The sequence below is a fragment of the Ictidomys tridecemlineatus genome, chromosome 11 (genome assembly GCF_052094955.1).
Source record: "Ictidomys tridecemlineatus isolate mIctTri1 chromosome 11, mIctTri1.hap1, whole genome shotgun sequence".
NCBI classification, from domain to species: domain Eukaryota; kingdom Metazoa; phylum Chordata; class Mammalia; order Rodentia; family Sciuridae; genus Ictidomys; species Ictidomys tridecemlineatus.
The window spans coordinates 12,686,021-12,825,175 of record NC_135487.1 but is presented as its reverse complement, the minus strand read 5'-3'; the positions used below and the strand labels follow the sequence as shown (position 1 = coordinate 12,825,175).

The 139,155-nt window shown below is 54.5% G+C and overlaps 4 protein-coding genes, 2 long non-coding RNA genes and 1 other non-coding gene across 18 annotated transcripts; 4 read left to right on the top strand and 3 right to left on the bottom strand.

Annotated features, from left to right (window-relative positions):
* Positions 1-2,358: 2,358 nt before the first annotated feature.
* On the bottom strand, positions 2,359-10,059 carry LOC144367917 (uncharacterized). 7 transcript variants are annotated; one of them, XR_013427538.1, is made up of 6 exons: positions 9,970-10,042; positions 7,046-7,622; positions 6,690-6,798; positions 5,808-5,844; positions 5,605-5,698; positions 2,359-5,440 (listed from the first exon to the last, which is right to left on the bottom strand). It is a non-coding gene; the product is annotated as an uncharacterized LOC144367917 (long non-coding RNA). The 7 variants fall into 7 exon arrangements; XR_013427542.1 differs by having other exon boundaries at positions 2,359-5,698; positions 7,046-7,147; positions 9,970-10,059; XR_013427539.1 differs by having other exon boundaries at positions 2,359-5,698; positions 7,046-7,147; positions 9,130-10,051.
* A 75-nt stretch (positions 10,060-10,134) lies between these two features.
* On the top strand, positions 10,135-11,368 carry Rnf186 (ring finger protein 186). The gene has a single exon (XM_005317535.5). The coding sequence runs from the start codon at positions 10,329-10,331 to the stop codon at positions 11,016-11,018; it is 690 nt and encodes a 229-aa protein (XP_005317592.2). The 5' UTR covers positions 10,135-10,328; the 3' UTR covers positions 11,019-11,368.
* A 10,201-nt stretch (positions 11,369-21,569) lies between these two features.
* Tmco4 (transmembrane and coiled-coil domains 4) lies at positions 21,570-97,036 on the top strand. 5 transcript variants are annotated; one of them, XM_078025456.1, is made up of 16 exons: positions 21,572-21,821; positions 33,082-33,269; positions 33,431-33,591; positions 37,105-37,279; positions 42,260-42,434; positions 43,317-43,344; positions 55,356-55,488; positions 63,065-63,162; positions 63,284-63,427; positions 63,923-64,042; positions 67,494-67,658; positions 68,587-68,723; positions 71,673-71,757; positions 88,764-88,881; positions 92,779-92,896; positions 96,004-97,036. In XM_078025456.1, the coding sequence occupies exons 4-16, from the start codon at positions 37,113-37,115 to the stop codon at positions 96,391-96,393; spliced, it is 1,878 nt and encodes a 625-aa protein (XP_077881582.1). In that variant the 5' UTR covers positions 21,572-21,821; positions 33,082-33,269; positions 33,431-33,591; positions 37,105-37,112; the 3' UTR covers positions 96,394-97,036. The 5 variants fall into 5 exon arrangements, with proteins under 5 accessions (XP_077881584.1, XP_077881582.1, XP_077881583.1 ...); XM_078025457.1 differs by lacking the exon at positions 33,082-33,269 and adding an exon at positions 23,549-23,931; XM_040288012.2 differs by lacking the exon at positions 33,082-33,269 and having other exon boundaries at positions 33,494-33,591.
* On the top strand, positions 37,287-39,990 carry LOC144367916 (uncharacterized). The gene is made up of 2 exons (XR_013427535.1): positions 37,287-38,287; positions 38,375-39,990. It is a non-coding gene; the product is annotated as an uncharacterized LOC144367916 (long non-coding RNA).
* A 520-nt stretch (positions 97,037-97,556) lies between the features above and the next one.
* On the bottom strand, positions 97,557-109,091 carry Htr6 (5-hydroxytryptamine receptor 6). The gene is made up of 3 exons (XM_005317533.4): positions 107,811-109,091; positions 99,666-99,824; positions 97,557-99,539 (listed from the first exon to the last, which is right to left on the bottom strand). The coding sequence occupies exons 1-3, from the start codon at positions 108,522-108,524 to the stop codon at positions 99,096-99,098; spliced, it is 1,317 nt and encodes a 438-aa protein (XP_005317590.2). The 5' UTR covers positions 108,525-109,091; the 3' UTR covers positions 97,557-99,095.
* Positions 109,092-113,836: 4,745 nt separating this feature from the next.
* On the bottom strand, positions 113,837-136,351 carry Nbl1 (NBL1, DAN family BMP antagonist). Of its 2 annotated transcripts, none has more exons than XM_005317532.5 (4): positions 136,210-136,351; positions 116,700-116,888; positions 116,497-116,608; positions 113,837-115,307 (listed from the first exon to the last, which is right to left on the bottom strand). In XM_005317532.5, the coding sequence occupies exons 2-4, from the start codon at positions 116,864-116,866 to the stop codon at positions 115,044-115,046; spliced, it is 543 nt and encodes a 180-aa protein (XP_005317589.1). In that variant the 5' UTR covers positions 116,867-116,888; positions 136,210-136,351; the 3' UTR covers positions 113,837-115,043. The 2 variants fall into 2 exon arrangements, with proteins under 2 accessions (XP_005317589.1, XP_077881585.1); XM_078025459.1 differs by lacking the exon at positions 136,210-136,351 and adding an exon at positions 124,905-125,132.
* On the top strand, positions 118,115-118,188 carry Trnaa-ugc (transfer RNA alanine (anticodon UGC)). Its single transcript has one exon. It is a non-coding gene; the product is annotated as a tRNA-Ala (tRNA).
* Positions 136,352-139,155: the final 2,804 nt, after the last annotated feature.

The window sequence follows — 139,155 nt, the reverse complement described above, 5'->3', positions numbered from 1 at the left end:
CTGTTCACCACTGAGTCCTCAATACCCATCTGAATGGCTGTTTCACAGATTGTCCTCAAAATCTATTCCTTGGGTAAGTGAATGAGCCACGTGCCAGGGACAGACGAGTTTCTCCTCTCTAGTTACCATAACAGTCTCAGTTTAAGTAATTTCTCAGTTTACTGCTAGCAACGGCTGTGTGTAAGTGATAGTAATGATACCCCAGATTTCAACGGGGCTCTGGGCATCCTAGATGAAGACCACGTTTCCCTCCCTCCTTTGCAGCTAAGCGTAGTCCTGCGATTCAGCCTGGGCCAGGGCTTGCATGTGACTGATGAGTGCGGTTCTGAGAGTGTCCTTGAAAGTGGGCTTGGTGTTTGTCCATTTCCCCTTCCTTTCTGCAGGCTGGAACACGGGCCTCAACAGCCATCTTGGAGTGTGAGGAGAACTTGGGGACGGTGGCCACTCACGGTAAACAAGCTAGAGGCCTAGATCCCTGACACACAGTGGAGTGCCAGACAGCCCTGATCAAACCAGCTGCATCTTTTGTGTGTGACAGGGTCACGAGGTACTAAGGATTGTACTCAGGGGTGCTCTGCCGCTGAGCGACGTCCCCGGCTCTTGTATTTTTATTTTGAAGGCAGGGCTTCTCTAAATTCCCCAGGCTGGCCTTGAATTTGTCATCCTCCTGCCCCAGCCTCCTGAGTTGCTGGGAGTAGAAGCTGAGCCACCACACCCAACCCAGCCAAGAAAGTGAAAAATAAACATCTCCTATGAGGGAATTGTGGCCCACCTGCAAATCCACAGGTATTTAATCCCCAGAGCCCTGATAAGACTATCTGGACACACAGCCTTCAAGGAAGTAATTAAGGTTAAATAAAATCAGATGGGTGGACCCATAATCCTGTAAGACGGGTGGCCTCCTAAGAAGAGAAAAAGAAACCAGAGCCCTCTCTGTCTCCAGGCACACAGAGGAAAGGCCAAGGAGGTCCCAGAGAGAAGGTGGCTCTGGGCACCCATCAATCATGTGGAGTCCCATTGGCCGTCTGCAAGCTAGGAAGACAGGCCTCACTAGCAACCAACCCGAGAAGCACCTGAACTTAAGCTTCCCGTGAGAAAACCCATGACCGCAGCTTAAGAAACCCAGTTTGTGGTACTTTGCGGCAGCCGCCAGCAGACTAACAGCTTCTATCTTCTCTACTTCCTTGTACTTTAGCATTTTTCCTTGTCTAAAAGAACAAGGAGGCTGATGGTCATTCCATAACCCAAGGAAAACATGGGCTACCATGGAGACACACACAGCCTCCTACAGACACTTTGTCCATCATCCAATGTTTACTAAGTGCCTAGGAGGCTCCCAGCTCTGGCTAGGCATTGAAGATCTATGAGTGAATCCAAGATGCCTCTGCTCTGGGTGGGCTGCAGGTAGGTCGAGTTTTCATGAGGACGGAAGGAGAACAAGAGTCTGGTTTGGAATGTGCTGAGTTTGGGATGTCAACCAGACCTCCAAGTGGTGGGAAGACTAGAGAATCAGCAACAAGCATCTTAAATACACAAAGCATACAGTATGCTGAAGGCCAGAACTGTGTGGGAGGGGGGACGGGGAGGGGGTGGAAATGGGGTAGGGAGGACAGGTGGCGGAGAAAGGTAGTTGTATTGAACAGGGTGCCAGGGTAGGCATCACTGAGTAGGTGACACTGAAACAAAATAGATGTGAGGAAGTTGGTTGAGTGGGAAGGTGTGTTCCAGGCAGAGGAGGAGCTAGAAGAAAGGCCTTGCATTGGAACCGGGGAGCCAGCCCGGGAAGGTTCGGGAAGGAGGGAGAGGACAGCAGGACATGAGTGCAGAGAAAACAGGCCAGGCTCAGCAGGGTCTCACAGGACATCCCGAGGACCTGGGCTCGGAGTCACTGCAGGGTTTTGAGTCAAGATGTGACATTCGATGACTTCCATCTGTAAAGGATGGCTGCCTTTGATTACTGTGTGGAGGACAAGGGTGAGGGCCGAGGACCTCCAGGGTGCTATAGCCCATCATTCGGGTGCCAAGGGCGGCAACAGGGTGAGAGCAGAAGTGGCTAGAGTCAAGATAGACTTGCAAGATGGAGCCAGGAAGATTCTGACCACAGGAGTGAAGGAGTGTGAAACACAGAGTCAAGGACAACGCCCAAGGTGGGTCGCCTGAGAAACCTGAAGGATGGAGAGGCCATCGAGTGAAAAGAAGAAGGCTGTTGGGAATGGAGACACTGACCTTACACCCTTCCCAAAAACGAACTCAAAGTGGATCACAGACCCAAATGGGCACACAAACTATCAAACCCCTAGAAGTGTAAGGGTCCCGGGTCCGGCGAATCGTTGGAGCAAGAGACCACAAGAGACCAGCTTCATGCAAGGAGCAGGAGGGAGTTTATTGAAGAGGATCCTAATTCAGCGCGCTGAGGCTCCAGGCTCACTCAGGAAGGGAGAGCAGCCCAGAGCCCAGAGCAGAGGTCAAGCAGAGCTTAAGTACACTTTCTGGAGAGGGCGATGGGCTTTGCATACATCAGAACAAATCATCATGAGGCGCGGGAAAATTGAACAGCAACTCTGAGACGTGATTGGCACATTCATTGGCGGGAACAGGTCGGGCGGGGGTGATTGGTCATTCCTAAGCGGGTTACACATTCAAACTGATTGGTTCGGGCCCTGTGACAAACTGCACAGGGCCCTAGGCTAAATGGCCAGTAGGGCGTTGTTTTAACTATCTCAGGAATTCCAGGTTCTGGGTGTAACAGAGGACCTTAATAATACCTGATCTTTTACATTCAAGCTTTCCAGCTTAGAAACTTTACCCTTTCAGAAGGTAACACAGTAGAACACCTCAGTGACCTCGGGGTGACCAGGGCTTTTCAGATAAAACACCCAAGGCACAATCCATAAAAGAAATAACTGATAAACTGGACTTCGTTAAAATTTTGAATCTCTGCTCTGGGAAAGACACTTGTCAAGAGAATGAGAAGTAAGTCATAGGCTGGGAGAAAAAAAAAAAACTTACAAAGGACACATCTGGTAAAGGACTGTTCTTCCAACTGTACAAAGAACCCTTACAACTTAACCAAATAAAACCACTTGACCTAAAACTGGGCCAAAGACACGCGAACTCACCAAAGAAGATGTATATGTGGGAAATAAGCACATAAAAAGATACTCACATCCCACGTTATCAAGTGAATGCAAATGAAAGCAACAATGAGGTGCTGCTGCAAACCTTTCCTGTCTGGAGCATTGACAATAGCAAGTGTTGGTGAGGCTGTGGAGCAACGGGAACTCCCACCCATAGCCGGCAGGAATGCAAGATGGCGCAGCCTCTGGGGAAGACATCTTGGTGGCTTCTTACAAAATGAAGCACGATTCAGCAGTCATGCTCCTTGGTATTTACCCAAAGGAGTTGAAAACTGTGTCCACATAAAACCCTGCACACAGGTCTTTTTGCAGCTTTATTCGTAGTGATCTAAACTTAGAAGCAACCAAAATGTGCCTCTGTAAGTCAATGGATAAATGAGCTGATAAATCCACACAGGGGAATATTATTTGGTGCAAAAGAGAAATGAAAAAAAAAAACTAATAGATGTTTCGAGGTACTGGAAATGATCCAGAAGAGAATGAACTACAAAGATCAGATCAGTAGGTAGAGAGCTGAATGCATGCAACTGATATTATGGCCTATGGTTACAAACAACATAGGATGATGGGAGCTAAGGACTGGGGTTGAGTGAAGGTCAGGGTCATTGGAGGAGGAAGGGTAGCCAAGGAGCGGAGAGGTGGAGCTTGGAGAGATCACCCGTGCGTGACATCATGACGAATGAAGGCTGGAGACAGGGAGGGAGCCTACCGTGAGCTGGGAGCCCAGACCACCAAGACTGAGAATGAGCCAGAAGACAGTGATGGTGGGGGTGATGGAATGAGGTGAAATTGGAGAATTTGGGTGACGATCCACTGTGACGGCCAGAGGGCACAGTGTAAGCTGAAGGTCGTCAGGGAGGGAAGAGAGAGAGGGACAGACTAGGACATAATAGAGCCACTTGGAGATCTGCCAGCCAAACGTGAGGAGGGACCTGGAAGTCTGGGATCTTTGAGGTTATTGCCAATGACCAGGAAAAAGGGTCCAAGGAGGGGAGTCCTGAGCCCTAGGGCAGATGGTGACACTGAGATGGGAGTGTTGGGAACATCCGGTAAAGGACCAGGGCTGGGGGTCTGGGAGGACCCAGGGTCACTCTTGTACCTAGTGGCCAAAGGAGGATCTCTATCTGAGAGGTGGGTTCAGGCTGACCCCTGGTGGGGAACTGCTTCTGGGAGGCAGGGTCACACGCACCAATGGCCCCCTCTTCACCCTAGGGAGCCAGGGCGGAGACCTGCCTGAGGCCCAGCCCCCATTCAAGGCTTCCTTGAAAATGACCCCTGGCTTCCCACACATGACCTCCAGCCACATGCATGCAGTCCTACCGTAAGAACTGTGAACAATACCTAAAGAAGGAAATGTTGCCCCTTCTGACAGATGAAGAAACTGGGGTCAGGAGGGAACACAGACGAGGCACTGTGCGTGGTGGTTCGAGAGCCACCGAGCAGCCGGGTTTCCTGGATTGGCTCCCAGCTGACGTTTGCTAGCCATATAATTCAACATAATTCCTCGGTGACCCAGTTTTCTCACCCACAATGATATTTACTTCTTAGGTGTGTTGGAAGGAGCAAATGACTAATCCCTGAAAACACACACTTAACATAAGCCCTTGGCAGAACCACACGGTCAAAACACTAAAAGCAGAACATCTCTGGACTTCTCAGTCACATGAGCCAAGAACTGCCCTTTCTTTGTGGGTTAGGCCAGCTTGAGTTGAATTTTTCAACTTTTAGGACCCCCAAATTCCTGACACAAATGCTATTTTGACCTCCATTGGATAAATATGGAAATTGAAAACCAGAGGGGTTAAAATGATTGCCCAAAGATGCACAGCTAAGACTTGAACCCTGGTCTAATGTTCTGGGAAACCATCCATGGCCCCCCTCTTCAACCCAGGTGGCAGGGGTAGAAGACCTGGACCTGGACAGGCAGGCGAGGCCCTGGTCCAAGGAACCGTAACTGACCCCAAATTATATAGAAAATGCATCACGACTGAGGAGTTCCAAGTCCTGTTGGGTAGTTTCCATGTTATCCATTCAATCAACCTAGTGGTCAACTCAAAGACAGCCTCCCACCCTCCAATCAAAGCCCAGGTGCTCAAGAACGTCAATTATTTCTAGTCCAATGTTTTCCTTCCAAGGGGCTCCGTAAAGGCCAGGGCTGGACATCTGGGGAGCAAAGAGAAGCCGGTTTGGCAGCCTCCTGGCCTCAAGCTGATCACCCTGGAGAAGAGCGGCATGGGTCACAGGCGATGATGGGAAGGATCATATTCACATGGTCCAGCGGTCCAGGTCCAGACCCATGCTCCCTGGAAGGTGGTGACAGAGAGGAGGGGGAGAAATGTCCCCAGATGGGCACATGTCATCTGCAAGTTTCCGTATCCAGGACAGCGTGAGTGGAGGGAGGCGGAAGCCCAGGATTTAATCTTGAAAAAGCCACAGGACACGCCCACACTCTCCCCATCACCTCTACCTTCTGCCCTGTGTGGGCCAACTCCCCCGCTACTTTTCTTTCTTCTCCCTTTCCTCTTTCCACAATTGTAATTATTTAAAACGAGTTTATACAACTGAAATATAAATAAAATGTCAAATATTGGACGTCAGTTCCAGGTAAACCACAAACTAGAATTGGAGGCATGGACTAAGGGGAGGGGGGTGGAATGCAGTGGCACATACCAAATGTGGTGTTTCACAGTTGCTATGGTTGAGCTTCCTGTTGGCCAAAGCGAAGATGGAAAATAGTCAATTATATAATCCAGAATATCTGAGGAATGCGGACAGACATAATCTGCCATCCAAGGAAGCAAAAAGCTTTTTCCTACTCTCAGACCCTACAGAAAACTATCGCTACACAGATGATGCTGAGTACTGTCATGTATAGTGTTCCTGGCCACATCTCTGAATTGACACGTAATAACAGGTTTTAAAACCCTATTTTTTTTTTTAGTATCCTTTGAAGAATACCAGAACAACTCCAGAATACCACTCAATGAGAGCCATTAGAAAGAAGAATCAAATGCAACTTCTTAATGGCTTAGCTCTCTCAACAGCATTTCCCCAACCATGTCTCTCAGAACCCCAGCGATACACACAGTGTCCCTGAGTGTTGTAAAGGAAAAGGTTCAAGGGCTGGGGGTGTAGCTCAGTCACAGAGCACATGCTTAGCCTGTGCAAGGCCCTGGGTTCAACCTCCAGCACCACCATGAAAAGCAGGGAGGGGCTCCACAGGCAAATAAATTTAAGACAAAATTGGGATTCGACAAAGTTAAGGAGGATTTTCAACTGTGGTTGACTTTGGAGGAGCACAGAGGCTTTTCAGTTAGCAACATGAGCTCCCGGTACAGAGGAGCGGGGAGCTGGCAGGCAATGGGAGTTTGGCAGAGCACCAGCTCTCTGCAGCCAACCGAGCATAGGGCAAGGGCAGACCCAGAGGCAGGGAATGGGTCAGCCACTTTAATCTCATGACACTGCTGCCGTCTGACTCTTCGCCAATGAATTTAACGCAGGACTGAAGCCCAGATCAGAAATGTCTTGGGCAGGGAGAGGGTCTGCGGTTACCTGCGCCTGTGACTTCTGAGGAGATCCACCCCTCTCAACTTCTACACTTGCAGCTAGGTGTGAAATTCCACCCCACTTCAGGCTGTGAGAAGACTCAGGATGGAAGAAACTGCATTTCAAAGGGGGAAAAAAATAGTTTTACTGAAAACAAAATGAGTTCATATTTGTACAGCAATTAAAACAAACAAATATGTTCTTTTTGGAGATGTGGAAGGATGCATATGTTTCAGGTCTCACATATCATAGCAAGCACAAATGTAACAGAGTAGAATGTGAAATCTGGGTGCATGTGACAGTTTCAGTCTCCAAGAGTGGATCTGCTTTAGGTATGCCCAGAGCCCGCCCACATCACTTACCTTTAAGAAGCCCTGGCTAAGCCATCACCAAAGCTTCTTATCACATTCCTGGGAAAGATCCATTACACTCCGGTCAGTTTCAACCTACGGGGGCATAAATTACTGAACAGGTATTAGTGGGGTTAAGGGAGGTTAGATAATCTTCCATGATTTCCTTGAAGTGTTATTTATCTGCCTTTTATCGAATTAAAAAACTGAGCTTCCTTGCAGTTGAAGTTCTGGCCCAAGATCATGTGGTTAGTAAAGTGACGGGAGCCGGATTTCCAACAATAAAGTTGGTATGGATAATAATTAGGCAAGGCGCCTTTAAAAACAAAGTTGTTCCCAAGCCAGGATGGTAGGAGGAGAACATGAAGGAACATGCTGTTAACAGATCATTTCACAGCAGTAGTGGTAAAAAGGACTTTCAGGTTCTACCTTGTATATTTCTGTGATATTTGGGGCGTAGCAACCAACATGTTTACTTGATGGAGGTTAACATCGGAAGGTGCTCTTCAGATGCTGACCCCAGATGACTTCCCTTGGTTTGATCTCCACCTCCTCCATCTACCTTTTGATGATGTGGCTTCCTGTTGAGCTAGAATGGGGCGGGGGGGGGGGGGGGGGGATACTAGCCAAGCTGACATCTAGCTATTGTTTACCTGCTTTCCAATTTTTCATTATCGATCAATGTGGCCCCCATCCCCAACCCTTCTTCTGAGGGTCTAGAAAACTAAAAGAAGATTATATAATGCAAGTTAAAGCAGGGGAATAATATGGTCTCTTGTGGCAGAGTAGGTCTCAGGTCACTCTTGGCTGTGCACCAAGTCTGATTGTCCTGTCAATACTTGACCCTGTCTGAGGGCAAGTAAAGTTTTCTTTTCTTCAGGTACCGTTGTGTTGCTCAAAGTCTCTCATTCCTAAAGAACAGAAATCCAATTTGAACTGACTTAAACATAAAAATTGGGGCTAAGAGTCTAGCTCTAAGGGCAGGACGCTTGTCTGTTAGGTGCAAGGCCCCGGGTTCAGTCCCCAGCACACATCACACACACACACACACACACACACACACACACACACACATGAATTAACATTGGAGTCGATTTTGAGTTAACACAATTGAAAAATCCAAAGGTAGCTAGCTGGCTCTGGACATGGCTGGTTCCAACTGTTCAAATAATGTCATTGGCCTTTGTCTGTCTGACTCTTTCTCTCATCTTTCTTTGGCCCTGACCTTAATCTTGGATTGAGTCTGTGCACACAGCGCTCCCGGCAGCTCTCGGGTTCCACCCTCAAGCTTGGAAACCCCGCAGAAAAGCAAACTTCCCCCAAAGTTCCAACAGAAGTCCCAGAATTGAATCTCATTGGCTGGGCTTAGCTCACTTGTCTGTGCCTGAACCAATGGCTGCAGCCAGCAGGAGGGACTCCGCTGATTGGCTGGCCTGAATCCCATCACATCAGCCCCTGCAGAGGTGGAGGAGGGCACTGGCCCTAGTGGAGCCACGACTGGAGGGTGGTGGGGAGCGGTGATTGCCTGAGATGAAAAGGGCCACTGTTGCCACCAAAGTGGAAAATGAATTTTTGCTGGGCACAGATGCCCAGGGCTACATCCAAGACCCCCTTCAGGTGGGGGAAAATGTTAGAGAGGAGTAACTGACTGTGGAGCTGAAGGCTGAGGAGAAGCGGGATGGGTTGATGGAGGGTGGGATTTCAGAGACAGAGGGCCCAGACGGGGAGGAGGAGCAAGAGGAGCCCTCGCCCGCCTGGGCTCTGGCACACAGCGCTGCAGTGCGGGCCCCTTGGGGTGAAGGGAAGGGCTGAATCAGAAGCGGTGGACACCCTGTGACCAGTGCTAGGTGACATGAGCAGCAAGGGACCACTCAGCACATCTTTCTGGATTCAGTGCGGCCTGCATGCTGAGGGAGAGGGTGTGACACCCCACCCTTCTGGTGTCCAGGGCAAGGAAAAAGAGTCACATTTTCCTGATCGCATGCTGCTTCTATCTGCCAGCCCACGTGAGGCCTGCCAGCTTGAGTCAGCTGCCCGGAGGCCAATTGCACCTGCACGAATCAATGGGGTTGGTTCCATGAGACTGGGGACCATACCTTGGACGCTGGTAGGTCCGGCCCCTGTGGAAGGCCCCTTGGCAGACGTCCAGCAGGCCTACCCTGACCACACCCTGCCCCTGCTTCCAAGCCTTCCTTATGGGGTCAGGATCCGAGCGCACAGAGGACCCAGGGCACAGGGTTGGCCAGGAGCAGGCTCAAATAAAGGGCAGGTGCGCTTGTGACAGTTGGGTGCAGGCCTGAAGGCCAGGCACAAGACTAATGACACCTATTATAAGGTGCTTGTGCCTGGAAGGCACCAATGAGATGCTCAGGAATCAATAACCGTTGATAACAGTTGTTGTGACTCTAAGGGCCCAAAGGGAACTGAGTGTGAGCACCTGGGGGCGGGGCCTGGTTTGTTTTTCTTTTCCTACCACTTCTTTCTTTCTTTCTTTCTTTCTTTCTTTCTTTCTTTCTTTCTTTCTTTCTTTCTTCCTTCCTTCCTTCCTTTCTTTCTTTCTTTCTTCTAACAAGGCCAACGGATCGCAAATGTGCTCAGAGCACAAACTTCTTCCCACTGACCCTGACACCCAAAAGGTCCATGGCAGTCCAGTCCCTGGAGGTCTCATCTGCAGCCTGCATGACCAGGAGACGGTGGTAGGGCGGGTTGGCCCAGCCGTGCCTGGAAGTGCGGCTCTGTCCCCAGCGATTCTCGGCAGCGTTTCTCAAAGTGGGGTTCCCCAGCTACCCACATCCGACATTGGCTCACGGTGTGGACTTTCAGGTGCCCATCCCGACCTGTCAAATCTTCATCTCTGCATCGGAGGCTTAGGCATCTGTATTTTAAAGGGTTGAGAGAGGGTTTGAAAGGGGTTGCTGATGCACCCCAAAGCTTACCAGCCACCCGGTCATGTAAGCACTCACCAGCCACCTGGCCCCAACAGGAAAGTCCTGATTCATTAGGCCCTGCCCCTTTTGGCCTTCCTATCAGGCAATTCAAAGTCTCCAGGCCCACGAGTTACTGATTAACCCTCGGTTTCGAGTAAAGAAATAATAATAACAGAGGAGACACTGAACAGCCGGAAACAAGCCGGGCAGTCCTGGGAGAAAAGGGACACAGCTGCTGTCACAGGCCGGGGAGGCTGGAGGGATCCGGCACGGGGTCAGGATCCACCCAAGTCGGGGAGGCGCTGGCTGACACTTCCCGTCCATGCCCAGGTGCCCAGCAGGCATTTGCCACCGGCTCTGTGCCCACGATGTCCTGCACGGAGGCCCAGCAACAGCTGCCACCCATCTCCGCAGGAGCTACTGCCACCGCCACCGTGACTTCGGGGTCCACCGGATGTCACCGTGGCTCCACAGAAGGCGACCTGGAGTGCCTGGTGTGTCGGGAGCCCTACAGCTGCGCCCGGTGCCCCAAGGTGCTGAGCTGCCAGCACACCTTCTGTGCCGTCTGCCTGAAGCTCCTGCTGTGCGTGCAGGACGACAGCTGGGTGGTCACCTGCCCGCTGTGTCGAAAGCCCACCATTGTCCCTGGAGGTCTCATCTGCAGCCTGCGTGACCAGGAGACGGTGGTGGGCCAGTTGGCCCAGCCGTGCCTGGAAGTGCGGCTCTGTCCCCAGGGGCTGGCAGGTGCCACAACTTCAGAGGCAGGGCATCACCCCAGCTTGGCAGGAGAAGAGGAGCAAGACGCGGCAAGTGCCAACCGCGTGGCGGCCCGACGCCTGGCAGTGCACCTGCTCCTGCTGGTCCTGCTCATCATCCTCATCCTGCCCTTCATCTACCCAGGCGTCATCCGGTGGGTGCTGGCCATCATTATGGCCCTGGCCTTGCTGATGTCCACCCTGTTCTGCTGTTACCCCCACAGCCAGGGCAGCCACTGGCCCTGCCCCAGGACTCTCCTCTGCAGAGAGCAGAAACATAGCCAGATTGCCTCCATCGCCTGAGAGGCCTGGGCCCTGGCAGCCCTGGCAGCCCCTCTGCCTCTTGGGCCCCCTGACGTTCACTGCCAGCAGGGTAAGAGGCTACGAACCCTGGGAGATGACTGCCAGCCGGACTTGCATGTCAAAGCTAGGATGGCCGACTCAGGTTAAGAACTCTGTGCTGGAACAGTGGGCTCACACCTGCCCTTGGTGTAGCGTGGCTAAACTGTTGGCGGGTGGGGAGGAGGCACCAACTGCTTGGATGCCACAAAGCGGAGCTTCCCGTTGCTCTTACTCCATGGTGCCTGGTTTCCTGTGTCACTTGATGCAAGTACTGCAGTATTGACCTCAGTGCAGAACAAACAGAACCACGACTCTTTTTTTTTTTTTTTTGCAGTTAATGTGGCTGGTTTTATTTTCTTGGTTTGTTTGGTGCTTTGTTTGGGGGGCAGTCTGCACACATTCCTGACTCTTCCACATTCCCCTTCTGGGAAGCAGGAACCCCCCGCAAGACCCTCTGTCTTCCTCCAATGTCATTGCGCCCATCCTCACTCACCTAAGGCTCTTGTTGTTGGGATCTCCCACTGAGTCGGCCCCAGGGAGGGACACTGCAGGGAGGGATGCTCCTTCTGAGGCTGCAGGGGTCCATGTTTAGCAAGCAAGATCTGGGGAGGCGGGAGAGGCAGGGGACTGGGCACTGCTCTCAGCATTGCCACAGGGACTCTCTGCTCTGACTCATCAGCCCCTGACTTAAGGGAGAACCTTGGGGCTACAGGATTGTCCCTGTGCATCTGCACAGCAGGTGCGCAATCCCTCACAGCAGAACCCAGTCTTTATGGACAGTGTTGTATTTGTTAATGCATCTCATGTCCCTGTTTGAGCTCTGTCATAAAGATAAGAGGCCTCATAAACACAACGGTCCCCACCAATAACCCAGCCTCGCCCCGAGAGTCACAGTGTCTTCTTTGTGACCACTTTTGCTGCTCCACAGAGAGAAGGCATCTGCTGGAGGGAAGGACCTCCCGTGGGGGGGCTCAGCTGGGGCTGGACATGGGAGCTCAGGGGAACAGACAGCGGAAGCAACACATTATTTTCTTCCAAAGGCCACATAATTGGGAACAGACTTGGAAACTCACAGAGGCTCTCCAGGCACCGTGCACTAGCTTTCCCTGTCTCTTTCCTCCTGGAAGGATGAGAGTCCCCAGCTGAGCACAGTTCATGGTGTCAGGGGAGGGGGGCCTGAGCCTGGCTCCATGCTCATGTGCTGCTGAGCAAGGGCTTTTATTCTCGGAGCTTCCTTTTCCCCCAACTGAGCTAGTTAGTCTGAATTATTACTAAAAGTCCTGGAAATCTCAAGAGCAGAGAACCCCACTGGGCTCCAGAACAACCGACATGGGTCATATTCCCGAGGACACATGCCAAGAGAAGTCTACACGTGTGTATGCAACCCATTATTCTTTAGTTCTTCAAAATGTTAAATGTTTTCTTATAAGGTACTTGCTAAGCAACTTCAGGTACTAAGGAAGAGAGTGTGGGCCCAGGTGGACCCACGCTTGTAAGCTGGGCCACGTGGGCTGAGAACACCCTGTCTCCAAAGGATAAGTAGATGTCCATACCACCTCCCGAGCTGGCCTCGGGCATGTGCAGTTTGGGATGGCAGCCAGTTAGACAGGGAAAGAATATCTCTCCCCACTCCTCCCCCACTCCTGTCCTCTCCAGTTCTTGAGTCCTTCACCAAGACAAAATGTCGGAGTCCAGCTCCAACAGGGGGTCTCAGGAGACGAACGGATGGTGAGATTTGGCGAAAGGGGGGTGGAGAAACAACACAGACACCAAAGTGAAGGTGCTGAATCCCCATCTTTAATTGTGAAGATAATCATATACACTCTTCATTTTGGCAGGCTCACAGGTACTTTGTGGTTACAAAACAGGAATCATTATTCAAAGAAACAAAGTATGACACAGCTACAATTAGATCAGAAGAATGTCTCTTGGCTTAGGCATAAGCAAGTGTTTTTCCTTTCAGTTCACGTTTTGCTTTGAGCTGTTTCTGCTTAGTTAACTTTTAATAATAGTTAGAAATGTCCCAGACTATTGGCCTGTACCTTGACTATTCTTTCTTGACTTACTGACTAGAACTGGTGCCATGGTTACAGCAAGTGGTTAACTTGAAAAAAAGAGGCTATTAATTTTAATCAAACAAGAGTAAGAGCACAAACCATTGTGCACAGGAACAAGAACAAGTTGCCCAGTACTAAGCACTAATTTGTCTTCTTAACATTAATTCTTCTTCTCTAGATTTTAATTTAATTTCTCAAAGACTTCCTCGACAGGAATGCAGGGAGTTTTTCATTAAACATTAACAGTTTACGTTCCACAGCTGAATCATTGCATTTAGAGCAAACAGATTTATTTTTTAGAAGTAATTGCATTAATTGGGAAAGTCATGATTTTTCCTGCATACTTAATGGTCATATGAGAAGCCGCAACTCTACTTATTAAAGGAATAAAAAAAAAAAAAAACAGCCCATTCCCAGAAACATACTGCGCTCCTCCAGAGGATGGACGCCTTGAGCCATCCACCTCAGTAGGGCCTTGCCATTGCCTGAGTCAGGGGAGGGGCACAGCAACAAAACCTCCACCAAAGCTTATGAAATAGGGGTCATTATTATCCCATGCTGAGAACCGGAGAGGGCAATTCCCCTCTCTAAGGTTACACAGTCGGTACCAGAGCTCGTTCAGAAACCCAGGACTCTTTCTGCCTCGTTGCCTGGTCTCCTTTGCAGGAAGCTCCAGAACAACTGAGATCCTGGACCCCATTTGAGAGCTTGGGAGAGACTGATTCCATGGAGAACTCAGGAACCCCCAACTTCCTGGTGTCAGATGCTCAGAGAGGCTAGAGAATTCCAGAATCTGTTGTCTGTGCTAACGAAAAGGAAGGAGACTGATAAAAGGAGGACAGCCCTCCTGTACACATTTACAGCAGGCCCCCACCTCCCTGGCAGGGAGCCAGCTGGCAGGAACATTGAAGTCCCAGGCCTGACACCCCACCTGCCCCATCTTTGCCCTAAGCAAGCTACTTTACTGCCCTGGACCTCACTTTGCAAGGATCAGAAGGGCCCTAGAATAGCCAATCTCCTGCCAGACTTCCTGCACATGGTAAGTCCCCAACCAGGGTACCCCCTTCAAAGCCCAGCTGGTTCCAACCATCTTCTGGCCCCTGGAGGACAGAGGGCACTGGAGGCCAGTATCCACCTAGGAAGTGGGCAGTGCTCCAAGAGGATATGAGAGGAAGAAACCAAAGAAGTGGCCCAGGGAGAGGAGGAAGTTGAGGAACTTCCTCAGAGCCTTTGTCCCTGGTCTTTAAAGTGGAGAGGGCAGCAGTCACCTCCTGGGGCCTCCGTGAGGATTCAAGATACTGACGAATGAACTGCCTTCATCATCGATCCTTGGCCCTGGGGGGCATGGTTTCTTGGGGCTGTTCATCGTGACAACCAGCAGGATCCCAGCCTTGATGGTGGGGGAGAGCTGACTTTCATGGCAGGTCCACAGATGGAGGCGGCTCTGCTCAGCTCCTCGGGCAAGGTCTAAGGATGGGGAGGAGGCCAGGGCACGGGAGACAACTCCAGCTCCATCACATGTGTCTCCCTCCTCCCAGCTTGGCTTGAAGTTCAGCCTCACCACTCACCAGTTAGCCCATCAGGGCCTCACGTTCTTCACCGTGAAGCAGGTTCCAGTGAGCATGTCACAGGGCTGCTGGGGGAGGTCAGGAGAGCACCCATGTTGGAGCTCTGAGATCACAGGACGTGAAGACAGGAGGGGGAAGACAGAGACAGAGAGGTGGGGCTGAGTCCTAGAAAGCTCTTGCAGAAAGGAGGAGAACAGAGTCGCTATGGAAACCTAGGGCCCCAGAAGAATGAAGAGATAGGAAAAGGGGCTGTCCAGTTGGGCTGTCACTTCCTGGCTGACCGGGTGTCTGGGACAGAGGCTGTGGGAGCCTACTTGTCCCATCCCCCATGGCCACTTTCTCAACTCACCTTGTGGCCCTGATTCATTGTGGGAACCTCTTCTCAAATGGCCGGAGGAAGTGTTTCAGCCTTTGCTTAAAACAATTCATTCGTTATGGCAAAGGAGAGCTCTGGGTACCTGGTACCCCCAAATTCCTGTGCAGTCATCCCCAAGCCCACCTGCGGCCTAACTCACTCTCCTCCAGGGGTCCTGGAGTGGCCAAGAGGCAAGCGTTTGGAGGCTGGAGCATCCGCCTGTCAGTGTTAGTCTCCACGTGGAGCTGAGGATGGGGAGAGAAAGAAGAGGGCCGCACCCTGCCACCGTACTGCCAATCATCGAAGGAGTCTTAATTTAAGCCTGGTCTCCCAAGTGGTTCTGAGGTCTGTTTTTCAGGGAGGGGGGCTAGGATATATCTAATTGGTCAATTTGTACTCTCCTGGAGTTTCACAGAGCTTAAAACTGGCCTGTACCCACCCACCAGGGTCTAACCAATCCCCGTGCCCAGGTCTTTGCTTTCCCAGACTCCTTTGCAGCCAAGGGTGGCCATGGGACCCAGTCATGGGATCCCAGCAAGGGGGTTTCTGGGAAATATTTTTTTCCCTGACCATGGGAGAGAAACCCATGGGCAAATGCTCAAGGGAAAGCCTCCTTTTCTTTCTTCCTTCCTGTTTTTACACACAACTGCTGAAGGATCTGAGGCTTAGAGCTGAGGGCGCCATCTTGGAGCCCCAGCATGATCCAGTGAAGGACAATAGGTGGCGTGCTGAGGATGCCGAAAGGTGAGAGGAGCTCAGGTCCCCCCGACGTCCTCGAGGTGTTGACTGACTCCAGAACCCGTCACCTCTGGGTTTTATGTTTGGTAAAACGTCAGTGACGCAAATGTAGTCAGCATTTCATAGGCAGCCACTGACCATTCCACTGGAAATGTCCGTTCTAATGGCTGGGGAGAGAATTCTGACTGGTGACCATCTTCTCCCTCGTGGGAGGATTTTTCCTACAAGCAAAGCCAACCCGGAGGAAATTGGGAATGTTTGACCACATTTGTATACCACTTTTACTTTTGATTTTCGTCTCCTTATTTTGATTTGTTTTTCTTTTCTTATTTTTTTAAAGCATTTCATTTTATTTGGCTTAATGTTTTCAAAGGAGATGCATCGTTGACATCATTGCCATAAATAAAAAACCGGGATCATTTGCTACTATAGAAAGTAATCAAAATATATAAAATGAAACCAACGCTGGTAATAAATAACACTGAGTGCAAGGCGGATCCTACATTGGATTCCGGACCATGAACACAGGAGTGGAGAAACTGGTAAGTTAGTATGTGCTTTAACCAACAGTCCTGTACCAAGTGCCACCTGTATCATAGTTAAGGTTATATAAGATGCTAAATTGTGTGAAATAGGGTGAAGGACAAACAATTCTCAGACAAGAACTGTCTGGATTGTCTTTGCAACTTTCCTGTCAACCTAAAATCCTTCCCCACGACAAAATTTGCTAAGTCAACAAATACCATTAACAAGTCCCTATTCTAGATGGCTGAAGATTCAGGGTTAAGATCAGTTTCCATTTCAGTAAAAAGATTAACAAATGTTGAAAAAGCATTAAAGATTTGGTTATTCTCAACAGCATAAGCATTCAAGGATATATAACTTTCTCTTAACTTTCTTCAAGGTGATTTGACGCACGTGCACACACCAGCCAAAAGTATCTCTATGCCCCAGTGATATGGGTCCTACACATTACAAAATATCAGATCGGGGACAAGCGCAAAGTGCTCTTAAGTAAGGAGCAGGTAGAGGTCATCTTCCATACCTCTATCTAAAGAGATAAGGCAGCAAACTACAAATGCCTGCCTCACGCATGAGAATTATGGGGGGAATATGAACCAAATGACTTTGACTCCCGACCTCTGCCACTACCTCTGCCCACTCCAGTTGATGGTTCAGTTAACAAAGAGCTGCTCAGTTCTTTGGCTCACAGATGCCTTAGAGACACAAACTAGAGGTTGCTCAGCAACGCAACATCCATGGTAACCCTACGCGCCTGCGACACCCTCTACCTGGCCTTCCTCCACAGGAATGTCCAGTCCCCCCACCAAGGGAGCCCTGTTTTTTTCTGCATGTGATGGGAAAAGAAGTGACCATAAACATCCTTCTGGACCATTCAACCTGAAGTTTAGCACAACAGCATCCTGGGGACACTCTTTGGGAAGGGATATAGGGCTACCTTCGGTGACATCACCACAAATTCAGTTCCATTCAACAAATATTCAGGTCAGCCCAAGCCCCAACAGGACACAGCAGACATCAACAGGACACAGCAGCGAAGGAAGCGTCTTCCACCGGGGATCCATTATCTGCCACTAAACTGTCTTTAAACTTGTGTTGGTATTTAGGTCTGCAGGAAGGCGGGATTGCAGAATGAGCCAGGCCTGGGTTCAAATCCCAGCTCTGCCACCCTGAAGCTCAGTGATCCCAACCACATTATTTAACTCCTCCATGCCTCAGTTCCTTCCTAAGAACTGAGGCTAATGATAGCAGGTACTGCATCGAATTAAGTGATGTAAACAAAGTATGTCCGGAAAGCACATATAGCCAGTCCCAAGGGCAGTGCTCCTAAACAGCATTCATGGTTATTCCTATAATTTAATTCTAGGAGAATTAAATCCAATCACTTAGTCGTTCCAAACTCGATGGATCATCAGACTCACTAGTAGTTAAAAAGTAAAAATTCCTAGGCCTCCACACTTTTAAGAAATTCTAAATTGGTGGGTCTGGTGGGGAGAGGGCCCAGTAGCCTAGGACTCGGTTATAGACATTTTTTGGGCCTAGCCCATACAGAGTAGGTCCCCAACAAATAAAGGCCCTTCCCTAGCCTGGACTATCGCAACACCTTTCCAACCAGCTGCCATTGTCCACTTTTGTCCCTCTGACTCCCCTATGGGCAGCCAAATAATCCCAGCAGCTCAGGAGGCTAAAACAGGAGGATCTCAAATTCAAAGCTAGCCTCAGCGATTTAGTGAGGCCCTAAGCAACTTAGTGAGAATCTATCTCAAAATAAAAAATAAAAATAAAAAGGACTGGGGATGTGGCTCAGTGGTAAAGCACCCCTGGGTTCAATTCCCAGTACAAAAAAAAAAAAAAAAAGGTGATATCATGTCATTTCACTGCCCAAGCCCTCTACAATTCTGCAACCATAGCCTCTCAGATTAGATAAGATGCTACATCCATAGTTCCTAACCCAAGGTCAAAATTTAGAAATATCCCAGTGGGCCATATAACCAGGACCTATGCCTGGCCTGATCCCAGACCAATGGAATCAGAATTTCTTGGGATAGGGCCCATGAAGGGCCACCAGACGAAATATATTTGAATTTCAGAAACACAATGAGTAAATTTTTTTAGTGTAATTGTATCAGATACAATTTTGAAATATACGCATATTAAAAAGCATTCTCGTATAACTGAAATTCAAGAATAACATATTTTTATTTGCTATATCTGGGACCCCTAAACCCAAACATCAGCATTTTTCAAAAGCTCACGCTACCAGCTTGCATCTTGAATGTCCCCAAGAGGCCCATGAGTTGATGAAGGCTTGGTCCCCAGTCTTTGGAACTATTAGCAGATGGGGCCTAACGGAAACAAGTGAGGTCACTCGTGTGGCTGGGCACTCCAAAGAGGATGTTGCTCTGTTTCTCCTTCTCTTCTTCCCCCCTCCCTCTTTCTCTTCCTCTCTTCCCGCCTCCTCAGGCCCAAAGCAGCAGGGCCAAGTTGCCATGGACTAAAACCTCAACACCTGTGAGCCAAAATAAACCTTTCCTTCTTATAACCTGAATTTCTCAGGAATGTTGTCACAGTGACGGGGAGCTGAATAACATACAGGGATTTGGCCCCGGCTGCCTCTCCAGTCTGCTCTCATCCTATACTCCACCATACTCTCAGCTGCAGTTGCCGGGTCCCCCTGGGAAGTTCTGCCCCCATAACCCATGTGTTACCCCTCTACTCTGGGTCACCCTTCCCTGGCCACTCCTCGCTGCTTTGCTTTATAACCCTGATCACTACCTGCTAAATTAATTTCTGTCCCATCACCCATCTCTCCTCTCCCCATCTCCTAAACCAGAATGTAAGCTCCATGATTTTACTGGAAAAAAAAAAAAAAGAGCTTTGGAGCCAGCCACACAGTGGTGTGTGCCAGGAATCCCAGCAGCTTGGGAGGCTGACAGGAGGAGCTCAAGTTCAAAGCCAGCCTCCGGCCGGGCATACTGGTACACACCCCTAATCCCAGTGGCTAAGGAAGCTGAGGTAGGAGGATCACGAGTTCAAAGCCAGCCTCAGCAATGTTGAAGTGCTAAACAACTCTGTAAGACCCCGTCTCTAAATAAAATACAAATAGGGTTGGAAATGTGGCTCAGTGGTTGAATGCCCCTGAGTTCAATCCCCAGTGCCCCCCCCCCCCGCAAAAGAAAAAAAACACAAGAGCTTTGATTCCTTCCTGTACTGTATGCTCCGTGCCTAGAATCCTGCCAACAACTCAATAAATCCTGGTAGAATTAGTCAATGGTTGATTCAAAGGTTTCCCTTGCTGTGCTTGGTGGCACATGCCTGTAATCCCAGAGACCCAGAAATGGAGGCAGGAGGATTGCAAGTTCAAGGCCAGCCTTGGCAATTTAGCAAGACCCTGTTTTAAGAGTAACACAGAAAGGACTGGGCTGTAGCTCACCGGTAAAGCACCCCTGGAATCAATTCCCAGTACCATAAATAAATAAATAGTTCTTTAAAAAAATGAAAAGGCGTCCCGTTCCAACACAACCCCCTTCCTATTCCTTTGGGTGGAGTTGATAAGAAAACATCTTATTAGAAATATCTTTTACAGAGAGAAATTGCAGCTAATGTTTATTGTGCTTCCAACACACCACACACTCTTCAAGCACACTCATGAGTCCTCACGACCACACTTAAAGGTTGAGGAGGAAACTAAATCCTGCAATGTGCAATAACAACAACAACAACAAAAAATCCCTCAAAGGCATAACCAAAAAGGCTAATCATGCCTTTTTTTTCATCCTTTCTACCTGTAGCCTTGATTATGGAATTATGTCCAATGGGGGTGACGGGGATGAGGGGCAGGTGCCGGAAATGGATCTAACTAGATCCAATGTCCAAAGGCAAGTTTGTTTGACACGAGGTCTCTAACCAATTAGGAGCAGGGCAAAGTACCTGGTCCCACAAAGCCAATTTGCTGTGAGGGGCCACCAGACTGAGCCAAGAATTCACTGGCTAGAATTCGCTCTGCTGTAACCCACATCAATATGGTTATTATTTCATCTTTTGTGTGTGTGGCACTGGGGTGGAACCCAGGGTACTCCACCACTGAGCTACATCCCCAGCTCTAGTGTTATTTTATCTGTTTGTTTGTTTGGAGACAGGGCCTCACTATGTTGCTCAGCAGGTTGAAACTTGTGATCCTATTGCCTCAGCCTCCCATGTAGCTGGGATTACAGGCGTGCACCATGACACCAGCTGATTATTCAATTTTAACAAGGCCCAAAGCATCATGCCCTTGAAGCCTACAGATCACTGGTCATTTGGCCCTCACAATAACTGTCTAGCTGTCCCTCTTGGTTCTGAATGGCCAGTGTGGATAAGGAGATGGAAGCCTGCTGGTCTCAGACCCCATCCACTCGAATCCTTCCCACTTACAATCCCAGTCTGTCTTCACCAGGAGAGAGATCAACAGGCTTGAGGCCACAATGACTCATGTTCCTTCTCTGGTCCTCATTAGCTCTGTGGCGTCTGCTCTGTCTGGACCTGAGCCTCAGTTTCCCCTCTTGTAGAACTGGTTGATGAAAATTCACAAGACCGCTAGGGCCACCAGTCCCTCTCCTAAGTGCCCAGCATAATCCCTGGGGCTGGGCACAGAACAAGGGAGGGGGCAGTGGAGACCTCCAGCCTGGGGCCTTTAAATTCTAGAATTTATGGCAGACCATGAACTAGCCAACAGGAAAATGAACAAAATAATTTCATAGAGGATAAATGGTATGATTAAAAGACATCAGGACTACCTGGTGTGTGATTTCACTGTCTTTACAACAGTGCCTGGCACATAGTAGGTGCTTAGTAAATGTTTGTTCAGTTACTGACTGTGCTGCAGTAGTCAAGGAAATGCTTGAAGGACTGGAAAGTCAGAAACAAACCGGGAGAAGAGGTCTGGGGGCAGAGTCCCAGGCACAGGAGCTCCGGGTGCAAAGGCCTTGAGACTGGACCAAACTAGCGTTGGAGAAACCGAAAGTAGAGTCAGGGCGATCGCGGGTGTCTCACTACTTTGCACACTCACAGTGCGGTTTACACGGGTGGGACGGCTGAGTCTGGCATTTCACCCAATGCACTGCTCAGGTTTTCCATCCGAGTCGCTCCGGGGCCCTCCCGTCTCCCTGCGCCCCGAGCCCCTGTGCAGCAGTTTCCGCGGGGCGCACCCCTGAAGCCCTTCTCCGGAGCCCGCCGTCCCGCTTCCTGCAGGGCGAACGCCCAGCGCACAGACGGCGCGCGGCGGGTTGGCCCGTCACTTCCTGGGGCTGCACCCCTGTCGCGGCGGGTGGCGGGTGGGGACCGTCTTGGGCAAACCGAGCCCGGAGGCCGCGCTCCCGACGCGCGTCCCCGCTGCCGGCCCGGGTGGCTGCGCAGGCGACAGGACGGGATCGGACGGGACCGGCCGGCGCTGGGCGGCTGGGACGGGCGAGGGCGGGCCGGGGAGGAGCCAGGAGGAGCCGGTGGCCTTTGCCGTCGCCGCCGCCGCCGCCGCCGCCGCCCCCAGGTAAGCGCACCCGAGCCGCCGCCCCCCGCCCGGCCCGGCCTTTGCCCCGCGCCCTTCCCGGCACCGGACCCGCAGCCCGCGGCCGCGCTCCAGCGCCCTGACCGCCCCGCGGGGACGCTGCTGCCGGGGCCGCTTGGCTTTCGGAGCCGGAAGTGCCCTTAGAAATCTGGCGGGTGGCAGGTGGGGAAACTGAGCCCGGCCGAACACCCAGGCGTCCCCTGGCGACCCAGCGCCCTGCCGATCCTTTAGGGGTCACCCAACCGCCCCCTGGATGAATGTACGTGGCGGGGCGGGGCGCGGGAGGAAGGGGCCCACCCAAGGTCACGCGGTTGCTGGGCTTCTCTGACCTCGCCGGCCCCTCGGCGCCCTGGGGAGCGAGGCCGCAGGTGCAGCCCCTGGGCCCACAGCGGACCCCAAACCGAGAATTCCAAGAGGGTCCGGGGAGCCTGGAGAACTGCCCAGGTCCCCAGTATCAGGGGGCGTGGCTTCTCGCCCCGTGGCCTGCAGTTATATGAGGGAAATGACTGTTACTGACTTTGCATTTTATAGCTGGGTAAACTGAGTCAGGGAAAGAGAAGGGATTTCCCCAGGACCATACGACTAAGATGGAGACGAGGATAAGAACCTGGCTTTCCTGCTCCAGAGCTTGAGTCACGGTTGGGCACAGAACTGGTCTGTCCAGTGTCCAGTCAGCGCCCTTCCCTGAAGGCACACTAGTTGGTAGAGCCTGGCTAGCCCGGTCTCCGTCTAGAGACTACTGTCTCTAGGGAATGTTTTGCTTCTCTTTGCCTGAAGTGTTCATTACACTGCAGAAAACAGGAAAACGCTTTAAACTTCCAGGACATCCATTCCTTCATTCATTCACCAGATATTTATTGAGTACCTACTGTGTATCAGTTTGTGCACTGCTTAGGCACTTAGGATATGGGAGTGATCAAAACCAGTCCTGTGCTCAGGAGCACACTCCAGAGGGTGAGATAAAACACCTCCCTTCATTCTGGGGAGGGACAGCTGGGCAGAGAGGAGAGACCATGGGAACCTTCCCAACTAAAGAGGGTTATACAAAGAGGGCAGGAGATGCAGCCTCCCTCAGGGCTGGTAGAACAGCATTAAGCCCTCTGAGCCTTAGGCCTTCAAAGGCCTCTTTCCAGCTGCTTCTACCAGCCTGAGCTGTCCCCCTCCCCAGAGATTTGGAGAGTGGGGGAGTGAGTGGAGAGTGGTCCCAAGGGAGCACTACAAGACCTGGAGACTTGAGCTGCAAACCTGGCGCTGCCACCTCCTAGCTGTGTGACCTTGGGTATCTTCCTATACCTCTCTGGATCTCTGTTTTCTTACACGATGGGGATCATAATACTTCATAACACCAATGAGACTGTCAAGATGCTTTGTAAATGACGGCACTCAGGGCAAAGTGTGGCCTCTGTCAGATGTAAGCAAGGTGTGTGGCATATTCCTTTCTTCCCTTCTTTCTTTCTTGTGATGGGGATGGAGCTGAGGGCCGTGTGTGCACCCTAAGCAGGTGCCCTGCCTCTGAGCCACACCTCTGGCCTAAGCAAGGGTGTATTTCTTTAGAGGCTCGGGTGACTCCATTACCTGTTGCTGCTCCCAGGAAAGAAACGTTAGAGGCAAAGGTGGGGGTGGCTGAGTTCCAGGTGAGGAGGCCGAGCTCCCTCCTGGCTCCAGAAACGGACACCCATCCCCCACCCCCCCACTCCTCTGCATTTCAGCACGACCACCCTGCAGCCTGATTCAGCCAGCACGACCACCCTGCAGCCTGGTTCAGCCGCAGACAGGCAGGCTCAGCTCCTGGCCTGACTCTTCCTGAATGGTCTTAAGCAAGACGACCTCTCTGGAGCGCCTCAGGAACCTCATTTGTAAAATACCCGTCTGCAAGGTTGTCCTGAGGATCAAAGGACCTAAAGGCACCAAAGGCACAGGGCAGTGTCTGGTGCTCTGGGAACCTCTTGGCTTTAGACCCAAGGTCCCCGAGTGGTGGGGTGGGCGCAGTTGACCACTTGGGTTGCCACAGCTCAGTCGGTGCTTCCCGTGAAGGTTGGAACCCGGAGAATTTCTTTTAAGCCTGAAACCATCTCTCTGGTCACAGACACAGGTACCACAGGGCTACAGATATGGCAGATATGGGACCTGAGGAATGTCATTTGGTGGCGGATTATCAAGGCCTTTCATTCCTCCTGGGTGTTTTGTAAACACTGCTGTGTTGTAAACTGCAGATGGGGGTGGGTCTTCCTGTCTTGAATGTGTCACCACAGACAGCAGGGGCTGCAATGGGAATCCAACCCCCCCACCCCTTAGCTGCTCTGTACCTGGCAGCCAGACCTGTGTGGCTGTGCCACCTAGTGCCTAACCCCCCTCCTCCCCCGTGGCTTCCTGATTACTTAGCAGAAAAGAGCAAAATCCTGTAACAGGGACCGTAAGGCCTGCACTCTCTGTCCTGCCTCCTCTGGGCCTTTGCAGGGGCTCCTTATCTCTTTTCCCAATAACCACCTCCTCATTCCTTAGATTTTAGCTCAACCCAAATTTACAGTGCAAATGACCCAGGCCCCTAGTGCAGGAAGATCTGAAGAGGTTGAACCCAGGGTGGAATTTTACATTCCTTGCTGGGATGGATGTCTGGCTGTCCCCTGGACACCAGCCCGTGTGACTTCCAGGAATGGGTTTGAGTTTGCTAAGCAGATGCCCAGTGATGAAACCCACCTGCGGGGAGCGGGGACCTGTCTTTATGTAAAATTACTGCCCTTCCAAAAACTACGGGGAGCCACTTCTCAGCCGTGATGGTGCGGCATTGATTGTCTCAGCACCCAGGGACTGAGCGCCTTCTCTGCCAGTGCTGTCCCAGGGCCAGGCTGGACAATCCAAGGCACCGAAGCCCCCTCAGTGAGGCGAGGAAGAACTTGAGGTCTGAGTCACACAGGCCTAGCACACGCATGGGGGGACTGCCACTTGTCAGCGGCGGGACCTCCACTTTGGTGAGCTTCAGTTTTGTCCCATACACAATGGGGACAGCTGTCTCTTCCAAATAGGATCATGAGAATAGGTGCCACTTGGTCATGGGGACCCAGAGCGAGAGAAGAGCTGAGGCCTAGGTGGGAACCCCCCCACCCCCACCCCAGGGCTGGAGCCAAGGAGTACGCTTGGGCTGAGGGTAGCTGGAAGGCCACCCACAAGGCCATCACTACCATGCTGGGCTGGCCAAGGAGAGACGTGTGAGCCAGGGGACAGCTGGGACCAGGGAGATTCATCAAATTTACCGGTTTTCAAATGGTGTTTGAAGTCTTTGGGGGCCACCCCAGGATGTAAACTTGACCAGAATAAAGCAGGTGCCAGGGGACTCAAGGTGGCTGCCTCAGGCTAAGACCCAGGCTCAGGTTTAAATACCACATTACCTGTCCGGTGACCTTGACCTCAAGACCTCTCTGTCCCCACCTGTAAAATGGGGATAGTAGCACCTGCCCTCAAATGATTGCTGAAAGGAAAGGAGATAAAGCTTCAAAGACACAGCAGGTGACTAACGGCCACCAAGGTTTTTTAATTGTGATAACAATTCGTCCCGTGTAATTTACCTGGACAAGGGTTTTCTGTGTGCAGTTCCCCAGTGTGAAGGATATTCACCCCTTTGTGCTCCAGGTCTCCAGAGCTCTTGGACTTTCAGACCTGAAACTCCAAACCTATTAAGTGACAGCCCCCGGCTCCCCATCCCTGCCCCCCATAGCCGCCTTTCTCGTGCGACCACGCCAGTTCTGTCTTTTTCCATTGGCGTATTTCATCAAGTCTCCACTCATATTATACCAGGTTGGAATTCCCTGCCTTTTTCAGGGTTGAATGATGTTCCATTGTGTCTGTGCCACGTTTTATGTATCCATTCATAGCCAGGGGCACCTGGCTGCCTCTGCCTCTCGGCCCTGGTGCCTGCCACCTGAACATGGTAGGTGAATACCTTTCGATCACCTGCCTTCAGTTCTTTTGAAAGTGAATTCAGAAGTGGTGTCGCAGGATCACTGACTGTCATAATTGGTAGGGGGGTGTGTACCGGGGGCTCTGCATCCCCTCTCGTCCCCCAGGATCAGAGAAGACCCCGGGGCTCTGCAGAGCAGTTTGAAAACCAAAAGGTCCAGCAGTCATCACAGTTTATCATTCCCTCGCTTCTTCCCCAGGCAAATGTGCCTCTTAGATAATTTTTCGGTTATCTCAAGTGGAAACCACCCTTCATTCAGCAGATGTCCCTAAGTGCCCGCTGTCCTTGAACACGTAAGTGGGCAGAGGTAATAAGCCATGAGCAAAGACCTGTAAATGGTTTCATGGGTCAGACTGTGACAGGTACTGGGGACACAGCAAAGCCATGGGCAAGGGGTGGGACAGGAAGCTTGGGGTCACAGTGGCTTAGTGAAGTCCTGCAGGGACTCTCCATGTGACCTGGGAGCAGCCAGTGCACAGGCCGTGATACCCGTGCCTAGTGGGGTCAGGGTGCCGTGGCTGGAACAGGCAGGAGAGGACCAGGGCTTACGGGGTCAGCTGTGGCCTCGCTGCCTTGGTCTGACGTGGCACTCCCCTGATGTGACATGATGAATGACAAAGGCTGGGGGCAGGGGACTGGAGAGGGGCCCCGTGTGACCCACAGGAGTGATGCAGTGGCCTGTGCCAGGGTGCACCCTAGGGAAGAAGGCAGCCTGGGCGTCCACCCTGATGGCAGCAGCCAGGTCGCTGTCCCGTGCTACCCTCCTGCCCACCCCGCAGGCTGCTGAAGTGAGAGTGGGGGTGACAATCCTCCTTCTGGGTCAGCGTCTCTTTTCCTGCTTGTACCATGCGATTGTCCAAAACTCTGGGTTCTTCTGTGCCCGAACCGTTGCCATGGAGACCTCCAGAGACGCCTGGCTGACTTGACATCTGGCTTCCAGATAGAAGTGCGGGATGAACGGGTTTCTCTCCTACGGGGCTGTGTGTATTTTACCTTCCAACTCCCATCTAGAGTTTCTGGCCTGAGGACGGCACTGTAGCTCAACCCCTCAGCTGGGATTTCTTTTTTTAATTTATTAATTTATTCTAATTTGTTGTGCTTGACGGCAGAATGCATTTCAGTTCATAGTACACATAGAGAGCACCATTTTTCATTTCTCTGGTTGTACACAAAGCAGAGTCACACCATTCGTGTCCTAGGGTAATGACGTCCATGCCATTCTACCAACCTTTCTACCCCCATGCCCCCTCCCTTCCCCTCCTTCCCCTTCGCCCTATCCAGAGTTCCTCCATTCCTCCCATGCTCCCTGCCCCCATCCCCATTATGGATCAGCATCCACATATCGGAGAAAACATTGGGCCTTTGGTTTTTTGGGATTGGTTTACTTCATTTAGCATTATATTCTCCAGCTCCATCCATTTACCTGAAAATGCCATGATTTTATTCTCTGTTAATGCTGAGTAATTTTCCATTGTGTATATATGCCACAGTTTTTTTTTTAATCCATTCATCTATTGAAGGCCATCTAGGTTGGATCCACAATTTAGCTCTCGTGAACTGTGCTGCTATAAAAATTGATGTGGCTGCGTCCCTGCAGTATGCTGTTCTTACGTCCTTTGGGTATAGACCAAGGAGTGGTATAGCTGGGTCGAATGGTGGTTCCATTCCCAGTTTTCCAAGGAATCCTCATACTGCTTTCCAGATTGGTTGCACAAATTTGCAGTCCTTTCCTAACAGCAACGTGTGCGTGTGCCTTTTCCCCCACAACCTCGCCAACGCTTATTGTCCTCTGTATCCTTGATAACTGCCATTCTCACTGGAGTGAGTTGAGATCTGAGAGTAGTTTTGATTTGCATTTCTCTAATTGCTAGAGATGTTGAACCTTTTGTCATATATTTGTTGATTGATTGTATATCTTCTTCTGAGAAGTGTTTGTTCAGCTTCTTGGCCCATTTATTGATTGGATTATTATCATTTTTTTTTGAGTTCTTTGTATACCCTAGAGAACGGTGCTCTGTCTGATGTGCGTGTGGTAAAGATTTGCTCCCATTCTGTAGGCTCTCTCTTCGCCTCACTGATGGTTTCTTTTACTGAGAAGAAGCTTTTCAGTTTGAATCCATCTCATTTATTGATTGTTGATTTTATTTCTTTTGTTATAGGGTGTCTTGTTAAGGAAGTCAGGGCCTAATTCAACATGATGAAGATTTGGGCCTACTTTGTCTTCTATTAAGCTCAGGGTCTCTGGTCTAATTTCTAGGTCCTTGATCCACTTTGAGTTGAGTTCTGTGCATGGTTAGAGTCAGGGGCTTAATTTCATTTTGATGCATGAGTATTTCCAGTTTTCCCAGCACCATTTGTTGAAGAGGCTACCTTTTCTCCAATGTATGTTTTTGGTGCCTTTGTCCAAAATAGTATGAGATAACTAATTATGTGGGTTAGTCTCTGTGTCCTCTATTCTGTACCATTGGTCTACAAGTCTATTTTGGTGCCAATACCATGCTGTTTTTGTTACTATTGCTCTGTAGTATATATTTTAAGGTCTGGTACATCGATGCCACCTGATTTACTCTTCTTGCTAAGGATTGCTTTGACTATTCTGGGTTTCTTATTTTTCCAGATGAATTTCATGATTGCTTTTTCTGTTTCTATGGGGAATGCCATTAGGATTTTGACTGGAATTACATTAAATCTGTATAGTGCTTTTGGTAGTATGGTCATTTTGACAATATTAATTCTGCCTATGCAAGAGCAAGGGAGATCTTTCCATCTTCTAAGGTTTTCTCTCATTTCTTTCTCTAGCATTCTGAGGTTTTCATTGTAGAGGTCTTTCACCTCTTTCATTAAAGTCGATTCCCAAGTTTTTTTTTTTTTTGAGGCTATTGTAAATAGGATGTTGATTGTATATCCTGCTACTTTGCTGAATTCATTTACTAGTTCTACAAGTTTTCTGGTGGAGTTTTTTTGCATCCTCTATGTATAGGATCATGTTGTCAGCAAATAGTGATGGTTTGGGTTCTTCTTTTCCTATCCATATCCCTTTAACTTCTTTCATCTGTCCAATGGCTCTGGCTAGAGTTTCAAGAACTATGTTAAATAGCAGTGGTGAAAAAGGGCATCCTATCTTGTTCCAGTTTTTAGAAGGAATGCTTCCAGTTTTTCTCCATTTAGAATGATGTTGGCCTAGAGCTTAGTGTAGATAGTTGTTACAATATTGAGCTATCCCTAGTTTTTCTAGTGTTTTGAACATAAAGAGGTGCTGTATTTTGTCACATGTTTTTTCTGCATCTATTGAGGTGATTATATGATTCTTATCTTTAAGTCTATTGATGTGATGAATTACATTTATTGATTGTTGAACCAATCTTGCATCCCTGGGTTAAAACTCACTTGACCGTGACACACTAGGTTTTTAATGTTTTTGTATTTGATTTGCCAGAATTTTATTGAGAATTTTTGCATCTATGTTCATTAGAGATATTGGTCCGAAGTTTTCTTTCTTTGATGTGTCTTTGATTTTGGAATCACGGTAACATTGGCTTCATAGAATGAGTTTGGAAGTGCTCCCTCTTTTTCTATTTCATGGAATAATTTGAGGAGTATTGGTGTTCGTTCTTCTTTGAAGGTCTTGCAGAACTCAGCTGTGTATCCATCTGGTCCTGGGCTTTTCTTGGTTGGTAGGCTTCTGATGGCATCTTCTATTTCATTGCTTGATATTGGTCTGTTTAACTTGTGTATATCATCCTGATTCCATTTGGGCAAATCATATGACTGCAGAAATTTGTCGATGCTCTCAATATTTTTTATTGTATTGGAGTACAAATTTTCAAAATAATTTCTAATTATGTTCTGTATTTCTGTAGTGTCTGTTGTGATATTTCCTTTTTCATCATGGATGTTAGTAATTTGAGTTTCCTTGCTCCTCTTTGTTAGCAGAGGAAGGTTAAGGGTTTATCAATGCCTAAGGGTTTATCAATTTTAATTTTTTTTCAAACAACCGACTTTTTGTTTTGTTATTTTTCTTTTCAATTTTCAGCTGAGATGTCTTTAGCTAAATGCTTTTCCTTATCCTTACCTCGAAACAACTGATCTTCTACCTGCCCAAGACACGGGAGCCATCTCTCTGTTAGTTATTTGACTGCACTGCAGAATCGTGTTAAAATTCAACTGTGACCAGAAATAGGAGAAGGAGGAACATTGCCCCGCCACACACAGACCATTCACATTTCACCTTGATCTGCACCAACTGCTGGGGGTGTGGAGGAGGCCACAGCTGGAAAAAACGAGTTCATTCTTGCGTGCGATCCTCTGAAGACCTAGGTCAGGCAGACTTGAGCATAATTTCAGCGATTTTTCAAGGACAATATTGACTTTATTTGGTTGCCTCCTCCACGCTGAGTTGAGTGTTTTTTCATCTGCTGCGAAGAGATCCCGCTGGTTGCCCACAGCGCAGCATCTGTCCCCAGCCCCTACACGGGAGCTTTGGAGTAAAGTGAGGACAGGGGTTGTGGAATGTCACACCCACCCACCACCCCCCCCACCACCCCCCCACCCCCCCACCCCCCCACCCCCCCCACCCCCCCACCACCCCCCCCACCCCCCCACCCCCCCACCCCCCCCACCCCCGGGACTGACAAAAGATTCAGTCAGCGTTTTCTTTGGTGGTGGATGTGACTCACTAAACAAAAGTCGGAACTGTACAGCTACAGAATGAGGCTGTCCTGTTCCAGAACATTCCCTGTCCACCCCAGTCTGGGCTGTGCCGTCCAGCCGTGGGCTCGGCCACTCTCATTCCGGATCTATGGTTTCCCTGTAGTCAGTGCTCTCCCAGGTCCAGTGTGGGCCTCGTGGAGTTCCTGGGTGGCCTCACAGTGCCTGGGTGGGGACAAGACCCCGGGGAGGGTCCACTCCTTCCATCAGTGACTTCCTCCCCGGTGCTGCTGGACCAGCCTGTGCACATTGGACTTGCAGAGGTCCTGCTGGCCAGACCGGCGGGATCTTTTTCTAGCCACAGGAACCCAGTAGAGTCTCAAATCAGTGTGGCCTGTCAGACCCATTTGAGAACGCCATCTTAACTTTGGCCCCTGGATCGGATCAGTACACATGGTACAGGTGACACATCCCTCCCCCACAGCTCAGCCCATCCACCCAGACAGTCCAGAGAGCCGGTGCCCTTGTCCCCATCCACCATGATGGACGGCCGAGAGCTGCCTCCATCTTTCCCTCCCACCTGGCCACTCTTGTTACTGACAACAGGTCACGTGTCATGACCTCAGTGGCCTGGCTTGGCTGGCCACCTGGGCCCGGGACCTTCTAAAACCCTCCCCTCCGGGTTTGGGAAAGCAGGGTTATTTTTAATTCATTATCTTTTTTCCGTTATAAAAGCCACCACTAAATGCTTGGCAGAAAATGCAAAAAATACAGAAAAAATTAAACAAAAACTAATCACCTCTAGTCCCTCGGCCCCTGCCACCAAGAGACCATGATCGTGAACATTTGGAAGTACCACCCTCTGGCCTCTTGGCTCTGTAAAACAGGCATTATACTGGCATGCTGGTAAGCCACCTGTCTAGGATAAAAGCAAGCCCTGACATGCAGCGCTCGCCAGTCCTGTGGTGTGCGCCCGCTGTGCCGATTTCAGACTGCCACCGTCACCGAGCACAGCTGGGAAGAGAGGCACAGGGCTGACTCTTGCCGGCCACTGTGGGACAGTCCAGCGCACAATATTGTCACTTAAATTTTTTTTTTCTGATCTTAAAATTGAAAATTACTCAATTTTTGAAAATTCACAAAACATAAAAAAACACATACAGAAAAAAAAAATATCATAATCCAGAATCCAGCCTCCCTCCCTCCTCTGCCAGCTTCCTGGAACATGTCTGTTCCTGCAGATAAAGGTATTCCAGAAAACTTTCTAGAGAGTTCAGAAGCGATATGTGTTTATGGCAGAAAATGTGAGAAACACAGAAATCTCTCTGATATCATCTTTCAGGGATGATTTGGGAGGATGTTGTAGTCATTTTGAGGTGCCCTGGTTTGGGGCCCTGGAGCCGCCCTTGGGTAATTCCAGACTCTTGGCCCTTGTTGCATGTCCCTTCCTGTCACGGAGATGGAACCTTCCAAGACACTGAGGTACCGTGAAGACCCCTTCTTCAAACCCTGATTCTTGCAATCAAGTCAGAAGGATCGCAGACATGTCCCTCAGATTAGCGGGAACGAGTTTATAAAGGGCCAGGGGAAAGGGGACACTCACAGTGCCTGAGTGGGGACAAGACAGAGTGGCTCCTCTCTTAAAGGAGAGGGACAACATGCGTCTCCTGCACTCACTCCACTTTTATTGGGAATCCTCTCCAGAGAAGTTTCCAGAGAGCCCCGTCCAGGTCCACCTTCTGACTTGACAGACAGCAGGGTGACATCAGGCTTTCAAGTCCCCATTATCATGGCAACTGTAGGTCACCTTGGCCCATGCTGACTGTTTCTAACTGGATTCTTTCTTTTTCTTTTTTGGGGTACCGGGGGGATTGAACTCGGGGGCACTGGATCACCAAGCCACATCCCCAGCCTGTTTTTTAATTAGAGACAGGGTGTCACTGAGTTGACAGCCAGCCTCTCTGAATTGCTGAGGCTGGGTTTGAATTCACGGTCCTCCTGCCTCCGCCTCCTGAGCCGCTGGGATCACAGGCCTGTGCCACCGTGCCCACCTCTAACTGGATTCTTTTTTTTTTTTTTTTTTTGCAGCTCTCTTTTTTTAATTTTATTTCTTTTTCATTAGCTACACATGACATTACAATGATCTTGGCAATTCATACATTTGAAACAATTGGGGTATAAGTTCTCATTTTTCTGATGGTACGGATTGCAGAATCCCACTGGTCATAGAGTCACCTATATACATACAGCAATCATAATGTCTATTCTGTTCTGCCGCCCTTCCTATCTCTCATTGGATTCGGAACCATACCTTCCTACAGATTTTAAGATTAGGAGGAACCACCCGTGTCTCCCAGAGTTTCAGGAACTGGTCACAGCCGTCTCCTTCAGGATAACTCGGGGGTTTTCCTCCTATCAGCATGACCTTGGGGCTGCCTTCCTCCTGCAGTGAGCGCATAGTTTGCTGAGAAACGGGCCATACATCCTGTCCGCTTAAGCCAGTCAGGGCTGCAGGTCATTTGCTTCTTGGAAACGAGCGCACGCACATGGGGTCAGCACAGCGGGGCCATCGTATGGAATTAATCTCCTAACTGCGTGTTCCCACATCCTCATCTGTCGGTCCCCTCACCTTCCCATCAGAAGTTTGGCGTGGGAATGGGTTCCTGCAGGGAGAGAGAGCCATGGAAATCTAACCCTGGCTTAAACCTGAGAGCCACCCTGGGCCTTCGCTCCCATGACCAGCGTTCTCTGAGCACCCTCTACGTCGGCACGCAGCTGGGCACCAGAACACGGGTGTGGATGACATCTGTGCGCCCAGGCTAAGCCAGGTGCGCTGCTGAGGCCCAGCTCTGGCACTTGGTGAATGGTCGGTGGGTGGGGGCTGCCTGCTTCCTGCCCAGAAAGGCCCCATGGAGGGACCCGCAGGGCCACAGGCCCAGAGGGGTGTCGGCGGGGCAGGCTGCAGGCTAACTGGCTCCCCCCGCTGCAGGTTTCCTCCAGGCCTGGCGCCCTATGGACCCACAGGCTGGTTTTTCTGGTTTGCTCCCCCAAGGCGATTTGCACCTTTCTCTGAAGAACCATCCAGAAGCTGAACAGCCTGCCTTTGGACTCGGAGAGAGGGGAGGCCCACGGTTGTTTCTTGAAACCTCAGTGAGTAACTCTTAAGGTTTCTTTCTCCTTCAGAACCCCTGGCCATTGTTTACGCGTCTTATTTCAGAGCTTGGGGGTTTGCTCTGTGCTGTCCCTCGCTGGCTCCGGGGCTCCCGGAGGGAAGTCCTCTGTCCTTCTGGTCTTCGTCCCCAGCATGGAGCAAGGTGCCTGGCGCCAGGCCATGTTTATTAGGAATTTATTGGTGATTTACTTAGACCTTCAGAAAATAGGTGTAAAATTCTGCACAGACATCCTACTATTTTTTTTTTAACTTTTATTTTTAAATTAGTATCGACTCAGGAAGTTGTAGAAATAGGACCCTGAGGGCCCACTTACCCTGCCTGTGTCCCCAGCATAACTTGTCACCTTCACAGATAAGTCTGAACACTTTGCCTGGGTGTCTGGGCTCCCGGGGCGTGACCCTGGGCACGCCCTTCTTCCCGTCCCCCCATGCCTACCCACTGTCCACGCCCTGGCTGTGCTGGACATCTTTTTGGTTCTTCAAGAGCATGGTTCCTTCCACCTCTGGGTCCTGCTTCCCCTCTGCCCAGAATATACCTTCTGCTCCTCCCGCCCTGTCGGGGCTCCTGTCTGTCCCCTTCCCCAGGAGTCAATGTGGGGCCTGAGCGCCCCTCTGGGCCCCTCCACCTCCTGGGTCACAGCGTTTATCCCACTGTTCTGTCATCTCCCCTGGCGCCCCCTCCTCCCTCTGTCCACCCAGGGCGGCCTCCCCAGCCCCCTGCAGGCCTGGACAGAAAGGAATGCCACCCTGCCCCTGCAGAGAGCGGTCACCGCCTCCTGTGGCTGCACTTCAGTCCCCCCGCCCCGCCCACCCTGATTCTTCCTGCCTGATGTTCCCTTGTCCACAGGGGCTGTGGAGACCCCGATCCTGCAGCCACACCTCCACCACTTACCACCTCTGCGTCGGTGACCCGTGACCGAGTAGCTAATTTCCTGTTCCACTAGGTGTTGGTGTGCTGTTGCCTGTTTCCCACCAGAGAAGCCCCCAGAGAGGAGGGACTGGACAGCGTTAGAGGTCCCTTGACCCGTCCGAGGCCAGGCCAGGCCTTGCACGTGGCCTGCTCTCCCCTCCGTTCTTCCAACAGGCCTCGGGCAGACGCCTGCGGTGCCCCAGGCTGCCCGGGAAGCTGGGGGAACACATAGAACAGGGCGATGGCACAGAGGGGCAGAGATGCTTCAGCTGGGGGCTCAGGAAGGGCCTGTCAGGGGAGGCAGCTTTCAGGCTGAGCCCAGAGGTGGAGGTCAGGGAACAGCAGGCCAGAGGCTCAGGGGAGGAGACCAGCCTACACACTGACCAGCAGAAAGACCACCAGTGTGGCCGAAGCAGAGTGAGCCAGACAGGCAGTCGGGGGGCGAGGTGGAGGCCTGGGCAGCTGGGGCCAGACGGAGCAGGTTTCCTAGGCCTGCCCTGCTGGGGAGACTTTGGTAGCCTCTAAGCAGGGGCGTGGCTAGACTAATAGATATGACAGAAAGGTCGCTTGGGCTGCTGTGGGGGAATGCATTGCGGGAGGCCTAGAGAGTCGTGTGTGTGGAATGGATTCAGCCTGAGCTGAGCTTTTTGGGTGCTAAGCATGTCCCGGTGTCCCCTGAGCAAGCCAGGTCATACTTCTCCAATGGAAGGCTGTTTTTTTTTCTTGAATCAAGAACTGACATGGGGCTGCCCAGACACCAGCCCCGGCTCCTCTGGGTAATTGGTGCAATTACCACAGCCCTCAGATGGTGCAGGGGCGTCGCTCAGGGGAGTGCAAATTGCTGAGTGTGCTGACATTATGCTGCTGTCACACTCGGTGTGGCCTCAGCACGTGGCTCATAGTGTCCCCTTTCTCCACCACCATGCTGTGGGCTGATCCTCCAATCAGGGAAATCCACACTTTATCCCAGGCTTGAGTTTCCTGGACCACGCCATTGGAAATCAGTTTTGCAGGTTGACTTCCAGTGTCTCCACCGGAAACTAGAAAGGAAAGATCCCTGTGTTCACGTAGAGGAACTGAGGTCTAAAGTCAGAAGGCTGATTTGGATCTCATCAATTATTCACTGTGTAACTTTGGGAAAGTGGCTTGGCCTCTCTGGGCCTGTTCCTCACTCGAAGGAGGAAATCATGTTCGTCTGTGCCCTGCTTACCCTTGCCTGGCACTAGTGAGAATTAAATGGACTGGAAAGTGCTTGGCAAACAAACTTGCTGTAAAAAGGAATGTTGATTTGTTGCTTTTAGTGACCTCTGAATTATTTTGGAAACCAATGAAATATTAGTTATTTGTCTAAATAAGTCCTCTATACAAGTAATAGTTCGAGAACAAAAAACAAAAAATGCCATTGCTCAGCTGGGCGGCAACAAAGTTAGGGACCAAGAACGGCGTAGGGTGTGGTTGTTAGACAAGAAAGCTCTTGTCAATGGGACAACCATTCAAAAGAGGAGGTGGCGGGCCAGGAGCTCTGGCGTGGCTCTGTCAGGCCACCGTTTGCTGGCTGTGTGGCCTGGGTCCAGTTATTTCTCCTCTGCCCCTGTTTCCTCCCTTGGCAGCTGGCCTCAGCACACTGGACAGATGTGTGTGACATCACAGCCCCGGGCTGGGGTGAGCTCGGTGTGCAATGGCTGCAGAAAGAAACAAAACCACAGCCGGCCAGCTTCGGTTATTATTCCTTGAGTTAGGCACCAACTGAACAGTTCATTTATTTGTTTGGTTCTTTTTTTTTTTTTTTAATTGGTACCAGGGATTGAACTCAGGGGCACTTGACCACTGAGCCACATCTCCAGCCCTTTTTTATATTTTATTAGAGTTGCTTAGGGCCTTGCTAAGCTGCTGAGGCTGGCTTTGAACTCATGACCCTCCTGCCTCAGCCTCCCGAGCCACTGGGACTCTAGGCGTGCACCACCGCGCCCAGCCCACATGGCTTCTTCACTCATGAAACCCATGCCCGGCTGTGTTCCAAGCATTCTGCGAGCGCCAGCGCACAGGGGTTGTCGTCTGCTGCTCATAGCTCCTCCAGGGAGCTGTGCCTGGTTCCATTTGAAGGCAAATAAATCTAAGCGAGACAGATGGGCTGCCGGGGTCCCTGTCTACCAGGGGAAGGTGCTGCATTCACACCCAGGGCTGTCTGGCCCAGCCTGTGCCTTCCCTCGCAGCTCAGTGATTGTTAAATAGAATCACACTCATTACCACCGCCCGGTCGAGATGGAGAACCGTCCCTCACCCAGGAGCCTCTGTCAGTGCTCCCGGGAGGCCCACTTTGGAGTTCGCATGCTTTCTTTTTCCTAATCGCTTCCAGGCCTTGTGTGCACCCCGCGGACACAAACCCCTGTCAATGCGCCTGTTGAAGATCCCCCGCGGTGGGGGGGGGGGCAGGGTCACCCTCTTGAAGGTGACGAACAGAACTCTCTGCTCTGACAAAGTCTAATGATCCATCTTTTCCTTTATGGCTCATGATTTTTGTGTCCCCTCCCGGTGGCCCTTGCCCCCCTGGAAGCACCCCTCACAGGCTCTTCTCCTGCAGGACTGGGAATGGCCGCAGGGACCAGGCCAGGCCCCAGGCAGCCCTCGGAGGCCGAGCCCGCTGCCGAGGAGCCGCATCCGCCCCTGGGCCGCGAGCTGACGGAGGCCAACCGCTTCGCCTATGCCGCCCTCTGCGCCATCTCCCTGTCCCAGCTCTTCCCGGAACCTGAGCAGAGGTGAGTTCAGAGTCACCAAGGGAGGGCCTCGCTGCTTCCCATGATGACAGCGAGCAGCCTGGCAGGTCCTGGGGGCCCTATGGGGAGCCAGTGTCCTTGCCTCCAAGGGACCCGCGGTCACACCCCTCAGTTATCCACTCACCCGCAACTTCCCCAGCCATTTTTAAGCACCTACTGTGCGCCAGCTACTTGGAAGACATATGCAAATAAAAAGAATGGCACCGGCAAGGTCTTCCCTGAGGAGGTCACAGTCCTTGGGGGACGGATCTCACGACCTGTGCATTTGGTGAGCGCCACCTCCGTGTGGGAAACGGGAGCACAGGGCCTGGCTGCTGCCCCCAAGGTGCTTACACACAGTGGGGCGACCACCCGGCCGGTGTGGCAGTGGCAGAGAGACATGAGAAGTGCCGTGACAGGCCCAGTCAGGGTGTCGCAGGAGCAGAATCTCAGCTTGGAGAAGGTGCTGTGTTTAATGTCAGCGGGAGGGCAGAGGGACACGGGGAGGCGGGAGTGGAGGTGGGAGCTGGTAGAGGTCAGGGGGAGGCAGAGACAGGAGGTTAACTGTGCCTCAAAGGCCCAGGCCAGGGGAGAGCGTAGGAGGCCAGAAACGTCGTTACAGGACACGGAGCAGACTTTTGGGGACACAGGGACAAGTTCTTGCATCTGACACCCCCCACACTTGGTGGCCCTCAGGAGTAGGCCACTCGGGGCCTGAGCCGTCTGAGGACTTTGGTCTCTCTTCTTTGTCTCTCCACTGGACTGAGCACTTGACCACATTCGTCTCCCTGGGGGCCACCTCCAGGAAGCCCTCCCAACCTGCCCCCACCTGCTCAGGCTGTGACCCTTGGCGGCCACCACACAGAGCCCTGGAACTCTTCTAGACCCTCTACCCTCCGGTCAGAGCTCCTGGAGGTCAGGTGCCACCTTGCCCATCTCTGAGTCCCTGGACCCTGCACTCTGCTTGGTGTGGCCAAGACATCTAGTAAAAGCTGGTGAAGAGGAACGCAGGTAACTGATAGCGTCGTAAGCAAGGAGGAGGCGTTCTGCAGGTGTTTGACTCAAATCTGATTCAAATCTTGACTCTGCCACTGCCAGCTGCACGTGACCTGGAGCAGGTTTTTTAACCTTCCTGAGGCCGCAGTCAAAGTGGAATGGTCACTCCCATCCTGCAGGGTGATGACAAGGATTAATGCCTAGCACATAGTAAGTGCTCAATCATGGCAATGGTGGCTTGCTACCTCTGATCTTATTTTTGTTGCCCCGGTTTCCTGGAACTCATTCCTACCAGTCAGGGTATTTTGGCTGCAAGTAATAGGGTGCAGTACTAAAATAAGTTTAAATAAAGAGTAGGAGTTTTATACTTCTCACTGAGCAAGAAGTCAAAAAATAGGTAGTCCCAGGACTGACATGGTACCTCAAAAGGTCTTTGGGGTTGACTGCTCTCTAGTTCTCTTGGCCTTCCTCCCCTGATCATAAAATAGCTGCTGCAGCTCCATATATCACACCTGCAAAAGGACAAGGTTCAAGGCAGGAAGAAGGAGGGCGGGAAGAACTCTTTCCTAGAATCCCTCAAGAAGGTTTCCTTGTGTGTCATTGGCTAGATTCAGTCACAAGCCTCAGCTACCAAGGGACCTGGGAACCAATAAAGGTGTCTGCCATCATGGGAGGTGGGTTCTGCTGGCCAGAAAGAAGGGGACGGGGAATTATGGCTGCAGAGAAACTACCAGCACCACCTGTGCCACCATCCGAGAGGGATGAGTCGATGGCCCCTGCTACCCATCCCAGAGCCGCTGCCCAGTGAGTCTCAGGTGTTCTCGTTGATAATGAAGCACATGCCCAGGCCCTGGGTTGGCCCCCAGCTTTGCAAAAACAGCAATAATTAACAAGGCAGCGCCCTCCTCTGTCTACAGGTTAGAAAACACCTCAGACGTCCTGTTCCCAAGCCAGCCTGTCTCCATCCCCTGCAAAAGGCCAGTGCGTTCCCAGCCGTGGCCCATACCTGTGCCAGGCTGGAAGACTCCCTCTTTCTGGAAGCTTCCCTAGCCTGAGAACCCTTCCTGAGAAACCCCCTCCTCATAGACCAGCTCGTGGCCAGAGAGAGCTCTGCGAACCTTCCTGCCAGAAACAGACGCTTATGAACCGGGACTGTGTGCCAGCCCTGTCCCAGGCACCGCCCAGGAGGGCACCGGGCAGTGAGCTGCCGTCCCCGGTCCCCTGTCACCCTCATTCAGGGACCCTTCTGGGCTCAGGAGGCTGAGGGGCTGTGGCCCTGCCTTAGGGCGTTGAGGAAGCCGTTGCTGCCAGGGGTTGATCTGTCTTCTGAGGCACACAGCGAGTGTTTTAAAACCTCCACCTTTTTAAAGTCCAGGTGGGCTGTCGCTTTTGGTGATCTTCAGGAAACACCCCGTGGTGGTTTTGGGCCACGTGGAGCACAACAAACCTCTGTGATATTTATTTCTGATCTGTGCTGCAGGCGTCATGGATGCTCTTCCTTACAATAATTCTATTTATTTTTTAAAAATGTAGAAATGGGTGGGCCAGAGTGGGGGTCAGCAACTCCTCTGCCAAGGGTCGGAGGCTTTAGGCTCCTGGTGTCCAGGGGCCTGGGTTGCAGTACTCGGCTTTGCTGCTGGGGCCCCAGAGCCTCCGTGCGCAGTCTGTAATGGAATGTGTGTGGCTGTGTGCCAATAAAACTTTATTTATAAGATCAAGTTATGGGCCAGTGTCCTGCAGGGCTGCGGTTTACTGACCTCTGTTGAGGGTGAGGAGCTTTGGACCAGGAGTGGGGAAGCCCAGATTCCAGTGGGGCTCTGCCCCTTCCCAGGAGGGGACATGAGGGCCTCTGCAGCCCAGGCGCTCACCTATAACGTCAGGGAGGGCAAAGTGGCCCGTCCATGCCCCTGCCCAGGGGGTGACCAGTACCTGGTGGAGCTCAGTTGTCACTAGGCAGGGTCAGCCTCTGAGATAGGTGAGTGTGGCCACCAGCTCCAAGAGATGGAGGTCTGAACCTGGAGCTGTCACTTCGTCTCCAGGTCTGGGTTTCCGTGTCTCTAAATGGGGCACCAGGGTGCCTCTCACCCCGAGGGGTTTGGGTGAGAATGGAACAGGGCATCGCGTGTGAAGCTCTTGGCGCGGGGACTGCAGCTGTCACTCTGCCATCTGCCGTTGCTGCTTGATTTTCATGTACTCCAACCGGACACCGACCCTGCCAGCAGCAGTGACCGGGGCCCCACCAGCCTGCTGTTTGTCATTTGATAAATTGCTGTCCTGACACTTTACATAGATATGTATTAATTCACGTGGGTGATAAAGAAATAGTGAATTTCATCGCATAATCGGCACCACCACCTTAAGGAATGTTCACAAGTATCCCAGCGTCCTCATCTTGCCCCAAAGACCGTTTAAGTAATAGATGATCTTTAAGTCACACCAGCACCAACCAAAAAAGCTTCACATAATGGTCACGCCCCACTTTTCTTTGCAAAAATTGTGACTTAAAATCTGCCATGGTTACGCAGTGAATACAGTATGTTTATGGTGGCTTTTGTGTGCCACATGTTGTCCTAAGCACATGACAAACGCTCACTGAATCATTCCAACCACCCCATGAAATAGGTTTCCTCGCTATCTCCAGTGTTTTACAGATTAAAAATTTAAAAAAAAAAAAAAAAAAAGCGCCCAAGGCACAGATCAGTGGAGTCGCTGGCCCAGGATCCACGGCCGGGGGCAGATGGGGCTGGACCCAGATCCGTGCTCTTTATCCTTTGCTCCTGTTCTCAGAGGCTTCTCTTCATCCAAGACTCTCTCTGTGAACAAGGCCAGGCCTGGCCCCTGCCCTTGGCCCTGGGCCATCCCTGATATACATTGACCCTAAGCAATGCTCACCTGGCTCGGTCATTCCCTAAGTCAGGCCTGCACAGGCCACAGCCACCCGGGTGATCCCAGGAGCCGGCAGGGGCTGGGCCCGTGCTATCACCGCAGCAGGCAGTAGCCGGGGCTGCCGTTGGCTGCAGCTCTGCAGGAGCCAGGCCCTGCTCCTGTCCTTCCTCTCCCCAGCTTATCTCCGAGGCAGGTGCGGTTATCATCTGCATTTTACAGCAGAGGGGAGAAACAGAGGTAAAGTAGGGACACAAGGCTGTCACCAAGGGAGCCAGGATTCCCCGGGCTGGACGTCGGGGTCTGACTCTCTCCTGTTCCACCTGCTCCATTGTGCCTTCGAGAACACTGAGGCACAGAGAGGCCGAGTGACTTTCCCAGGGGCTACGCTGTCCAGCTCCCCTTCCAGGCTCGAGGGAAGGTGGCCAGCAGAGCCCTCAGCTGTCTGTCCCCTTTGGGTCTGCCTGCCCAGGGAGCCACCTTGCCCAGGATCCTGCCCCCTCCCTGGGGTTCCCGTGTCCATGACTGGCGGACAAGGGTATGAAGGCCCACCCTCGTCCCACCTTGAGAACTCCCCGGGGGTCAGCTGGGTCTCCCCTGGAGACGCATGGCAGCTCTGCCCACCCAGGCCTTGATCGGGGGCAGCCCTGATGGTCTTCCCTTCAGACCGGCTTCTTCTGGTACCCTCCATGGCAGGGGGGGCCAGGATTTGAACTAGGCTCCTGGCGTCTCTCCTGGCCGGCAGCAGCACCGAGGAGTGGGCTGGGCGGGTGCCGGGGGGGGCGACCTACTGGTCTCTGGGGGCCGAGTCACCCCGATGCCCACAGTCTCCCCCCCAGGCAGAGCCGGTGCTGGGGGCTCACCTGAGCACACCTGGTGCAGGGCTCTTCCTCCGCAGGGGCCTGGGGGCTCCCTCGTGGGACTCCCCAGGACCTGTCCCCGCTCTGTCCTCACAGTCCGGTGGCCCTGGGGTGGCCTCTTTACTGCAGCGTCTCCCCGGCCCTGAACCTCACCAGAGACCACATCTGGCTCTCCCGGGACCCGGCCTCCGGCTGGCCAGGCGGTCCCCACGAGCCCGGGGTCTAAGCGGTGCCCGTCTTGCAGCTCCTTCTGCACCGAGTTTGTGACGGGCCTGGTGAGGTGGCTGGCGCTGTCCGAAGCCGTCCTGCCGACCATGACTGCCTTCACCAGCGGCCTGGGGAGCGAAGGGGCAGAGCTGTTCGCTCAGAGTATATCCAAGGACCCCGCCCTGCAGGGCAGCCTGGGGGCCATCACGCAGGTAGGCTGGCACCTGGCCACTCCCAGGGGACAGTGCCACAATATTCCCCCTCCACGTCAGTCTGAACATCGCTCTTAGTGGGGCGGGTGGCTCAAGGTAAAGTGGCCCACGGTCATAGCCTGCGTTGGATCGGCACTGTGACGATCCACCCCAGGTGTTGTACTCACGTGGCACTTAATAGGTGCTGATCCCCTGCAGAAACGAAGGCACTGAATTCCCAGACAGCCTTCCGAGATGGCAATACGGGAGCCGCCATCCAGGCTTGGGACCAGAACTGTCTCAGATTTCAGGTTTTTATGGGTTTTAGGATATTTGCACACATAGGATGAGATCTCGTGGTGACGGGACTCGGGTCGAACCTAAGGTCATTTTATACAACATTTTTAAAAATTTAGTACACGAAACAAAGTTTCCTGACCTGGAATTTTCCACGGTGGTATCATGTAGTTGCTCAAAAAGTTTCAGATTTTGGATTTTTTTTTTTTTTTTTTTTTTTTTTGGAGGAAGGATGCTCAACCTGTATGGCCATCCCCAGGTTATCGTTAAGAAAACCAAGACAGGGAGAGGTTAAGTAACTTGCCCAAGATCACACAGCCATAAGTAGCTGAGGCAGGATTCGAACCTTGGAGCTGCTGGAGCTGCCTCTCTCCTGAAGGAGCCGCTCTGCTGTGTGCCCTTGGGCATGTCACTCACCTGCTCTGTGTGCAGTTAGGACAGGCAGAAGCTGGTAACGTGCTCCGTGGTGGGGCCACAGGCCTACGGATCAGCAGCCCTCCCCTCCTCCTCTGCTCCCTGGGGACCGGGTGGGCCCTAGACAGGATGACAGAACACCCTCGCTCAGCTGCCGGTCAGCTGTCAGTGACACCTGTTTCTTCTCCCCAGGACCTTCTGAGCTTCTCACTCAAGGACGGTAAGTGGAGGTGCTAAGTTGGTGAGTGTGGGTGCCACCGGCCAGGGGAGCCCTGGCAGCCTCCGCGTGGGTGTCCCGGTCCCCAGGCCTCCTGGCGCAGGGAGGCCGCCGGGGTGAGCCGCACACCCTGCTGCACCCTGCCCAGCTCCTTGGGGCTTGTTAAGCTCCTTCCTGGGCCATTCCCTCCCAGTGACTCAGATCCAGCCCCGGTCCCGACACCCGCCGGCCCCATGCTAGCCATTTCACCTCCTCCCAGGTGACCACTGGAGTCTCCTCACTGGTCACGCTGGCTGGTAGCCTGCTGTCCACCCTGCGTCTCAAATAACCTTCCAGCCCATCTGACCAGGCTGGCCTCCCTGCTTCCACCTGCCCGAGGCCTCCCTGCTACTTGGGAGGAAGACCTGCCCCTCCACGGTGGCTCTCGTCCCTGGCCCCTGTCCCCACCTGCCCTTGCAGCTCAACAGCCCCCAGTATGGCTTCAGCCTCCGCCTCCTGGCAGCTCCCAGAGCGGATTGCGCTCTCTGTCCCTTGCGCTCTCAGCACCTGGCATGTGGCTCCTACTTGGTAAATGTCCATTGAAGGAATTAATAAAATGGATCCTACTGCCCCATTTTATGGGTGAGAAAGCCATCCATAAATGAGCTCAGAGAGGTTAGGCAATTTATCCAGAGCTGCTCAGCAAGTGACATTGTGGGACTCACCTGCGCTATTTCTTAGGGCTCCCATAGCAAGTTAGGGCAGATTGTGTGGCTTGAACAATAGAAATGTAGTCTTTCACCATCTTTTGAAGTCCAAAATGAAGGTGTCCGCCCCATCTCTCAGAAGACAGGGGAGGGTCCTTTGTCTCTTTCAGCTTCCACTGGCTCCAGGCATCGTACCTCAGCCTGAGGCTGCTTCACCCCGTCTCTGCCCCGTCTTCCTGTGGCTTCTCCTCTCCTCTCCTCTCTGCATCTCTTGAAAGGACACTTGTGCTGGGCAAGAGGGCACATCTGTAATCTCAGCTGCTCAGGAGACTGAGGCAGGAGGATCACAAGTTGGAGGCCAGCCTCAACAACTTAGTGAGACTTTGTCTCCAAATAAAAATTTAAAAAGGGCTGGGATGTGGCCCTGTGGCAGAGTGCCCCAAGTTGGATCCCCGGTACCACACACACATCCCCTCAAGACCTCAAATTTGATTACATCTGCAAAGACCCTATTTCCGGGCAAGGTCACTCTCACAGGCTCTGGGACACAGACTTATCTTCTGGGGGGGCCACCACTCAACCCTGGCCACCCAGGCTGCCTGCCGAGCGCCTCCCCTCCCCATGGCGCCCGTCCTCTTTGCTCCCCTCCCCCACCCTGGGCTCTGCTGTGAGTCAAGTGCGGCTCCTTCTGTCCCCTAAAGCGAGGTTGGCCTCCAAGTCCTCTGGGTTTTCAGGTGGCCAGCAGGGAGGGGGCACGGGGGATGGAAAGGAAGTCCCCAGCCACCGCCTGGCCAGGTGACGGGAAACCTTGCCGGCTCCCCACGGCTCCCCACCCAGGCTGCGGTGGGGGGGGGGGAGCAGGTGGCAGGTGGAGGGACTGCAGGGAGGGCGGTGAGCAGCAGGTGGCCGGCTCTGAGGGCCTGGGGGAGCACGCGGGGCAGCCAGGTGGGTTGTAGCTGGCCGGGTGAGGAGCAGGGCTTCCTGGAGGCCAGCAGCAGAGAGCCGGTGAGGGGCTGCCCCCAAAGGTCCTTCTGGGGCAGAGACACCAGGTGTGGGGGCCGAGGAGCGGGGGACCAGGAGCAGCAGCTCCGCTCTGAAGTCCCCGCTGCCTGGCGCCAGCCGCAAGGGTGTTAGGGTCCTGCCTCAGGGTCCTGTGCTTCTCTGATGACCCTTTTGTTTGTGAAGTGAGGGTCAGAGATCCTAAAAATAGAGGGAGCGGGGACTTCCTCAGGTTCCTATGGACTATTTCCTCACGTGGCTTTCCCACTAACCTCTGTGTAGTGCGGTCACCACCAGGTGGCATGTAGGTCACCGGCTCGAAGGCTTCAGTGATGAAGATCATAAGTTTTCTTTATTCCTTTTGTAATTTTGTATTCTAACTTGTTGTCTGTGACAGCGAACGCATTACGATTCACATTACATATTACACATATAGAGCTCTGCTCGTGTACAGAGTACATTCCCACCACCGCGTCCTCTTCACACATGAACTTAGGGTAGTCATGTCCGTCTCATTCCACCCTCTTTCTTTCTTTACCCCCTTGCCCCCGGCCTCCCTCTCCCTCCCTTTTGCCCTATCTAGAGTTAGTCTATTCCTCCCATGCTCCCCCTCCCAACCCCACTATGAATCAGCCTCCTTATATCAGAGAAATCATGCAGCATTTGGCTTTTTGAGATTGGCTAACTTCACATGGCATTATCTTCTCCAACTCCATCCATTTACCTGCAAGTGCCATGATTTTATTTTCTTTTATGGCTGAGTAATATTCCATTGTGTGTATATGCCACATCTTCTTTATCCATTCATCTACTGAAGGGCATCTAAGTTGGTTCCACAGTTTAGCTATCATGGATTGACTTGCGATAAACATTGACGTGGCTGTGTCCCTGTAGTATGCCGTTTTTAAGTCCTTTGAGTATAGATGGCGGAGTGGGACAGCTGGGTCCAAGGGTGGTTCCATTCCCAGTTTTCCAAGGAGTCTCCATACTGCTTTCCAGATTGGCTGCACCAGTTTGCAGTCCTGTCCGCAGTGTCTGAGTGTGCTTTTCCCCTCATCCTCGCCAACACTTGTTGTCGTCTGCATTCTTGATAACTGCCGTTCTCACTGGAGTGAGGTGAAATCTGAGAGTAGTTTTGATTTGCATTTCTCTAATTGCTAGAGAGGTTGAACATTTTTTCATATGTTTGTTGATTGAAGTGTCTTCAGTCCCTTGGCCCATTTGTTGATTGGGTTATTTGGTTTTTTACTGTTCTTTATCTATCCTAGTTCTAGTTCTTTATCTATCCTAGAGTTGAAAAGAAAAAAGAAAGAAAAAGAAAAACACTCCTAAGCCCTTGCTCCTTCCAGCGTGGTCCACGGACCAGCAGCTTCAGCACCCGGAGCTGAGGCGGAAATACGCGGTTTCAGGCCCACTCAGACCCGCTGGGCTCGGATCTTCCTGTGCTGCTCTAGGACTTCACCCCCACAGCTCGTTTTCGGTCCTTGTCTTTGTGACGGTGCTGCTGTAACAGAATGCCTGAGGTCGGGCTATTTGTAAAGAGCAGAGTTTAATTTCTTACAGTTCTAGAAGCTAAGTCCAAGGTCAAGGGCATGGGGCAAGAGCCTTCATGCTGTGTCACCCCATAGCAGAAGGTGGGAGGGCACGAGGGTTCCAAACTCGTCCTCTTCTCAGGAACGCGCCCCGTGGTAGTGAACCCCTCAGTGACAATGAGCCCATTCTAGTGGTGACACCCCCCCCCCATGGTGATGACATCCATCCCCGATGGCTCAGTTAGCTTTTGGGGTCCTGCCTCCTAACCCTGGCGCCTTGGGGATTCAGTTTCTGACGTGGGTTTTGGGGGAACATTCAAATCTCTATCCAAAAGAAGCATTTTCACCCCATGTCTTACAGCCCGGTGGGACCTCACAGGGTGACAGGGCCAGCCGCCACCCTCAGGCAGGCAGAGAAGGAGGCGGGCGGCCCCTGAGCGGGCAGAGGAGGTGGCCTTGGACCCCAGGTTTGCAGCGTCTCCTGCCCTGCCCCCCCGCGGTCGCCAGAGCTGTCCCTCAGAGACTGCATGACGAGGATCGCGTCTTTCTTTCTTTTAAATCAGGAGTGAGGGAAGAACGGCCCCGGCCGGCCCGTGGGCTGCCTTGGAGAGAGGCTGAGTTTGCACGTGGCCGGGGCTCAGGTTGCGGGGAGCAGGGCAGCACCCCACCACGCAGAGCCTAACAGGGTAGTCATCGTCACGACAAAGCCACCTCTCATGGACACCAGGCAGGGTCCCAGGGACTCGTGCGGACATATAACCCTCCACCCCAGGAGGGGGCTGAGGCTGCTGCTCCCACTTGGCAGACCTGGGACTCGCCCCTCCAGCCAACCTGGATGATCTGCTCTTATTGAGGGGGGGGGGGGAGATGGAGGAAGCCCAGAGAGGGAAACTGGCTCTCCCAGAGACACACAGTGGCTTGAGTGAGTCTAGAGAGCCCATCTTGCCCCTTCCCACCTGCCCGGCGGTGTTCTCCTGGGCCGCTCCTACACCAGCTCCGCTTTGTCCATTTCTACTGAGAACAGCCACCCGTGCTGAGCCACCTGTGCAGGACAGGGCAGAAGGAGCACTTGAATTTGAACCCCGGAAGTCAACCTGCCCCCGGGTGGAAATCCAAGCTCCCTTTGGCACATGACTGAACGTCTCTGCCCAGTTTCCTCGGGTGACCTGGGGGAATAACTGCAGATTCGCATGCTGCCTCTAGGACTCCTGTTCTGCGTGACCTTGGTGGAGCCACTTAATCTCTCTGGATTGCAATCTCAAATACAAATCAGGGGCGAGAGCCAGAGCCAGATGTTCCATCCAAAAGGACTTTGTTTCCTGCTTCCAAGATCTTTTGTTCTAAGAACAGTCAAGGATCTTTCAGGGAGAAAGTCACTGTCCTGCTTGAGCCAGCTGCCCACGTCCTTCCCCACGGTCTCCCTGAGGGCAGAGCCCCTGGCTGGCTGGTTGGCCGTGGTGTCCCGGCCTCTGTGACATTGAGGGGTACATGGTGGGCATTTGGTAATTGCTGGAGTGAGGGAGAGACAAAGGAAGAATGGGTGGGTGGGTGGATGGATGGATACAAGAATGGGGAGAAGAAGGGAAGGAAGAAGTCAGGACAGACAGAGGGACACAGAAGTGTCTTACAGCCGCAGCAGGCGCGGGCAGAGGAGGCTCCCTCCCTGGGCGCGGGTGTGAGCGGGTGAGTGATCATGGAATCGGCCCAGGAAGTCAACGTGAAAGCTGCGTGGCTCAGAACCCCTGGAAGCTTAGCTGACAGCTCAGGGATCCTGGCCACGGAGGCTGCGTGCTGGCGGCTGGTGGGATGTTTTGCAAGTGGAAATCATTTTCCTCTCGTGGAGTGTGTCCTGCCCGCTCTCAGCCCAGGTCTGCTGTGATGAAGGTCAGCAGCCCGGAGATGGAAGTACGGGCCACTCGACTGCTGGACAGAGGTTGGGCAGGGTGGGGAGCCTGTGTGCTACAGGATTTTTTTTAAAATCTACTGATTGATTGATATCAGGGATCGAAGCCAGGGCTCTTAACCACTGAGCCACATCCTCAGTCCCTTTTTAGTCCGTCGGAGTCCTTGATTTACCATCAATATCAAAACAGCGTGGTTCATCCACTTAGCAAATAAGGGCTGCACACCTGCTGTGTGTACCCACCTTGTGCAAGGCCCTGGGAGTCACTCTGACAGCAGATACTGATTGAGCACCTACGGTATGCCTGGCTCTGAGCCAGGTGCTTTCCTCACAGGTACTAATTGTTGAAGCTTCACAAAGAGCCTCGGAGGTAGTTGCTGTGACTGTACCCATTTTACAAAAGGGAAAACTGTCCCACCCAGGTGTGTGTGTGGGGGTCCAGCTTTTAATTCGCTCTCATCGACCCGGCAATGTGTGGAGACTTCCTCCCTACGGCTGGTTTAAGAGGCCAGAGAATGAGGGTCGGGTGCCAGGCCTGGCGCCCCCAGAGCACCGTCCATCTTGCTGATTTGTATCAGAGACGGCGGAGCTGGAGGAGCCTCAGGAAGGGCCCCTCCTCTCTGCCCTCTGCCCCCACCCCGGCCAGTCTTGAAGTCAGCTTGTCAGCCTCCGTAGCGTCATTGACTGTCCAGGGCAGGAATCAGTGCCCAAGAAGGAAACCGCTGCCCTGAGAGGGGCCCCCAGCCAGGCCCTCTCTCCCAAAGTGGAGACCCTGGGCCCACGCAGAAGCTCAGACCCCTGCTCAGGCAGGGCGACGTGGGGTTGGGAAAAAAGCCACATCAGGGAAGAAGGGGATCAATAACCAACTCTCAGAAGCAATAGGCTGAGAGAAGCCAGTGAATCGAGGGATGGCCGCAGAGCGGGCAGGGCTGACAGCGATATGTGTGGCCAAGAGACCAAGAGCCCCACCCTGGTACAGCAGCAGGGCCACGGGCTTACCAGACAGGATGGAGACGTGACAGTTCACCACACCACGGCGGGTATTCGCTACTATTTACCGTGCACTTATTGTGTGCCAGGTGCTGGCCAGACGCACTGCAAACCACAGCCAGGTCGGTTTTTAAAGTACTTTTGGAGCAGGCATGTGGAACAGTGGCAGGGCACCTTCCCAGCACACAGGAGGCCCCGGGTTCCATCCTGAGCACCAGAAGAAGAAAAGAGGAAGCGTTCTTGTTCCGGTTTCACAGATGAAGAAATGGAGGCTCGGAGAGGTCAAGAGACTCGCCGGGAGCCATTCGGCCAGCAGGTAGTCGGATGAACTCTCCAACCCCGGTCTCTGGAACGAGGGGTGAAGTTTCTGCCTCTGGGTTCCTTTAGTTTGGTCTGGAGGGAAGCCCCCAAGGGCTGGGATTGACAGCAGTCTCTTCCCAGAGGAAGCCACAAGTGGTCCCTGCACCTCTCCCAGTAGGTGCCTTGGTGCCAAGCTCCAGAGGCACCGCTCATCCTCGATGCGTAAAACCACACCAGACAACGAGGGGCATCGTGCAGCGGCTGTGCTGAGAGGGGCCGCTGGGCCAGGGCCCGGGAATGGGCATTCCAGTCCCGGCTGGCTCTGGCAGTGTTCCCAGCTTCCCCACCCAGGGGACCCGCTGGGCTGCCCGGACTCCCCCCAGGGTGTGCTGGCGGGTCCGGTGGGCAGCTGGGCATGGATGGCACACTCCTGCCCCCTGGTGGCAGGGCCGATGCCTGGTTTGCCCTCCATCCTCCAACCTCCCAACTCTCCCTTTCCAAAGAACTGGCCTCCTGGGTCATCTGTCAACTTTCAGTGTGCCTGTGGCCCATGGCCCAGGGTCATCCCTGAGTATGACTGTGACCCATGTGCCCAGGGGATCGGATGCGCAGCTGGCCGTGTGGGCTTGTCCTAGAGCCCCTTGTTCAAGAGCCGGGGATTTGCCTGTAGAAGACAGCCACAGTGGGATGAGCAGAAACGTCGTCTCAGAGGATCCTGGATCGCCATCCATTGCTCTCTCAGCTGGGTGACTTTGGGAAAGTTCCTTAACCTCTCTGCGTGTGTTCTTCCCTCAGTTGGCAAAACGGGGCATCGTCATGCTTCCTAGGAAGGAGGGGGGCTCAGCAAGCTCCGGCACTTGGTCAGGCCCAGGTGCTGGTTTCCCTCCCTGCCGAGGTGCAGGAGGCTCTCTTGGTCACACTCCTGACTCGGGGCAGGAGTGATCCAGGCCACCTCCGACCTGGAAGAGCTGGTCTCTGGGCAGGAGAGCCCCCTGCTCTGTCTCTTGGAGTAGGAAACACCTGCTTCCGAATCCCCCGGGGGGCTGGGCACAGGGACAACTTCCAGAGCCCCTCCCCAGACCTCCGCGTGTCCAGCAAGAGACAGTGTTCACGGCTCCCCGGCGACCTTCATGACACTGCAGTTCAAGACGCCCCCGTCCCCCAACGTGGGGTGAAGACGCCACATCACCACGTCACTGTTGGGCTAAGGACTTCTGAAGGTCCCTGGCTGTAAGGACACGCAGGCACCCTGCCCGTGGATCTCCAGTCTAGAGGGGACCTCAGGAGCCCAGGGTGCTGCTGCTGGTGAGGGCCGCCCCCAGGGACGGAGCACCCACTGCCACACATCCACGTCAGAGGCTGCTTTGGGAGGGACCGGCGAGTGTGGAAGACCTTGTCCTGCTGGCCCTGACCTTGGTTTCCAGGTCACCAGGGGGCTCAAGGGCACAGCTTCTGTGGTCAGACTGCCCACTTTGCGACGTGCTGGCAGGTGAACCTGGGCGGTGGCCAGAGCACGCTGCGCCTGTCTCCACTTTGATAAGATTTTTGTCACCACCTGCCTCCTGGGTGGTCGGAGGACTGGGAACCCTGTGCCCGCCGAGCAGGAGGCTCAGACTCAGAGCAACCAGCGGCTGAATGAAGCTTCCAGATCAGTCGCTCACGAGCCATGGGACACTTCTGTCCGAAGGGGACACAGAGACCCCCCAGCGTCACCACCGCCATGTTTTAGACCTCTCCCAACAGAGACCCGCTTGTGGGAAGATGATCAAAGCTGTTTTGTTTTACGCAGGGGCCCAAGTGTCAGGGACAGGGGCCCACGTGCTAGGGACGCCCAGTGAATCTGGAACTTAAATTCTGGAGAGAAAGGCAAGCAAAGCTGGAGGTGTCAGGGGGTGAGGCGAAGAAGTCATTCACGGTAAGGAAGCAGAGAGCAGTGCAGTGGGCCAGGGAGGGCTTCCTGGAGGAGGTGGCCTTTGAGGAAGGAAACTGAGCCACAAGCAGGTCTCAAAAGAGGGCTCTGGACACTCAGGCTCGGGCACTTAGGGGAATTCCCCACCGGGAGAGAAGATCCCACTCGGAGGAGGAGAGGCCTCAGCCACCGAGTCCCCTCTCTCCCCCGTGTGCCCTGGGGGAGCAGGACTGGGACAGTTCTGGAAACAGTAAGTCTCAAGAGGACGTGGGAAGCGGAAAGGTTTTTTTGTTTGCTGCTTGGGGTGAGTGGGCACAGCAGAGGACCCGGCCGGCCGGGGAGAACTTCAGTTAATGAGCCAACGCATCTTAACGGCGCACCTACTAACTCAGACATTGTCCCAGGCACAGGGAGACCAAGGAACCAGGCAAAGGTTCTGTCCTTGTGTGACTGTCACTCTGATGGGTTGAGCCAGACAATAACCATGGACATAACCATCCGTTCCCAGATAGAACAATGGTAGGAAACAGGGTAATGGGGACAGGGTGACCAAGAGAGGGGCTACTCCCATTCAGGAGCCACTGGCCTCTCCAAGAAGTTGATATTTGAGGCTTCATCAGTGGAAAAGCACCAGCCTGGCAGAGCTCTGGGGAAGGAACTTCCCAGGTACCCAGAACCACTCGTGCAAAGGTCCTGAGGCAGGCAGGAGCTTGGCGTCTCAGAAGGACAGATACAGATACTGGATGGAAGATGGGATGGGAGAGGGCAGCAGGAAGGGGTCTTGCAGACCGTGGGAAGAAGTGTGAATTTTACTGTGAGGTGGCAGGTGGTGGCAGTGGAGATGAATGCATGGGCCCAGAATGGACCTGGGAGGTTGGACGTCAGGATGAGGACACCAGAGGAGTCGAGAAGGGTGCCCGGGCCTTTGGCCTCAGCCCCAGAGTGGAGGGGTGGACAGGCCCTGCATCGGGGAGTTGGCACCTGGCAGCGGGCAGTGGTACCAAGACTGGAGAACCCCAGCGTTCCTGGCAGCCTGGGGCTCGGGACCCCACCCACCTGCCTCAGACCAGCAGCCACTGGCCTGGACGCTGGGAGTGACCTTCCACGGAACCGAGCCCCAGTCTGACATTTCTAGGGAGCATTAATCACCCTGCACCTGGCGGCCGTCTGCCGAAGGCTGAATCACGGCAGCCCTGACCCGTGGAGCCTGAGTGAGCTCTGGTTATCAGGCCGCCCATTAATCACCAGGCCAAGCCTCGCTGTCCACATCACCTGGGGGCAGCGGTTTCCCTGCCTCAGAGAGCTGCTGTGGCTGCGGAGCCGTCATTAGCCCAGGAACCCCGAGCCGGGCTCTTGTCTGTCCCCCGACACGTAGACAGCTCCTCGCCCAGGGACCCTGGGCACCATGCCTGGCTCCAAGGGCCCCAGGCCAGGAAGAACCTGATTTCTGCAAAAGCCAAAACCTCCAACCTCACAACCTCGGGGCCTGTGGCGTTGACTAGTCCCTCCCTCGGGGACCCCAGGCCAGGGAAAGGAGGGTCCTCTAAGTCAGGACTCGGGAAACACGTGTGCCTCGCCCGAGGTGGGTGCAGGGGTGGGCATCCCGACAGCCGGCCTGGGCCTAGGAGAACGCAGACCAGTTCAGTCCCCAAGAGAGCCCGGGGTGGCGACCACAGACCCTCGGTGCCAGGAGGTTCCAAGAGGAGCTGGGGGCTGAGCCGCGTCTTGGGGGAAATAGAAGTTCAAGGCTTAAAGTGACAGGCAGAATAATGTCCCCAAAGGTGTCCACCTCCAAATCCCCGGAACCCTTAACAGACCTTTTGTGGCCAAAGGACTTTGAAGCTGGAGGCATCTGGGGGCGGGGAGATGATCCCAGGCCATCCAGGGCTCACGGAATCCCCGGGTCCTTCTAAGAGGGAAAACAGGGCAGGACCAGGGGGGCATTCTCTCCTGGAACCTCCAAAGGAACACAGCCTTGATTTTAAGATATTTGGCCGCAGGACTGTGCGGTGACCCATCTGTATTGTCCTCAGCCTGGTTTTTGTTACAGCAGCCACGGGAAACTAATACAGCTCGCTTCGCACAAAGTGGCAATTTATACTTTTTTTTATTGTAAAGAAAAATTTATTGAAATTCCACTGTCTCTAGGCACCACCAACTTCTGCGATTTATGCTTCTTATCTCGGGATCAGAGGGATGAAGAGATCCAAGGCCCCTTAGATAGAAAAGGTTAAAACTGAGACTGTCCAATTGACAGGCACCTGGGTGACATGTGTGCCCGGGGCTGGGAGTCGGAGTTGAGGAAGGGAGGGAGCTGGGGGAGGCTGGTCCCCGCATGCAGGCTGCCAGCAGAGGCTGGGCTCTGTGGGCCGAGATGGACAGAGCAGAGGACCCACTGTGGATTTGCCGTTGGCCTGAGCCGGGTGGGTGCTGCAGGGTGGAAAGAGCTGGATGTGGGACACAAGTTGCTAGGGACATTGTGCGTGAGGGTGAGGGACAGGAGGGTGCAGAGACCCCCACGCCTGGCTTGGCGGTTAGGTGGTGTGTTCTGAGCCCCCCAAGAGGAGGTCACATGGGGGCCACCCATCACCTGGCCAGTGGAGGGGGTGGCAGCTGAGGCCAGTGTGGAATCAGGGCTGGGTGGACGAGGGCCACCTTGTGTGGACAGCGCTGTCCTGGTGTTCTCAGGAGAATCGGCTCATTTTACCCCTTTCTGACCCCTCGTCCCTTACTGACCGGGTATTCGGATCGTCTTTCAGCTTCCTGGACTGTGTAGTTGGAGTTCAGATGGACACTCGTGGCTGAATTTTGAGAGATTATTTTTTCCAGTTATAAAGTCCACCCAGGTTCACGACGGGTCCGTTTTCTGTGGTGTCCCGTGTCCTAATTGGGACCCCAGGACACACCAGGGAATCGGTCTTCCATCCACCTTTAAAATTTGTCTTACTGTCTGAGCAATCTCGTTTCAAACCTTATTACAGAGTTTCCCTGGAACCCCTTTCATCAGGACCCCACAGCGTCCCCTGGCGGGATGTACATTGTGTATTTAACTCCCTGACGTTAGAAATCTCCAGATTATTTCCAACTTCATGTCCTAAACCCGGACTTTACTTTCATTGGTGCTTTTGTTTGCCAAATATGTTCTGTACTAAGAATTGTTTTCTTTGAAGTTGAGAATTTCAGAAGTGGAACTTGTGGGACAAAGAGGATCTACCCTTTTTTAAAAAGTGGATACATAGTTGCCAAATTTCCTGTCACAAAGTTGGTACCATGGTACACTCCCGGTAGCAGTGTCTTTGAGCACTAGTTTTTATCATTTTCTTACCACTCTGGGGATTGTGTGTGTGTTTGTGTGTGTGTGTGTGTGTGTGTGTGTTACTGGGGATTGAACCCAAAGCCTCATGAACGCTGGGCAAGCACTCTACCACTGAGCCACATCTCCAGCTCCCCCCCAACCTTGGGATTTAAATAACGGATCTTCGTCCATTGGACTGGTGAGGAGAACCACCCAGCTTTTGGTTAACATTTTGATGGTTGCATAGTACTCCATTCTAGAAGCGGTGCTGTTTTATAACTCACAGAGCCTCGTGGGTAGGCTGTTTCTAGGTTTGGCCTTTGTTAATTACACCATGGTTGGCATCTCAGTGTTTAAAACCTAAACTGCTGATTTTTTTCCCCATGTTCTCTCTTTCGAGGGCGCTATGATGCCCGGGCCAGAGTCCTCGTTTGCCACGTGACCTCCCTGCTCCAGGTGTCCTTGGAGGAGTTGGACGTCCTTGAAGAGACATTCCTTGAGAGTCTGAAGGAAACCAAGGAGGAGGAATCTGAGTAAGAAAGCCCCCCCCCCAACTCCGGCAGGGAGCACAGATTCCACCTGAGGGAGTCTGCACTTTGCAGATATCAGAGCCCCCTCTGCCAGTTGAGAAATGGTGCTGTGGGTGGAAGGAGCACTGGACAGAGTCCCAGTGGTAGCCCAACTCCCTGTGTGACCTAAGCAAGCCGCATGCCCTCTCTGGGCCTCAGTCTTCATTTGTAGGAAGAGAGAATCAGATGAATGAATGTTAAGGCCTGGAATCGATGACTTCAACACCCCACGTCCCTAACACCCTGCTCCACTCACGCTCCTGTGACGGCTTGTCCCTGGGCCCAGGTGACCCGGCTTCAGATCCCACTTCTGACACCCAGTGCCATGGGATCTCGAGCAGGCGGCCTCCTTTCTCCAGACTGAAACAGTCCTACCTAGAAATCAGGAAGGACCAACAGCCTCCCAGAGTCACTGGGAAAGAAGACCGTGACCACACCAAGTGCCTGTCCCCGAGCTGGCACGCGGCAGGTGCTCACAGGATCCTGTCCTTCCCTTCCCTGAGCCCATCAGCTCTAGAGCAGAAGCGAGGGAAATGACCCTGGGGACTCGGCCAGCTCTTTGTAAAAGGGAATCGAACCCCAGGGCCATAAATCAATCCCCTTGTCGCAGCCTAATTGAGGACGGCTGGCACCAGGCACGTCCGCCCAGCCCTGGTCCCCTTCATCCACTGTGTCTGTCTTTGAGCAGCCCGGCCACACCAGCTCAGCCCAGTTGGAAGTTTAGCCCTGAAGTCAAGTTCAGAGCCAGAGCCGCCTCCACCAGGGTTTATGGGGCAAAGCACCTTGAGAAAGGAGCAAAGGTGATTTGTGGAATTAACCTAGAACCGTCCCTGCTTGCCTCCCAGCGCTGCGTCTGGAAGGAGAGGCCTGGGCCAGACAGTCACCAGGGCTGCCCGGCTCTTGGGCTGTAGGAGAAATTAGCCGGGTCTTGGAGCCTTGAAATTAAGGAACTTCTCTGCTCCTACTTAGAAATCTTACTGTCAGGAAGGAGTGCTTTACCCAGGGGGATTTGTTCTGATGATATCAGTCACGCCAGATCAGGGAAGATGGAAACCAGACGTTCTAACTCTACCAGCCATGGGACCTTGAGCCAGTTTTAAACTCCCTGGGCCTCCGTGTCCTCCTGTGCAAAATGGGGATAACAGTGGGACTTTCCTCCTCAGATTCTTGTGGGTCTGAAATGAGTTCATACGTGTAAAGCGCTTCACATGAGCCTGGGAAGGAGTGACTGGTCCATAAAGCTCATGATGTGCTGTTTTCAATGAAATGATTATAATTGTGTTGTTATTGCATAAGCACCCTTCCCCGGGGCGGGGGGGGGGATGTAGTTTTAGGGACTGTGAAGACCTCTCAGATTCTGCCTGTGGTCTCCAGGAAGATCTGAGGCCCCGCGGAGACACGGCATCGGTCTACCAAGGGGCCTGGATTTCAGTTCAGTTCTGCCACCAGCTCTCTGTGTGACATTGGGCAGGCTGCTTGTCCTCTCTGGGTACCAACCCTCTCTTTTTGCGATTAGGGGATCGAATGGCAGGTAGATTCCCATGAATTCCAAAGCGGCGTGATTCTGGGAGGTGCTTCTTTGCAGCTAGTGTCCAGAGCCACCGTGTCCAGTCTGAAGGTCATTGACTGGATCCCTCGAGACCGGGTTGGCAGTCCCAGGTTCCCTCCTGAATGCTGAAGAGGGGAGTGAAGGGAATTCTTTGTGGGGCTGTCTGAGCTCTGACTAGGAAAGGACCCCTGGGCCCCTGGGGGAGAGAGCGCCCCCTGTCTGTGAAGCCGAGAAGGTGAGGACAACAAAGCAGGTGGTGGGCTGGGGCGCTCAGAGGCCCAGAGGAGGGGAGGACCTCAGGGTGGGGAGCAGCCCTCCTGGGAGAGCCGAGGGCAGTGAGGTTTATTCGTGGCCCTATGAGACGGGCAGCGTTGGTCTTGGGTGTCTCTGACTTCAGCTGGGGATCTGACCCACAAGCCTCCACGTGGCCTTGGCTCTGCTCTGGTGACAGGGAAAGCCAACCCGAGCTCCTTTCCAGTGATCCAGACAGACGTGAGGGTGGCCAGCGATCATATGCTGGTACGGGCTGCCCTCGTGTCTAAGCACAGGGCAAAGTCTATATAAGAGGGACAGAGCTGTCACCTGGATTTGGAGTCATCTGAATCTGTGCTTCCGAGGAAAAGGGAGGATGCGTTCTAGATGTGACTTAGCGCAGACGTCACCTCCTGAGCGTTAGCCGCTGAAAGTCCATCAGCAGGAGTAGCTGGGGGGAGTGGGGGGTGAGATCTGGGATAATTAACCACGACCAGGAAGTGTGTTCATTTCATGTAGCAAAGGGTTGCTAAGAACGTGCACACACTAAAAGGGAGAGTGGCCAGTCGGCTGATTGTCAGGCCAGAATAACTCGGCGAAGTAACTCTAGGAAAAATACCTCCTTTTCCAATTAGCAAACTCTGATAAACATTTAAATAATCACACAAAGCAGGAGGAGGCCTGTCACCCACCCCGTCATCTTTGTGAAGGGGACTCGCTGTGCTGGAGCCAGGCGTTGGAATCACACAGCCGCCCAGGCCCGCGGACACTGCTCAATGGTTTGATTCCAATCAGGCCACGTGCTCTCCTCCATCAACTCAGATTAAAGTGATGACTGTCTGGCTACCAGGGACGTGCAGATGTCACCTTAGGAGGAATCTAGAAGCAGACAGTGCCAGGAATAACTCAGGAGCTTTGCAGCTAGGGTTCAGAGCCACCATGTCTAGTCTGAATGAGCTTCTTAACAACAAATGGGCCAGGTGCGGCAGTGCACGCAGGTAATCCCAGCCGCTCGGGAGCCTGAGGCAGGAGGATCACGAGTTCAAAACCAGCCTCAGCAATGGCAAGGCCCTAAGCAACTCAGGGAGACCCTGTGTCTAAATAAAATACAAAATAGGGCTGAGGATGTGGCTCAGTGGTCGAGTGTCCCTGAGTTCAATCCCCGTCACCCAAAAAATAAAATAAAAATAACAAATGGGAAGTAATCACAAAAGTTTTCAGACTGTGATTGATCTACGCTCTGACTGCACATTTTTATTTAGCCAAAACACCTGATCTGTGCCCCTCTGTTTTCCCTTTTTTTTTTTTTTGTACTGGGGTTTTAATCCAGGGGCACTTTACCACTGAGCCACATCCCCAGCCCTTTTTATTTTTTTATTTTGAGACAGGGTCTCACTAGATTGCCCAGACTGGCCTCAAACTTTTGATCCTCCTGCCTCAGCCTCCCAGGTCACTAGGATTACAGGTGTGCACCGCAGCACCCAGTGCCCCTCTGGTTTTCATGACAAATAGCAGGCTGTGTCGCCACAGCAAGGGGGTCACCCCCAATCTTTGTTGGAATAATTGCATTCTATTCAAGAAACCTTTCCTGAGCACCCCCTGCCCCAGGCCCAGGGCAAGCTGCAGAGGATAGAGAGCCGGAGATGGCTTGGCCTGTGCCCTGAAGACTGAGCCCAGCCACCTTCAAAGTTGGGATAGAGCAGAATCCCTGGAGGGGTGCTACCGATGAGCTTCCTCATCCTCATGCCCAGAGGTTCTTTTAGCAGGGACCTTTGCAAACACTGGCCTAGAGTTCCCGATAAATATGCTACAGAAGGTTCAGGGGACTCAGAGTCACAGATTTCAGCAACCTTGGGGCTCAAGGGAGGCTTCCTGGAGGAGGCGTCCCGCACCAGCTGACTTTTGGAGGATGAGTGATGTCAAGCTGGACGCGGGAAGGAGAGAAGGTCCTTGCGCTCCCGGGGCCTGACGGAGCTCAGGCACAGGCCACGAACCTGCAAGTGGTTCCAGTTCTGCAGAGGAGAGCGTGAGCTAGGAAGTGACGGAGGTGAAGGGGTGGGAGGCAGGGGCGGGACTCAGAGGTCCTGAGCGGCACACTGAGGAGGTGACACTATCCTGAAGTCTTAACAGCCAAGAGGGAAGCAGGGGGCCAGCACCTGGTCATACTTTGCCACCTGACATTGGCAACCGCCGCGCCGCGCTCTCCTCACCCCCACGGGGTCATTTCCCATGTTTTTTTCCTAAGTGAGGAAAACACGGCTCAGAAAAATTGGCCAACTCCGTAGCCAGATGCAGTGGTGATCACTTGTAATCCCAGCAACTCAGGAGGCTGAGGAAGGAGGATTGAAAGTTTGAGGCCAGCCTCAGCAACTTAGTGAGACCCTGTCTCAAAAAAAAAAAAGTCTGGGGATGGGGCACCTCAGGGTTCAATCCTCAATACTGGAAAAAAAAATTGAGTGCCCCAGCAGACCTGGGCTCGAGACACCCCTCCCCAGTGTCTGCCCACTCCCCAGCCAGTGGTTGTTGAACGCAGGCGCTGCTGACTCAGAGCCACGTGCAGGTCCTGGTACGTGCCCCTGTTGGACGTTGTCACCAGCTGGCCTTTGTTTTTCCATCGGGTCTTGAGCTCGGCCAAAAAAATCAATGATTTCCAACCTTCCTCTTTGAACTGAATGAAGGATTATCCAATTAAGGGGCAAAGCAATCAAAGGGCAAAGTATATCACCAGCCCCTGTTTAGGAGGAAATGATTGTGATAATAAAAGGACGATAACAGCGACAGGCGTATGTACTGGATGGTTACATATGCCACTGACCATAAGGCTCCCCTCATTTTGGCCTCCCCGACCCCTGGGAATCACACACTGTTGTTATGCTCCTTCGTTCAATGAAGAAACTCAGGAGGAACAAGCAATTTGCGCAAAGGCACAGAGAAAGTGGGGTTCTAGCCATCAGGAGAGGTAGACTTGGTTGCTGTAACGAACAAGGCCCAGATCCCAACAGCCGGCGTTGAAGACTCGGGTCTGGCCCATACCATGTGTCCACTGCAGGTTGGCTGTGACTGTCACCCACATTGGCTTGGTTCTGAGTTCCAGTTTGCCTGGAATGATGCTGGTCCCAGTTCAGAGCCAAAGGAGACACAGCCACCTCCGGCAGTTTTTGTTTTCTTTGGCACCGGGGATTGAACCCCAGGGGCACTTAATCACTGAGTCATATCCCCAGAGATTTTTAAAATATTTTATTTAGAGACAGGGTCTCGTGAAGTTGCTGAGGGCCTCACCAAGTTGCTGAGGCTGGCTTTGAACTCCCAATCCTCCTGCCTCAGCCTCCCAAGTCACTGGAATTATAGGCCCAGCAGGCTCCTGCAGTCTTAAAGGCTCCACCATTAGCAACCATTACTTTTGCCTGCATTTCAGCAGTTAGAATAGGTCACATGACCACCCAGGGCAGGGACGTGCAGTCGGCCAGCAGGTTCCATATCCTCAGATTCAACCAACCACGGATGAAAATTATTTTTAAATTCACCAGGCGCTGAGGCTGGGGTTGTAGCTCAGTAACAGAGCGCTTGCCTAACACAATATAAGGCACTGGGTTCCATCTTCAGCACCACACAAAAAATAAACAAAGGTATAGTGTCCATCTATAACTTAAAACATAAAAAATTCACCAGGCGCAATGGTACATGCCTGTAATCCCAACAACTTGGGAGGCTGAGGCAGGAGGATCGCAAGTTGAAGGCCAGCTTCCACAATATAGAGAGGCCCTGTCTTGAAAATAAAGTAAAAAAGGACTGAAAATGTAGCTCGGTGGTAAAGTCCTGCTGGGTTCAATCCCCAGTACCAAAAAAAAAAGAAGGGGGGGATTGGGTCTCGTGAAAATGCAGGGACATTTTCCCCTTGTCCTTACCCCCCAAACAGTAAGTCGAACACCTATTCCCATAGCCTTTGCATGATACTATAAGAAATCTAGAGATGGTTTAAAGTTTACAGTAGGATGTGTGTAGGTTCTAAGAAAATACCGCACCATTTCATATAAGGGACTTGAGCGACCGTGGATTGGGGCATCCGGGGGTCCTGAAACCCATCCCCCAGGACACTGGGTCGTGATTGGACAATCTTCCCACAGGGAGGGACCCTGGTGGCCCCGCCCACCACCGCAGTGGAGGTAGAAGTCACCCCTGTGTTTGCCAGTCAATCCTGACCTCAGGTTCCCCTCAGGCGTCTCTGCAGATGACTGCGGTTCCACGTCATCCCACTCCGCTGACGACATAAAGTTCAACTAAGGAGACTGGGGACACGGCTCAGAGGCAGAGCGCTTGCCTAGCCTGCACGAGGCTCTGGAGTGAATGAGTTCCCTTCCAACGCTGCCCCCAAAAGTCTCCACCCCGGGAAAGCAGCCCCCGTGTGCCCAGATGTGGGCCGCTGGTTCCCTTTACCCTGCACATGGTCACCAGGGCCACCCAGGCTGAGAGGCGATGGCTTCTGCGGCTCTGCAGGCAGTGCCGGGCTTTACCCCTGGGAGCTGGCAGAAAGCCACAGAGGTGGCAGCTCAGGGTGCGCAGCTGACTCCCCTTGCACAAGGGAGCCCAGGGAGGAAACGACTGCGGGCTTGGGCGCGTGGGTTTCCGCTCTGTGCCTAGTCACACTAAGCGCAGTCGACCCAATAGGCACAGCAGGAATGAGCTCAGGTTCCACTAAGCAACGGTGAGGGCCACCTTATTGTCACCATTGTACACCACAGGAGACAGAGGCGCAGGGCCAGGGGGCGTTAGACCCGGCACTCTGAGAGCACCAGCCCTCGGGCCACAAGCTTCCCAGGGGACCTCTTAATGGACCCCCGCAGCCCCTGGGAAGCAGCCGCTGTTAAATCCAAACACATCTCTAATGTGTGTGTGATAATAAAACCGCTGGGAATCAGATAAAGTGTGGGACGTGCTCAGCACAGTAGCTGGAGGGAGAAGCCCTCACTAAATATTAACCTTTTTTTTTTATCATTTATCATCACTGTCATTTGCTCTCACTCCGCATTGAGTCCTTGTCCAAACTCCAGCTTCAGTGCAGAGTTCCCACATCATGACGGCTCTGTCCCGCCCTCCGCCTCCCCTCTGGCTCCCGGCGGCCTCAGAGCACCCGAGGGCTGAATGTCCAACCAAGAGATGGGACATCGGGCACCCAGGCACTAACCAGGGCTGTTTGGGGGACACTCGTTCACTCCGGGGACTTTCCTTTTGCCAGATTGCGTAGGGTTTACATTTTGAGTCTCAGCGAGCCTAGTTACTGCTTCAAAGTCAAGCACTCCCTTGTGAAGTGGTTCTTCCACCCGTCCCAGAGGGAGGTGGAATCCGGTGTCAGCGTGGGGAGAGAGGAAGGGAGGCCGGAGACGGTGGAGTCTGGGGTGCTGTTTTGTACTCATCGAAGGTCCATCTGTTGGATGGTATTTTTTTGTGCTTCTCTTGCTATTATTATTATTTTTTTTGTCTTTTCATTATTCAAATTGCAAACCTATTAGGATGGATCTGTTGGGTAAGTGTGCACCCCATATATACGCTGAGATTCCCCAGTTGGGTTTTGCAAAGTTTTCAGCTTTTTAAAACCACCGATGGGCCCAGGGCGACGCTGGTTCTTACTCTGTATGGCTCTGACCTACCCGCCACTGGCCGCGGCTGGGGGGTTGGCACGGTGGGAGGTCCCGAGGGATCCTGGGCATCGGGGGCCCAGAAGCCCAACCTCTTCTCTCCCAGGATGGCTGAGGCATCCCGGAAGAAGAGAGAAACCCGGAGGAAATGGAAGCGTTACCTCCTGATAGGCCTGGCCACCGTCGGAGGAGGGACCCTGATCGGTAAGGCCCGCTGGAGAGGCGCCAGGGATGTGCTGGGCGCCGAGGGGGCGGCCCCAGTGTCTGCTGGGAAGCGGCCCCAGCGGTCATGCCCACCTTGGCCTCCCGGCTGCGTTCCTTGCAGGTGTGACCGGCGGTCTGGCTGCCCCCCTCGTTGCTGCTGGAGCTGCGACCATCATCGGCAGCGCTGGGGCGGCAGCGCTGGGCTCAGCAGCTGGCATCGCCGTCATGACCTCTCTGTTCGGTGCAGCGGGAGCTGGCCTGACGGGTGAGGTTCGCTGGGATGGCAGCTGGGAAGGATTTCTTCCCAGTGTGGCCCCAGGGATGGCTCCTGGGGAGGCAGGGGCAGCCTGGGTTTGTCATTCTGGGCCCGCCCCTGCCCACACCTGCAGCAGGCTTCAGAGGGAACTGGCCCAGGGTGAGAGGGAACTCGGCAAGGGCCCGGGTGAGGCCAGGTTTGACAAGCTGGTGTCCCCCCTCACTGAGACACACGGGCTCCCTCATGTTCAGAGAGGACACAGCCGCCCTTCCTGTACCTGCCTCACCTGTGTCGATGGCCCACAGTCACCCAGATCCCCACCCAGGTCCCCAAGTGAGCATCACTCCCCGCTGACAGTCACTCTCACCAAGAGTACCTGAACAGGTGGACGACAAAACCAGGACCGGGCAGGAGCAGGGTAAACCCGCGGTGCCCGCCGTCTGAGCACAGACAGCCCCTCTGACCAACAGCCCCAGGTCCCACTCACCTCCATTTGCTCTTCAGGATACAAGATGAAGAAGCGGGTGGGAGCCATTGAGGAGTTCACGTTCCTGCCCCTGACGGAGGGCAGGCAGCTGCACATCACCATCGCCATCACTGGGTGGCTCGCGTCCGGCAAATACCGTAAGGACCGGGACTGGAGGAGGACTCGGAGGGGGGCGGGTGGTGGTGGAGCTGGGCCTGCAGCTGCCGGCCAGACCTGGGCTAGGTTCTTACCTGCGTGTGTCTCTAGGGGTGGGTAAGGAGAGCTCCATTTTTGCAGAGGAGGAAACTGAGGCCCAGAGAGGTGACGTAACTTTGTCCCACATCCTTCCACCCACCCATCCATCATCCATCATCCACCCATCACCCGACCATCATCCATCCAGCAGCATTTCAGAGTATCCACCCACCCACTGAGCGATCACTCACCCACCTCTAACCATCCACCATCCGTCTATTCACCCGCCAGAAGTATTTATAAAGTATCGAAATGACCACGTACCAGGAGCAAAGCCAGGCCCTAGGAACTCAGTGGTGGGTGGCCAGTCACGGCCTCTGTTCCTGCAGAACACATAAGACCAAGTGATTATAGGGAAACTTTATGGGTGGTACAATAGGGGAAGTATGGGGTGCTTTGGGGATAGGTCCTTGGAAGAAGTGACATTGAAGCTAAGAGCTGGCTGGAGTTAGCTGGGCCCAGCAGGCAGGAGTGTGCTGGGGCCACACCACGAAGGAACTTGAATTTGTCCTTGAGCAAGGAGAAGGTGGTCAAGGGTTTCAGTCACCTGGGGAGAGGTCAGTATGACTTGGCCATTGACTTCAAGCAAGTTATTTGACTTCCTCTGATTTCACTTGTCAAAGGAAGCAAATTCCTGCCTTTTAGGGTTGCTACGAAGATGAGGCTGAGCTAGATAACGCGCGGCTGGTTTCTAGGGGGCATCCCACAGACATCTGCATCTGGGTGTGCGTGCCTTGGGCAATCGACCAGGGTGGCTTGGAGGACTTGCCAGCCTCCGTCCACTGGCTGCCTGGCTCCCCTTTGCAGTTGTCCAGCTGGAGGCTCGGCAGCGAGTCCTCTGTTAGAGAGAGGACAGGGGAGCCCGGGACTCCCAGCCACAGCCACACCTACACGCACACCCAGGCATGCGTGCTGAGATCCCAGTGGGGACAGCCACAGCTCTCCTAGACAACATGGAAGAAAGCAAGTGAGGTGTCATTTAGAGGTGTTGGAGGCCCCGGCTTATGACCTGTGACCTCTAGACCCACCCCCCCCCAGAGGGTCTCCACATTGCCTGGGCACTGGGCTCCTGCCTGCCCTGAGTCAGGCATTGCACCTGCAGAGTGGGACCAGGATGTGTGTGACGTCATGTCGTCCCACTCTGCTCAGGGAGAAAGAGGCTGTTCCTGTCTTGACTTGTGGGAAGAGGAAGCCTAGAGGGGGTAGGTGGCAGGGGCAGCGCTGGAACCCAGTTCTCCCGACCGCTGTTCAGGGTCTCCGTTCTCCTGTTTTTCACTCTCCGGCAGGAGGGAGGGAACACGAACAAGTGTCTAAGTAAAAGAGTTTACAACTCTGACCAGGATGGAAAGCAAATCTGGGTTTTATTTTACTGACCTGACCCCAGGCCAAAGGTCAAGTTCACTTTTGGGGAAGAAAAGCATCTTCGTTGTCCTCTTCTAGTTGTTCGAGTGCAGTGTGGGACACAGAGAGGCGACTGTACAAAATATGACCAAGTTAGACAAAGTGCAGGGAGGAGAAAATAAACAGCTTCTCTGTCTTCTGGAAGCCTTAGTGCTGTCTCAGACCTGCTTGGACTCGGGATGAGAATAATTGGGCTTCCCTCTGCTCACGTCTTTAGTAATCATAATCGCGTATCATAACAATAATAGCTTTGTAGCTGACCACCAGCCACAAACCAGGCACTGACCACCTTATCCAAGCCCCGGAGGCGAGCATCACCACAGCCCCATTTTATAGTTGAGGAAACTCATAAAAGCCACCAGGGCCACCCAGCTAGTCAGGAAGGGGCAAGATTCCCCACTTCATGACACTCCTCAGCCCATATTCTTGGCCACAGGGCGTCACAAGGCAGGACTGCACTTCACAGTTTATATAACACAGCCCACGCAGCCTCTCCTGTGATCCAGTGGACATCGGCGTGAGTCAGACGATGATCCCATCCTTATAGATGTAGAAATGGGGCTGGGGTTCAGTGGTAGAGCACTCGCCTAGCACGTGCGAAGCCCTGGGTTCGATCCTCAGCAGCACATTAAAATAAATAGAGTAAAGGTATTGTGTCGAACTACAACTAGAAAACATATTTAGGAAAAAAAAAAGAAACCAGGTTCCAAAGGGCATCGCACCTCACTGTGAGTCACAAGGGCAGACAGCCGTGGTGCTGAGGCAGAGCCCAGGCCAGCAGCAAGGCCCGGCTCTCCTGGCTGCACCTGCCACCTGTCACTGCCTGTCACTGTATCCTTAACTAGAGGCCATCGATCCCTGAGGTGGTGCAGAGCTGAGGCAGGGCCCTGCAGATGGGAGATGTCCCAGTGTAGCAGCCTGCGAGGGACAGCGGGGCCTCCAGGCCAGGCAAGCAGAGGTTCACGTCCAGCCTGAAGGTCTGTGACCAGGCCCCGTCTGCCTTCATCCTTCCTGTTTCCTGTCAGGATGACTTGGCTTAGAGAGCGCAGCGTGAGCCAGATGGCAGGAGAGGCCGCTCCAACTGTAGGATGGGAAAATGAGCTGTGACTTGAGCCGGTCATGAGCACCGTCCAGGGAAGGTGGCGGGAGCAGGGAAGGGGCCAGGAAGGCTGCCCGGTGGCGACTGGGCTCTGCAGGGCCAGGGAGAGCGAGCTAGGGGGGCCCACGTCAGACCCTGGAGCTGAAGGCGGGTTTGAGGTGGGGTTGGGAGGAGTCCCCTGGGCCACAGGGGGAGCAGATCAGGTGCCCCTCTGTGGCGGGGCAGGAGGAAGGGAGGCCAGCAGCCCTGGTCGTGCCCCTGCTTGACACAGGCCACCAGGGCCCCGCGCCTCCTCGCCCACCCACGATTGTCTTCCATTTCTATTTCTCAGGTAAGGAAATCCAGGCCCAGAAAAATGGGACTCCCCAGCCAAGCTGGGCCAAGCCCCTCTTCCCCAGTCTCCAGCTACTTGTTGGTTGAACCAGATGCCGCAGACACACAGACACCTGCTGGTCCCACTCTTGGTGGCTCAGTGCTGGAACTAATTCCCCAGGGTGGGATCCAATGACGCTTGACATAGACAGCAGACACTTCCTCCTCACAACCACCCTGTGAAGGGACATAACTAATATCTATCCCCTCACTTCACAGTGCGCAAAGTGAGGCTCAAGGTCAGAGAGTGATATTCCCAAGGTCACCTACCCACTAGTGTGTGCAGGAGTTGAACGCGCTCCTGGGGCTGCCTCACAGGGCGGCTCAGTGCCTCTCTGCTCCGCTAACGGTGGCCACGATGGGCCTCCTGTCTGCGCCCCCGGGGTGAGCAGTCCCTGGTCGCTGCCCGTCTGGTTTAGTGGATCCTGTGGATCATCCACTACTGCGACAGGAGAGTCGCCACCGACCTGTGTTGTCCCCAGGTACCTTCAGCGCCCCCTGGTCGGCCCTGGCTCGAAGCCAGGAGCAGTACTGCTTGGCCTGGGAGGCCAAGTACCTGATGGAGCTGGGCAACGCCCTGGAGACCATCCTCAGTGGTCTTGCCAACATGGTGGCCCAGGAGGCCCTCAAGTACACTGTGCTGTCTGGTAAGTTCCCCGCCCCCCAGCCATGGCCGCCCCCAGGTGCTGCATTCCTGTATGTGAGGAGCTCATGGTCTTTATGGGAAGAGACAGGAGAGCAGCCACCACAGAATGTGCCTGTCCAGTGAAGACGCGTTGACCACCGCGTGGCGAGCCCCCCAGAACTCCACGGCCCCAAATAGCAGTCACTTATTATAGCTCCGGAGCAGTGAGGCTGGGTACGCTCCTCTCAGCTGGGCCTGCTCCTGTGTCAACTTGGCTGTGCCCCAGGTGTCTCCTCGTCCTAGCCCATACCCGTGCCATCAGGGGATGTGCAAGAAAGGCCACCCCCGCCGGGTGCGGTGGCTCATGCCTGTCATCCCAGCAGCTCAGGAGACTGAGACAGGAGGATTGGGAGTTCAAAGCCAGCCTCAGCAACTTAGCGAGGCCCTAAGCAACTCAGGGAGACCCTGTCTCTCAATAAAATACAAAAAAAAAAAGGGTTGGGGATGCAGCTCAGTGGTTAAGTGCCCCTGGGTTCAGTCCCCGGTACCAAATAAATAAATAAGTAAAAGACTGCCCCACTCTGGAGTCCAGTTCGAGCCGCACACCCACTAACATCTCTTTGGCCAGAGCAATGGCTGCCCCTGGTGGAGAGGGAGGGGTCTTGCAGAGGGGTGGGGCGCTGTAGAGAGGCCAACAGGAGGATTCAGGGTGCAGTGACAGATTGAGGCCACCTTTGGAGTCTCACACATGAGATGTGCTCGGGCAGCAGAGTCCATGTGTCAGAAATGCTTAAGGTTGGAATTTCTCCTTTGCTCCTTAGCGTTTGGCAGCGCTGGGGAAACCTGTAGGTTTCAGCTGAGCCCTGCGGGCGGTCCCTCCAGCACCCAGGGCCAATCGCTTCTCTAGAAAGACTCCCCAGCTTCATCACTGCTATCCTCCCCACCCCCAGGCATCGTGGCCGCCTTGACCTGGCCGGCCTCACTCCTCAGCGTCGCCAACGTCATCGACAACCCCTGGGGGGTGTGTCTCCACCGATCGGCCGAGGTTGGCAAGCACCTGGCCCACATCCTGCTCTCCCGGCAGCAGGTAACCTGGCAGGGGCTGTGGGTGGGGGCAAAATGGAAGGGAGGGTGGGGGTGGCTTGTATACAGATGTCAGCTCTGGCAACAAGTCTACTTAGGGCTTTGGGGGCATAGGTGGTCTTTGTTGACCCTCCAGCTCAAGTCTTAAAAGTGTCCTAGTATGGAGCAGTAAGAATCGTGGACCGTGCGTCTCTTAGAGGTAATCAGGTGAGGACTGAATACAGGGGCGTCTGCAGCCAGGAGCAGGGACACACACACACACACACACACACACACGCAGAAGCAAAATGAGGCCCTCTGTATCAGCTGTAATTAGGGAGTTTAGCAGTATGGTTGGGCTCGTTGGGTGATATTTCATTGAAAACCTCTGACTCGATTTGCAGTGAAGTTGATCAAGTCCACAAGCCCACGTGTACACTTCTGCTGGCCGCCAGTGAAACTCACATGTCCAGTGGCCGTGGGCTTCTTCCTAGAATTATCAAGTGATGGTCAGAGGAAATCTCTACTGGTCTAAATACCCTGGGAAACGGTTAGGAAGAGAAATCATCACAGTATATTTAAAATTTGAATCAACTCGGGAGGCTGAGGCAGGAGGATCGTGAGTTCAAAGCCAGACTCAGCAAAAGTGAGGCCCTAAGCCACTCAGTGAGACCCTGTCTCTAAATGAAATATAAAATGGGGTTGGGGGGGCTGGGGATGGGGCTCAGGGGCCGAGTGCCCCTGAGTTGGATCCCCAGTCCACCCTCCACTCCCGCCGAATTTGAATCCAGTAAAGATGTGTTTACCAGGGAAGTTAAACTGTCCCCTTTGAAATAAGATGGAGTAAACGGACACAAACATTTGAGAAACAGCACAGGGGTGGCCATATTGTTGGGATTTGCTTTGGCTGCAAGTGGGTGAAAACCCATACCAGTGGCTTAAATGAGGTAGTAGTTTATTTTTCCTAGAAAAACCAGGAGTGACCCTGAGATTCTCAGGTGGTGTGCCAGGGAGCAGAGCCCGGGTTCCTTCCACCCCCTCTGGGTTGGCTCGTCTCTGCTGTAGCTGACCTGGACCTCCTGGTCCACGATGGCCACATCAGAGCTCCCGCCAGCCGGAGAAAGGAGGAGCTAGAGGAGGAGCACGGGCCTTCCAGCATGCAGCTGAGGCCTCGCCAGCCAGAGCCCAGCCACAGGACCACACCAAGCTGCCACCGAGGCCGGGAAATGGTCTTTATTCTGAGTGACAATGAAGCCAGCTGAAACTCAGTTACTGTGGACGCAGGGGAGGGGGAGTTGGAGGGATGCCTAGCGGTTCCTGTCGCTGTGCTTACGTTGCCTGAGAAACTGAGAGCTCCTTCCAATCCCTGAGGCTTTGTGCAAAAACAAACAAACAAACAAAACACCAAAAGTCCTTTGGCAGCTTTGACTGCAATGCAAAGACCAAAGCAGCATCGGCTACAGGAGAGGGAAGTTTACTCTCTGCCACGTGACAGTCACGTCTCAGTGGCCAAAGCAGGATGTGTTCATTTCCTATTAATACGACAGATCCCCCCAAACTGACTGGCTTCACCCAAATGAAGTCCCTTCTGCAAATTTATTATCTCACAGCTCTGGAGAGCAAAGGCCAATGTATCCACAGAGCTGCATCCCAGGGGTGCCCGGGTGGCACCCACCTGGGCCTCTGTTGGCTAGTGGCACCTCCCCCACCCTCAAACCCAGCAGTGCGTGTGGCACCTTAGAGCTCCTCTCTCTTCTCCTGCTTCCGTGGTCTCATTGCCTCTGTCCAAGTGACACATTCTGCCTCCCTCTATGAGGACTCCCGCGATGACCTCGGCCACCCAGACCATCGAGGATCACCTCCCCGTCTCGGTCAGGATCCTTAAGCTGATCACAGCGGCAGAGTCCCTCTTCCACTGAAGGGGGTGTCCCCAGGTTGCAGGGATGGGGATGTGTCTCCCGCGTGGTGACTTCACAGTGTAGGGACCCCGGGCTCCTTGGGTCTCCTGGCCGCTCTCCCGGAGCACCCGGCTCCTCTCTGTGGTCTGGGAAGGATCTCCCAGCCTCGCACCCCCTTCCAGACCTCACAGAAAAAAAAAGCAAAGCAGAAGTCAGAGCTGCCCCTCATCTCTAGTTCCTAGGCCGCCCCAGCTACACGGGAGGCAGGGAAACCTGGTCTCTGGCTGGGTGGCTGTGGCCCAGGAAAACTCTGCTCCAGGACCAAAGAACAGAGGGGAGAAGGGATATTGAGAGATGAAGCAGTTTTTGCTACAAAGCTCCTGCAGGTTTCAAATACTATTTAATGGAGATTTTTCCGTGGTGGTGAATCGACCAGGGCATAGAGCAGGTGCTGGGAGGACAAGGAATAGTGGGGAAGCTAGGGCGGGCCTCTGGGGCTCACCTGCCCCCTCCCTGTGAATGTACCCAAGTTCCCCAGACAGATTTCTTTTTCTTTAGAGACTTTCCAAAATGACTTACCTTTCCTACAGGTGTGTGAGCCCCAAGAATCCTCTTTGATCTGACTTGCTTCCTAATCCTGTCATTTAAAGCCAGAGCTTTGTGTCCCATCTTCCTATCTAGCAATGAAGCAGCCGTCTCTCCTGCGTCCCTCTTTGCTTTTTACCCATCACGCCTGGGGTGCCTTCTGCCTGTCCTCCCCAGCCCCAGAGGGTCTCACTGCACCATTGCCACAGGCAGATGAGTCCGAGGGAAGGAGCCCTGGCCATTGACCAGTCGTGCCTCCCGAGGAAGAAGAGACGGTGGCTGATAATGGCTTGAGATGACAGGGAATGAATCCCGCCAGAGGCTGCCCACCAGCAGGGACACTCTTGCCTAAATGAGGGGCAACTCTCACAGCTCGGGGACCCTGAATGGCACAGGAGTGACTCATTCAAGGAGAAGCCGACGCTAAGGCTGCCCTGGCGCTGTGCTAGAACTGGCTGCACCAGACACCTGTGCCCTTCCTTTCTCCCCAGGGCCAGCGACCTGTCACCTTGATTGGCTTCAGCCTGGGAGCCAGAGTTATCTACTTCTGTCTGCAAGAGATGGCTCGGGAGAGAGGTGAGTCTGGCTCATCGTCACACACAGAGACCCTTCCCAGGTTGGTCACCCAGGCCAGACAGGTTCTGAGCCCCAGGGTCACCAGCTTTGAAAACGTGTTCCTAGTTCTCAGGAATACTAGTTAATAGTTTAAAAATAGGGGGAAGTAGTTAGGCCATTTGTCGAATGATTCATTCTTTCTGCACATAAACTGGAGGGGGTGGGTGGGGGTCAGCCCTGTGGTGACATGGATCCTTCTGTTCGGAAGCTCGTTGGCAGAACGCGTTCCTTCCGTGGGCGCTAGAGGAGGATCCCTCCCGGTCTCTTCTGGCCTCTGGCCACCAGTATCTCGTGGTGTTCCTCACCCAGGTCTCTGCCTCTGTCTTTCCATGGCGACTCCTTCCCTCTCTCTCTTATAAGGACAGTGTCATTGGCTTGAGGGCCACTAGACTCCAGGACGACCTCATCTCAAGACTTCTTAGTTACACCTGCAAAGACCCTTCTTCCAGAAAAGGGCTCGTTCACACGTTGTGGGTGGACGAACCTCCCCCACCATCCACCCACACAGACCCTGTGGAGGGGTCCTCGCTTGCCCCCTGTCCTCCCTGAGGGCCCTGCAGCTGGCCTCAGGTGGCTGACGGCTCCAGGACCGAATACTGGCTTTGGTCACATCTGTCAGCAGAGGCTGCGGGAGGCCGGTGGCTGGGAAGTGAGCCCCAGAGCTCGGAGCACTTGTGGCCCACCGCCCCCGGGGTGTGGGCTGTCCTTCCTCCTGGTGGCACTCGCAGCAGCAGGACTCTTCAGATGAGCAAAAGAACTGAGATGGGACAGAGGAGCAAGAGGGGATGGGGAGACAGGGCCCAGGCCCACCCAGGCCTTCACGGGGCGCCTCTCTGGCCTCCGTTTCCCTTCTTGTAGACTCAGTGATCCCCCCCCCCCCCGCCAAGGGTTTTTCTGAGAAGCAAGTGAGGTGCCCCAATCCTCCAGCCTCTGGTTGACCAGAGTGTCATGACGTCATTGCAGAGCTTCAGCCTGCCAAAGTCACAGCCATCCCCGTCCTTGTCACCCTGAGTGGCAGTACAATTGCTGCCTGACTTCCCTCAAGCAGGGGCAGGGGCCGGGAGGCCTGCGGTTGGCTGGACTGAAGAAGCCTCATCCAGGTGTCGCCTCCTTGTTTTCACTCCAGGGGGCGGGCAGCGGCCTGGAGCTCGGGGGCACGGCTCAGGGGCATGGCTCATCTCGCTGTTTAAGTTTGACAAAACGTGCCCCCAGTGCTAAGGGGACTGGACAGCTGCTCTTTTCCTGGCTACAAGGCAGGGGGGACATGCCGTGCTCGGCGTTGACAGTAGAAGGGCCACACTGCTGGGTCTGTGCTCTGCCCTGGTCCCTTCAGCCGCCCTGCTCCCCTCCCCCACCCCCTCCAAGCTTTCCGCAGCCCCCCCCCTTCCCTGGTTTTCTTCCTGGGAAAACAACCGGCACCACTGTCCTACTCCCAGGAGCTCTGGGTAGCCTGGGACCAGCATGCAGCAGGCCTGGGGAGCCAGCCTGGGCCGTGCTCACCAGGAAGCTCCAGGCTGGGGTCAGAGGTCAGCAATAACCGGCAAGGAAGCAGGGTGAACGTGGGTAAAGGTAGAGGACATTGGGCCTTCCCTTTCCGTAGACATCCCTCCCTGTCCCAGGCATCACCAGGGGGTACAGCATGTCAATAAGCCATCTTCTACCTTCCTCCCCACTCCACCTACTACAAGGAAACCATTGGGACACTGGCCTGCTGGGAGGAACCCGCCACAGACCCACAGTGTCTCCCCATTCCCAGCTCTTTACCTCTTCCGTAAATGGCTTTCTCGAAGTGACAACCTCACCATTGACCCCGACTGCACAGTGCCATTTTACATTCTACTACTCTGTGCAGATGAGGACTGCAATGTCAGAATCTCTCAGGGGAAATGGGGGGCAGGACTTCTCAACAGGAGAACACAGAATCCTCTATGCCATAAAGACGTGTGGTTTTGTAAAGAGGCAGGGTGGGTGTCTCAGTCAGTTCTTGCTGTAGTGATGCTGTGTAACAAAGAACACCATAACTCAGAAGGGTGCAGATCACACTTAGGATCTACCCGTGGGCTGTGTGCGGTTGATCTGAGATGGCCTCTGTAAGGCTGGCAGGCTTGGCTCCAGGCTCAGTTCTGGGAGGTTAAAGGGAGCAGCTACCCAGGGAGTGCTCTGTTCATGGCAGAAGTGTGCCAGAGCCAAGCAAACCAGGTGTGCAAACTTAAGACCTCTGCTTGTATCACATTCACTAACATCCTGTCTCTTCTGGATTGCTGTAAAGCCACCTCTCCAACCCAGTGGCTTAAACCAGCCGTGCCTGGGACCCTCGCGATTTCCTGGGGAGTCAAGCACTTCCCTTTTCTCCATCAGCCTCACCCCTGTGGTGGCCGTCAGGGCTGGAACCCCTTGTGTGTCTGGCCATCTTTGCTTGCTCCTCCCTGCCCTCTAAATCCACTCCTCCCAGGGAGGCCTTGAAAAGCTGCCATCCACTGACCTGTTGTCAGTTTGCTCCCTTCCTGGTCACCTGTCTCCAACCCATCCACAAACCACCTGCCCAATTCATTATTTGGAAAGACAGGGGTGTTGGGAACAGAGACGGGGGTCTTGGGAACTGAGACGAGGGTCTTGGAAACAGAGACGGGGGTCTTGGGAACAGAGATGTTCTTCACTGAGAGGAAGCCGTGCAGCTCCACCTCCAGCTGCATCAATCACGGGCTGCCTCCAGATGCCACTGGAAGCCAGGCCCCGTTCCCCTGCGGAGCAAGTTGAATGAATGACATTGGCCACTTGGCCACGGTCAGTGGAAGTGAAGCTGCCCTTCAGCTGCCTCCAGAGTGTCTGGAAGCTTGCGAGAGGGAAGAGGGAGGCAGGTGGCCTCGTGGTGACAAGGTGGGGTAGCATGACACTGGGATGGTGGGCTCCCAGAGCATCTTTCCCCTGGCATCTTTGAACTGCCCCCACCCCTAGCTCTTCCCTGCCCACCATGAAGAATTTGGGCTTCTGAATTAGATAGACTGGGATTTTTCTCCCAGTTTTATCTTTGACCAGCTGTGGGACCCTGGGTGGTGAGTCCGTGGGGAACTGAGGGGTCCTAGATCCCCAGAGCCAAGCCTGTGGGCACGGCCTCCCCGGCAGTCCCCTGGGGGCTGGCACCAAGGAGGCTGCTGGGGACTAGAGCAGAACCTTTCTCACTGAACTGCTTGAACCCACCCAGAAGCAGAGTGAATAGGAACATGGACACACACCTACTCACACTCACAAACATACACTCGCACACTCGGGCCTGGCCCTGTGCCGGGCAGTGGCAGGACAGTAGCAAGATGCAGGTGTCTGTGGTCATCAGATGATGGGACTCATAGCTCCTCCCCACCTAGAAGCCACCGGCATTGCTGCTGCCAGTGTGCAGGCCCTGGAGTTGGGAATCTGGTTTTAATTCCAAACTAGGATGGTCCTTGACCTCCTGAATACTAGCTGACTTGTTTGAGGCACAGAACCTAACCGTGTCTACGGTTAGGTTCTGAGGTTGGGAAAGGGCTACACTGTCTGTGATGGTGTTAGCGTTCGTCACTGTGACAAAACACCTGAGATAATCAACGTCTAGGAGAAAGGGTTTATCTTGGCTCACAGAGTGGGACGTGCCAGCCCACAGCCGGTTGGCCTGTTGTTTTGGGGTCTGTGGCGAGACAGCACATCATGGTGGGAGTGTGTAGCCAGAACAAAGAGAAAGAGGAAGAGGCCCAGGTCCCAGATCTCCTCCAAGGCCACACCCCCACCCAATAACCTAACTTCCTCCAACTAGGTCCCGCCTTTTAAAGGTTCCACCACCTCCCAATAGCTCCAGAGGCTAGAGACCAAGCCTCCAACACTTGGGCCTTTGGGAGACACTGATCCCAATCAGGGCAGCGAGAGTGGAAATGTGGGCACATGATAGCACGTACTGTGCATTCCTATTATGTTAGGAACCGTCCAAAGCCTCATAAACGGGGGCTGGCACCTGGGCAGACCCTGTTGAAAAACACTCGGCCTCCCACAAAGTCAGGACCTGCAGTTCCTGTTCCTTCCTGTCGCCACCCCCGCCTGTTCCCTCCTCAGCCACCCTCTCCCGGAGCCCAGCCTGTGTTGCTGGTGGGGGCCTCTTCAAGGCTCCAGCTGCCCGTGAACTTGAGTGGCTGCTGCATCCTTGGCTCAGGGCTGCCGTCCCACATCTGAGTCACTCCAGCTCTCTGTCTGGTCTCAGGCAGCCCTGATGATTCAACACCCAATTAATCTGCACTCGGAGGAGACCCTCTCCTAATTGCAAGAAAGCTGTCATTATCTGAGTTAGGGGGTGTGAAGGGGGAATTACTCTAATACATTTGAATCCACTAATTGTTTCCTGGAGCCCCTTGAGAGCCAATAACAGTAAATGTAACAGTAAATCCCAGAATCGCACAGAGCCTGCAACACTTCAGCCAGCCTGGCTCTCCCCCCTTCCTCTTAACAAAAAAACCTGCCTATCCCTTTTGGGGGATGCCACAGGCCTTCAGGGTGCTGCCCTCAGACTCTGTCACCGGTAACAGGGCTCCTCACAGCCAGTCCTGCTCTTCCCTTAGGCTCAGCGTCATCAGCTTCTTTTCAACTATGTGTCAGCTGCAAGCCACTTGAGGGCAAGGAGCTATCTGACCTCTGTACCTCCTGTACCTGAAATAAAGCCAACAGAGAGTGCATGCTCTATGAGTGAACCAACTCATAAACTCTGCCACTACAGTCTTGAAAGTGAACAGTGTGAACAGTGTTGTCAGGGTAGGCTAAGTTATGCTGCAGTGACAAGCATCCCCCAACTCCTAGAGTTTTCACATAACACACTTGTGCTGCCTGTCTATTGTGAGTAAGCAGGGAGCATGGAGCACAGTCACTCAGATTGCCAGAACAAGGAGGGGGCATCACCTTAATATGAGCCTTATCAGGCATGGGTCAAAGAATGTGAGTTATGTGCTGGCTCTTAAAAACTCCACACGCATGTCAGTAATCCCTGCTACACAAGAAGGTGAAGCAGGCTTGCAAGTTTGAGGGTAGCCTGGGAAATTCAGCAAGACCCTGTCTCAAAATAAAATTAAAAAGGCCTGGGATACAGCTTAGTGGTAGAGCCCTCCTGGGTTCAATCCCCAGTCCAAAAAAAAAAACAAAACAACTTTTACATATGTCACTTTCATTGACCAAAGCAAGGAACGTGGATGTTCATTCCTAACATCAGTAAGAGGCCAGTGTGTTCCTCCCGTGTGCTCAGAAGTCAGAGGTAGAGCCCTCTGGTGATCAGCACTGGTGATAACTTCAAGGGTCCTATGTCCGTGGGGCCTCAGAATACACTGGTTCCACAAAAGTACACTAAGCAGAGATTCCATTTCCTGAGTGTGCTAAAAATTCATACTTAGAGCCGCCAGGAGCCCTTGGTGGGTTCTGGCCTGCACCATAAATTCTCAGCTAAGAAGTCAACATTGTCACTGAGCCCCAGTTTCTTTATCTGCAAAATGGGAGTTTTCTTTTCCTCCTCTTCGTGACTGACAAGTGCAGCCCTTCCACCTTGGAGGGTGGCAGGCCACTCAGGGGAAGGCCAAGTGTCCATAAGAGCCCCAGGGACTGATGATCCAGGGAGCCAGGAACTCCCAGGGGGCCTCCATGTTGACAGGCAGGAGTGGGACTCAACACGCCACCCACAAAGACACAGAGCCCAGGCCAAAGCCAGGCTCTGAAGCCACTCTGACAAGGAACAGGGTCAGGCAGATCCAGCCAAAGCTCAGGGGACCTCTGACAGCATCAGTTCCCAGAGACTCAGGGAGGTGGTCTGGTGACATGTGGCGGTCACTGTTAGAGGTATGGGAATAGTGACAGCAGAGGCAGGAGTGGCTCCGCCTGCAAAGACCCAGCCCCTCAGGCAGGGAGCCCTGCCCACCCCTCATTTTTCAGAGGAAAAGAGTGAGATTTAGAGAAAGTGAGTCATTGCTTAGGATTTTGAGTTTTCCCAGCCCCCAGGCTCTGCTTTTGTCCTGTGATTTTATTTCAGCCCCACCCCATTGGGTGTTGTCACTCAAAGCAGCCTCCACACCAGACCTCGCAGACTGGAAGTTCCCACCAACTACCCCCATCAGCTCGGGCTTAGTAAGCGCCCGCGGCGCCCTGTGCTGGGCTCGGCCTCTCGGAGCTCACAGTCTGTGGGAACGAGCTGCCCTCCCGAGAACAGAGTCCGGGTCTTGCAGAGTGGGTGTGGGGGTTAGCGATGACAACCTGGCCATCGCCCAGCAGAGCAACAGGCCCCTAGGTGGCACTTGGGAAAGGGCGCTTCTCCTGTTCTTCGGCACCAGGTTCTTGAGGCCACCCGGCTGGGGCTGACATTGCTCGGCCTGTGCGTCCTGGGGACCCGTTACCTCCGCTGCCCCAACCCGAGAGCCCTGGCTAAGGAAACAGCAGCAGTCCCAGAAGCCAGCCCGCAGGACCAGGACGCAGTCAGGGCCAGCCCCTCTGCTCCTCCCACTGCCCCAGGGGACGGGGCCAGGTTCATGGAAACCCATGGGGCCCTCACAGAGAGATCCCACAGATCCAGAAGGCTCTACGGAGCTTCTCCGTTTTGGTATTCAGATCCTCCGAGCAGACAGGAATAGGCCAGATCCTGCAGGGCTGGGTTAGCCACTCAGGGGTAGCGCATGTGCTGGACAGGCCCGAGGCCCGGGGTTCTGGGTCCGGCCACACACAGACACACACACGCCAGGCAGTCGGCCCTCGTATCCGTGGGTTCTGGGTCTTGGAATTCAACTAGCAGCACACGGGGAGAAGAAAACGTGGGTTCACACTGAATGTGCACAGACTTGACCTTTCATGGTCCCCTAATCAACACGACACAACCACCACCACATTTCCATTGCATTGGGTGTTAGAAGTTTCTAGAGCTGGTGTGAAGTATCTGGGAGGTGTGCGTGGGTTTAAACACAAACACTGCACTGTGTCACAGAAGGGACTTGAACCCCTCAGATCTGGTTCCCCAGGCGTCCCTGAACCAAGCCTCTCAGGTACCAAGGGACTGATCTTAAAGGGACTGCACGTGCACGCACACAAACACACACACATACGCGTGCGCGCACACACACACACACTTAGGATTAGAAGCTGCCCGGGACATGCAGTACCTGAGATATTAGTCTTCAGATGCTAAGGACAGCACTGTTGTCATTAGTGTCAGCAGCTGTGGCAAATGCTCGATTATTGAGGGGGCTAGGTGGCAGGATGATCCTGTCCTCCCTGCTGTCTCACTGAGGGCTCCTGTTTTGCGGTCTGTTTGCCTCAGCAGGGCCGGGTGTATGTGCTGACGTCCGAGGCCATGAGTCTCCTAACTCTGTCCTTCACAGCATCCTCATGAGGACGCAGAGACAGAGACAGTGGGTGGTTGAGCGTGCCGTTCCCTTCCTGGTCACCCCCTGGGTCTTGCTGCCACCCTCTCCCTCCCTCGTACTTACCCACTTTTGCCCACACTCACTCACCCTGTGTGTTACCAAGCATCAGCTCCCAAGTCTCTCCCTGCTAGACGAAGGGTCACCTTTGTGTCACCAGCTCCTGACTCAGGCTTTGACACAGAGGAGGTGCCCGTGCACCTCAGTAGCTGTTATTAATGAGACACGAAGCAGCCAGGGAGCTGTCAGTGAGCACAGCCTGCAGAGAACCCTGCCCCAGGCCTCTAGGGAGGGGTTCCAGGAGCTGCCCTGGCCAGGAGGACACCTACAAGACCAGGGCCAGCTGGTTGACCTATTGTCCAGGCCTCCCAGTGACCTCCCAGCGTGCAGACTGATCTGTTCCAGACTGGCACAGTCTGCCAGCTTGTGCACACCGAGTCCGCTGCTCCCACCCGCTCGAAACCAAGATAGGATGCGCACCTGCCAGATGGCTGTGCCTTGGGCAGGAAATGGGCATAACCAGAATTCCCAGAGATAAACCCGTCCCTTGGGGTGGTCTATCTCGCAGCCAAGGGCATGCACTTGCTTTGGGAGTGAACAGCCCTCTGACCCCCGCAGGTGGCAGGGGGCAGTGTCTGCTGCCAGGAGGAGCCATCACCTGAGTCCTCACTGAAAGACTGGGCCCCACATCACAATGCCCGGTGCATCTTCTCCATGTATTTGCTTTAAAATAATTTCAAACATTAAGTGGTTGAAAGGGAACTCAATCTGCCTCCTACTCCTGGCTTGGCCAAATGGCCACATGAACCAAGAATTGCTTCCGTTATTTATGCATTTATTCTCCTCTTTGTTCCAAAAGCGTTTGAAGAGAATTAATTAAAAGCATTACGTACTGTTGTGCCGGGCAGCTGTGTTGACTGGTTGAGAGACCTCAGGACTAAGCCGCTTGCCTGAGCCCGTGCTCACCCAGCAAACAGGAGCCTGCATGGCCCACTTCAGCTGGGCGCTGGGGTCAGTCAGTTCTCCAGCCCGGGCTCCCCACCCCTTCTCCTCTGCAATTCCATCACTTTTCTTAGTATCTCCAGGGTGCAGGGAAGCCTGGCAACCTGCTGAAAATGTCACAAACAAGGGCACACTGGATAAAGAGCCTAGAAACCAGAGTTTAAATCCAGACTCTGCTAGTTTCTGTCTGAGCGTCCTCGGGCAAGTCACCTCTCTGAGCCTCATGGTGATTAGTATAACAGGGATACTGAAGCCTTTGGGTCTCATTCTGGGATTTAACACCTGCCACTTACTGAACACTTCCTTTGGGCCAGGCAACGTGCTGAGAGCTTTGCCTGTTTTCTCTTATTTAATATACCAACCGCCCTCATGTCACAAAAGAAGCGCTGTCTCAGGGAGAAGGATCCAGGAGTTCCCAGAGAGAAGGAGGACAGGTTCAGGACCAGCAGGGCCCTTGGCTTGCAGCGATGGCACGCATGCCAGCCAGGGGCAGAAAGCAGTCTGTTTGTTGGAGGAAAGTGGGTGCACATTCAAGGGAGACTGTGGGTCATCTCAAGAGAGAGACGCCTTGGGGGTAAAGCAAGGGAGACACATTCCAGGGAGAGCGTGAGCATCGCAAGAGTGAGAGGTGCGGTTCTGGGGTCCCCAGCTCTTCTTTAGCGGGAACTTGGCTGGGGGGGGCGTTGTGGGAAGGTGTGTGGGAATGACACCAGTCTGGTGGTCTCAAGATGGTTTCTGGTGGCCTGGTCAGTCTCAGGATCCCAGGCTGACGTGGTCTTCATCATCTGACCAGTCAGTAGTGCCGGGGAATCCTCTAAATCACAGCTTCCCCGAGACGCCCTGTCTCTTCCTTCATCTGTTTATCGGAGGTTTATTGAAGAGTGCCCAGGTGGATTTACAGATTTCTTAGAAAGTGGTGAGTAGCAGAGAAGAGAGACTGAAAGGGAGACTGGCCTAGGAATGATAAAGGGGGAAAGTACGCGTGACTTCTGAATTCAAATGTGATTTCCTCGTCTTTCCTTTAAGTCTTTCCTCTCCTTCTTTTCAATCTTTCTCTCCTGCCTCCCTAAGAGGCAGCTGTGGACGTGAGGAGGCGGAAGGTCTGTGTCTCTGGGTTCCCTTCTATCACCAGCACCTGGCCTGGGTCTGGACAGGGAGAAAGTACAGTGATTGACATTCTTCGTGGTCCTAGGTCACGGCAAAGCTGGCCTGTGGGGGGCAGGTGTGACTACAGGGTGCTTGGTGACCAGCCTGCCATCAGTCAGGTCTCGCCCACGCCCCCCACCACCAGTCTCTCCAGGTGGACTTTTCAAGGCTGCAGGACCCAGTGCCTCCGAGCTCCAGCTCTGCTCTCGGGACAGAACGTGGGGTGCCCTGGGTTCAACCTAGAGCCTGAGCAGCCCCTGGGGTCTTAGAGGGGACACAGACACCCTTGACCGTAGCGGTCACCACCTGCTAGAAGGCATTTGATTGCACCCTGAATGCGGGGCTCTCCCGGGCCTACCCCCCCCCCAAGGCCTGGCCTCCCTGCTCCACCAGGACACAGCGGCCAGTGGAGCTGCCTCACCAGCCTCCCTCAGATGGGCCACCAAGTGTCCCCCTAAATAAATCCACTTAACTTCCAGGGCCCAGAGGAGCCTCCAGGAACCTCCTTGCCCAACACCTTCATGGCACAGCAAGGAAAAGGAGCCAGGAGAGAATGCACCCAAACGGCAGAGGCAACGGGTGTCTGTAGGGAGTTTGATGCGACCGTGATGCCAGACCCGGGGATGGGATGCCCACCAGGTCCCCGGGAGAAATGAGCACGCAGGTCCCAGCCCCATGCGTGCCAGGGCATCCATGACTTTAACAGAGGCACCTGCCACCTGCAAACCCCAGGAAATGTGTGCTGGATCGCGTAGCCCCCAGGAGCACCAGGTCCTGGACAGGGACCTGTAGCCTGCTGGCCAGACACAGAAGAAGGCAGGCAAAGGGGAGGGACAGAGACAGACACCCGCCATTGGGATGAATATAGAGCTGGATTCCTGCCCATTTTTTTTTTTTGGCAAGGGGGGGCTGCATCACCAGCCCTAAATACAGGGTCAGGGATAGAGAAGGTGGCCCCGCCTGTCCTGAGGGCCTGACTAGCTCAGGAGAGGAAGCAGACCCTGCCGTCTGACTTCCTGTTACCCAGTGACCTGCCCACCAGCACATGTCCTCCCAGAGCATCCTTACACTTGATCACCAGACCATACACCCTCTTGCCTTAGGGGCAGTAGTGGGAGGCCTGGGAAGAAGGTGGGCAGGGACGCTGGGCTGGAAGAAGGAAGGCTGAGAACTCCACTGTCCCTGCAGCCCAGAGCCAGCGAACCCTTTATGCAGACGCCCCCAGGCCCTCGTTATTCCAGGGACTCTCCCCCCCAGCCTGTCTTAAGACCCTGTCTAGCCATTGGAAGACCCACTTCCACTCCTAACTGTAAAGTGCATGCAGAATAGTGGAGTAGGTGGAAAGTTTGCTAACAGTGACCCAGGAGGCTGCAGTTCTCCATGCCACAGGGTCTCAGGATCATGGGCTCAGGTCAGCAAACCCGACCTTCAAAACCTGGCTCCACACAACCTACTCCCCGGCCCTGCAGAGTCTGTAGCTCTTTGATCCTTCCTATTCACGCAGCCGACAAAAGGACATGTACTTCACAAGGAGAAATGAAATAGCTCATATGAAGCCCCCAGCACAGAGCCTGCGCACAGTAATGCTCGGAGATTGGCTGAGCTCACAGGCTGGTTAGCAGGCCTGAGCCTTAGAACGAGGTGAAGGGCACCTAGTGCTCTGTCTGATCCTAATGACCTGACCATTATCTCGGGGTCAGTACAATGGGCCTTGCTTCATTCCTTCATCCCATGAATATCAGTCCAGACTGTCACACGGACTCGGGGCTCCTGGGGACAGTTGAGATCATTGGATTCGAACCTCCGCGCTATACAGGATCCCTCTGACATTGCACAGCAGAGATGTCCACTAGCCTCTGCTTGATTGCTTCTAGTGACCGGAATCATCCTACCTGGCTAGGGGAAGTAGGTTAGGAATTTAGGAACTGCAGTTCAGTAGGAGTCCATCACTTGTAGATCAGGGGACGTCAGGCACTGCCCAGAGTGTGCGATCCAGCCGTTGGTGTTGCTCACATGTGCCGTGAGAGGAGAGAGGTTGACCAGCGTGTCCCCAGTCTGGCTCTGGGCTTTTCTAAAATGTGATCTTAACCATGATGTCTCTATTATGCAAACTCCCAAGAGACAATGCTGAGAGCCAAATGCTGCATCCTCCAGGTCCACTTGTCACCGTCACGATCATGCAGATGGAGTGGCTGCCCGTGCTCACTGCCCCAGTTCTGGGGAAACTGTGGTGTCCAGCACCCCTGGAGGGGATGGTCTCCAGGAGCAGATCTCTCCCTGGCCACCTGGAGCCCCTATGGCCATCCCTTCCAGCCTCATGGACAGGCCCCTCCCAGTGACCACTCCTCTCTGGCCTCCGGGGCCTCCCCCTCACTCAGAACTTCGGCAAACAATTCGAGAGTCTCAGTCAATAATAATAATCACGTGAGCATCCAGACCCTCTGCAGCAAGGAGCGTTCCTCTGTGGGAGGAGCAAACCCCCACCCCCACCCCCACCCCCACCCCCACCCCCACTGCGAGCGTGTGGCGCGCGCACACACACACACACACACACACACAGCCCCATTAATTTACGTATTAATTAATCATCTCAGTTCACAGCATTGTGTAATGGAGATTGAGTTTTTTTCCTCCTGTGTCTAAGATTTCCGTGCTCCTCAGGCCCATGCGTCAGTTCTAACTGCTGTCTTGGGGGGACAGCCTGGCCTGTTTTGAAGAGCGGAAGATGAAAAGCTTCCTGCCTGCAGGTCAGGGTGCCTCCCGGGCTTTGGGCTTTTATGACAGAGTCTGAGTTTGGGGGACCCCTGTTGCAGCAACCTTGCCTTACCCTCGCAGGGCGAAATGGAAGAGATGGGAATCAAAGACGAGAAATGAAGACTGAGTCCTTCCCTTAATTCACCCCAGATCCTGGTAGGATGTCCACACCGGCTCTGCTAAGCATTTCCCCCGTGTGAACCTGCTCCCCTGAGGGGCTGGGGCTGGGGACAATGGAACCCCTGTTCCTTTCTGGCTCCTTCCTTGCTGGTGGGTCCTGTGTCTGTGTCTCTGCTGCGGATTTCCTTTGCCTTAGGCGCAGTCTGCATCCCTTCCCTCAAGGTCTGTTTCTTGGACCCGCAGTCGGGAGGTAATTTCCTCCTTCCTTTCGGCCTTATCGCTGGCTGCACACTGGCACCCCTGCCAGGAGGGGAAAATCCGTCCCTTTTTGCTTGTTGAACTTGAGATGCTTTGGTGTTTGCAGCCAGGAGAATCTCATTATTGACAACGTGACGGGCATGTGGAACGAGTGCCTGGCTTTAAGGAAGGCCACCGCAGGGAAAGGGCCAGACAGCAGACCGAGGGGTGTCCCTGGCAGAGCACCCCCCACCACGCCAAAGGGTTCTCCATGGGGGCTCTTTAAAGAGCCGGCTCCACTTGATGCATTTGAAGAATTTACAAAAACTCAATTTACATGGTTTCCCAGGCCAAAGCTGTCCCATGAAGTTTGCTGCTAGGAAGAAGCTGTCCCTTCTCAGCCCTGGATGTTTTTTGAAAAACTGAAATCATTTCCAGTTTGCTGGGGGGGTGGCAAGTGCAAGAGGCACCAACCCCAGAGTCGGAGATTTTTAGTAAATATACTGAGTTGTGTGACCATCACCGCAACCTGAGTTTAGTACCTTCCCATCACCCCAGAAAGACACCCCGTGCTACGACTTGGGATGTAATGGATCTCTTTGATTCCTGAGTGAAAGAGTCAAACTAAGGCAAAAGCAAAAGGAAGTTTTGGAAAGAAATGTGTCTCGCTGCACGTGCCAATGACAAACTCTCGTGAGTGGAGGGGTGGGCGCGACTGGCAGGAGCTTCTCTTAACTGCTGGAGGTTTGACGCCTCCTTAATGCTGAAGTTATAATAGAATGAAGGGCTCCCAGCTGCAGCAGTAACTGCAGGATATTAATAAGATCCAGAGAACTGGTTTAAAAATGGAAATTATGGGCACAAAAGCCATTTGTGTATTACTTCTAAACTTGATGATCCTCGCCCTCTTTTACATAAAAATCTGAATATGTATAAAAGGGTCTATGCTAGAAGATGGTTACAGCAGGAAGAAAAAAATCCAAATGTGTTTCAAACTCTGTGATCCTGAGCCAGCAAAGGGGTTGGATCTTCTGTCCAGGGGAGTGCACAGGGTGTTTGTTTGGTACCCGGATTGAACCCAGGAGCACTTACTGAGCCACATCCGCATCCTTTTTGTATTTTATTTAGAGACAGGGTCTCACTGAGTCGCCTAGTGCCTTGCCATTGCTGAGGCTGGCTTTGAACTCGCAATCCTCCTGCCTCGGCCTCCGGAGCTGCTTGTATTATAGGTGTTTTCCACCGTGCCCAGCTTCATTAGTTACTGTTAAATGTTAAATTCCAGTTTCTTCTGTTGGTCTTGAAAAGTGAGGACCATTCTGTACTCAATCCATGACAGGATCCAGAGATCATCCATGCCCCAGTGGAAGAGGTCTGATGGGCACTGAAAGTGGCACCTGAGCAAGGGTTTTCTGTATTCTGCCTAGGAGGCTGGAAGGTTCTGGTAGTGTAAGGTTTGGGATCAAACAGTGGGATCTGGATTTTTTTTTTTTTTCCTTTCTATCAGCTACAAGCTGTCTATGTTTTTTGCTTGGTTGGTTTGGGATTTGGTGTTCTGTTGTTTGTGTTTTTTTGTTTTTTTTTTTTGTTTTTTTTTTTGGTGCTGGGGATTGAACCCAGGGCATCGTGCTAGACAAGTGCCCTACTGGGGAGCTGCACCCAGGTTTCCCCTCTGCGCTTCCATCCTGGGAGGCTCTTGGCCTCCCTCCACCGGTCCTACCTAGTGTGATTCTTGCCCACGCCCCTTAGCTAACACCTGGGCGTTACTGAGAGCCTGCTGCACAGCTTCTCCTCAGGTTTGCAGCCACGCAGAGAGCATAATCAGAGAGCAGGGAACAGTGGTCTGAGGATGGAAGGGAAGGGGTCCAGTTGGCAGCTGTCAGTCCGGCTTCAGATGTGGGAAAATGTGCTTTCAGGTCTCCGCCCGCCCAGGCGTGGCTTGCCTGCACTCTGGGCTGGTTTATGAGGTTCCCCACTTGACTCCGCTTAAGGTCTCAGACAAAGTAACTTTTTTTGCTTTTCCCAGCAGCTTTGAGCTGATCATAAGAGTTGTTCAGGCACCTGCTATGGCGGATGCTGGCCACTAAGGGGCGCAGCCCTCCCTCTGCAGCGCTATGGCGAGGGTCCCTCTCCAGCCCCGAGACAGATTCCACAGGAACAGCAGGCACCCCACCCTGCGGCTGGTCCCCAAAGAGAGCTGCTGGCCCAGAGGGTCCACACTGTTTAGCCCTCTGGCAGCAACAGTAACTCGATTGTGATCACTGTGTGAGTGGTTCCTGCATCAGCAGAGAGAATGGCCCAGGGACCTTATAGCTCTCTTGTGTGTTCTGGGTTGCAGCCCCAGCTGTATTCTCTCTGGCTGTGTGACCTTGGGCAAGTCGCATCCCCTCTCTGAGCCTATTTCCTCATCTGCCAAGGGAAGTGGTTGGAATGAAATCTCCTTGATCTGTAAGGGTCCCTTCAGCAACAGTGTCGCCAGCAACTCAGCACGGAAGATCCCTTGGGGGGAGGGGCGCCAGGACCACCCTGCAGGTCAGCCCAGACCTGAATGGATGAAGGAGGGACTAGACTCTGTCCAGCAGACGGAAGTTTGAAACCTTCTGCCACATCATCCCCTGCCTGGAAGCAGAGGAGCGAGAGGGAGTCTGTGTCATAGAATCTTTTCACATCCGAGCAGGGGGAACCTGAGAGGGCTCTGTGCTCCGGGGCTCTGCATTAGTCAGATTTTCGTCACTGTGACCAAGATACAGGACAAGAATAACCTAAAGGAGGAAGGGTGTATTTCGGCTCGCTGTCTGCGAAGTTTCAGTCCGAGGTCGGCCAGCTCCGTGGCCCTGGGCCCGGGGTGAAGGCCAAACGTCATAGAGGAAGGGCCAGCAGAGGGACCTGTCACCTCAGGGCAGCAGAGAGAGGGAGGGAGAGGCCAGGGACAGTCCCAGTGACCCAGTCCTTCCACACCCCACCTGCTGCGGTTCCACAGCCCCCCCCCCCGTCGTCCACTCAGCTGTGAATAGATTAATCCACTGATGAGTCCCAGCCCACAGGATCCAGTCACTCCCAAGAGCCCCCCCTCTGGCTGTGGCTGCACTGAGGACCAGGCCTTCCACACATGGCACCCGGGGGTCAGTCCAGAGCCAAGCCATAACAGGTTCCCAAAGTCTTGTTAGCCTGGAACCGTCCACTCGGATAGACTGGAACGGAAGCCTAGGCAGAAAACAGAACCGTCTGGTCAGAGCCAGGGCCCCGAGAGACAAAGCCTCCTGTCCTGTGTCACTGAGCAAGAGGGCGGCAGAGCTGGCCAAAGCTGCCCCACCCAGGCACCGTCACCCCGGGGGGTGCAGCAACTCAGACTCGTCAGGGTGGGGAGCCGCGGTGCAGGGCACTGATAGCCCCTGTGTGCCCGCGGCGCTGGCTTCCCTGCACCCCGACTGGATCCTCAAAAGACCCGCAAGCCCAGCATCAGATCGTCATTCTCGTTTAGGCTCAGAGAAGTTAAGTGACTTGGCTCCCGTTGCAGAGCTCAGAAGTGACTCTGCTGGGACTTGAACGGACGTCGCGGTCCCTGCACTGGCTTTCCTGTGGACAGAGTTCAGACCTCCCCCACTCATTCAGGTCTTCACTGTGCCCCACGCGGGGGCCTGGTGTGTTCCATGGCCCTCACACATGGCTGTGGTAAGGCAGCCGGAGCCTCTGCCCTCATGGGACCTCACTGTTAGAGGAGGGGACAGAAGGTGAACAAATGATGTGTGACAAGAAGAAAAAGGACACAGAGACCCACCTCAAGTGGCCCTGGCTAAAATATCCCTGGTCAGCTGGCCAGGACACCCCACCGCCGCTCCACCGCCCTCTTCCGCCAGGACCTGCTGCAGAGGAAGGGGGCACTGTCCCCCCCACCTTCCAACTTGCAGGCCATCCGGGTCCACAGCAGGCGTGAGCTTCATGGGTGCTGGAAAGGGACCCGGGTTCCAACTCGGGCCACGACACTCGCTGACCACATGCCTTGTGTTTTCCTTAACTCTAAAGTAGTGACCATGGGGCTTTGCAGGAATAGATCAGGGACATGAGGGCTCCACCCAGGCCCTGGAACCCAGTAAAGAGAGACCCCATGATGTGCCTGTGTGTGCACGTGTGTGTGCACGTGTGTGTGTGTGTGCACGTGTGTGTGTGCATGTGTGTGTGTGCACGTGTGTGTGTGTGTGTGTGCATGTGTGTGACATGTATCTCCTTCAGTGCTGTTGGGGTATCCCTCCCAGGAACCACTGTGGCCAGGGACACTGATGGCCTTTTTTTGGGGTCTCTCGCCAGATTGCCAAGGGATCATCGAGGACGTCATCCTGCTGGGTGCACCCGTGGAAGGAGACCCCAAGCACTGGGAGCCTTTCCGGAAGGTGGTGTCCGGGAGGATCGTCAATGGCTACAGCAGGTCTGTGCACCCTCTCTCCAGCGGGGAGGTGACACCGCTTCCCAAGCACCTAGGGTCCCAGGCCTCGTGCTGGGGAGGTGCATTGGATACTCCTGTCCCAGCGCAGGCCCCGGCCCTGTTGGCAGCGAGGCCCAGGCCGGGTGCTCTGATCCGCTAAGCGTCCATCCTTACAGGGTGGATGACCACAGGGGAAGATCCACAAGAGCAGAGGATGTCCCTGGGTTGGGCCTGAGGCCACTTGCATGCTGGCAGGAGCCCAGCAGTGGCCCAGCATTGGAGCAGGGAGGGGCCACAGGAGAGTGGACGTGACACTGTTTAAACAGCGGGTCCCACAGGAGGAGGGCTGTGGACGAGACCGAGGGGCTCTGGGTTCAATGTTGTTGAAGGAACGAGCGAGGGGTCTGGATTAAGTCAGCAGGATGCTGCTTCAGGGCAGGGAGACAGGACAGGAAGCTGATGGCCCGCAGGTCGCCCATGGCCAGAGAGTGACAGACCCTCTGACAAGAGGCAGGGCCGGCCTGGGGCTGGGGGAGGGGACCCAGGCTCGGGAAGAGCCACCACCCAGACCTCGTGGGAGAAGAGGCCAGAGGACCTTTCCAGACTCCAAGACACTTGGAATTCTAAGACACAACAGGACCCTCAGGACTGGGGGGCCACTCAGCTGAAGTGCAGAATGCTGGCCAGGTCACCCAAGGAAGGTGACACTCTGAGCTCCAAACACAGGGGCGTGTGGAGTTCAAGAAACGGTGGGACAGGTGATGAGTTGTAGGGGACGAGAAAGGAAGGAAAACACGACTTCAGAGCTTGCCTGGGGGCTGACTGGCCCCCTTCCAATCAACAGCTTTACAGATGAGTAAGGGGAGCCGGGCCTGGTGTGCACACCTGGAACCCCGGCTGCTCGGGAGGCTGAGGCAGGATTCCAAGTTCAAGGCCAGCCTCCGCAACTTAGCAAGACCCTGTCTCAAAGTTTTAAAAAATTAAAAAGACTGGAGATGGAGCTCAGTGGTAAAACACCCCTGGGTATACAAACTCATAGAACAACTACAAATAGTCAGTGAATTTAAAAGATACCCAACCTCCTCATCATTCATTAAACGAATACAGGCTATAAAGCGGGCGATCACAGCTTCACTTATAATTAAAAGTTTTAAAGACCCTAAATGAGCACAAATAAGGCATCGTTAAGAGGTGACGCGAGAGTGACGTTTTTAGGGTGTCAGACGCGGCTGGGTTAAAGGCTTGGCCCTGCCGCTCACTTTGGGGTGGCGTCCCTGAATCTCAGTATCCCCACCTGCAAAGCTGGACTAATAATAGGGCCTCCCGCGCAGGGGTCCTGGGGAGATTTTGAAGGAACAGGCTGCGCGTAGTAGGTGCCCCATACATGGCAGCCGTGGTGGATGGTATCTGTGAGTGGGCGTCTTCACGTGGTGAGGTTTTTGATGCTTGGTTTTTGTTATTTTTTCACCACAGCCAAGGGAAAGCATTAAGATTGCACGTGTGCGGTGTGGAGTTAGGGAACTTGGGAGGGAGAGGTGACCTGCCCAGGGTCCACCAGGCAGAGCCTGGGGGCTAGAGGGCCAAGTTCTGGTTGCCAGGGTGACTTCCCTTAGCCCAGAGGTCAGAGGCCACCCGGCGTCTCTGCTCCAGCTGCCGTGGGGAAGGGTGACAGGAGGACAGGAGGGCCCCACCACGGTGGGAGAGCCTGGAGGGTGAGCCAGGTGCCCCTTCAGCTGGTCTTCACGGTGGCTGATCCTAGCTGGGCCAGGACAGTCCTGACCTCAGGGAGACCAGGACCCCACAGGAGGACGTGTGGGGACCGTCCCAAAAGGAGCAAGTCCCAGCACAGGAGGGCTGAGGGGTGGACAGTACCAGGTGAGGGCTCAGGGCACTCGGGAAGGGTACAGAGGAGCCCGTCAGAGACCGGAAGCACAGGCCCAGCTGAAGAGGAGCCACATACCCACAAGGCCCAGACGGGGAGGTGATAATCATCCCCAAGACTCCTTGAGCATCCGTGTGTCCCTGCACCACCTCGTTTAAATTCCCACCGACTCTGGGAGCTTAGATCCACCGAGGCTCAGAGAGGGCAAGCACCTTCCCCCAAGGTCACACAGCTCATCACGGGCAAGGCCGGCCCTGGAGAAGGGTCTTGAGTGCCAGTGAGGGACTCGTGGCTCACTCAGGACTCCAAAGAGGACATAGGACCTTCAACATGTTCCTGTTCTGTCCCTAAATGTGCACAAGGAAGGGCAGTTAACAGTTCTCCGTAAAGTGTTGTCACCATCACAGCAGAAATCACGTAGAAGCCACGCTTTTCTTTGCTTCTGGGTAACTATAGCAACAGTGTCTGTGGGCCATCCCCAAATCCAGTGTTTGACGCCTCTGAGTCTCATAATTCCTCCCTGAGACGACCTGGATCATCTCCTCCTCCCCTAGCCATGCTGGGTGCCTCTGGGACCCTCGGCCGCAAGGTAGACCCTGGGACTTGGAAGCGTTGCTCTCTGGAGAGTTATGGAATTTTCTAGAAGCGAAAGCTCATAGGCAGAGGGGAGCCCTGGTCAGTTCCTGAGAGAAGAGGGGTGCTTTAGGAAGGCCGCGGGGCCCCAGAGGGGAGAGCCAGGGGCAGGGAGGGGCGAGGAGACCTGGCATGGGTCCCTGGGGGCAGGGGAGGAGAGTGGACGTGGAAGAGGGGGCGGAGTAGGGACCAGCAGGGCAGGGGCAGGCCAGCCACAGGCAGGGCACCTGAGATTGGATTCTGCTGAGGGACTGAGCCGATGGTAGCCGGGAAGGGGTGGGGGGCCCAGGAGCCCCATTGGGGGGGTCTTTAGAGGGCCCTGGACACTGGACTCCCGTCCTTCTGGGGCCTTCCCACTGGCGCCCCCACGTGCTCCCTGTGGTGGAGACCCCGAGGGGGAGCTGGGCGGCCGGGAGACGGGCACACCCCGTGTGGGGTGTGGGGGACCCGCCTTCTCCTGCCTCTGGCCCCCTCCGGGCTGCAGTGAGGGAGCCCGACTTTCAAGCTTCCAAAAATAATGGACCAGGCCGACCAGGGAGCTGGTGTGCGTGGAAGAAGCCAGGCGTGCACGGTCAGGCCTGCCCCGGGTGCCGCCTGGCTCCGCTGGCCCCGCGCGCGCCCCGGGACAGGGCTGAGCGCTGCAGGAAGCCGCGCCATGGGACCCTCAGGCCCGTCCTCCCTGGACAGTGCTTGTAGCACTGAGGAGCTGGGCAGCAGGGTCCCCAGGAGCTTCCTGTGGGTGGGGGAGGGGTGTCTGGCTGGGGAGGGGGAGGGGGAGGAAGTGGGGTTCACAGCAGCCATGAAGGGGCGAGGGTTCCCGGGCATGGACCCCCTGGACGACCACAGGCCTCGGCCAGGAGACTGAGGGCCAGGAGAAGCCGCAGGGGGCCAGGCCTGTCCTCAAAAGGCAGAGCTGGTCCCCTGACTCCATAGCCCCCTCCCCCTTGACCCCCCAGGGAGCCCCGGGCCAGCCACCTGCCCAGCTGGGCACAGTCCCAAGGGGCCTGCTGCCTGCGGGGAACGGGTCAGTTCCCTCTTGATTCCCGCAGCCCGGGGTCAGCCGGCAGGGCTGGGGTGGCTCCTGGTGGAGGGGTCACTGGGCAGGGTGAGGCCCAGGGTCTAGCCCCAGTGCCACCAGAACTAATGAGGTGCTCGTCAACAGACACGCATCTGTGACAGGCCAGACGCTCTTCTTGCCTCTGGGGACCCAGAAGGGACCCAACCAGACGGCCTTCCTGGAGCCACCACGGCCTTGTGCATAGCCCTCGGCACCGGGCCTGGCCCCGGGCGTCTCTGAGCGGGGCTGGCCCCCGGACCTCCCAGGAGACAGGCAGGCCCAGCCTGGCGTCTCCCGAGGCTGACGGTCGCCCCGCCTCTGCCCACAGGGGAGACTGGCTGCTCAGCTTCGTGTACCGCACGTCCTCTGTGCAGCTCCACGTCGCCGGCCTTCAGCCTGTGCAGCTGCAGGACCGCCGGGTGGAGAACGTGGACCTGTCCTCCGTGGTGAGTGGCACCTGCGTCGGCTTGTGTGTGGGCAGGTGTCTGGCCACCCAGCCCAGCAGCCCAGACCCTGGAGACAGGGGCCCCGGCCGGCTCTGCGCTGGAGCAGGGAGAGACTGAGAAGCTGCTGGGCGGGGACAGGGGCTACTGCCCAGACTCCTTCCTCCCACAGGGCTCTGTCCCCGGCCCTTCCACTCCAGTGCTGATCCTCGCCGGACAGGCACTGCTGTCCCCGTTTCATGGATTAGGAAATCAGAGTTTAGAAAATTCCTGCCTTGCAGGACATGGTGGCACAGATCAGTAATGTGTCACTCAGGAGGCCAAGACAAGAGGATTACAAGTGCGAGGCCAACCTCAGCAACGTAGTGAGACCGGGTCTCCAAGTAAAAGAAAAAGGGCTGGGACCTTGTTCAGTGGCAGAGCACTTGCCCAGTGTGTTTGTGAGGTCCCGGGTTCATCCCCAGCACAGCAAGGGGAAAGAAGAGAAAAGAAGAGAAGTTCCTGTCTCGCAAGTTGCAATGACCAGGGCTGGACTTGATCCCCCGGAGCCTACACTGGCCCCCACATGACTGCGCACCACCCCCATTCCCAGGTCTCCCCCCCCCAGCTCTCTAGTCGGGAAACCACCAGGTCCAGCAGAGGACCAGGTAGAGGGCTCCGGCCAGACCAGAAGCAGAGGCAGAACCCAGAGCTGAGCCCGGGTGCCACCGCCAGACCTTCCAACTCCGTCTCTAGGGGGGGGTCCTGCTGGCGAGAATTCTTGCGGGGAGGGTGGAAGAGGGCCTGTCTGGGCAGTCACGCAAACAACTGAGTGTCTAGATGATCTTTAAGGCTTGGAGAGCCCTGGTCCACTGAGACCTGCTTATCCTAGTGAGTGGGAAGGGGACCTCTCTGAGCCACAGTCTCCTTATCTGTGAAATGGTGGAAACCACCTAACTTCCCAGGCAGCACGCGAAAGCCGCTTGGTGCAGGGCAGGCCCTCGTTTCCTACTGGTTCCCTGGGCTCAGGCCCTGCCGGCACCTCCTGGTCTTTGCCTGTGGGACTGTCGGCTCCCAATCTTCTTTCCCTCCTCAGACTGCCTCCCTGGCAGCTCCCCAGCTCTGCCTAATAATAGCTCTTTATCACATTAGGAGCCGCCCTCTCTCCTCCTCCGGGTAATTAAAGTCATTAGGCTGCTCTGTGTTTCCCGGGAGGCTGCTGGGGCAGGTGGGTGGAGGAGGGTCCCCGCTGCAGAGCCCTGCAGACCTGGGCTCCGCTGACTGCTGTGGACCAGCCGGGGCTGAAGCTCCAGGGCCCATAAGTGAGGGGGCCAGGCGGCCTTCCCGCCTGGGGACGGGATTCAGCCAGCAGAAGAATGCCCCTCCCCAGCGTCCCCACCAAGGCAAGACCCTTCATGTCCCATAGGAGATGCCCCTGGCCTCCAGAAGTCAGCAAAGGGCCTGGCACCACGTGGACCCAAACCCGACAGCCGGCGGGCCCCTGGCACTGCCCAGCGGCCCCCTGGCACTGCCCAGTGGCCACAGAAGTTTGTCACCTGTTCACATGGTGGTCCCACTGCGCAGGCGAGGCCTCGGGCAGGGCCCTGGGACCCGCCAAGAAGCCTGGGCCACCTCTGGTGGCCTTGTGGTGCAGGTGTCCCCATCAGTGTCATCTGAGGAGACGGAGGCCGAGGGGGGAGGGAGTCCAGAGGGGCCAAGAGGCCGGACGGCGTGGCTGGGCAGGCAGAAGAGGGTGGGTCCTCCTCGGTGGGGGGTGGGGGGTGGGGGTATCTTGTGAGGCAGGAAACTGGAGGGGCCCTGGGGGGTCTGGGCCCCACCGAGGCCCCCAGGAAGGCCCTCCCCAGCAGGGACCGTCAGAGAGGGCTTTGCCACGGTGGCGCTGCCCCGCGTGTACCTGGGCCCACCTGTAGCCAAGGAGGGCCCCAGCTGCGGGTTGATTCTGTCCCACGAAAGAAGCCAGGTTAGGCACTTTCCGGCTGACTTGTTGGCTCCACAGTATTCAGGGGCCAGAGTCCCCTCTGTCTGGCTGCTTGCTGGGCCACCGTAGTGGTCCAGTTCATGGCCCAAAATGGATGCTCAAGCTCTGGCCATCACATCTGATTTCCAGGCAGCAGGAAAGAGGAAATGAGTCAAGAAGAGCACGGCTCCTCAGGGAGCACCACATCACACCCTTGCTTCCTCTCTGTCGTAGTGGGTTTATGCTGCTCTGCGAGAGTTCCTGAAACTAGGTGACCCACAATGAATGGAAATGGAGTCGGGTTGGCTCTCGTTTCTGGAATCCAAGGGCACAGCATGGCACCTGGTCTGGTGGGGCCTTCCTGCTACGTCAGCCCATGGAGGAAGGCGGGAGGGAAAGGGAGAGGCACGGTTACTTTTATAACAAACCGACTTGTAAGGACCGGTCTGCAATGACGTCATGGCTCCCCTCTGTGTCTGCGCAGAGCTGGGGACAGAACCCGGGGCCCCACCGCACTAGGCAAGTGCACCCCCACTGAGCCACACTCCCCCGAGCCCACTAGCCCTTCTCGAGGTCACCTCCAACACTGTGGCACCAGGGCTGGGTTCCAACACATGAACTCGGGGGGCCACGTTCAAGCTACGTCATCTCAGCGCTGCACCTCACTGTGCGGGCAGCTGGGGACCCTGTGTGGGTGCTTTCGGGCTGAGGCAGGAGGAGTTGGCGCCCGGCGGACAGATCTCGTGGTCTGCATCTGGGCTTTGTTCTACCCCCTGGTGGAGCTGGCCTTACTGTCCCCGTAGTACAGCTGAGACAGTGAGGGTGGGGTAGGGACTTGTCCCAAGCCCACAGCCAGGAGCAGCCGGGCCACTAGCTGCAGGCAGAGGAGACCCTCCACCCAGCCGTCCAGTCCCAGAGGATGCAGGCCGCGGAGAGAAAGGTCCTCCATCTTGACTTCCTAAGTTCTAGACCTGCGCCGAGCCCGGGCCCTCCCACCCGACTCTGGATCTGAGAGACTCTGAGATGGAGGCGTGGGATTGGTGACTGGCTGGCGGGGGACGAGGACAAGGTCCAGAGGCTTCACTGGGGGGCCCAGGGAGGGCTGGGCTCTGCCCACCCACCACCGTGGCCCTCACTCACTGTCCTCCCGCAGGTCAGCGGCCACCTGGACTATGCCAAGCAGATGGATGTCATCCTGAAGGCCGTGGGCGTCCGCACCAAGCCAGGCTGGGGCGAGAAGGGGCTCTTGCTGGCCCCAGGCGGCCCGCCCCAGGAGGAGCCTCGGCAGGCAGCAGCCGACAAGACCAGCCGCCAGGATGGGCAGACCCAGGGGCCCGCACCCAGAGACACCGCCAGAGCGTCCACTGACCCCAGCCAGGCCCAGGAGCCGGTGGGGCCGGATCCATCCGAAGGGGCCTCGCTTCCTGCTGCTGAAGGCCCAGCTGGGAGCCCCCCTGTGTGCAGCCATGGTGTGGACCCCAACCCACTGGGCTGCCCTGACTGTGCCCGCGAGACCCAGGGCCCCTGCCCGGGGCTGGACTGACCCCAGCGGGGGACCTGGGCCATCTCTCGGGTTTCTACCTGCAGCTTTGGTTCCGCTGAGCCCCCAGGTGAGGGCTGAGGTGGGCAAATCCCTGCAGAGGCCGCTTCTGAGATGCAGGGGTCAGACTTGAAAAGGGACCAGAAGGAAGGACAGTGGGGGACAGTCCTTCCCTGGGGAGCAGAGGCCGCAGGGCCAGCGCAGCCCGGCGGGAGCCCAGGACTCCCAGGCAGGGGGGGCTGCCTGCACCCCGGGTCCCAGCTGTGGGGTCTGGCTGTCCGGGAGGTGTCCCGAGAGATGTGTGGGGCTGGGACCCCCAGCCACCTGCCTCCCCAGGCCCACCCACCGGCACCCACAGGGGCAGGTGCCCAGGGGGCAGCTCCCTCTCTCCACTCAGTAGACGGACCAGCTCTGTCCCGCGCAGTCCCGCGGGCTGGGCACAGCACAACGATAGGAGCGACGGGTCACGTCGCTGTGACGTGGTGAGCAGCCCCCAGGGACGCGCCATTTCATGGGCTGGGGCAGTAAATGCCGAATCAGCACGTGGAGTGGTGGGAACTGGGCCCAGCGACAAGAATGGATCTCAGGGGAAGGGTTTCCTACGGCAGGAACAGGGAGGAAACTAATAAAAAATAATAGGAGCGGCCACCGCGTGTTATTTACCCCATACCAAGCGCTCACCTGGGTGGTTTCCACCCACCTTCACCCTGTGGAGCAGGTCCTATGACCATCTTCTTTTCATACTTGAGGAAAATGAGGCTCAGAGGGATGAGGTAACCTGCTGGAGGTCACACAGCCCATCAGTGATGGAGCCCTCGTCAGTGCCCAGCTGGACGGGACAGGCTATGCGGACAGCTTTGCTGGAGGTGGGGGAGGGCAGAAGTGAGTCACAGAATGGAGGCGCCGAGTGGCGCCGGGTGGCGCTCGGTGCGGGCGTTGATTCATCCCGCAGACATTCACACAACTCCTGCTGGTTCCAGTCCACACTGCTCACACCACATGTGGGAAGCCAGGGTCCAGAAGGCACATGATCCTGGGGTCCCAAAGCACCTTAGGGGCAGAGTCAGGGCCAGAACCCAGGACTCTTGGGCCAGGGTCACTTCCCACTGTCCCAGTGTTTTGCAAGCCCTCAGCATCGCCGCGACAGAGTGCAGTCCACACCACGGTCACGTCCCTCAGCGAGTTTATTGAGAGTCCCCTCCCCTCGGGCAGGCCTGGAGGCACCAGGGAGTCCCAGCGAGCACCATGGCCCCTCTGTGGCCAGCGGCCAGTGGCCCGGGGCCGGCTTCAGTCTCATCAGCACCAAGGAGAGCGCCAGGCCATGCGCAGGGGACCCCTGAAAGTCTGGATGGCGGGTCTTCAGGGCTTTAAGGAAAACCTGCGGCTGGGAAGGAGCCTCGGGCAGGTGGCGGGAGCCAGGAGTCCCCCACCCGGTTCCCTGACCGGAAAGCAAGGCCCCACCAGGGAGAGCTGTCCCCAGCTCTGCTCTGCTGACCCTGGAGGCCCCTGGCCCTCACTGACCCCAGAGAAAGCTAGAAGGAGGTGGGGTGGGGGTGGGGCTTCTCCCATGGGCTGTTCCCTTCCAGGTCCAGGGAGGCCCAAGGCCCAGGGAGACGCATGACCCAGGCTGAACGGGAAAGTGCCGTCCGCCCTTGGCGCCAGGAGGGACAGTACGGAGGCCAGGAGGGACCCTGAGCAACGGGGGCCCCAGAGCGGGGAGCTGGGGAACCGAGTTAGCCCCTGGGAATCTGGGCTGGGACGGAAAAGAGGGAGCGAACTGTTACGAGAACGGAGGGGCCAGGCGGGGGACAGCTCAGAGAGGGAGCCTCCGCTTGGTTAGCAGGGGCCCAGCTCTGGCCTCCTCCCCCGAACAGAACTATACGAACAAATAGCCCTTTCGGGCCAAAGCCAGGACCCCTGGGCTGGGTGGCCAGGGGGGTAGCAACAGGGTAGACCATCCGCGGAGCCCTGCGGAGGCGGGAAACACAGTACGAATCATGCCCATGCTCACAGTGACCCGAGGGTCGGTGTCACGACTACCCGCCTTTACACAGGGGAAAACCGGGGCTCTCAAAGGCCAAGCGGCCCGTGCCAGGCCCCCGAGGGAGAAGCAGAAAAGCAAAGGCTCAGGTCCAGCAGCCTACGCCTGGGAAGGCCAGGGGCTTTCCTGTGCTGCCACACGCGTCCGGGGGACTGGCAGGTCCCACCGGTGTCCTGCACGGCATTCTCGGGGTTAAAGATCCCCTCTGCCAGCCCCCTCCAGCCACAGGGGCCCGTGGCCAGCCTGGGCCTTTTAACACACACTCTGACCCGGCGGTCTGGGGTGGGCAGAGATGGGCCTTCTGAGCAGACTCCCAAAGGCCTTGAGAATGCTGCCCGGGCGTTGAGGAGCAAGGGACAGATGGACGCGTCCCCTCCCACCAACCCGAGAGAAGGGCAAAGGGCAGGAGTTTGTCTCTTCCTCCTCTGAACCAAGAAGTCCTGCTCCCGACTCCCGGAGTCCTCCAGCCATCTCCCACGAGCCGCGAGTCACACTCAGGAAGGGACGGTCTTGCAGACACCGACATCCCAGCCAGCTCTGGTGGCCTGGAGCCCAGGGGCTCCCTGTGGACCTGTGGCTTCCGGGCATCAGGCAGGAGTTGGCCTGAGACCTTGGGGGCCCGGCCCGTCGGACCCATCTCCCCGCCGGCCGGCTCCAAACTCGGTCAGCTCGTGGGGGTACCCCGCGGGTGCAGCCGCAGCTCCCTGTCCACGGGATCCATGTCAAAGTTGACCGTCTGGGTCCTGGCGGGCAGCGCAGGGTCCCGGGTGGCCTCGCCGGGCAGCAGTAGCTGGGCCGTGAGCTGGAGGCCCGAGGAGCCTCCGGAGCCCGAGTCGGAGTCGGAGCCCGAGTCGGGGGGCAGCGGCAGCGGCAGCACCTGCTGCAGGCTGAGGCCCGGCCGGGCGCCACTGTGAGAGGTGCGCATGGAGGGGGACGCCAGGCTGGCCCGGCGCTGCTGAGGACAGTGGGGGCAGGGCAGGAGCCTGGCCAGGGCCCGCTTGAAGTCCCGCATGAAGAGTGGGTAGATGATGGGGTTCATGGTGCTGTTGCAGTACCCCAGCCACGTGAGGACATCGAAGAGGCCCGGGGAAACGCAGTCGCACACAGCCTGGGGACACAGGTGGGTCACCCTCCGCCCAGAGCAGGCACCGGATCCCGGTACCAGCCCAGATTCGGCCAACACCGTGGGAGGTGCCCACCTTCCCCCTCGCCCCACCCCCTGCCACGGCCTTACCTGGGCCACATTGGCCACGAAGAAGGGCAGCCACGTTACGAAGAACAGGCCCAGCAGGATGCCCAGCGTCAAGCTGGCCTTCAAGGCCTTCCTGCTGTGCTTGGTGGCCAGACGCCTGCTGTCCGCCGACTCCCCGCCTGTCCGCGGGGTCCTGGGCACCTGTGCCAAGGAAGGTCACAGCAGTCGGGTGAGCAAGAGCCCAGTTTGGTCCTGCTCCTGGCCATCGCCTGAACCTCAATCCCAACTGCACGCTGACCGCGGCACCCAACCCAGCCTGACTGGGCAAAATGCCAAGCACTGACCTCAGTCCTAGACCAGACCTTGACACCCACGTTTCAGACTGAGCCAGGCACGGACCTGGAGGAGCCCCGACCTTGACCCTGACCCTGACCCTGAGTTCCACAAAGGAGCTCCAGGCAGCGCAGTGGGACAGAGTCACCCCCCCCAAGTCAGCCTTCAGCACACAGAACTTTCCAGAGCCTTCCCCAGTTCAAGAATCGAATACATTTGAACAGCACTTGAAGGAAGAGGGAAAGAGTGTGTGCAGCCGCCAGGCACCGCCTTAGCGTCCGGAGTCTCTTCCTATTTGGGAACCATGCGCGTGCCTGTGTGATGACTCTCGTGCTCCTTAAAACAGAAGTGTTTGTTGTAGTTTTTGGAGAACGTGTGCACAAAGCAGACGATCGCCGTTGAATCTTTTATAGATTGCTAGGGATGCTAGTGACCTTGGAATCCTACAAGTCACTCCCGTCTCGACAGCAGACATCAAGAGCAGGAGAGCAGCCGGGCGCGGTGGTACACACCTGTCATCCCAGCGGCTCAGGAGGCTGAGGCAGGAGGATCACAAGTTCAAAGCCAGCCTCAGCAATGGTGAGGCCCCAAGCCACTCAGTGAGTCCCTGCCTCTAAATAAAGTACAAAATAGGCTGGGGGTGGGGCTCAGGGGTTGAGCGCCCCTGAGTTCAATCCTTGGTACTTAAGAAAGTGGGGGAGAAGCTGTTCCCCAGCAGCCACCAGGAGGACCAGGCCGGGCGGGGGCCGTTAGAACTTCAGGGAACCAGCAGACCCCAAAGCTCGGATGGCTCTGCAGGCCTGGCGCCACAGCCCAGAAGTTCTCCTTTTTAACTTCACGAAATTTTAAGAAGCCGAAGTGACTAGTTGAGGGTGTTTCCCTGTCCCCAGGCATCGAAATCTCCTTTCTCTAAAGAGGGCTGGTCTCGGTGGCATGGAGACGGTGAAGGGTCTAAATTCCATTTTCTCTCAAGGGCATTTAAGTTGCCTTGACTTTTCCACGTGCATTCGGCATATTAAACACTGATGTCCCCAAAATTTGCTTCTACTCCAAATAGGCCTGGGGGGACTCGGGGCACTTGGTTGGTTGGTTGGTTGGTTGTTTTCCTTTTTTTGTTTTGTTGTTGGGTGGTTGTTTTGTTTGCAGTACTAAGGATTGAAGCTAGGAATTGAACCACCGAGCTGCATCCCCTGCCCTTTATATTTTTTTATTTTCAGAGAGGGTCTTGATAAGTTGCTGAGGCTGGCCTCCAAATTGTGATCCTCCTGCCTCAGCCTCCCAAGTCCCTGGGATTACAGGCAGATGCTACCATGCCTGGCTGCATGGGAAGGTTTTAAGCAACACATATTTAGTTAGTTAGTTAGGGCCGAGTCAGTGGGCAAATACAGAAGCATAAGGCATTTCACTATTCTCAGTAGGGAACTCAGGCGCTATAAATGTGTTTCATGTGATTATTCTGGCAGTGCTCTATACAGAATGGGTTTGGATCAGAGGGAGCCAGCCCTACCAGGAACACGAAGTGAGAAAATTCTGAATTGTTAGACAGGAATGGAATGAGTACACTTGAGGAACATCTAATCCCCCCACCATTCATAATATGGAAATGGTAGTACCCACCTCCTGGGCCAGATAGTGCCAGGTACACAGTAGGAGCTCAATAAAAGCTATTTTCTTTTCCTTCTCTCTCATTGGTTAACTTTGTCCCACCTTCATTTCTGTTTTTAATATTTATTTTTTAGTTCTAGGTGGACACAATGCCTTTATTTTACTTTACGTGGTGCTGAGGCTCGAACCCAGGGCCTCACGCATGCTTGGCGAGCGCTCTACCTCTGAGCCACAACCCCAGCCTCCACCTTCATTTCTTACAAAGATAATTCCAAAGTTAGAGCTTGGGTGAGTGCTCATGTCATTGAGTAGAACTTGGAAGTAAGCTGGGTGTGGTGGCTCACGCCTGTAATCCCAGCTCCTCGGGAGGCAGAGGCAGGAGGATCACAAGTTTGGGGACTTGGCAATACAGTGAGACCTTGTCACAACATAAATCAAAAGGGCTGTGGGCGTAGCTCAGTGGTAGAGCACTGGTTGAGCATGGCAAGGCCCTGGGTTCCATCCCCTGCACCCAAACAAATGAAAATCTAATTAATCTACAAAAACCTCTCCCCAGAAAATAAAAAAGCTCATCAATTTGTACACACACACACACACACAAAGTCCCACACTTCCAGAAGGTTCAGAGGCACTTGGAAGGCTCTAGCCTCCACTGTGCGGCCTCTACAGTCCAGAAAGCTGGGGAGGGAAGCCCCCTGTAGACCATGTGCTGTGACCGACCTGGCTTTTCCTATGTAAGATTTTCACAAAGTGAGACCCACCTATCTTTCCAACTTAAGGACGTGCCAGCGTGCACCATTTACAGAATGGTCGCCCGGGCCACCGGGGAGCACACTTGGGCTTTGAAACCAGGGAGTGGCCAGCGTTTCCTAAATTGCACTGAGAACCCGCTTGTTCCTGCGACAGCCAGTGGTGGGCTGGTTGTGGGGAGATGGAAAGATCAGAAAGAGGCAGGAGGGAGCCAGATTCCCAGGCAACCCTGGCAGATGGGAAGGGGGCGGAGGCGGCAAAGCCAAGATGTGTCACTGCCTCGTCCCCCTACCCCTCTCTGCAGAGCTCCTTCCCCTGCGCCCTCCCCTTTCCAGAGGCGGAGCCTTGTCCGAGGTGCTGAAACCCGGCCACAGCCCGCGCCCTGCTCTTCCCCAGGACCAGGGGTTCCCATTCTGGAAGGGAGCAGAGGGGCGGCGGGGAGAGAAAGCACGCCATAACTCCGTCCCTCCGTGTGTTTGTAGAAAGACGGAAACTTGGCTTTGCGGATGTCAAGGACACATTCAGGAAAGCCCTGAATTTCTCCCCTGTCTTGGAGGGCAGGCTGGACGGAGGCAGGCAGGGCCTTGGGGGTGCTGGCCCCGGGGATGAAATCCAGGGGCACTTTACCACTGAGACCTTTTCATTTTTGGAGACAGGGTCTCGCGAAGTTGCCCAGACTGACTTGAACATGCCATCCTCCTGCCTCAGACTCCCAAGTTGCTGGGATTACAAGCCTGTGCCACAGTGCCCACGCCCCAAAACACCAGGACTCCTTGGCTAGTGTACAGAGATGTAACACAGAATGAGGACCCCGAGGACATGCCCGAAAGACGGAGTGCCCCTGGGGATGGAAGGGGAGGATCTGGGGGACCTTTTACTTTATGGTTGAGTTTTTACTTGAAAGCAGGGGTGCAGCTCGGTGGTAGGGCACACGTTTGGCAAGGGCCAGTCTCTGGGTTGGGTCCCCGACACTGCAAAACAATCAGAGTGGACTTAGGTATTCCCTTGTGCCTTCCCACCTTGTACCCTCATCTGATCTCAGTGCGAAGGCCACAGACAGGCCCTGGAGCCCGCCTTCCTGTGCCGGTTCTGGCTGTGACCACCCAGCTGAGTGACTCCGGCAAGTTCCTCCACCTCTCTGTGCCTGTGTTTCCTCTTCTGTAAAATGGCAATTATAACACCATCGGCCTCATAGGACTGGATTAGGGATTAAGTGAGATAATACACAAAAGTGATCAGGACAGCTCCTGGCACATAGGGTCATGTAAGTGTCAGCTGTCATTTCTGCTGTTGATCGTCAGTGTCCAGCTTAGCGGGTCCTCATGGCGACATTGATCTAGTGGCATCCATAGGAAGACGGGATTTTTTTCAGTGCTGGGGATTGAACCTGAAGCCTCACACAGTCCAGGCTACTGAGCTCAGCCCTGGGCCATAGGATAAGTTTTGTTAGTCCCAGGGGGGTACGGGGTGGTGAAGTGACTTCTCCAAGGTCACCCAGCTGTGATGGCAGAGACAGGACAGACACCGGGCTCCTGCCAGGGCCCTGCCTACACCAGCTGCCTGGCTTGGAGCAGCCGCACACAGCCCCTGAGCCAGCCTCTCCCGGCTCGACCCCCTCCTCCCCCACGCAGATACTCCTGTGATCACAGCCTCCTCCAGGGGGGAGGAGGAGGAGGAGGAAGGACAGGGGTGGAGGGAGATGGATCACTGAGACAGCACAGGCACAGTTGGGTGAGGGAGAGCGAGCGAGGGGGTGCAGAGAAAGGAGGCTTGGGTGGGAAAGGAGGAGGCTGCAGGAAACTCCCAGCTCCCTCCTGTTCCTCTCTACCAGGCTGAGCACCCACACTGCCTGGGTGCTGCCCAAGGCTGCCTGGCCATGCCCTCCGCCTCCAGAATCGCCCAAGGCTGAGCACCACTCCTACCTCTCACACACGCACACTCACGTGCACACACTCTCTCGCACCACCCCTGCCCCGCAGCATCTGAGCCCCACACCCCAGCCCATCCCCCGCAGCCCAGCTCTCAGCAGGGCCTCCCTCCCCGGCCCTGGGCAGCCAGGAAGGCCTGGGAAGCCACTGGACCAACCAGAGGCTTCTGAAAGCCCATGGCACACACAGGCGTATGTGGAGGGGACACCAGGGATGCTGATCAGCTAGAAGGTTCTCAACCCTGGGGCGGGGGGACTTCGGAGACCTGTGCTCGGCTTGTCCCCTCTGTGGGGAAACTAGAGGCTGGAGGGGGGCAGAGCGCTGGAGGACAGGGTCCCTGAGGTGCCTTAAGGTCCTGGCACGGAGACAGGCCCCATGTCCAGGCTGGACACTGCTGGCCTCTGCGACAGGCGGCCCTGGAGGAGGAAAAGAGTCACCACACAGGGGTCAGGATAGAGCAGCAGCCCAGACACAAATTCCCCCCAAGCAGGCCATTGCCAGAGATGAAGACATGGATACACAGGGCTCGCTGAGGATGGGGGGGGTGCACAGCTCAAGGGCTGTGGGTCATTCTGCCCTGGAGCTAGGGTGCTGGCCCCAGTGCCCAGGGCACGGCCCCTGGTGTTAAGGCTCACTGTGACCTCTGCAGTTTCCCAACACACGCACACAGTGAGCAGATGCAGAACATTGGCTGAGAGAGGCGCCCCTTCCCTAGGCTCCACCGCCCTCCTGAGAGCGCTTCATGATCAGCGTCTGCCTCTCCAGAGCTCTCTCTCTCCAGCCAGAACCCAGATTCCAAGAGGGCAGGGCCTCGCCAGTCCTGCTCACACCACATCTGCAGCCCACAGCAGCTCCTGTACACAGTAGGTACTCAATACATGCTATCAAAGAAATGAATTCACATGATAAAAAGCTTATAACTAGGCTTATTATTATGGGTGGTGGTACACACCTGTAATCCCAGCACTCAGGAGGCTGAGGCAGGAGGATCACGATTTTAAGGCCAGCCTCAGCAACTCAGTGAGACCCTGTCTCAAAATTAAAAAATAAAAAGAGCTGGGGGTGTAGCTCAGTGGTAAAGTGCCCCTGTGTTCAATCAATCCACAGTACAAAAAAAAAAAGGGATTTAGGATCTTGCCCAGAGAGAGACTAGGCAGCGACGTGTGGGCAGCCTGGAGCCCAGCTCCCTGGGTGCTGTGCTCACTCCATCCCCCTGTGAACACGTGCTGAGCACCCAGGATGTGCTGGGTGCCGTGTGAGGTGCTAGAAACACACAGTAAACAAAAAGACCAGTCCCCACCCTCACAGGCTTTATCCTCCTGGAGGAAGTAAGTAATCAACCAATAAATTGTGAGTATAAAATATTTTAGGTTATCCTTGATGCTGCCAAGAGAAATCGCTTGGGAAATTAGGACTGGAGAGGCCCCAGGGCAGGTGCTGGAGGAGGGAGAATTGAACCCAGGGGTGCTTTACCTCTAAGTTACACCCCCCAGTCCTTTTTTATTTATTTACTTATTTTTTGAGATTGTGTCTCACTAAGTTGCTGAGGTTGGCCTTAAACTTGCAATCCTCCTGCTTTAGCCTCCTGAGTTGCTGGGATTACAGGTGTGCCCCACCACATCTGGCTGCAAGTTAGTACCCTTGAGAGACAGATTAGGGAAGGAAGTGAATGGAGGCCAGAAGGAAGAAATGGGAAAACCTATGTAGGTGTGAAGGAAGAATACTCAGACAGAGGGGACAGCAAGTGCAAAGGTCCTGAGACAGAATGGGCTCCGTGTGTTCGAGGAACAGCAGGAGAGCAGGGTGGCTCAAAGAGAAAGAACAAGTTGGCTGGTGAAAGGAGAGGAAAGCCAGATGAGGAACAGAGAGGGTCTGGGGACATGAGATGCAAGGTAACCAGAGCAGACAAATGACTTGAAGGGACAGGGATCACTCAGCTACTATATAAGGTTGAAAGGGAGCAAGGTCAGAATTGGGGAGTCCGTTTGGAGATGACCACCAATAACCCGGGCGTCAGTGACGGGGCCCCGCCCTGGTGGGCAGCAGGAGAGAGGAAAGACCCGCTCAGAGCCTGGACACGCTGTGAAGGTAGAGCTGCTTCTAGGTGGTCAGTGGATGCCGCCTGTGACCCCTCTACCTAGGGCAAGGGCTGCCGACTGTCCACTTCCTTCCAGAGCTACCTTCCTTTTAACTGAGAAAGTTCCCACAGGAGAGAAACCTGCGTTCTCACCGTTCATCCTCAAGTCAAGTGACAGAAAAACCAAAGGACTTAGGAGGGGACACGGCACCCAGTTGGGAAGGCCTGATCAGTTGAGCCGTCTGCGGGCCCCAGAGAAGAAGGCAAATCTTTGTTAACATAAGGTGGAGGGCCGGGTCCAGCTCTGAGCTGCACTGCTGAGTGCCACAGAGTAGCTGCTCTGGGAGGCCACCAGGAGGCTGCAAGCCCTTGACTCCACAGTCAGGCCCCAAGCCAAGATGACCCCGGGCAGCCCAGCTGCTACCTCCCCCGGGGCCTTAGACTTAGTGACCCACATCTTGGAGGCTCAGACCCCACCTCTCAAGATGAACCACGGGGCTTGGGCACAACGTGAGCAGTCAGGCCACTTGTAGGGCTCACAGAACATGGAGCTGAGTGCCTTCCCCATTCACAAGCAGTTATTGAGCACCTATTATGTGCACTGGGGACCAAAACTGAGCTAGATCCATGCAACCCCCGACTGGGCTAATATTGAAGCCAGGATGACCCAGACCACGAGTAAGCTGGGGTTTGATGGAGAATAGATGGGGCAGGGTGACGGCTCTGCAGACAGGACGGTCAAGACCATTCTGGGAACAGGTGAGCTGGAAAGGGTCAGACAGGAGCAGGCCCAGGGAAGAGCATGCCAGGCGGAGGGGGCAGCAAGTGCAAAGACATTAGCACAGATGGGAGCCTGGTGCCTACTAAGGGCTGCATAAGGGCGCCAAGGTTGCTGGGTGCAGCCTAAGAGAGAGGCAGAGGGGAGACAGGGAGGAAGGCCGCAGGTCCACATCCTGAGGCACATCCTGAGATATCTTGAGTGCAGTGGGGGTTTGAGCAGGGGAGCAACTGGTTACTTCCTTTGTAAGTTGCTCTGGCTCCTGAGCAGAGGAGGTAGCCGCTCACCTGCCCTGGAAGCAGGCAGCCAGCAGAGGCCTCCCAAGGCTCCCAGGTGAGAAGCAATGTGGCTTGGATTCGGGAGGTGCCAGTGGAGACAGCACCTATTCAGGAAGCAGAACCAACCGGCCTGGATCAAGAATGGCATGCGTTCGAGAGAGAGATTCTCCCTGAGTTTCCGACATGAGACCACCATGGTGCCATGATGAGGAAGAGGAGGGAGGAGCAGATGGGGGGAGGGTGGCCACCCTAGATTCCCTGCACACAGTCAGCTGCCTGCCCTGCCTCCCAATGGCACTGTCCTGAGCTGAGAGGAAAGGTGGGTACCAGGAAGACCCAGAGGAAGTCATGGGCAAGTCTCTACTAAGTGGTGGGCCACAAGGGCCACTCATTCCTGTCCATCCCACAAGCCCAGATCTCCGGGAGCATCCCCAGTACCTGCAGTGTCTCCAAGGCCTGGCTGGCCACGCCGGTGGTGAGCGAGGCCACCTGCACGGCCTGCCTGCGGGCAGCCAGGAGGATCCTGCAATAGGTGAAGCAGATGGCACCAGAGGGCAGAAAGAAGGTGAGGCCTGACGCCACGAGGACGAAGGGCAGACTGGCCAGCAGTTGGCACTGGCTGGGAGCAGGTGCCCGCACGTGGCCCAGCTCGTGCCAGCCCAGCAGCAAAGGCAGGAAGGAGGCGAGCGCAGCCAGGCTCCAGGCACCCAGGACCAGCGCCAGGGCGCGCGGGGGCGTCATGCGCAGCTTGTAGCGCAGCGGCGACAGGATGAGTAGGTAGCGGTCCAGGCTGATGAGGCAGAGGTTAAGGATGGAGGCGCTGCAGCACATCACGTCGAAAGCCGCCCAGAGCAGGCAGAGGCCACGCGCCAGCACCCAGCGTCCGTACATCGCGTTCAGCATGGCCGGTGGCATCACCACCAGCCCCACCATCAGGTCCGACGTGAAGAGCGACACCAAGAAGAAGTTGGACGTGTTGCGCAGCGCTGGCTGCGTGCAGATGAGCGCGATGAGCAGCGAGTTGGCCGCCGCGGTCAGCGCTATGACCACACACAGCACGGCCGCCACCCAGCCGCTGCCCCCGGGGGCCGCCGGGGGTCCGGGGCCCCAGGCCGGGGTGCTGTTGTTGGCAGGGCCTGGATCTGGGACCATGGAGGCTGGGGATGCGTACAGAGACGTGATAGGATGGGCGGGGAGACGGTGAGCAGCCTGGAGGAGCCGAGGTTGTTGTCCGCGAGAAGAGCAACACCGTCCCCAGACGGGTAGGCGACAAGAGAGGGGCGGGGCACTAAGTCAAGGGGCAAGGACCAGAAGTGGAGGCACTGGGGTTATATCTCCCGCGCCCCGGGATGCGGCAGGGACCCCTCGAGGCCACGGGCAGGAAGTTTGGGGAGGGGCACCTGATGAGCGAGTCCCCCTGAAGGGAGCCGCGGAAAGTTAGGCGGAGGTCGGCTGGGCTCCCCGGAGCGGGACAGTCCCCTGAGGGGGCGGGCCTAGGGTCGGGGCGGGGGCACCAGGAAGGCGGGACCCGGGGCCGAGGGCGCTGTCCGGCGGCGCAGGCTGCCCCGCGAGGGTGGGCGTGTTGGAACGCTAGATCGAAGCCGTCGCGCTTGGGGTCGCGGTTTGGTGGCCCAGGGGCTGTAGCAAAGCCCAGCAGGGAAGGCAGGTCTCTCTCCCGCCGACGCAGAGGCAGCCCTGCGGCACGCGGGAGGCCCCGGGCCGCGCCGGGCAGGCCCCGCGGGCGGCAGTGGGCAGCGCCGCGCTCCGCCCCTGCCCGCCCGCGCTCCGTACCTGGGGCGCTCGGCTGCCGGCGACTGCCGCAGGCCCGCGGGGCTGGAGGAGACGCGGCCGTGGGCGGGGGACTCGGGAGCACGGGAGGCGCGGCGAGGAGCCGGGGCTGCTTCGGGAGCGCGCGGTCCCGGGGCCGCCGAGCGTGCGCCCCGCCCCGCGGTGGGCGGGGAGACGGGCCCCAGCCTCGCCGCAGAGGGTCCCCGTACCCCAAGCGGTGGAGGCACGCTCCGAGCGCCCGAGCCGCACCGAGTCGCCTCCAGGGAGATGGCAGTCCCCGCACCCCCGCACCCCCCTCCCCAGCCCACACGTGGTGATGGCGCAGGCGGAACTCAAAGAAGAGGGCTGTGACCTGCCGGTACCCAGGGATCCCTCCACAGTAAGCTCTGGTCCCTCCCGGCGAGGGTCGCCGCGCTTTCGAGAGGAACCAGCTGCGGAATACTGGGCAAGTGTCTTTATCGCCCCCCTGGGCCTCGATTGCTGAACCTACAAAATGGGCTAATAATTCCTGGCATCTTTCCCCTTTAGCTTGAGCAGTGAGCTGACTCCTCTGGTCTTTTGAGCAAGAACCAACACCGCACCAGGTACTGCGGAGGAAGTCCCTGACCTGTTGTCGTCCCCAGTATAACAGCGAGCGAACCGAGGTGGGAATCCTCCAGGGCGGTAGGCAGAGGGGTGTGGCGCCCCCTGGCTGTGACCCTCCGTTACCTAAGGCTGCTGTGCAGATTCATATTGCAGATTCCATTCTCATTTGACAAACAACTTCTTCAGAACATAGTAGGCATCAGACACTGCTGTGACTACTCAGGACACTGCAGTGACCAAAACAAAGATCCCCGCCTCCGTGGAACTTACCTTACAGTGGAATAAACAATAAACATACAGAGTGATCATAAGGTGATCATTGCTATAGAAAAAAGGAAAAGGCACAGCAGTATAAAGAGGATCTGGAGCATCTTTTTCAGAAAAAGAAAAATAAGCCGGGCGTGGTGGCGCACGCGTGTAATCCCACCGCTCGGGAGGCTAAGGCAGGAGGATTGCCAGTTCAAAGCTAGCCTCCGCAAAAGAGAGCTGCGTCTCTAAATAAAATACAAAATAGGGCTGCGGATATGGTTCAGTGGCCGAGTGCCCCTGAGTTCAATCCCCGGTACCAAAAAAAAAAAAAAAAAAGTAATATTTCCCATGTATAAGGCCCTGTGTGTTCCTTATATTATTCCTATTCTTAATATTCCTACCCCAAAAATAAAGGCGAGAAGAATGTATTTAAGTGGGGCTCAGAGAAGTCAAGGGCTCCTCCCAAGGTCCCGAGCAGCAACCAATCAAGTAGAAACTGAAACTCAGATCTGCTGTAGGTTTAGGACAGAGGGAGCCCGGTGAAGGTACCTTCTAACAACAGCTTCAGACCCCGCAGCGCCTCCACCCACCCCTAAGCCCCAGGCCTGCCCACAGGTGAATCTAGGCAGCGGTGGAGGAGGCCTGTCCTCCAGCCTCTACACCGCACTACAGGTCTCCGGGGAAGAGAATGTACTAACACAAGAGCTGGACCCAGGCTCAGGAAGCTGCCTTGAGATCCTAGATCCACTGCTTAGCAACTCTGAGGTCCTAGGGCCACTCTGTCTCCTTGGGTCACTGCATAACAATTCAGTATCTGCCACCCAGGGTCACTGAGGAGATTCAATGGCACTGGTGTAATCTGTCAACGTGATGGTGCCGTTGGCCTCGGGGTCCCCAGCTGTGTAGTAGGAAAGTGTCCATCCCTGTGGTACCTCCTCTAGCCAAAGGAGTCCTGATGTCAGGGATGGCTACCTCATCGGACACTCCGTAGAATAGATTTCAGAGCCTGTGAAATGGGTTCCTAGTCATGGTTCTGCTACTTACTCTGTGAGGTTGGCGAAGCCTCTTAAATTCTCTGCTTTTCTGATATTAGGATACCAAAGATGCAAATAGGGTGAATATTTAAACCTCTGGAACAGAAGAGGTGCTGAACAATTTTTAGCTTTGTAAAAATCAGTATATAGTGGGAAAGAATGTATCCTTTGTTTTAGATTTTCCTATAATGTGCTATATCTTTTATTTTTTGTAAAAAAAAAACACAATGATCATTTTATTTATTATTGCTTGATGGATACTGAGGGTTGAACTCAGGGGTGCTGTACCACTGAGTTCCATCCCCAACCCTTTTATTTATTTATTTATTTAAGACACAGTCGTCTCACTAAATTGCTTAGGGCCTTGCTATGTTACTGAAGCTAGCCTCCAGCTTGTGATCCTCCTACCTCAGCCTCTGGAGTAGCTAGAACTACAGGCAAGCACCACCACACCCAACATGATGATCATTTTAATGAGTTCATTCTGGGCGATAGATACCTGGGTATTAGTTATCTATGGTTTATACTTTGCTATAATTTTAGAAAATCATTTTTGTAAGGATTGGGCCGAGGTGGTGATGCCACCTTGTGGCTACATTGTTATTATGTTGAACTTGAGACCTTTGCAGAAGCTCCAGCTCTGGTCATTCATTTCAGTTACAGAACAATCCAGTCTCAGACTTCCTTAACACTGCAGAGAGGGACTTTTAAGAATGATCAGTGATGCCGGGTGCAGTGGCACACACCTGTGGTCCCAGCGGCTCAGGAGGCTGAGGCAAGAGGATCATGAGTTCAAAGCCAGCTTTGGCAACTCAGTGAGGCCCTAAGCAACTCAGCGAGCCCCTGTCTCTGAATAAAAATAAGAAAAAGGGCTGGGGATATAGCTCAGTGGTTAAGTATCCCTGGTTCAATCCCTGGTACCAAAACAACAACAAAAAAGATCAGACTTTGCTTGATTCCTTCTAGTCCTGGCGAGTTTCCTCTCCGGGGACAGCTGGGGCCTCAATGGGACAGCTGAGCCTTAGGAAGCCTCTGCCCAGAGCTTCACACCTGGCAGGACATCAAGGACAAGTGAAGGTCGTCATTGCAGAGATGGAGAAACTGGGGTCCAGGGAGGTTGCCAAGTCCTGCTAGAAGCTGCTCTCAGAAAGTATGGACCAAGTGCACAAACTCCCTGCAGGCAGGTTCTGTCTGTTGTGGCACATAGTAGGTTCTCAATAAATATCTGCCCAATGAATAGATGGACACAATCGTCAGCCCAACCACCTGCAATTATTCGCTCTCAATAACAATAACCTGGCATCTGTTGAGTTCTTACCAATTGCCAGGGGATTTTGCAAGCTCTCACGTGCCCTGCAGGGGGGAATGCTCACCTTGACCCTGGAGTGAAGTTAGTGTGGTGGGTAGGCCCCATTTACACTCTTAACTGCGTTTCAGAGATCTTCTGTGAGTTGCTCAAGGTTCCAGTTAGGAAGTAGAGAGGATCTGAGCCCAGGCATCCCGAACTCCCCTTCCCCGGGGGCCTGGGGCAAGGACAGTAGCTCCACACAGGCAAACAAGGGAGGGAAGGCAGAACCAATTATCCCAATGCCCAGCCGCCCAGAGAGGGCCGGTACTGACGGTGCTGATGCCACCCTTAACCCCTAGTGAAGACTTCAAATCCCTCCGCCCTTGTGGGGAGGGGCAGGGGGCTGCGATTTTATTCCTGGGCTCATTGAGTTGTTGCATTTGAACTAGGTGGAGAGAAATATCAGAAGTCACCATCCCACATGTGTCTGTCTGTCCCCATCTGTCTATCTGTCTATCTATCTATCTCCCCTCCCCCTCTCTAGTTCCCACATAGAATCAGCAACAACCTTCCCGGGGAGCCCGGCCTCCCCACCCAACTCTGGCCTCCAGCATCTCCTCCTGGACTGGCCCTCACGCCTCTTCCCACCATTAGGTCTGGCTGAAGCCCAGCTCTGCGTGGAGCCTGGCTGCCCACGGGCGGCCTGCCCTCTGGCCAGGCTTCCAGGCCCGCCACCAGCCACCCACCCACCTTCCCGCCTTTTCTCCACCAGCTTCTAATTAATTAAAGTATCTATCCGCTGAGACCCTTCCTTGTTCCAAACACAGGATGGAGGACCAAGACTACTTCTGTCACCGGGAGTGCTCAGACCCAAGCCCACTGGGGCTCAGAGATCTGTTCCAAGGACCTCGAGGGGCACATTTACTGCCAGTATTTTGACCTCCGTGCCCGAGTGTGCAGACGAGTGTGCAGACGTGAGGTCAGGGCGGCCTGTGAGCCTGCGCGAGTCCTCCTGTTTCCAGAGCCTCCTTTCCCATTCTAGAAAACAGCTGTGGCAGTCCATGCGTGGGCTCTGGGTGCCGGCGTCCCCCAGCCTGCAAGCTGCCGGCCAGCCTGCCCCGAGCTGTTGCCATGTCTTAACTGCCTGATCCTGGGAGACTGCTTAGTCCTGAACACCTCGGGGGACTCACCCACAGAATGAGGGCAGTATCTGTGGGCGCCAAGGGGCTTGACTGATGCTCTGCGGCCCTGCAAGGGCTGATGCTGGGTCACGAGGAAGGGACGGCAGGAGGCGAGATCAAGGCCCTGGTAAAACTCCAGTCTGGAGGCCCACCCAATGCACAGGCCAGGCCAGAGTGGACTCCCGAGGGAAGAGGTGGGCCCTGGGAGCAGCGGAGCTGGGCTGGGCTGTTGCCCAGGAGGCACATGGCAGGTGGGTGCAGACCTGCCCACCCTACACCAGGCCGCTGGGCGAGGGCTCCCCTCTCCTGGGCCCCTGGAGGAAGCACAGGGCAGAGAGCGCAGGCTGGAAGGCGTTTATTCATAAGTCGGGTCCGTAGGGAGACCACTACTGGTTACAAGCTCTAGAAGCTCTAGTCAGGACAGGGACAGCCATGGAGCAGGCCCCCCAGGCAGGGGTCGAGGACACAAGAGCAGCACAGGCAGTTCCGGGGCCTGGGAGGGTCTTCTCCACCCGCCCCCCACTGCGCCCCTGGGTCCCATACCCCTCTAGGGTTAAAGTGCAGCTGGGAGGAGGAGGGGCGGGACTGGAGCTGGAGGGTGAGGCCGGCATGGCTGCCCTCAGGCCTCCTTGTCCTGCTTCCTAGAGGCGCCAGTGTCCACTCAGGGCCTCCTCCAAGCCTCTGGGGGGGGGGGACATCCAAACAGATATTTAGAAGGACCCTCCCCAGGACGGCAGGGCTGGTTCCCATCAGCTTTGTCAAGGGCCTAGGACTTGGGGCAGAGGAGGGAGGAGGGTCTTCAGGGGTGGCCTGGGGCTTGCCCTCCCCCTGGCCCGGGAAGATTCTTCCTTGCCCCCCCTTCTCCCCACACCCAGGCACCCCAGGAAGCCCATGCAAGGCCCAGAGAGCCTGGCTGCTGGCTCTGGGGCCCCGAGTCAGGAGGGGCCTGCCCTGGCCTGACTCCCAGACCCCTCCACTGAGGGAGCCACTTCCCGCCCTGGGAGAGCTGCTTTCCTGGGGATGGGGGTGCAGGGGAGGCCTCTGGGGAAACCTTCGGGGCTGCAGCTTCAGGCCTCTGCCAGCCATCTCCCTGGCCCGGCCGCCCCTCCCCCACGCTCAGCCCAGGGCTCCGGCTGCAACATGTGCCCACCCCCGGGGATCCTGCCCCACCAGGGGCTTTGAGGACAGGGCCTGGGCCTGCGATCTCGGAGGGCCTCACCCCCTCCTCAGCAGCTTAGCCAAATTCCTCCCCCTCCCAAGGGCACATCACTAGAAGGCAGAAAGGAAGACCCCCCCCAACACTTTCCAAAAAGAGCCCTGCAGACCTCTGCTTCTGCCCCTGACACTTGAATATATTAAATTGTGCAGCATGGCTCCAGCCCCGCCCCTTCAGGTCTCCATGGCAACGGGCAGCATTCCAAGTCCAAGTCTGAATCCAAGTCTGTCCAGTGCCAAAGCTGGGGGCTTCCGCCTCTGCCTCCCTCTTCCCCGGAGGCTGAGACCCGGCATTCCACAGGGGGCTGGGAGGGGAGCGGGGCCCGAGGCCTCAGTCCTCAGCCCCCTCTTCCTCAGCATGAGGGGCACCCGGAGGCTCCTCGGGCTCCGGGGTCTGCCCACCGGGGTGGGGGTGAGGGTGCGGGTGGGGGTGGGAGCCAGGCTGGGCGCCGGGCGCGTCCTCGCCCTGCACATAGACGCTCAGCCCCTCGTGGCTCGGCTCCTTGCCGCAGGCCTGGCAGCTGCAGTGCAGGATCTTCTCCACCAGCTTGTCCACCCGGGGCACCACCTCGTGGCCGGGGCACTCCAAGGTCACCTGCAGAGAGCAGGAGGAAAGGGAGGGAGAGTTCCTGCAGCACAACCTGTGAGGACCGCGACCCCGCAGCCTCCCTCGGCCCCAGCAGATGGGGACCAGACCCTGCAGGAGCCACCTGACTCCTGTCCTCACACCTGTCCTGCCCCCTTCCCACCCACCCCCCAGGGTACTCTGGGGAGAAAACCCTCACCCCTCCAGCCACCCAAGGTCTTCAGGCTGCCCCTGGATGGCCCCACTCCCGTCCACGCTGCGACCTGACCTGCTCCACAGGCCCCGCCCATGCTGCGCCCTTGCCTGGACGGCTCCTGCCCAACCCGTCCCCCACCACCTGCCCTAAACTCTGCCAGTTAACTCCTGGACACCTCTGGGTCTGAGCCCTCACCTCCCTTCCTCAAAGGAGGTTCACCCTGTAGGAACCCCATGAGTACCCTGCCTGTCCCCGTGGTCACCTTCCTATTGCCCTTCCTCCCTTCCTCCCTCCTCTTTTCTCTCCTTCCTTCCCTACAGCTCCTACCCCAAGCCAGCTCCCAGGGCACAAGCACAGACACGGCCCTCAAGGAACCAGAATCTAACTAGGGAAACGGACTTGCCACAGTCAGCCAGACGTGGGGGTGGGGGAGTCTTCACATGTGACAGGTGCTCAAAGCAGAGGCCCAAAGGTCTCTGGGAGCCAAAGGAACAGGGATTTGACCCAGTCCAAGTGTCTGGAAAGAGGCTCCAAGAAAATGATGCTTAAGCCAAGAGCAGAAAAATGAACAGAAATTAACTGGAGGGGAGAAGCAAGAAGGAAGGGAAAGGAGGAGGAGGATGGAGGGGGAGGAGGAGGAGGTTCTCAGACAACATGTGCAAAGGCCCTGTGGTAGAAGGGAGCAGAGCAGGTAAGGAGAGACTAAAGGAGGTAGGCTGATATCCAATGTCCATCTCTTAAGGAAGGGTGGGGCCGGAGGGTCTTACAAGGCATGGCAGATTTTGGTCTCAGCCTATAACAATGGGAGGCCCCGGAGATTTTTCAGCACATCAGAATGAGGCTTCAGAAAGATCCTGTGTGCAGGCTGGTGTATGGCTTGTGAGCCCATCCTGTGGCAAGGACCAGGGTACATCCCCAGTACAAGCCCTGCACCCTGCACAGGGTAACTGTGGCCACCAGCTGGATGGGAGAGCCCGAGCGGGGCGGGTGGGCCTTACTCACAATCTCCCACATGGACTGGGCTGGCATGCAGGAGTCACAGTGCACCAGGGACTCTGTGGACTGCGGGAAGGTGTTGGGGACGCTGTAGCTGAAGCACTGTCCTAGGCACGCCCTGTGGGAGGAGAGGTCACCGTGCCGTGTCACCATGGGGGAGAAGGGGGGCAGCCCTGGTCCTCCCCTCCCACCCGCCCCCTGGGGCCCACCTGTTCTGGATGGACTTGGCCTCACAGCCGCTGTGGCCCACAATTTGGGTGATGTTCTTGGCTTCGCACCAGGCACTCTTGTCTGGGAACAGGGCCAGCTTGTTGATGGGCGGGGGGGCGGCCAATAGCATGGCAGGGAAGACAGCCCCCACCAGGACCTGCAGCATCGTGCCTGCAACCTCCAGAGTCCTGGAACGGATCACAGGTGGCAGGTGAGGCTCAGCAAGGCCCAGAGGCCAGGCAGTAGGGTTTGGTGGTTACAAGCAGGACCCGGGAACTTGACCCCTGGGTTCTTCCCCTCTTCCACTCACTAGCCAAGGACAGCCTTGGACTAGTTAGTTCGCTTCTCTGAATCTCGAAAACCCGTCCAGAAATTGTACTGCATCAGATGTGTCGGGAAGATTAAATGAGCTATGAAATGAGCCTCACAGGCATTCACACTCCATATGTGTTCCTTATTTTTATGACTTACTATGTAGACTTGAGAAAGTTACTTTTTATCTCTGCGTCTCAGTTTCTTCATCTAAAAAGTGGAGATGCTATATGGCAATTGCCCCCAACCTGGTGGACCTGCCTGTAATCCCAGCTATTCAGGAGGCTGAGGCAGAAGGATCACAAGTTCAAGGACAGACTGGGCAACTTAGTGAGACCCTGTCTCAAAAATGAAAAAGGGCTGGGGATGTGGCTCAGTGGCAGAGTGCCCCTGGATTCAATCCCCTGTACCAAAAAAATAATAATAAACAGGTGAATGAATAATAAAGGAGAAGAAAAATAATTGTTGCAGTTGCTGAACAAGACACCAAGTGTTCAAGCCCACGTCCAGCAGTGAGCTCCCTCTCTTTTATGCTGTGAATCCTGCAGGAGAAAAATCCATTGTGCTGGAGTGTAGCTCATTGGCAGAGCAGGTGTCTAGCATGTGCAAGGCCCTGGATTCGATCCCCAGCACCACACACATGAAAAACTGTCCACACAGCCTGGGAGGGGCCAGCCACCCACCACGCATTATCCTGGACACCGCTGCCACAGCCATCAGGATTCCTTTTGGGGAAGATAAACTCCATGTCACAGTGAATTCTTATGCCACCCCAGTCAGACATATTTCTTTCTCAGATGCCCCTCCTGAGCCTTAAGACCACCGGGCCCTACATATAACGTCACGGCTAGCTCCATCCTAACCCCTGAGTGAAGCAGGAGACAAAGCCCAGTTTGAACATCTGCTAATCCCCTGAAATAGGAGGAAGGAGCGGACACCAAGACAATACCAGAGCCTGCCAGAAGATGGCGCTGCAGGACAGTCTGTGTCTAAAGGATGACTTTCCCCAACTTCACCCTCCCACCTTCTTGGCTTCACACTTCACCCACGGCCCCCCAACCTCCCCTACCCCCACCTCAAAGAGAATGTGGTATGGAAGGCTGGGGATGTAGCTCAGTTGGTAGAGCGCTTGCCTTGCATGCACAAGGCCCTGGGTTCAATCCCCAGCACCACACACACACACACACACACACACAAAAAAAAAAAAAAAAAAAAAGAGTGGTATGGGAAATTCCAGAGAAATTTGGAAGTGAGGGCAGTGCCTGAGTGCGGTCCCCAACCCTCTAGACAGGGCACCGGGGAAGGGTACACACGTGCTATGTGAGCCTGCACACTCAGGCCTCAGTTTCTCCACCTGTAAAATGAGTGAGTTGGCCCAGGCCAGACCCAACCCATCGCAATGCCCTGGAGACCTGTGGGGTGACAGCTCTAGGGTGGGCTGGGGTTCAGCACCTTCAGAAAGCTTCCAGATCAAACAGTCTGAGGCTCCGGGTCTTTGGATCGTCCTCAAGGGTCCTGGATGAGACTGAATGGGAGGACAGGGGCATGTCCCACAGAAGCCCAGGCCCAGGGCTGGGGATGGCCCAGGACCAGGCATCCCACTCAGAACGGCCCTAGCCTGGACCCTCCTTCTTCAGAAAGCAAGTGGGGCTGGCAGAGGCAGGTACTTGGTAAAGTGTCCAGGGACGGGTGGGGGTGGCCTGCCCCCACAGTGGAAATCTAGGTGGGCTGGCTGAGCGGGGTCTTGTCGGTAGGGCACAGGCGGCCTGCAGGCATGACACTCCACAGCACTCTACTGTCCAACCAGCATCCTCCTCTGCTCCTGCCCTTCTCCTTGCATTGGCCCTGGCTCCCGGGAGATGACCTCTGACCCCAGTCCAGCAGGGAGAAGAGCAGCGGGAGGTAAGGTGGGAGAGTCTGCCCCCACCCCAAAGGAGCTCCTGCCTGGACGCAGGGTCTCATCCACACGTATCCGGCTGGCTCAGAAGATCCACAGGCTTTCAGCACAGTCAAGACAGAGTGGACCTGCTCCTAACTGGCCACCTAGCCGATGTGTGACAAGCCTCCAGGAGGCTTCCTGGTCCCCAGTAGATCCCCCGCCATCTCTAGGGTATCAGCCTGAGCCAGCATCTGAACATGGTCTTCTCAAAAGGCCAGAGGCAACTGGGGCAGGGAAGATCCAGAGTCTCTGCAGGACCTGGGGTGGAAGGAGGGCTTACGGCCTGTGCGGGGGCACGTGCTGAATCACTGCAGGCCAGGCCCAGGCTGGAGCCGAGCGGAGCTGAGGCTGCAGGGCACAGAATAACGGGGAGTTTGGGGAACAGTCACTGGCCCAGACATCAGGCTCTGTCCATTAGGATCAGTATGGCAGACGCCGAGGAGAGGTGGGCACACTGAGGCATCCACCCGCTGCTCCTTCTCCCGCTCCAGTGCCCAGTGGAGAGTTAATCACGAGGGCCAGCCATGCCCACAGAGGGGTGCTGCAGCCCAACCTGCCGTTCCCTGGTACCCTGGCCTGCTCAGCCTCCCCGGGCCAGCAGCCCTGAGCTCCAGCAGACTGCCTGCCGCCCACCAGACGGGAGGCCCCTCGAGTCTCCAATGCTGGACTCCCGGCCCTCCCACCTAGGACCTATGGCATCCAGAAATAAAGTTCACTTCCTGGAACCACCTTCCCATCCTAAATGGGGAACAGAGTGTTTTCCTTGCAGAAGAACCGAGAAGACCCCATGAAGGCACCCGGCACTCAGCAGGCACCAGTGAGGCCAGCTCTGTTCCCCAGGGGGCTCATGGGAAAGGGGGGGGCTCCAGAGCCCAGGCTGGGGAGCCTGGACACACCCACCTCCTCCCAGCCACTCTCCTGCCCCCTGCCCAGCCCTGCCCTGCCCAGCCCTGCCAGGAAGAGCCCAGCTGCCCCCATCAGTGGGTGGCCTTTTTGCTAGCAGGTTTTATTGTTGGTTTATACATTTTGTTTTTTCAGCAGGGACTCGGCCAACTTTTTTTAAGCAGCCGTCAGACCTTGCTTCCTGAGCCTCCGGCCTCACCCAGATTCTCAGCTCTTCCTCCCCGCCCTGGAGATCACGCAGCAAGTCATGGGACTCCCCAGTGCCCAGGGCGGGAAGAGGAGTTGCCATCTAACAGGCCACCGCCCCAGGCTTTTCAGAGCCCCAGGGCCCCGCAGGTCACCTGAACCGTGTCATTCCCTGGGTCATTCTGTTCCCTAGGGTTCCTCTCCCCGAGGCTCTCCTCTTCCTTACCAAGAGCCTTCTTTCCAGGATGGAGGGAGAGGCAGGGTGGCCAAAAGGAGGGGGTGGGGGCCCAGCCCCCCACTCACTCAGGAGCTCAGGGTCAAGGGGAAACAGTTTGAGCAAGGACAGCCAGAGATGGCAGTGAGAGGGGAACCGAGGTCCTTAACTGTGGATGGAGAGAGCACTGCACAGGGCTGACGTGGTGGGCAAGGAGGGAGCTCCGGGGAAGGCACTCACGGCCACTGCACGTCCTCTCCTGCTTCAGGGAGAGGGCTGGCGAGGCACTGGTCCAAGGCTTTCACCTGAGCCAAGGGACTTGGTCCTTACAGTACCCACAGGCAGATGCCCCTCTTCCCACTCCAGAGACGGAGGCACAGAGAAGCTGAGACTGGCAGGAGCTCACACCATCAGTAAGCAGAACTGAAACTTCGCCCCAGCCAGTACCAGGTGGGCCCCCAGCTGCCCTTGCAGATGAAGGTCACCAAAGAGAGAAGCAAGAAACAGGAATCGGAATCAAGGCGCAGCGCCCAGGATGGAGGGAATGGACCCCCGCTGGATGAAGCCCGGGCCCTGTGGCTGCCCTCTTGCTCCTGTGCACTTTGGTGTCCAGCCACTGCCCAGGCTGGGACCTGGGGGCTCCCCACATACCCGAGTTCAAATCTCATTCCTGGCTCCCTGCAGATAAGCAAGTGGCCATGGCAGACCCCGGCTCCTTGAGGCCTTGGTGAAGGGAAGGGACCGTCCTTCTCCACAGGGCTGCATGGGCTGAAGGAGGCGCCTTAGCATAGGTGGGTGTCTGACCAAGCCCACGCACTCACCCAGCCACCTCTCAAATCCAAGTCTTCTGATTCCTCAGGCACCTCCTGCCACTGGTTCTGAGCAGCCACCACACAGACAGGAGGCCCCCAAGGGGATGACACCGGCTGACCCATTTCAGCACTGTGGACACTGGGCACAGCTCAGGAAAGTGGCCAGCATACCTCCCTCTCTGAGCAAACAGAAGACCAGGGCTGCTGGTGCAGGGGTGGGGGAGGGCCTGGTTCAGAAGGTCACTCGGGAAGGCAGGGAGGTGGGCAGCAGGAACGTCCCAAACAGAGCAGACCCCGAGAGCCACACCTCCCAGCACTGACGGCTTCCCCCAGATGATGGTCAGAGATGCAGAGGCCTGGGCCCAGCCTGGGTAGTCTGAACCCCCAGCCTGGGCTGTGGCGCAGGCATCTGTACATGTGCTCCCCACGTGATGTTGAGGCCCAGCCAGGTCAGGAGCCACAGCCCCCCAGCTCCCCAGGACAGGGGCCCCTCAGCCCACTGCCTGGGTCCTAGGGCCTGCAGTAGCATCCTAAATGCACCAGAGGGGCCTAGATTTCAAGGAACACCTCCTCCAGCTTCTACCCACCACACAATCCTTTGTGTAGTAAAGGGGTGACTTTGTGTAACAGATGAACAGTCCCCCCTCCCCATTTCCTCTTTTGGTAAGTTGACTATTCAGGGTCAGCTGAGGTCCAGCTCACTAGGATTCCCAGGGTAGACGGTGACTACTCACCTGTCTCCCTTCCTTCCCTGACAATCTGCACACATGTGCAGGCACACACACACGCACACACACATGCACACGCACATGCGCCCACGCCCACACTGGGCACATCTCTGGTGGAAAGGCCAACTTCTCCCTGCAACTTCAGCTCCTGAAGGAAACTCCCTCACATCTGCCCCAGCTGCTCCCGATGCTTCTACCTGTGGACTCAGCAGCCGGGTAACATGGAAATACACACAATGAGCATGTCGGGTGGTGGCTCATTCAAACCCAGTGCTCCCCACCCCTCCTCTCTTCCTTTACCTGCACTCTCCAACACACACACACACACACACACTCAAGCTCAGCCACTTGAACCTTTCTGTGCCTTGGTTTCCTCATCTGCAAAGTGGGAGTCATGGCTAAACCCACCCCACAGGGAAGCCAGGAGAATTAAGTTGAAGAGTACGTGGAACCCTCTAGAGAGAATGCCCACAATACAAGCCTTGATAAAGGGGGCAGCTACTGGCCTTGGTGTGGCCAAGGGGTCCTCTTATCTGTCCTGGCCTCTGCCTCTCCTTCCAGATCCTGAATGCGTCCTGAGAATATCTCAATCTGGGGGTGCATCTGGATGAAGGGGACTCCTTGAAGTGAAACTGAAAAGAGAGGACAGCTGTGAAGAGTTTTATAAGCTGCCAGGTGCCACCCGACATGCCCCCTTGCCAGGGCAGCAGCTGAGCAAAGCTCTCCTGCAGACTCTCCCAGTGAGCCACTGATAATAGAAAGGCCCTGGAGAGAGCAGCCCCCTCCAGATCAGTTTTAGAAAACAGACTCTGCCCAGTGCCAGGCTGCGCATGCGGCTGGCCCAGAGGGTGTGGCGCTGGTGGCCAGCCCTAGGCTTGGGGATCAGCAGGGTGGGGCAGCCCTCCAGGTCTTGGAAGGAATACAGGGACTTCCTAGGATGGTGCAACTGAAAATTCTGTTTGGGAGGGGGGACAGGCAGGGTGTGGGAGGGGACAGGCAGGGTCCCGTGGGCCTGTGATGCCCCTCACTCGAGTCAGACGTCGGCCCTGGTCAGCCCAGCAGGAATCCCTGAGCACTCTGGGATCCTCCAGGCTGTCTCAGCCAAAGTTTCCACGGCTCATTGTGTGCCTGAAGGCAGGATAGTCCAATGGTCATGGGCAAAGTCACTGGCCATTTGCCTCACATTTGCCACCAGTGAACCGGGCAGCATGGCCTGGGAAAGACTATCTTAGCAGATTCCCTAGGGGAGGATCTGGCTCTGGAGAGTTGCTTAAGGCCACTGTGATTCCAATTACAGGACCCCAGTCTCACCACAGGGTGGCTTTCTTCCTTCCTTCAGTGCTGGGGAAGCTAGGGCTGGTTGAGCATGGACCAACTGTCCAGCAGGCAGGCACACAGGCCAAACCCATGCCATCCAGGCCTGCCCACCTGCCTTTGCCAGGCAGCTCCACCTTCCAGCCCTGGCTACCTCTGCTGGCCCCCAACCCCAGCTACCAGCCCTCCTACCCACAGACCCTCCTCCTGCAGACCCAAACAGCCTTGCAAACACATTCATGCTAATAAGCTGCTGCCGGGCCTGCACATCTGCTCAGCAGAAGTCCCTGCAGACCTCACCAACAACCCTGCCCGCTCCAGCAGCCTCCGACCCTTGGGGTTGCGGGTGGGTGGGGGGGGAAAGGAGCTAAACTCAGTCTGAAATTTCACTTTAAAATGATGAGGCCATATCCCCAGCTAATGAAGAGCACTTACTTCCCTGTCCACCCCTCCAACACACAGGCCCAGGAGAGAGGTCCGGCATGCAGGGGTGGGTGGAGAGGGGTGGGGGTCACCAAGGAAACGCTCCAGCCTGGCCTCTTCTTTGGCCCCAACTCAAGGCAAACCACGCCCAAGCAGCCCCAGCATCTGGGGGAGTCTCAGCAGGCTGGCGGTTTAGATGGTAACAAAGGGCAAGGGGATCCTTGTTGACAAGTTACTTCCCCACCTCCATTCTCTGCCAGCGGGTTGTTTTCCCGGGGTGCTCCCCGGTACAAACTGGTGGCCTCCCGCTGGGTGAGGACCTCAGAAAGTCTGGAAGTGTGTCCTTCTCCCCTGATGCCCGCCAAGGGCTCTGGCCACACCAAGGCCAGCAGCTTGTCCCCTTTACCGAGGCTTGTAAAAGATCAGAATCGCAGGGCCTGGGAGCGGGCCAGGGGGCAGGTGGCCGGCAGCAGGATCCTGTAGCGCACACGGCCTCTCAGGGGTGGAATTCTTAGGAGAACTGAGCCCCCGGGAAGGCTGGCTCTCCCTGCCCCAGTCTCAATTCCGAGGGGATGACCCAGGCCAGGCCCTGGGGAAGGAAGGCGGGAGGGTTTGGCGTCTTTTACCAGGTCTAGGAAACTATCCACGAACCCACCTGGGGGGACCCACCGAGTCTCCGATGCTGGGGGACCAGGAACCGGAGGGTGGGGGTCAGGGAGGCGCGTATTCTGAGCAGACTCCCACAGGGGGCTGCGCGGACAGAGAAAAGGAGAGGACATGAAGGCAGAGACAGAAACCCAGGGAAACTGAAAACGAAGGCGGAGGGGAAGCAGACCGAGGGGCAGAACCGGCGCGTAGGGGCGGAAATGCAGCGTGCTACGGAGCAACAGGGCCACACAGATGCGGAGGGAGAAGCCGAGAGTGGACAGAAGGGACGCAGAGGGTCCTCGGGCGGAGAGGCTCGAGGCAGCGCGGAGAGGCCCGGGTAGAGCCGCAGGGCGCGCGAGCCCCGCTGCCGAGCCCCGGTGCTGCCCGGCGCCCGCGCGACCCGCCGGGCTCTCCTTCGGCCGCGCATCCTCCTCCCACTTTCTCTCTGGGCCGCGGAAACTCCTAGCGAGGAACGGAACCCCGAGCCCGGCTGGGGACGAACTCAGGACTCGGAGTGCCCCCGGCCACTCCGTGCCGCGCCCACGTCCCCGGCGCCGGTGGCCGGAGTCGCCCGGCCGGCCCGTGAGTTCCCGGGCTCGGTGGCGGCGCCTCGCCCAGTGTCCGCGGCCGTCCGACGAGCAGCTGGCGGCGGGGGCGCGGCGCGGCCGCAACGGCCGAAGCCTCCGGTAGCCGGGCGCCCGCGTGCCGGCCCGGGCGGGACTTACCGCGCGCGGCGGCGGCGGCAGGGAGCTCGGCGCGCCCGCGGGTCCTCGGAGCTAGATGTGAGCCGCGGGGTCGCAGGCCGGGGCGCCCCGGGAGGCTGGGCGAGGCGGCCGGCAGGGCTGGCTGCGCTGCGCGCCGTCTGCGGCCCGGGCGGGCGCGCGGTGCGGGGGAGCGGCGAGCGGAGCGGCTCCGACGTCAGGGTGTCTCGGCTCCAAATAGGGAGCGAGGGCGGGGGAGCGAGGGGAGGGACGCGCGAGAAAGAGCGGGCGGGAGCGCGGCCGCTCCCTCCAGGCGCGCAGGAGGGGCGCCGCGGCCGCCCGGCCCCCGGCCCCTCTCCCCGCCCGCCCGCCCGCCAGAGCTTGGCCGGACCTCCGCGCGGCCCGACGGCTCGGGACAGCGGCCCGCACGCCTGGCCGGCGCCGCAGACACACGACAGCGAACCGGGTGCCCCAGCCGATTCTCAGGCGCCCTCCCCGGGTTTCTCTGCCCTTCAACTTCTCTCCGCCAGACTTTTCCCGAGATTGGGCTCTCAGGCCGGGCCAGGCCTCGGGGTGACAAAGATGGAGGTGTCCTTTTTTATGGGAACCGGGCATTCTTGCTCTGAGAATGAGGCGCTCCAGCCCACCGAGTCCCGCCACCGGGAGCCCATCACACTCGGCAGTCCTGCGGTGCGCCCATCCTATCGGCTCCTGGGCTTGCAGCCAGTTTCGGGTCTATACTGTTTCTATGACTCTGATCTGCTCCAGGCACTTGACTTAAGCATCCAAGAAGGGGCTGAGAGCCCCAGAAAGGACTATTCCGAACCAGAAGGCCAGAAAATGACTCAAATGACTCGTTTCTCTGGCTCTTGGGGAAGAGCGGGATGCCTGGTCCAGGGTCCAGGGTCCAGCCTCACCTGGGGTATTCATCTAATCGGTGGGCACTGCAGTGGATTGTGGTAGGACCGATCTCTTCCAACGGAGTGAGAAGATAGCTTTGCTCCCTAAAAATGGTAACTCACAGTGTTGGACTTCGGGATTTTGCTTTACATTATGGTCACCTATGTCCATATTTTTAACTCAGCTAGGCTGGAAGCTCCCAGATGGACTCCACACCTGCTCATCCAATGTTACAGGGTTGCCCAGCATCTTAGGTGGCTCCTAGTGGCCTTGTGGCAGCCCCTGCCCCACTCCAGCCTGTCTGCACTCTCCAAACACAGCACCCCACGTTGCTATTGCCTGTGCCGTGCCATCTGCTGGGGTTTCCTTCCCCACCCTTCATCTCCTGGTAAACCCATTCTTCAAACACCATATTGGAAAGCCTTCCCAAGACCTTTGGGTAACCGTAAGTTCTCCCACCCCCAGGTGTGATCCTGGAGCATGGGATCCATCTAGAGGGAGATCCATAATCTCCCTCTAGGATAACTGTGCACATCTCTTCCTCCATTAGACTTTGGGCTCCTCAAAGGCAGGGCTCATGTGCTTCAGGATCCCCAGTGTGTGAGGGGCCAGAAGAGATGTAAAACATATTTGGTTGAATTAAGTAATTATCCCCCATAGATTGGCTTTTCCAAAGGATAATTATAATAACAATTATAATAACTGCATGCGCACAGCCTATTTCTAAGCACTTTCCACTTTCACAATAAATCTATTAGATAATATTGTTATCCTCACTTAATAAATGAAAACAAAACAAAACAAAAAAGGCCTAGAGAGAGATAGAGGTTAAGTAGCTCATCTAAAGTCACACAGTGGGAGGCTTGAGGTTACAGGATCATAAGTTCAAGTTCAGTCAAGGCAACTTACCTAAACCCTCTTTCAAAACAAAAAGTCAGCCGGGCAGTGGCACATATCTGTAATCCCAGTGGTTTGGGAAGCAGAGACAGGGGGATCACGAGTTCAAAGCCAGCCTAGGCAAAAAGCGAGGCACTAAAGAACTCAGTTTGACCCTGACTCTAAATAAAATCCAAAAAGGTAAGGCTGAGGATGTGGCTCAGTGGTTGAATGCCCCTGAATTCAATCCTGGGTACCCTACCCCTCCCATGAAAAAAATAACATAAAAAGAAAAAAAAGGGCTGGGGGTGTAGATCAATGGTAGAGCACTTGTCTAGCATATGTGAGGCTCTGGGTTCAAGTCCCAGCACTGCAAAATAAGTAAATAAATAAAATCATACAGTAGGATACCAGTTAATGTCTCTTGGATAACAATGCACTACAGAAACCAGCCTCACTGCATTGGATGCAGTAACTGCTCAGGAACATTTTTAATGTGAAGATCTACATTTTGAAAGAACCCACTCCCTCACTGCAGGAGGCTAATTGGATCACACCAGGTCTATGGGCAGGAGGCTGGAATCCCAGTCAGCACCCTTGACAGTGCAGCCCACCCCTCTCAAACACAGGGAGGTTCTAGAAGGACCAACCACCTACTCAAGGACGTGGGGTTTGGAGTTAAGTCATGCCTCTCTGGCGAAGACTGGAGGAGGACGGTAATGTGGACAGGGGGCTCAGAAGGGGACATGTTAATATTATCTATAGACAGCTACCACTTTAAGCCAGGCATTAGGCTAGGCACTATATTGCTATATCTCGTGGAATCCTTACCACAGTCCCATCGCTGTTCCCATTGTACAGATCAGAAATATCAAGTCACCAAAAATGTAGTTACGTGCTCAAGACCACATGGCTGGTGATTGACAAAGTCTGGACTTGAACCCACAGCCCGGGGTCCTGTGCCCACCACGCCCTCTTGGCTGCCTCCTGCCCCTCCCATCAGGCTGCAAGTGCGGATGCAGTGGGTCCAGAGTAATGGGGCCCAGCGGGAAGGCAGAACCTGTCAAGTCAGAATCTCCAAGCTCCAGGAGATGCACCTGGTTGGCAGCGCTGCTCCAGCTGCCCTGACAGGCCTGGCTGGCACAGAGCACGGGCCCACAGCCAGAGCCTGCTGGCCCAGGGCCAGCCTCTTGGGGCCGAGGTAACGTGGGGCCCAGAGCTGGGGCTGAGGGCTGAAAGCCCCTCTCCCCAGCTCATTAGCAAACATCTGGGCTCAGGAAAATGACCGACCTGGAATGTGACTGGGCTGCAGGGAGCTGCTCCCTCCCTGAGTCCCGGGAATGTGAGCTCCCTCCGGCAGGGCAGCGGCTCGGGCCAGCTGTTTCCTCTAATCCTGTCAGTCTGGGCTCAACAGGGGTCCAAGCCTCTGCACTCTTGCAAGAGAAAGAGTGAAAACAAGCAGAGGACCTTCCTTCCAGGCCCAAGGTCCCCCACCATCTTCAAGATAAGACAGAGTCTGCACTTGAGGTGGGAGGTTCCTGTGGGCACCTCCCTGCTTGCTTTGCCTCTTCCTGACATCACCTACCAACTATGGGACTCGGTGCGAATGGGTTTCATTTTGCCCCTTGGTTTCCTAATCCAGTACTGGTACGTGCTCCCTAGGGTCAATGTCAGGAATCGTTCATTTATCTAACAAATATTCATTGTGCCTACTGTGTTCCAGACAGCCACAGAGGTGGGGACATAGCAATGGACTAGGCTAATAAGGTCCCAGCCTTCAAGGAATTTGTTCATGGATTGTGGTGTTGCAAACCTATAATCCCAGCTATTCAGGAGGCTGAGGCAGGAGGATCATAAGTAGGAGGCCTGCCTCAGTAACTTATCAAGACACTGTCTCAAAATAATACAAAGGGCTGGGGGATGAAGCTCAGTGGTAAATTGCTTGACTAGCACCAGACCGTGGGTTCCATCCTCAGCAACACACACACAAAAGATATATTCTATAGAACCAAAACCTAAGAACAGAGGGGCAGAGTGTGTAGCAAGGAAACTGGTGGATGAATTTCACAAAATCAAAGCGTTGTAAGAGAACTAACCCAGAATAGATGATGCGATGAGGGAGGGAGGGATTTATCCAGAAGTCTCAGAAAACATCTCTAAGAGGTGACATTTAAGGTGAGAATGTGATGAGGAGGAATGAGGATTTAAGGAGATAAATAGATGCAAAGTACTCAGCACAGTTCCTGGAAAACAGCTCGGGAGTCATAAAATGAAAGGTGTTTTAGGGAGGCTAAAAGTGTTCTCCTCTTGCTCAAGTAACGCACTTTGTAAGTCTCGGTTTCCTCATCTGCAAAATAGAGATTTCAGCGGTCTCCATCCCCACATGACTGTGAGAACTCGCTGAGCTGTGCACATGAAGCACAGTGCAAGAGCTCCCCTCTCAGGAGGTGGCGGCTACATGACTGTTGTTTTATCCTTTCCCACCGAGGAGAAAGATTTGCCCAAGTTCACTCAGCAAATAGTAGAGATCCAGGACCACAGCCAGATGCTCTGACTTTGAGCCCATTGCCCTGGGCTGGAGGCTCTCAGACCATTGACCCTGCTGTCAATGGTCTCAGGGGCTCCATGGTGGCCTCAGGAGGAGAAGATGGCATGCACTAATGGGGTCTGCCCTCCCAAGGGCTGCTAGGGGTGTGGGAAGGGAGGGCTTGGCTTGGATTGGAGAGCAGGTATGAGGTCCCTTGGGAAAATTTTAAATGCCCTTTGTAGATGGGGTGGGAACAAAGGATCAGGAGGAGGGACCAAATGCTAAGCACCCTGGAGGTAAGGGGAGAGAAGAGGGTCAGCAGTGAGAGCTCAATTCCAGGGTTTCTGGAGTGGAGGTGTAAGTCCAAGTCTATCCGACTCCAATAATCATCTATTTTGCACTTCTAAGAGGCAGTGGTGGGGGGCAGTTATGGCTGTTTCCTTCTCTGCAAAAATGAACATCCTGATATTTCCAGAAATGTGTCCCAACTCCAGGGGCCAGTGCCAAGGGCCACAAGGGATAAGCCCCCTGCTCAGCCACTCACTCTACCATGCACTTCTTTGCTTCTTTCTCCCAGCTGCCCTCCCTAGGGCTGGGGATATACCTCAGTTGGTCGAGCACTTGCTTCACATGCACTAGACCCTGGGTTCTATCTTCAACACCATAAAAAACAAAAACAAAAACCTATTGCTCTCCCTACCCCTCCTGTGGGAAGTACTCAGTTCTTCTCTGAACCATTCAGGCCAGAAATTGGACAAAATAGCTCTTTTATGGTGTCTCTTCTCCAGGTTTGTTTTCCTCCCATTTCTTCCTTCCATTCCTCAGCTTCCAGTGGCCCCCACACAGACACAGCGAGTGGGAGAAGAATTTTTCTCCTTCCTCAAGAATTAGTTGATCCTTCTGTATATATTTAATAACCTGCAGAATGGCTTTTTTTTTTTTAATCTTAAGGTTTCTGTGCTCCAAATTCACTGGGGAAAATAATTCCCTTTTCAGGAACATGGGAGTTGAAGAAAAAGAGGGCACAAAAGAATATCCCAGAGAATGGCCTCCAGGACCTGCACCAGAACACACCCAGTGCCAGGCTTGCTCTCCATGAACCTGTCCTCCTGGACAATGGGATTTGGAGCAGAATGGACACATGACCCAGGTTGTGCCAATCAAATTCTCTCTCTGAAGAGTTTGATCTGAGAGGCACAGGGACATGTGGGGAACATGGGGTTCACATGAAGGGCAAGAGCGTTGAGGATTCTGGCTGGTGAAGAAGCTGGCAAGGCCTTGCTTTGTGCTTACAATGGTCACCTTTTCCACGGATCCCAGGAGCTTCTCGAGTATCTACAGTCTCAAGCTGTCTTGAGTTAATTGCCTCTTAACAAGTTTTAACTAAAACAAACTTTTTTGGGGGGCTACTAAGTGTCCAGCACATTGCAAGTTACTAGAGATAAGACATAAGAGCTGCCATCCAGGGAAAAAGGACAGGCACACAATAAGGGGAAAGTCATTGCCCAGAAAGTTCATTGCCCGGGAAGCTGCCCAGCCATGAGGGCTCAGGAGTTCAGAGAAGGGAGCTGTTATGGCTTGGCTGTTTCACGTCCTGGAAAAGCTCATGGGGCAATCCAGGAATGTAGGAGGTGATTAGATTAGATTATGAAAGCTATAACCTTTTCAGTTGATTAATCCATTTGATGGGTTAATAATTTGAACAGACTCTCTGGTTGTAACTATAGGCAGGTGGGAGTGGCTGAAGGAAGTAGGTCACTGGGGGTGTGCTCTTGGACTATGTCGTGTCCCTGGCTTCTCTCTCTCTCTCTCTCTCTCTCTCTCTCTCTCTCTCTCTCTCTCTCTCTGCCTTCTGGCTGTCAGTAGGTAAGCAGCTTCCCTCTACCACATCCTTTTGCATGATGTTCTGCCTTATCTTGGGTCAGGCCAATGGAGTTGGTCACTCATGGACTGAACCTCTGAAACCATGACCCCAAAATAAACTTTTACTCCTCCAAGTTGTTCTTGTCCAGTATCTTTGTCGTAGAGACCAAAGTATGACTAACACAGGAACAATCCCTGGGGACTAGAATGGGCTGGCTAGAGGAGGCAGGGTTTGAGCAGAGCATGGGCAAATCAGGAAAGCAGTCCATGCTAAGAAAGAAGACCTGAAAAAAATGATTTGTATTTGACAAATAGGTGGCCCTAAGACTTCCATAACACCACCACAGCAGTCACCATGAACATAACACTTGGCTGGCCCAGAAAAGCCTCAGAATCCTTGCTAATACCGCTCCCCTGGACAGTCACCTCCAAGGGGTATGTACATCTGGCTTATGGGATGAAACTTCTTTCTTTGAAAGTATCTGTCACCCCTAGGAAAGTGTTACAACTAGTTGGATTGAAATAGAGTTAATAACTAAAAAATAAATAGAGTGAATATGACAATACTTGGTTACTCAGCAAATATCTGAGTGCCTACCCTGCTCCAGGCTCTGTTCTGGTGCTAGGATACAGCAACTAACAAAACTGATAAAAATCTCTGCCCTTTCTAGACACAATGGCACATGCCTATAATCCCAGCTATTCAGGAGGCTGACACAGGAGGATCACAAATTTGAGGACAGCCTGGGCAACTTAGGAGACCCTATGTGAAATAAAACAAAACATCCCATAAACTCTAGCTGTGCAGCCTGTTTTCATCCTTCCCTATTCCACATGGTAGGAAGTAGAGAAAGGAGGAGGATGTGAGGGCCTAGAATGCCAGGTTAAGAAATCTGACCCTGGATTCTGTGCCTATTGGGGTTCTTCTGAATCAAAAACAGCATGCCTAAGGTAGGGTCAAGACTGGTAGGAAGGGGAGCTTCAGGCTGGGAGGCTACTTGTAGTCAAGAACCCTTAAGAGACCTGGCTATTGGTTGATATATTCTATGCTTTACCTCCTGCACAACCTCCCAGGGATATCTAAATGGATTAAGGCGAGATCTACTATCACCGCCATATTCTCAGCAAGAAGACTTTTGGAAAACCAAGTAGAACCTGTGTTTTATGCATGAAGTCAACCCTAGCACGAAGAGCAAGTGGACCACTTATTTTTCTGGTATAGAGTCTGAAATGTGAAATCACAGTTGATATACCTCCAGTTTAGATGGGGAGCTGTTCTTTTGATCATAATGTATTACATAATTGATTACAATATGAAATAATACTAGTTAGCTGGTGATTTTACTCTCCTCAATGACAGAGTACAGCTGAAGGGACAGGGATCATTACTACCATCTCACAAGGAGGCGGAGGTGGGGGATGGAGTGACTTTACACAGTGCGCTGGGGAAGCTGGGATGAGAGCGGAGCGTGCTGTGGAGCAAGGATCAGGGGATACCTTTCTTCTGACAGAAAGTCACTGACCCACAGAAGTGGTCAGGGCCACCCGCTGAAAAATCAAGTTAAATTAGGAAATTTGAAAATATAGAAAATGTTAAACTCAACCACCTAGCTGAAACAGTAATGCCATAAACATGATGAAAATGTATTTTGGGTTTTAATCACATCAAGAGATAGAGCAGCAGGAAAGGGGAGGGCGAGGAATGACAGAAACAGGAGGACATCTGCAGATAAAGGCAGAGAGACCAGGGACTGCACACTGTCCTACACTCACATACCTACACAGCCAACTAGACCTAATCTACAAGTGTGGCGCTTTAAAACACTAATCCCTGGGACCAGGTTTCTCGTTATTAGATAAGGGAGTTACAAATATGGGGAAGGCCAGACCAGTCTTCAGGGGTTTTTCTACTTTCTGCAGTACTGGGATGGAACCTGGGGCCTTGTGCTAAGCACAGGCTCTACCACCACGCCAACCTCACAGCTCCTTCAGTTTGGGACTTAAGATAGTAGTATGAACTGACGGTCACAGACATGCATACATGTCTCCTAGCTCTGTGTACTGAGAGGCTAACAAAGCTATTGGCATCCGGGCAATGATGAACCAAGGGTAAAGGATGCACCTGGACATCTTGGTTTATCACTTCCATTCTCCACTCAAAGGAACCAGGACTCCTTGGAGAACTGGCTATTCCAAGATTGGGGTAGGCAACATGTGAAAGTGGAATATTGCCAGGTGCGGTGGCACGCACCTCTAATCTCAGCAACTCAGGAGAGACAGGAGGATGGCAAGTTCAAAGCCAGCCTCAGCAGATTAGTGAGGCACTTAACTTAGTGAGACCCTGTCTCTATAAAAAAAGGCTGGAGACATGGCTCAGTGGTTAAGCGCCCCTCAGTGCAATCCCTGGTACCAAAAAAAAAAAAAAAAAGGGAAATATCTTCAAAAGATGGAGTGGGTATGTCAAAAGGATGCAGGCGCTAACTTGAAAGAGTCCCTGTTGGATCAATCTGGACAATGGGAGTAATAAACACTAATAGTGGGGCTGGGGTTGTGGCTCAGTGGTAGAGCACTTGCTGGCACATGTGAGGCTCTTGGTTCAATCCTCAGCACTGCATACAAATAAATAAAATTAAAAGACTCATTGACAACTAAAAAATATTTTAAAACAAAACACTAATAGCACTGGGTAATTGAACGCAAGGAGAATCTGTGAGTCCATGCTGAAATAAATAAATGGAAGATAAAAGGGAGAGGAAGGAAAGTTCTTCTTCATAGAATGCCAGGTAATAAGGAGTAATAAGTTTACAAAATCATTTGTGGATGCTAAGCTGATGATAGTTTAAGGGATGGGATATTTACAGTTTCTCCCCACAGTTATTAATTATAAGAAGAAAAATAATGAATTTACAGTGGAGACACCACGCAACTACCACTTTTACCAAGTGACCAAGATGAACATCACTAATACTGGGACAAATGGATGTCGGGTGCCTCGTGATATCATGCACTGAAAGGACACATCACCAGCTCTGCCAAAGTGTCAAAGCCTGGATCTAATCACGAGGAAACATCAGACAAACCCAAACCGAAAACCTAAGAAACAGTCTACAAAATAACTGGCAAAGATTGTCAAGGACAGAAAAAGAATCGCTGATGAACTGTTCAGGATTAAAGAAAGAGACTCAACATCTAGGTTCAATGTATAGTCCAGGACTGGGGGAAATAACTGGACAATGTATTACTTCAACACTTCACAAAATTAGCAGCTATACAGTGGCTTAGATGGCACCACCACAGCTGTGTTAATTTCCTGAGTTCAATCATTGTACTGTGAACACCTCGTTCTTAGATCACATACATGGAAACTCTGGGACAAATAAGCATGTCTGTCTCTGGCTTCCTATTAAGTGTCCAAAAGTTGTGCACACGCACACCACAGGATGAAGAAAAAATAAAGTGTGAACAATGGAAGACCATGGGTAAAAGGAAGAAAGGAGCTTCTTGTATTAATTCACGTTGCCTTTTTTTTTTTTTTTTTTTGAAGGACTGAGGATTGTCCAGAGCCTCACTCATGCTAGATAAATGCTCTATCTCTGAACTACAGCCCTCATCCTTCCTCTTTTTAAAAAATTTTATTTTGAGATGGGTTCTCACAAAATTGCCCAGGTTGACCTTGAATCTGCAATCCTCCTGCTTCAGCCTCCTGAGTATCTGGGATTTATTTTCACTTTTTTTTACAGAAAATTCTTTTTACATATAAAATTGTGTCAAAAATCAAACGCTACACGCTGGATTTGTTCCTCAGCACCACATAAAAATAAACAAATAAAATATGCTCAACTAAAAAAAAAAATCAAAAGCTACAAAAAATTCACCTCTTTAAAATATTAAGATAGTAAACATTAGCAGTATACATGATAAAAGGGGGTTCTTTTTGGGGGGTACTGGGCAATGAACCCAGGGGTGCTTTACTACTGAGCTACATCCCCAGTCCTTTTTATTTTTAGGCAATATCTCACTAAGTTGCGGAAGCTGGCTTCTAATTTTCAATCCTCCTGCCTTAGCTGCCTTAGTGGCTGGGATCACTGTACCCAGCAGGGGTACCTAGTGAAGGATGCATTTTACAGTTTGTAAAGAGTCTCAAAAAGATTCTAATTTTAAAGTATATATTTTTAAGATGAATAGATCAATGAAATGTCATAATATTTTATTACCTTTGCAAGGATTAAGCAATACTCACCTGTAACAGGAGGCTGAGGCTGGAGGATTGAAAGTTTGAGGTCAACTATGGCAACTTAGTGAGACTCTGTCTCAAAATAAAAAATAAAAAGGGCTGGGGATGTAGCTCAGTGATAGAACGTCCCTGGGTTCCATCTCCAGTACTATCAAAAGAAAAAAAATGTGGGGCTGGGGATGTGGCTCAAGCGGTAGCGCGCTCGCCTGGCATGCGTGCGGCCCGGGTTCGATCCCCAGCACCACATACCAACAAAGATGTTGTGTCCGCCGAGAACTAAGAAATAAAAAATGTTGGAAATTCTCTCTCTCTCTCCCTCCTCTCCTCTCACTCTCTCTTAAAAAAAAAAAAAAAAAAAAAAAAAAAAAAAAAAAAAAAAAGAAAAAAAATGTGTTTCTAATTAACACACACAGGAATTATTATTACTATTTGCAATACTAGGAATTGAACCCAGGTGTACTCTACCACTGGGCTATACTCACAGTCTCCCCCACCATTTTTTTTCTTTTTAGTGGTGCTGGGGACTGAACCCAGGGCCTTGTGCATGTGAGGCAAGCACTCTACCCACTGAGCTTTACATCATCAGTCTCTTGGTCCATTTTTAAATGTTAAGACATGTCTCACTAAGTTGCCAAGTCTTGAGATCCTCCTGCCTCAGTTTCCCAAGTCACTGGGATTAAAGGTGTGCAACTTTGGGCAAAATTAATACTTTTTAAGAAACATAGATGATTTCAAATTATCCTTATCAATTTCAACTGGCCCTTATCAATTTCAACTAGCTTAAGTGTACCAAATCAAGTTTTAACTCAATCAAGCCACTTCATATCGACCATTCTAGATTTAAACAGTTTAACTTTTGACTAGCACAGAGCATGGGTAAGTCTGGACTCTGGAATCAGAATGTGAACTCCACCTGCATTACCACTTACCTGCTTGTCCTTGAGCAAGTTACTTTATCCTTCCAAATTCTCTTTCTTCACTATGATGTACGTAAAATCTTAGGACAGTAATTAGCTCAGAAGTGTTATTATATTTTTGAGGTGAACAAAATATGTTGTGCTGGTTCATTCATAAGGCCTAGTCCTGGAATAGAGAAAAGTGACTTGACAGTTGATAATGAGCTATTTTTTCGAGCCCCAATCCCTTCCCTATTGAAGACTTACACCTGCCCCCACTTTGAAATCTCATCCTCCTAATATTACCCTTCTGGCTCTGAACCCCAAAGAGGATCGAAAAATCCCAGCCAATCATCCTGAGTGCGCACACACTAAGTCGTGTTTCCTACCAGCCAAACCTCCTTGAGGAGCTCTTGGTTCCTGTTCAATTTCTTCGCCATCTCACCACCCCCCATCTCCTTCCTCTCCTAAGTCTAAGCACCAAGCCCATGTGCTCAGCAAATAAGTCTGATTTTTTAAAAAGCTAGGATGGCATTTCAGAAGGAGAGAAGCCATAATGGCCTTGCTCATGGAGGAAGATGCAGGGTTTTTCAACAACTTAGGTTTGCTGGACCACTGAGATGCTCACTTTCTTCCACAGATCTTACTGATTTCAATCCCAAGAGTCAGTTCTCTATAAGCATTATGCCCTGTGTTTTGAAAGAACCCCAACTACCTACCATTAATACTAGGCACTCGATTCTGATTCAAATAACAAGCTCTATCTATCTATCTACCTATCTATCTATCTATCTGTTCATTTATGGCAGTACTGGGGATTGAATCTCGGGCCTCACACATGCTAGGCAAGTGCTCTACCACTGAGCCATGCCCCTTAAACCTCTATAATCTTTTTTATAACACCTATGTTAACACATATATTTCACCCTCAATGACAATATAGTATAGGAATTTCTCTCTTCTACTCAGATGAAGAATCTTAAATTGGAAGAGATTAGGAACCTCCCCAGGCCACCCAGCAAGTAAGCAGTGGAGTAGGCACTTAGATCCAGGGTCTAATCCCAACTCTTAGTCTCCCAGCTTCATAGCCTGCCTCTATCTCCACCCCTCCTTCAGGCCCTTTGCTGCTATAAGTTACCACTGACCCATACTTGTTCACCCAGAGCCTGCTCACTGAACATGGGACGTCTTCCTTGCTCTTGCCCGGGTCCATGTGCACCCCAACACCATGCTTTGGTGTCTGAGGCCAAGTGGTACTCACTGCAGCACACTTAAAAGAAAAAGTGGTGATGGCTTCCAGATGAGTTTATTATTCTAAACTTAACATTCCTTTTGGTACTTAGAATTTCCACTTTCTCCCTTCCACCCTTTTGCATTTATGCAATTAGAAAGCATGCAACAGGAAACCATGTGTCTCGGGACCGTTTGGGATGAAGGCTGTCCCAGCCCCATGGAGTACATCTTTGTGGAAAGATTTTGCAGAGTTTATTTGGACAGGTTCAAAAATAGTCCATCCAACAATACAATCAGATTGAACCATGACAAGTAAAATGCAATTATGGCTTGGTTACATAAAAAAAATGTAAACAGTGAGGTTTGGGAAAACTAAAAGCAAAACTACATAGTCATCTTCGTTCCCCCAATCTCTACATTTCCTATGAACAGGATTTCAAGACTGCATTCTTGGGTCTTTTGAAATGGGCAAGAGAGGATGACACTCACTAAAGGAGACAGCTCAGCAGAGTGTGTTGAAGGCCATGTCTCAGAACAAAGGCACACTTCTGCAGAAGGCAACGCTCCTGATAGACTCTCCTAGTGGGTACTTGGAATGCCAAAGTCATTCACCTAAATGAGTTCAAAATACATATTGTTCTGGGCCAAATTATACAGTGTCAAGCTCAGACTGTATGTATTTATGTATGTTGGCAGAGCAGGCCACCTTTGGGGCGCCACAGCTCTATCCTAGCGTGCCTGTGCCCAGCTGGGTTCCCATCACTCTCTTCTCAAACCCATGAATTTCCTTGTATTTGGTTCCAGAAGGGCAGACAAGAGGCAAAGTCAAAGTTTTGCAACCCCACAAGGGAATGGGGGCCCTGGAGGACTTGAATTTCTAATGAAACTTAAAGTAGAAGAGAATGTGTGCCTTTGCCAACAAACTGGAACTTTCTGAAGGTAGATTTGGGATGGGAGCAGGGAGTGGGGACAAGATGAAGCATTGTGCTCTGGGCCAGTCTCTGCTAAGGTATGTAAGGCAGGGAAACAAAGTATTCTGGGAGTAAAACAAACAGCCAGAGCTGTCTCTGCTGACCTTTGCCCAGAACTGTTCCCTCACAGAACTGATGTGATACCTCAAAAATCTTGGGTGGTACTTCAGAGGTGCTGGACAAAGGGATCCCTCCAAATGGATGCTATGACCTACAACCTAGCGATGGACACTCTTTCTGACATATCTAGAGAATTAGTAAGCACATTGTTTTCTGTCTTTGTCTTTTTGGCTGGGAACCTGTTATTCTTATCTCTGCTTGAATGAAGATGGAAAAATGGGGAATGATTCTTTTCCATACTTGCTAACTTTTAAAACAAATATGGAGAAGACCAGTGAAATGAGTCCAGCAGGCCACAGGTGTCCAGCAGTGGAACAGAGGGCAACATGTAAAACAGCCTAGAGATGGCTGAGGCTGGGGCTCAGTGGTAGAGCACCCGCTTTGCACGTGGGAGGCTCTGGGTTGGATCCTCAGCACCACATAAAATAAAGACATTGTGTCCACCTACAACTAAAAAAGAATTTAAAGAAAAACAGCCAAGTGGCCACAGCATCATGACCATGACTTACAATCCTGGGCTCAGCCCATCTGGGGCAGAGTGGCTCTGCTGCCTGTTCCAGTCCAGAGCCTAGCACACATTTCTGGAAAGGGGAGTAGGGCAAAGAATGAGGGAGGGAGAAATGGAGGGAGGAGATCTTTATTCTGAATTTACTCA

Coding starts and splice junctions, on each gene's coding strand:
- Htr6 (XM_005317533.4), bottom strand. CDS start 108,524: ATGGTCCCAGATCCAGGCCCTGCCAACAACAGCACCCCGGCCTGGGGC. Junction 99,825..107,810: donor AGGCCTTGGAGACACTGCAG/GTACTGGGGATG, acceptor TCCTTGGCACAG/GTGCCCAGGACCCCGCGGAC. Junction 99,540..99,665: donor TCGTGGCCAATGTGGCCCAG/GTAAGGCCGTGG, acceptor CTGTGTCCCCAG/GCTGTGTGCGACTGCGTTTC.
- Rnf186 (XM_005317535.5), top strand. CDS start 10,329: ATGTCCTGCACGGAGGCCCAGCAACAGCTGCCACCCATCTCCGCAGGA.
- Nbl1 (XM_005317532.5), bottom strand. CDS start 116,866: ATGCTGCAGGTCCTGGTGGGGGCTGTCTTCCCTGCCATGCTATTGGCC. Junction 116,609..116,699: donor GCCAAGTCCATCCAGAACAG/GTGGGCCCCAGG, acceptor CTCCTCCCACAG/GGCGTGCCTAGGACAGTGCT. Junction 115,308..116,496: donor CCCAGTCCATGTGGGAGATT/GTGAGTAAGGCC, acceptor TGCTCTCTGCAG/GTGACCTTGGAGTGCCCCGG.
- Tmco4 (XM_078025458.1), top strand. CDS start 37,113: ATGGCCGCAGGGACCAGGCCAGGCCCCAGGCAGCCCTCGGAGGCCGAG. Junction 37,280..42,259: donor TTCCCGGAACCTGAGCAGAG/GTGAGTTCAGAG, acceptor CCCGTCTTGCAG/CTCCTTCTGCACCGAGTTTG. Junction 68,724..71,672: donor TCCTGCTCTCCCGGCAGCAG/GTAACCTGGCAG, acceptor CTTTCTCCCCAG/GGCCAGCGACCTGTCACCTT.